General features: G+C 43.4%; 3 protein-coding genes across 6 annotated transcripts in view; 1 reads left to right on the top strand and 2 right to left on the bottom strand.

Annotated features, from left to right (window-relative positions):
* The first annotated feature begins 56,277 nt into the window (after positions 1-56,277).
* LOC147604550 (uncharacterized) lies at positions 56,278-114,921 on the top strand. Its single transcript, XM_086794576.1, has 10 exons — positions 56,278-56,364; positions 66,558-66,695; positions 67,433-67,608; positions 67,735-67,799; positions 68,012-68,125; positions 112,972-113,127; positions 113,262-113,393; positions 113,581-113,713; positions 113,826-113,878; positions 114,634-114,921. The coding sequence occupies exons 2-10, from the start codon at positions 66,601-66,603 to the stop codon at positions 114,712-114,714; spliced, it is 1,005 nt and encodes a 334-aa protein (XP_086650702.1). The 5' UTR covers positions 56,278-56,364; positions 66,558-66,600; the 3' UTR covers positions 114,715-114,921.
* A 6,400-nt stretch (positions 114,922-121,321) lies between these two features.
* The window catches only part of LOC147604551 (metallothionein-like protein type 2, MT2-22), an 80,022-nt gene continuing 57,164 nt past the window's right edge, over positions 121,322-144,179 (bottom strand). The window contains exons 1-3 of one of the 2 annotated variants that reach the window (XM_086794659.1): positions 122,090-122,386; positions 121,954-121,998; positions 121,322-121,835 (exon numbers count right to left, since the gene is read on the bottom strand). In XM_086794659.1, the coding sequence (XP_086650785.1) occupies positions 121,670-121,835; positions 121,954-121,998; positions 122,090-122,154 (276 nt within the window). In that variant the 5' untranslated portion in view covers positions 122,155-122,386 and the 3' untranslated portion in view covers positions 121,322-121,669. Of the gene's footprint in view, positions 121,836-121,953; positions 121,999-122,089; positions 122,387-144,179 lie in introns of those variants that run through there. The other variant, XM_086794661.1, reaches the window with a different exon arrangement.
* LOC147604552 (uncharacterized) overlaps positions 142,341-144,179 on the bottom strand; it is a 6,079-nt gene continuing 4,240 nt past the window's right edge. For 2 of the 3 annotated variants that reach the window (XM_086794919.1, XM_086794918.1), the window contains exon 3: positions 142,341-144,179. This exon is cut by the window's right edge and continues 490 nt beyond it. The gene's annotated coding sequence lies outside the window, so the exon portion shown is untranslated. The other variant, XM_086794920.1, reaches the window with a different exon arrangement.

Consider the following 144,179-nt stretch of genomic DNA (forward strand, 5'->3'; position numbering starts at 1 on the left):
ACACTCTTGCACCACAGGTTCAGCAAAAACAGCTAGTCAATGGAGCAAGACAAGGAGAAGTAAATCTGATTGGAGTGGATGAAGAGGCAAAAATTTTAGCCAAAAAATAACTAGAGGGGCAGAAGTGGAGGATGAACTAGGTCCATCTAGGAGAAAGAAAGGAAAGCAAGTAGAGGAACAACCCCAAGGAAGGAAAGAAGAAAACCAGGTCCAGAAGTATGCAAGATTTTCCTCTAGGTGTCTAGGAGGAAGAGTATGATTTGATGAAGGACCTTCAGCAAAAACAACTAGTCTAGCATGGCCCCAGCTGTCAGTTGTGCCCAAAACTCAAAAGGACATGGAGCAATCTGGTCAGTACAAAACACCCAGAAAAGAGAAGAAGGGGGTCAAGTTAATATAGTGCATGTGAAGGGAAACAAGGATTATTTGCCAGTTGTGGATGCTTGGGTGAACAAACATAGAGTCCCTAAGGTATATATTAATGGTGGTGCACAAGTTTGTGTAATGATTGAGCAAACAATGGAGGCTATAAGGCTCAAGGTTGGAGCCCCATCAGAGTTTAGAGTCATAATGGAAAATAGTGCAAAAGTCAGGTGTTTGGGAATTGTTAAGAAGCTACAGGTAATTGTTTTGGGATTTGAAGTAGAATTAGATATTCATGTGATGCCAGCAAGGTCTGAGGCATCTCCATTGATTCTTGGAAGGACACGGCTAATTGCCATGAGGGCAGGCAGGATTGATGGAGAGAACATCTAATCATGTCCAAAGGAAAGGAGTTGATTGCAGAGAGTAGTACATTAGAAGAAGAAGAAGAGACGAGCTCTACAGAAGATTCTAAAACAAAGGAGGTCAGTTCTTCAGAGGACGAGGGGGAAGAGGTTCAGCTGTTGGAAGGACACAGCTAATTGGCATGAGGGCAGGGCAGGACTGGTGGAGAGAACATATAATCATGTCCAAAGGAAAGGAGTTGATTGCAGGAGAGTAGTACATTAGAAGAAGAAGAAGAGACGAGCTCTACAGAAGATTCTAAAACAAAGGAGGTCAGTTCTTCAAGGGACGAGGGGGAAGAGGTTCAACTGTTGGAGCCTTATTCTGACCTTATGTGTATGTCTATACAACTCTGTACAAAAGAAGGCGAGAAGTTGAAGCCTAAAGATTAAGTACAATTAGGTGGGGAGGAAGTGTCACAAAAAGATGTTGGCTAAGGATTTAATTGAGGCTGAGAGAAAGAAATATACAAATATGTTGCAGCAGTTTCCAAACTTGTTCATCTCCTCTTATACACAGGTAAGGAGAGTGTGTGCAATGCAACATGAGATCCAGACGCTAAGCCATGTGTACAGAGGTTGAGAAGATTGGGGGTTGTATAACTGCAAGTGTTAAGAGAGGAAGTTGATAAACTGCTATTGAAAGCAGGTTTATATATCCAGTTTGATAATTCTAAATGGGCTTTTCTAGTGATTACCCCAAAGAAGAATGGTAAATGGAGAGTCTATTTTAATTTTAAACCTCTAAATGTTGTAACCAAAAGAGATCATTACCCACTGCTCAAAGCCTATCATGTGCTACTTCTATCATGCCACCACCAGGCTTTTCAGAAAAACAAGCTCCAAATATGCCTCCACATGAGGGGGATGGTAACAAAACGCTGACTACCAGTGTGGCTATGGCAGGCAAGGAGAGTGAGTTTCCTAGATCAAGCTCACAAGATATGAAAATTAATGATATGCCTAGCTCAATTGAGAACTCCACCATGGACCCACAAGGAGGACCAATTGCTAGTGCTAAGTTCTCAAATGCTAGTTCTATTGACTCTTTGGACTCTTTTGTGGACATAACCACAAATTCCCCTAAAAATAGCACAAAGTCTCCTCAATCACCTACCTCAAGTATTCAAAAAGAGACCATTGATACCATAGAAATGAACCCTAAGCAAACCTCTCAAAGACTCTTGAGCACATGGACGGAAGGAATTCTAAAGGGAAACTATTAGGAGTATAGCATAGCAACAAACATACTTAGGAATGTTGTCACTAAGAAATGCCATCCTTTGGTTTGGTAAGCACTTATGTTTGGAATCGAACCGAGTCTTCATTTGATGATGATGAGACTAGATCACTCCATATAGCAGAAATGAGAAAAGAGCAAAACATTGTTACTCATGCCAAGAAATCTCCAGAGCTCTCAAAGACAAATGCACCTATAGTTGCTAAGGCCTCTAAGCAAGGAGACAAGCCATTAGCCAATTCACGAATTGCATCTAGCATGACATCCCTAGGGTTTTTGACAAATCCATCAACTGCTCCACAAAAGTAAGAAAAGGTCTAAGAACCAACTAACATAAGCATGAATAGAGCCCAGATAACACAAGCATGAATAGAGCCCAGATGAAATCCTAGCTAGTGACCCGTATGTTCCTCTACCTAGTGAAACCATGGCCATGACCACATCTTTGAAAAACTACTATAATGTTGCCACATCTTGGCACTCTAATCACACGGGTGAGATTATTCCAAAAGCTGCTACTTCATGTGTTGAACACCTATAATTTCAGCTCTACAGCAGCTCTAGAGGCAAAAAGAAAATGCATTGAACTAGCTAGTCCCTATGGGAAAGTGCTATTTAGTGCTCTGATTGATGAGGAAACCATGGACAACTTAATCTCTTTTGCTACTTGGTGCCAACAAGGAAAACCCAAGCTTCAGCCAAATGAAGCTAGAGTAAGGGGTAGCAAGATAAAAAATACAAAAGTGCTTGGTTTGTTAAAAATTGACACCTATTGTGATAATCAGCACAAACCTAATTAGTGACTTCCTAGTCTTGCCTAAAGGTAACTTCAAAGGGCCAATCACCCTTGGTTACCATTGGTTGACAAGTGCAAAAGGTAAAAGTGAATATGCAAAAAAGATTGAGCATATGGTAGAACATCCTAACAGCAAAACTCTGGCCTTCATGCAACCTTCAGTGAAGTTGTCAGCTCTCAAGGATGATCAAAAGGAGGGAGCTTTGTCATCAAATGGATTTAAAGGTAGTTTCTCAAACCCCTCTACACCATTTTAAATGGAATATTCTTCAACCTCAAATTCTCCATCACCTACTCCAATAAAGAAGAATTAAAGAGCTCATAAATGAAGAATATTCCATTTTCAATGGAATATTCTTCAACCTCAAATTCTCCATCAACTACTCCAATAAAGAAGAATTAAAGAGCTCATAAATGAAAACCAAAACGTGTTGTAGAGTCCACATATGAATCTACTAGGGAGAACTTCCCAAGAAGTTTGAGTAGTAGTTTGTCCAACCATTGACTCCTCTTAACCAAAACCAAAACTTACAAGAAGTAGGAGAAACAACAAAAACAACAACAAGAACAAATGGAGGAGGTCAAGGCTACAAACTACTCCTCAATGGATCCAAAATGAGATTTTACAAAGCACAAGGCTTTTATAAAGGAAATTCTTGGATTTGGGTCCCTAAGCAAAAGAAAACTACCATCGTACCCCATCAAGGTTTCTTCATCAATGACCATGACCAATGTGCCCCAATGTCCAAATCACACTTGGAAGAGAAAACCTATTCAAACAAAGACTGTAACAACTCCACCACCAATAGCAATTGCTTCACTGAGAGTAGACAAGAACAAGGCACTTATGGATGTGTCTAAAACATCCCCACCTCTCCAAACTTGTCTACAACATCCCCATCCTCTCCAAACTTGGATGTGTCTACAACATCCCCACCTCTCCAAACTTGGCTACCTAAAAATATTTTGAGGGTATAACATAGCTCAGGAAGGGGGGAGTCAAACCAACATCAAAAATCCCTAGACCTCCTTGCTAAGAGGCTTCTTCACCCGTCAAAGCATCAAATCATGCTCTACTGAATTCCGACTCTTTAGTGCCACACCCCCTCAAGAGGAAATAGACATGCCAATACATCATGAAAAGTACCTAAGCCAAATTCACTCTTATGAAATCACATTGCCACCTCTTCAGTTAGATGTAAGCACTTCTCAAGCACTCACATGTGTACCATCACCTAGGCATTCTCAACATAGCATTTGGAAAGCTCTCGGAAAGGATGGTTTCATTAGGCTTACACCAAAGTGAGTAAAGAAAAAACTTGAGATGGTGACCCAAGGAGATAGACACATCTTCCTTAAAACCCTCTACAACACCTTACTCCCTAACATTTCACCAAGAGGGAGCTTGTTGGAAAATTTAATACCATAAAAACTGGTATTGACCCAACATGTATAACATTAATACTTTGTACACAGCTTAAACATTATTTATTTCCTTTATAATCATAAAAATACAAAAAAAAGTTAAAAAACAAAACTATAGTAAGAGAAGAGAGCACTAATCAATGACAAACATGCTTGTACTTCATAGTCTTGGCTAACCAACATACACAGAGTTTTCCTTGAGGACTTTTTTTCAGGTTTATCATGATGCAACAACAAATTCTTCTACAAAACAATAAACACCTACATAAAAATATTCATTCTTAACAAGTCGCTACAAAGTCCTTCACCAAGATCAAGAGCAAAAGGATAAGCAATGACTTCATGAGCTTCAAATTAAATAGGTGTATTCGAAACTGATTCTTCATACATCTCTCTTTTGAAATTCTATACTTTAATTATTCCCTTGAAGAGCATAATTGCATTGCACTTGACTAGTTTACATTTCTTATAGTAGCTTCCAAGATGAATATTAATGCTAGCATCTTTTCTTTTAAATCGTCCTAGTCTTACGATTCTGTATCTAAAGACAAAGTATGCCAAGTACTCCATTTTACATTTATTAAACCATCTTTAGCTATATTCTAGCTCTATAGGTAATGTGAGTGAAAAAGATGGTTGTTACATTTTTTTTAAAGCACAAATTTTTTACTTAAAAAAACAAGACAAAAAATAGGACCAAGAAGATAGCTATCGCCAAGTGGAATCCTAGCAGGTCTTTGGAAAACTAGCAGTGGTACCATAAGATCGATGCCTTGATTTCTTATAGGGTTGAACCTTGTGTCTTTACTTCACTAATAAACCATCGTCGCGTCAGAGGCTCTTAGCGGTTCTTGATATCTTTGTTGGCAGGAGTCACTAGGCCATTGCTTTGGTCTCGATGGGGTGGTAGCTTATCACTCTTCATTTCACAAAATAAAAAAACACTTTTGTTATGTAAGTAATCACTACTTGTATATGAAAGGCATGCCATGGATTATAAGGTTAGAGTTACTAGCTAGGACAAGGTGTTTGCACTAGTGTAGGCAGTCTTGGATGCACTAGGACCTCATTTTTAACATTGACCGGCCAAGTGTGAACACTATGAGCCAAGTATAAAGGTCAATTTGTATTTCTAAATCCTCATTCTTGTATGTACCTTTGTATGCTCTCAAGTGAAGATTGTGCTCTATTCTTCTCTCAAACCTTGCCTATCTCTTGTCTTCAATGCTTGTATGAGTGTGTGTGTGTGTGTGTGTGTGTGAGGGAGGGAGTGAGATGTTGAAATATGCAAGTGACTGGGTGCAAGAACAAGCCCTTAGCAAGAGACTGTAAAAGGGAGTCTGTAATTGAGTGGGTAGCAATGAAAACGTGAGCGGTATCTACTAATAAGAGAATCAAGGGTAGCATGAGTGAATATAGGGGTGTGGAAAGATTATAGGAAAAGATGCTCCCAGATGTAGGGGAGGTGGCACAAATCAAGGAGAAATCAGTGGGATTAGATGCTTAGCATCTTGTGGATGTACAACCTATAAATTGAGGCATTAGCCTAATTAGAAATTGGTGGTTTTTGAGTATCCATGTCTACATTATGGTATTAGATTAATTTTTCACTAATCTCATCTTAATCACATGCTAATTATATTGATTCTTGCATTTGATCCACCATAGCTCATCATATTGCTGCAAATTTAACATGGTATCAGAGCCAAGCTTAGGATTCATCTAATTTCTGAGCCTAAATATCTTGTTAATAACCTTATTAATCATAATTAGGAGTTAACCTATTTTTTGCCTCTTTTCAACCATTCTCTACACCCCCAGCTAGTGTAGGAATTCCCTCTCAATGCAGCCTTAACAATAGGCCAAAAGCCTTTAGCCACACCTAGCCATAACCCCACGCTCTAGCCCATCACTTCAAGTCATCAAACTGCTGCGCAGAGCTTCCAAAAATCACGATTTTTCAGACATCGTTTTTCTAGAGAAGATCTCAAATCTACACTTACGCAAAAGGAATTGGTCTAATTCCTCTTAGCCCCAGGGGTTCTCAATCGTCAAGGAGAAGGGAAATCAAGCTCTGCATCAAATCTGCAAGTGACTTTGGTAAAACATAGATTAAGCATTCAATTTTTGGTCAAATCTTTTGTTTCTTGGCTTGATCCTCTACTAGAATAACTGCTATTAATGCTCTTTAAAGGATCTGAGCTCATTTGAACTCTAAGGCACCACATCTGGCCTCCCTGCACACACTATTTTTTGCATGCAAAACAGGAGATTATTTCACTAATTTGATTAATTAGCACTAATCACTACTTTTTGGTATAATTAAGGGTTCAAAGTTACCATTGGGTATCTGATACAGATCTCTATCACTTCAGATTGCAATTTGGGGATGGTTTAATATTCCAACCATTCAGTACAAATTAGTTGGCCCTATGTAAATTATTGGTGAATTCATGTGCTGATAAACTTGTTGTAATCATCATTAAACATCAGATTTGAGTTGTCAAAGGGTAGACACTACCCTTGAATCTTGAATTGGATCAAGAGGTAGGAACCCCTTCACATCATCTCATGAGCAATGCACAAGAAATAGCTAAATTTAATGAGGAGCAGTTCCATACATTGCAAACAAAGACCATGTATTTGCTCATGAGGAAAAATCTATGGGGGCTAGTTAAGGGAAGAGATGAATGTCCAAAGGAGCATGGGGAGAATGAGTGGAAGAACAGGAATGAGAAAGCATTAGGACTCATTGCACTCAGCTTAGTATGCATGGACTCTAAATATGTAAAAGTACTCTAAATATGACCTCTTATCACCTAAATTCGAATTTCTATTTTTGGAGATACTTATCTCTTAATATAACTATTCTTCTCTTCTTATTTCTTTTAGGATTTTTGGAGCTAATATTTTTATTCTAACACTTTCCTAATGTTTCTAGCCTTATTGTCTCACTCTTATCTAAGTGCACTCTCTTTCCTTCTTGAAATCTATATTAAAAGAGACACATACATACATGGCTTGGGAGGGACCTTACATATGAACAAATACAAAAGCATTAAGCAACAACTGGCAGCCATTGGGAATAAGGTAGAGGATGATGAGGCACTAGTAGTGCTTCTGAAGAGTGTAGACAAGGAAGAATATGAAAACATTGTGGCAACCTTAAAGAATGTACCAAAATTGAAGCTGCATGAGATAGAAGGAGATAGAAGGAGATCTACTAGAGCAAGAGAACCAAGTCAAAGAGAAGAAAGGGTTGGACCCAACAACTGGAGAAGAGAGAGCATTCTACACCACCGAGAAGGAGGATTCTCACGAGGAAGCTGCATGAGATAGAAGGAGATCTACTAGAGCAAGAGAACCAAGTCAAAGAGAAGAAAGGGTTGGACCCAACAACTGGAGAAGAGAGAGCATTCTACACCACCGAAGGAGGATTCTCACGAGGATGAGGACAAGGAAGAGGTAGGGGAGGAGGAAGGACCTTCACTTGCCATAATTGTGGGAAGCTAGGACACATGGCTTGAGATTGCTACAGCAAACCAAATGAAAAAGAATCGACATCAGCAAACTTCATGGAGACTCTTAAGATAGAGGAGTTAGGACATCTTTTTTGAGAGAGAAAGAGAAAGAAACCCCACAACCCAATGTAATCTGCCCCAATAGAGTAAAACCACCTCTGAGCACTTTAGTCAAGGTCACGGGCACTTGTAATAGCCTTAGACACATAGAGAGAGTGTGTCAAGGACTATGAGTTAAGGACTTGAGGCACTGGTCGCGGGCTACCAAGTAAGAGGAAAACTTGGTACAGGGTCTAGGTGTGCTAGAATTATCCACTTGAGGGGAGGTGTTGAAATATGCAAGTGAATGGGTGTGTGCGGGAACAAGCCCTTAGCAAGAGACTGTAAAAGGGAGTCTGTAATCGAGTGGGTAGCAGTGAAAAGGTGAGAGGTATCTACTGATAAGAGAATCAAGGGTAGCATGAGTGAATACAGGGGTGTGGAAAGATTCTAGGAAAAGGTGCTCCTAGATGTAGGGGAGGTGGCACAAGGAGAAATTAGTGGGATTAGATGCTTGGCATCTTGTGGATATACAACCTATAAACTGAGGCATTGGCCTAATGAGAAATTGTTGGTTTTTGAGTACCCATGGCTACATTATCATATTAGATTAATTATTCACTAATCGCATCTTAATCACATGCTAATTATGTTGATTCTTGCATTTGATCCACCATAGCTCATCACATTGCTGCAAATTTAACATGAGAGAGAGAAGTGGCTACACTTGAGGCATGGTGGTGATGGCTATGTTGAGCTACTTTGGCGTGCTTCCATTGACGTAGCTACCACACGAGAAGTCCCCAATTCAAGCAAATGAGATAGAAGTAAGTGAGAGTTGCCTCACTAATGCATCGCATGTTTCCCATGGCATATTGGGATTGGGTTGGAGTTTAGGCTCCCCGAGGCATGAGACAAGAGTCCCATTGAGTGGCCAAAAGGCCCGACACATAGCCATAAGACTTAATGCATAAAGCTCTTATGCATATGCACAAAGATCTTAGACATATGGATTTATGCGCTTGCTATGAATCAAAATGAAATACTAAGGCATATGAGGGTACCATTTGAACATTAAAAGCATGAAGGAGATATATATATATATATATATCTTACCTCTTGGGTAGTAAGATAAGATCTTTCCTCTCTCAATGGGGAGTAAGAAGAGCATGCACCTACATTCACTTTTAAAAAACATAAAAAGTGAGTATAGAAAAGAAATACCATAAGGCTTATGCATGTGGTAGCAAGCTCTTGTAAATATGCATAAGCTTTATGAGTATGGATAAATTTTTATGCATGTATAAGATGAGCTTTGTAACCACCATATATGCCACTACATAATAATAAATAAAGAAAGGTATAGCATGAGCAAATATAGAGAGCTTATCTTGTGCGATTCAAGGAGATAAGATCACCCGAAGAGTAACAAAACTAGAGATAAGAGCACCTTTAATAATCAAGTACCTATACTACCCAAAGATCAAATAATTATTAGTATTGAATAGTGCTTAATGCACTATTAGGTGCCCTTATAATCCTTCATTAATTTGTGACCCAAATGCATATGCATTAATGTATTATAGGGCTTATTCCTTATAATTTTTGTGAATAAGCCCTATGTATAGGCAATATAAGCCCTCTACATAGGCCTCATAATCCCTATCCATAAGGCTTATGTTGCATTAAGACCTTATACCTAAGCCTGAGGAGCATAGAACTCATGTGCATAAGCTCTATGTATAGGTTCTACTATAAGCTCTATGAATAGGCCACATAGGGCTATAGATGTCACCACCGTAATGAGATAGATGGAGGACATATAAGCTCTATGTATAGTTTCTACTATGAATAGGCCACATAAGGCTATAGCTGTCACCACCATAATGAGATAGATGGAGGACATATAAATAGACAAGGGAAAATACACATAATGTATAAGATTTTATGCTTACATAAGCACATAAGATCTCATGCTTACATAAGCACACCATGCATAAGATCTTATGTGAATTTAAGATATTATGTGATGCATAAGCTCTTGTGCTTTAATGACATAAGAATAAGCATTAAAATGATTTTACATAAGCTCTTAAGTTCTTATTAATAGGCCCTGCCATCATAGGGCCATAGAGGTCACCACCATAATGAGGTAGATGGATAACCTATAAAATAGACAACGGATAATACACAAAATGCCTAAGTCCTTATGCTTACATAAGCACACAAGATCTCATGTGATTCTTAAGATCTTATGAGATGCAAAAGCTTGCTTCAATGATATAAGAATAAGCATTGCTATGATTATGCATAAACATTGCAATGATTATGCATACACATTGCAATGATTATGCATACACATTCAAATGATTATGCATACACATTGTAATGATTATGCATACACATTCAAATGATTAAATGTAAGCATTACAATGCTTATGCATAGGCATAAGTATGAGCAACCAATGCATACACATGCATATACATTCCAATGATTAAATGTAAGCATTGCAATGTTTATGCATAGGCATAAGTATAAGCAAACAATGCTTACACTTATGCATAAGCATTAGTATAAGAAAATAATGATTACACTTATGCATAAGCACAATCATACAATGCTTACGCTTATGCATAAGCATACAATGTTTATGCTTATTACAAAATCATTGGAATTCTTATTGTAAAAACATTACATTGCTTATTCTTATGTGCATAAGCATAAGCACTATAATGCTTATTCCTATGCACAAGAATTGTAATGCTTATGCATAAGAATATAACTTGTAATGATTATTTTATGCAATAATCGTAAGCATTACAATATTTATACAATAAGCATACACAATAACACATCATAAAAGCTTGTGAGGAAAAATGTAATAGTGTTTTTATAACAAATATCAAAGCAAGAGTGAAGCAAGAGCGAAGCAAGTGTGGGGCACTTTATCATACCTTTTTATTTGCTAGATTCTTTTCTAGCTCATCTAGGTTTGTTGTGCCACAACACACCTAGCAAAACTCTTCTAGTGTATAAACTATCCCATTTTGCTTTCCACGTGTAAGAAATATAGGTGATAGGGATGTAAGTTTGAATCTCTATCACCCTCCCTCCCTTCCTCCCACCCTTCCTCCCTTCCTCCATCCGTCCCTCTCATTCCCTTCTCTACCCTTCTCTCTTTCTTTATCTCCCCCCCTCCCCTCCCCTTCTCTACCCTTCTCTCTTTCTTTATCTCCCTCCCCTCCCCTTCTCTACCCTTCTCTCTTTCTTTATCTCCCCCCCTCCCCTCCCCTTCTCTCTCTCCCTCTCTATCACATGTAACATTGCTAGCTGATCTAGCTGATAGGGAGGTCTTTAGCACTATAACCTTAGGGATTAGCAAAGGGTTTATTTATAAATTTGTAGACAAAATAGAAGAAAATGCATGTATGCGCATAAAAGGTGCAACTATTGTTCCTAAAAATGCCAATGATGGGGGGAGTGCTACTTTTTCTTTGTGTGCTGACACTACTACTTTTAAAATCAAGGCTAAGCCCTTTGAAGTATCTTTAGTATTCATAACTATTTTGTTAAAGCCCAAAGTGATCCTACCTTGAAAGCTACCATTGGCTTTGTTGTCATTCAAATTGACAAAGTTAAAAAGAGTAGAGGTGTTGGTAACTTCGAGCGATTGACCACTGTAGATGGTCCAACCTCAATGGATTTGGCAACTATAAGTCTCTTCAATGCTTAATTTCTATGTAGTTTTTTTGTAAGTGCCTCACCAGAAGCTTGCATTGCAGCTTACCTTCGTGAACTAAAGGAAAAATGTTTACCATCAAATGGTTGACTTGTTTCAAAGAGGTGAAATTGTCATGTTTGTCACTCGAAACATTGGCATTTGGAAGGAGCTGCCTAACACTCTCTCTATCTTGGTGGACATCACATTATTGACACCTATTTTCAAAGATAAACGCAAGCGCAAGCTTGAGGCTGCCTTTCATGTTTAAATATCCAAGATGGGATATGGCAAAGAGGTAAAAGTGAGTGCTTAAATACATGGAATGAAAATTCTATGTTTATATATGGTACTTGGTGTTTTCATCAGGTTTTTGGAACTTTGGAGATAACAAACTTCAATGGAGTTTTCATTTTAAAAAAGTGAGCAATCCGCAAGCAAACAAAGATAAACATGCTTTTGGATGGTGGCCACTGCTTCGAATGCAGCAAAGATGTGGATATTTCTGAAGTGGCTTCTCTTCAAGCTCGAATTGTTGTACCTAGTGGACTAGCTACTGATGTGACCTTGATTGGTGAGAGTGTTGATAAAGTGCTTAGGCTTGAAGATTCTCTTATGAATCTTTACCAAAAAAAATGCTATTCTAACTAGGGTGTTACTGTCTGAAATTACTCGAGTGGGTTCATTTTTGGTTGACAATCAAGGTTGTGTTATTGGTTTCAGCCCAACTCCTCCTACATCCTAGATACCTTGAAATACAATCTTTTTGTTCCATAGCTATCGATCACCATTGTACTATCGTAATGGCATAATCAACTCTTTACTTTTTGTACTTCCCAAATGGATGATTGTGAAATATACTTGAATTTTTTGCAACATATATCTATTGATTTTCACTTTTTCAATGCTTCCATTGAATGCGTCTCTTTTTCAAAGCTTCCATTGAATGCGTGTCTTTTCAATGCACTTCACTTTATGGTGCAATCAAGATTGTGTCTTGAAGAGTTCAAAATCCTTGTGGTCCAATGGTTATCTCAAGCTTATGTGGAGAAAGATTTGACTATTTTTTCAACCCTCTCTTCTTTGTTGCATTGCAAAACAATGGAAATTTATCCATTTTTACTGTCTCACTTGTGCACACAATGACAAATTATTTGGCTCTAGTAATAAGTGTCTTGGAAGTCTTTGCGTGTAACCTTAAAGTAAAGCTTGCACATATAGCCTTATACTTTTCTATACATAGTGAGCCAAAGTTGATTAATCTGGGCAAAAAAAAAAACGAAGGCAACGGAAATGCACCACTTAATACTTGTTCAATCCCATGATAAAATTTATAGCTTTGTTGGAGTGAAAGAAAATAAAGATAAACAAAAATGAATTCTATGGTCAAGGGAGGAAGACTTGCTTTTACATTTGATCATCGCCAACATTGAAAAGATTGCAAATGCGATATCTAACATTTTCTTTGGGATGTATCCCTCTTCATTGCATAACTTAAGCTCTATTGCAAATAAAGAGGCACAAACTCATCTCGCCATACAAAAACATGCACAAAAACTAGAAAGACATGTAGATTTGTCATCCCTAGGATTCTTATGGGATCAACAATCTTGCTACGATCGCTCCCAACAACTTCAAACAATTCACAATTACCAAAAACAATAAGACAAAGGCTTAAACTAGCGTTAAAGAATGCAACACCCTACCAAGATTCATTCACAAATTGATTGCAACAGTTACAAATAACTCAAGCAGAATATCTTCTCTACATTCGTAGTACAATAAGCAAGCTGACAAATTTTTTATAGCGAAGACCACAAGATATAAACACAAATAATTTCAACAAGAATCTATCTGAACTATGGTTCACCAACACTAACATTCAATTTGTTCTCAATGTGCATGGTGCGACAAGCTATTGCACTTCATATACGAAAAAAGTAGACAACACGTTGACTAGAACCATCAAGCAATAATTCCAATGGTGTGTTGAGAACAATGCTAGCCCTATTGCAACTTCGCAAAATTGGCACTGCGATCTTAAACTCGCAGGCAACTGAGCTCACAACAAGCTATCTATGTGACCTTGTCACTACCTCTGAGCACTTCTTCTAGGCAATGTGTCTTTGTTAACATGGCCCCAACAAAGGAACGTACATTGTTGCTTAAGCAATGACAATCCCTAGAATGCTTGCCTGGGAATAGTATTGAAATATTTTTCCCTGACTCAATTCAAAAGTACACTAAACGACTTGCACATCTCTCCAACATATGCCTTGCAAATTTCCTAGCACTCTTTGACACAACCGGAAGAACACACAAAATACGAAAGAAACAAGGATACTGCGCTACGTAAACTACAACAAGGAAAGAGACCCTGAGAATCACTATAGAGAACAATGCTTGCTTTTTCTGCCATTCCAAAATAATGAGTTCTCAAGCTTGGACAGTTATGGATCTTGGCATAATGTCTATAGCTCAAATGTTGACATTATTCTCAACAACATGCAAAAGTATAACAAGCCACCATCAACAATAGAATATGAGAATGAATTCAGTAGGTTTTGCTCAAAAACATCGAGCTCAAATTCTAAGAATCATGGCATAGAAAATGAAAGAGAGCACTATGACATTGCACTTGATATTTCGAACCCACCCAAGAAAAAAACAATTGACCTTAGAGCCCCAAAAACCTACATCTTCATGCCCAATGTAGCATTTTATGAATAGCTCCAAAAGCTAAATGATGAGCAACGACTAATCTTCAATGATGTCATGCTCCGAAAGAGGCTACAACCAACAAAATTCGTCAATCTTTCTTGAGACTGTTGGAGCATGCACAGGAAAGACATTCACACTATTGCTCATTGTACAAGGTCTTACAGTAAGTCCATTTAGGACAATGCTGAGTCTCCAGATAGCCCTGTTTATGGCCTACACAGGAAAGGCTACATTCAACATAGGTGGAACAACAATCCATTCAACATTGCACTTACCATTACTCACAAATACACCTACAAGTCTATCCATAGAGAAGCTAGATATCTTATCCACACATTACAAGAATCTCAATCTACAAGTCTATCCATAGAGAAGCTAGATATCTTATCCACACATTACAAGAATCTCAATCTAGTTTTATTTGATGAGATTTCCCTCATTGGATCCAGAACTCTCAGTCTTACTAATAGTCGATTACGTTGTATCAAGCACGTGCATGATAAACCATTTGGTGGTGTTGATGTCATTATGTGTGGTGATCTTTTCCAAGCAAGTCTTGTTCGTCTTCAAGCCACAATCACAATTGCTAGAAGCAATCACAACCACATATTGGCAAACAACTCCAAGGTGCTACGAGCTAAAAACCACTATGAGACACGCGATCCAACCTTCATAAACATTCTCAACAGAATAAGAACAGGCACTCATATAGACATGGACTTGCATTACCTAAATGTTGCATTTTATAGAGTACCTCCTCCACAAAATGATAGGCCACCTCTTCTACACCAATGATGAAAAAAATAAGCATAATGAGAAAGTCTACCATCAAAATTTAGGAAAGCCTCATCTCCTTCTGGCCAATCAATATATGACACCAAACATGCAGCAAAAAAGTACAAATACCACGAGCCTCAAGCGACCTGCTGGCCTCCACCAAGTGCTCCAATTGAAGCCAAATATGACCATTGAGCTATGTGTCGGAAACCATGACATTGTAGACGGGTTTGTGAATGGTGCGGGGGAAAAGTTCATGAGCTCAAACTTCCAAGCTTCACCCCCACTTGTTTGGATCACAAGTTCTCCTTTCAACAAATAGGAAAAAAAACAAGATACGAGTCAAATCACTTATACACACATGCAATACCCTGTACATGGACACCATTTGCATATGGTTGCAAAATAATTCCAGATAGGTAAAAATGTTTTGAATACAATAGCAAGAAAGCAATTCCCAATACAATCTGCATCAGCAAGAACGATACATAGGTCTCAAGGGCTCATGATGGAAAGCTTGGCATTTAGTCCAAAAAAAATCAGTGGCCATGGATTGGTATACACAGCTCTCTCAAGAATCAAAGAGCCAAAGAACTTATTCTTGTTAGAACCCATACAATAACATGCTGAAAACCCCTGTGAAGGCCTGGCCCGAAAAGGTCCCAATAGCGCATAAAAAAGGCAGGCATCAAACTATCCTCCCCAGGGCAACTATGACGCGGCGGCAGGGCCCTCAAAGCCTCAACAAGCTCATCCTCTGAAAGGGGCGCACCCAAAGCTGTGCACATACGATTTGTGACCCTCCTCTGCACATGGGTCCACACAGTCTGTCTGCAAGCATCACGTGCCTCCGTGGCTCTGCTGAAAGTAGGTCTCTGTAGAACTCAATGGCAATAGCTCTAATCTCCTCGGGCTCAGTGGGCTAACGATCCGTCCTACCTCCTAAGCTGGCGTACTCCTGCTCAAGCATGGCGGGATTCGGTGATCTCAAAAAACTCCCCGGTCACTCTATCACCAAGCTGAGTCCACTGAGAGGCCTGGCGATGATAGTAAAACTCGTGTCTCTTCTCCTCTGCCTCTCGAATCTCCTGACGTGCCTGGCTCAGCTGGGACGCCACCCACTCACATGTGGGCTGCTGCTCCTGAAGACCACATCATGAAAACCTGTAACAATCCCTGCCAAAAGAAACGGTACGAGTCTCTTTCCTATGAGAGCATACACCCTTCTAGGCAAAGAAAAATACTGAGCTCTCCTCAGTGTGGGGCACCAGAAAGCTGTCGAAAATTCCGGACACGGAATCACCTGCATCTATAGATGTCCATCCAACAGCCTTGGAAAACACCACGAGCCTGGGGGGGCACCACCAGCACACTGGCTGGAACGCTTCTCACACAATTCACCACACCACCCACACCACAAAGATAGCCAAAACAGGGGCACCATAGTCAAAGTAAACACCTAGCAAACACATACACTTCCACTGTGTGCATGACAAGGTAATCAAAGGCTGGCACAAAGTGCGCTGTGAGAGTGTAAACCCGTGGACTACACCACCAAACACGTCAATCACGCCTTCTCCTGCAAGTCAACACACACAAGATACCAACACACAACCATAGCCAGATACATCACCGGTATCATTCATCTTGAATTCCCAGTCAAGACTTCATACAAGCTTCTTCCGACACAAAAGCTTTTACTCACACAACCATCTCACATACACGACACCGTCAAAATAACACACAAGGTGTATACTCACAAGGCTGTCCCCCATTGATCTTGGCTAGTCCCTCAGTGTTGGGATCTTCACGTGCTTCTCAGCCATCTCAAGGGTTCACAAGGTCTTGTGAAGGGAGGGTAGACGGCAAAAAAGAAGAAGAGGCTATAAATAATATGCAAGGTGTGGTTGTTCAACGGTGATGGCCACCTTCTATCCAATCTCCAAGTCTTGTACAGCCCAAACAATCTCCAATCAGCACCTCAAATCAGCAAACCCTCGATGTCCTACTATCTCCAAGCTTCAAGCTACCTCGGGCTCTGATACCATGTCAGAATGCATAGCGAAAATGAAGACAACTACTGTAGAGAGAAAAATGTAGATGAGAGAGAGAGAGAGAGAGAGAGAGAGAGAGAGAGAGAGAGAGAGAGAGAGAAGCTGTGTAACTCCAAGCTTCAAGCCACTTGGGGCTCTGATACCATGTCAGAATGCATAGCGAAAATGAAGACAACTGCTGTAGAGAGCAAAACGTAGATGAAAGAGAGAGAGAGAGAAGCTGTGTAACTCTGCTATATACACTCAAGAAAATCTCAGAATACACAACTAGGAAGTGTGGGGGGCAAGGGACAATTTTATATGGCCCCAGGCTGCTGGTCGGCCAGTCTAAAACAGGCTGGCACAGCAGCAAATGCTCACGACCAACAAAAGAGCCAGTTGGCCAGGTGCTTGTAATCGACCAGGACACCTGACCAGGTCAAGTAGCACATTTACAGTTAGCTAGAAATAGAAGTCAGTCGATAGCCCTCCAGACCTCAAGAAAAAATGAAAAAATACATGGAGAGTGAGGAAAAATGGGGAAACACTAAAAACGGGCAGGCACACCCACAACAGAGGCCCTGGTGTAGTGTACAAACAGGAGATGACTACTAACATATGTATCTTACCCTCATGGTTTCATACAATAGGAGCAGGAAAGGAATGTGCATGCTAAAGAAAGCCTTGTATGGCCTTAAGCACGCTCTAGGGCTTGGTATGAAAAGATTCATGCATACTTGGTTGCACATGGTTTCTACAGTAGTCCTACTGAGAGTACCCTCTGTCTAGAGGACTCAAGATAGTTTCTTGGTCATTGTCTTTGTACGTTGATAACATTTTGCTCAAAGGCCTTGATGAGGAACAAATTTCAGCTTTCAAAGCTAAATTACATTCATCATTTGAGATGTCATTTGGGCCACTTGCATTTTTACTCGGGCATTCAGCTCTTATAGCATGATGATGGCATAGTCATGATGCAATCAGAGTACATATAGAGACTACTTAAAAGGTGAAATCTTGAGGATTGTAAGCCTGCGTCTATACCAGTTGAGATAGGTGCCAAGCTTAGCATGCAAGATTCTGAGGAGTCTTTTGATTAGACATTATATCAATAAGCTGTTGGTTGCTTGATTTATTTATGCAATATGAGGCCATACATTCACTTTGGGGTTCTCAATTGAGGAGGTTTATGCATATCCCACGCTCCATGCATTAGCAGGCAGTCAAGGTTATAGGAGGGCACTTAGTACCTCGGATTGTTCTATCCCGAGGGTGTGTGTGTGTGGGGGGGGGTTCACAGTTGCATGCCTTTACAGATTCAAATTGGGCTGGATATTACAACATGCGAGTGTCCACTAGCCGCTTTTGCTTTCATCTTGGTGATTCATGTATATCATGCCTTAGCAAGAAGTAGCCAATAGTGGCCACTTCCCACTATGGAGCTGAGTACCGGACAGCTTTTACAGCTACACTTGAGTCTGTCCAACTTAGACGCCTTATGCCTGTTGGGTGTTAGTTGTCCTCCACTACCATTTTCATTGACACTCAAAGCGCATTGGTAATAATGAGGAACCCAATGTTTCATGCTTGTACTTAGCACATTGAGGTGCATTATCATTATGTCAGTGAGAGACTCTCTGCAAGGGAGATCGACACTCGGTTTATGTTCCTACAAATAACATGGTAGTTTTGTTCACTAAGGCTCTTCCTCATGAAAAGTTCAAAGCTGTCCAAAAAGATTTGGGCTTATTGCCTTTCAGGGATTGATCAGCCATCCCTATACATGTTCACATCATCACTCCAGGGGGGTTTGTTGACATCTATATCATATGGGGAGTGATGTGTGAACACTAGGACCTGCCATGGCACTTTTTACTCTCTTTAGGAAAGGTTTTTTCCCCCGAGCTCTTGTACATGTAATCGACCCTTATTTCACTTATGGGATTCACATATATTGTACTTTTCCACATAATCCATAACATTGCTTTGTGTGCCTCTCCTTGTACTCTCACACTTGTGCTTCTTTGAGTGTGTGTGGATTTCTGTGCTTGGCTGCAGCATCTCTCCAATAGTGTTACCCTCTACGGGGCCTCTCATGTGCTTAGCGTTAATCTATATTCAAGTCTTACCCCAATGCTTCACTCGTGTGACATAAGACAAGGCTATGCTAAAAAACTTCACATACCCATGATGTATTCTAGATAGCCTTCCGCTTGAGTTAATTTGATAACAAGTACTAGAGCCTTGTCTGCCGACGTTCGATCAATTATTTTATTTGAAGCATTAAGACTAAAACTGTTTTTCTATAGCAATAGCAACTTGAGTAGCATGATAGAGACTCGCATGTTGCAAAAAGACTAAAGAGTGACTTTTTCATTTTCATCTTGAACTTATGGGCTTTTGATTCTTCCTAAGATTGGAGTCGAATCATCTCAACCCAAAGAGAAGACTGAATTAATATCCTTATTTTGAGTTGTTCCTAGCAATCTAAATAGCCAGAGCGCTTTGAATCTTGATGCATTCCACATCGTAAAGGTCATTCCATGAACCTTATTTCTAATGCATTGGAATATCATGAATAGGCTTAATTAATGCATGCATGAGATCCCATACTACCTTATTTTTGAGAAAAGTTATGAAAAAATGAAAGATGTCCTCTATATGACGTTTACGACGACTTGAGAGACCGTTTCCAATGCCATTTTGTTTTTTCTCTTTGGCCAATTCATAAGGCTAGATGAAGGGTCAACCATAGGAGAGAGCTCTTTTTTTGTGGAATAACTTTTTCCCATATATGAATTTATCAATCCCCATTGGTCAGGAGACTGAACCTGTCACTTTCTCTTTGGCTTTTGGAGGGCTGTGTGGCTGCTGCACAACAGTGCACATAGGCGCCTATTAAATCTCTCTCCTTCTCCTATGTTTTTGGCAAGAGGCTGGCTGGCTGCACTGCTGTCCATATAGGTAGAGCTGACAGCGAAACGTGGACTGAAGGAGGGAGTGCAAGGCTGGACAGCAGGTTCACCCACAAGCATTCTCTCTCTCTCTATCACGTCGAATAAGGTACTGGACTGCGAGTAGCTGCAAGACAAGAGGGTAGGATAGAATGGGGCTTTTCCTCGTGTCTTTTCTCTCTTGTGGAAAAAGACATAAAGACTGTAAGTTTCTCTCTCTTTGTGAGCATGTGGGACTGCAAGTGATGTCTTCTGGAGTCTCTCTTTTCACTGGCTCAAGACAGCTCTAGAGTGGTTCTCTCTAGCCCCTTGTGAGAGGAAGGATTTGGCAGTTCAAAGGGTGGAAACATGACAAGATTGTGGGCTGATTTGGATGCGTTTGTGGAGTGTTTTCATGGCTGCGTTTATGGCTATGTGCATGGTTCAGCCAGATGCATATGTAAGGCCTCATGGATGTACAGACTTAGTAGATTAGAGGAGATAACAGTGTGGTGTTCTTGGGACACAAGGCTGTGTAACCTCTATGCTAAGAGGTCCTGAGGATTGGCAGATTGGACTTACAGACATACGAGCCATGAATGGCCATGTTGTAATCATCTAAATCTTTTCCATTGAAAGTGAATAAAGAAATACCGAAAGGCACGCCAAGCTTTGGAGCCAACAGGTGTCGTTCTCTTTCTTGTTTTGGAGCACTCTAGCTCCTGTTTATTTGTTTATTAATAGGAGCACTCTAGCTCCTGTTTATTTGTTTATTAGCTAGACTACAATTGGATTGGGTGACTGCTAGTCTACCACACTTTGGTTTCTACCAGAGGCCGGTTTTAGTGAAGGTAAAACGTAGCATTCATAAGCATTTACAGCATTCATATTCAGTCTAGAACAATCCCAAATAGCCCCTCTCTTAGCCTCACCTTTGCATCCCCTTCTCATTCCATTGGGAAAAAGAGTGCGTAGGCTAGAGATTGGACATCTTTTGTGCTTCTACAGTAGTGTATAGTTCAGCCCAACACTTGGTCTTTAGAGGTATTGTGTTTGGCTTATCGTCAATCACACTGTCAGTCTCTTTAAAGATAATAAAGCAAATACTATCTCAGTAACGAGATAGGGGGCCCTTTAGTGGGTAATTCGGGACCCCATACAGTGTATAGTTCTCATCTCTCTCTCTCATTCTTTCTTTAAAGTTTGAAGTCTTAAAAGTGGATTGCTAAACTCACGAAACTCAAGATACAGAAGACGGTGTGAGCATTTGTGTGACAGGATCCTCCAATACGAATACTTTTGCTGCATGTTACACATTGGGTGACTAGGTTATTTTGTGTTTTGAAAAAACCAAGCTCAAGAAGATGAAGGATAAAGAGCACTTATCCCCTATGTTGAGCATGCGCTACTATGGACCTTTTCAGGTATTGGAAAAGATTGATGAGGTAGCCTATCGTTTGAAGCTACCAGATCATTATAGGATTCACAATGCATTTCATGTGAGTCTTCTTAGAAATTTCTGTGGGGATGTGCCTGAGGATGTATTAGATGAGGCTCAGCCAGAAGTAGAGGAAATTGATGAGGTTCTTATTCCCCAAGTAGATATTGGCACATAAGGAAAGAAAGGTACGAGGTAAAGTTTCCCGTCGCTATCTTGTGAAGTTCAAGAACTATTCACCGCTGGATGCAAAGTGGATGGAGGGTGGTGACTTAGCAGATTCACCTCAAGTATTGCAACTTTTTCTTGATGCCTTTGAGTTAGAGCTGACTCTTGCTATGGCTCATTCAGGTTCAGTAGAGCATACGTCTGGAGCATTGCCTGACGCTCTATAACTATTTGGCCCTCATAGCTCTATTTCACATGATGAAATCCATGCCTAGACACCAGACAGGTGGAAGAAGACATGGGGACAGGGTCCATAAGGGTTAATTAAGAAAAAGCACCATTCTTGGTCAAAAAGCAAGGAAAAAGCAAAAAGTCAAACAAGGTTGACCATGAGCCAAGGGCACCATTGTTGGAAAGAGGAGACTGAGCCGGACCAAAAAGCTAAAAGATGCTTTCTCAAAAAGTAGCTCTAAGGCCAAAAAGCAAGGCCCTAAAGCCAAAAAAGCAAAGCACCAAAAGTTGGGTAATATTTTATTAATAAAAGTAAAAAGAGAAAAGCAAAGCTTAAAAGGCAAAGCAAAAGCATGAAGGCTTTTTGGCAAAAATCAGGGTCTCTTACAACAAGTATGAAAAGGATTGGACTTCTCTTGTAGTACCATGAACAAGATCATTGAAGATTGAAGGAGATCATGGAGTATGTGTGGACATCATTATGATCATGAAGAGCTCCTTCTTTGCCATCAACACCTTCTCCAACATGCTTTTCAGATGTACGGTCAGCCCAGACTTGTATGGGCATATGTATGGGGGCAATACGGACGCATGTACGGACATGTACGGAGCTGTACGATCATGTACGGACAGAAATTTCAAAAACCCTAAAATTGCTCTAAAAACCCTAAAAACTATTTTTTGGATGTTTTTATCACCCAAAAACCATTAAAATAGGCTTTATATCAGTTTTCTTGCGAGAAAGAGCTTTTTCATGGTTTTCTTCATGGACAAGGCTATAGGAGTTGTGGAGATTACTCATGGGATGAGCGAGTGTTTCTTGGACTTGGATATATAGCTTGGACATGGAGAACTTGGGCATAGAGCTTGGACATGGAACATGAAGCTTGGACATAAACATGGAACTTGGACATATAGGTTGGGCATGAAGCTTGGACATGAACATGGAACTTGGTTATGGAACTTGGACTTGGACTTTGACTTCGACTTGGATTCATTGGATTTAGATTTGGATATTTGGATTTGGTACTAGCCCGGTGAGAGATACTTGTGGGTCATCCTCGTGGTGCGCTTGGACATCAGAGATCTTGTATGTCGACATCGACATCAACTTGGATATCCTACATCGGCATATTTATTTGTTTTATATTCATTGATTACCAGCATGCCCGTGGATTGTTCCTGAATAAATTCCTGAAAGGGGGCGGGGCCTGTCCCCGCTCAATGTGGTGTATTGTGCAAGATCCCCATTCCCTTTTCTCTCTCCCCCCCTCTCTTTATATTTTTATCTCTTGGACACGTGGTTGAGTCTGTCCACTGCATGCCCCGCTGGGCTTACATGCTCAAGAGGGGGATAGCACTCCACTCCCTTGATACAGATAGGCTCAGATGTCATCTAGAGGTCGCTTGGTGTAGCTTTTTCTCACCCGAAGGTAATGACAGCCTGCCTGCTGCTGCTGCTGCTGACAGTACATCTGCTTATGGGACTTCTATGATATATGTGTACCAGTCACATTGGATGTTGTGGTTATGTATGGTTCACAATGGTATACAACTTGCGCTATTACTACACCATTGGCTTGTTAGTGAATGTTGCTACATATGTATGGCTGAGAGAGATTAGGACGTTGATCTTGCCATATTGTACTTTTCACTCTCGTTTGGATCACATCGCTGATATCTTACTGTATTAGGTAGCCTTTGTTATCAGTGTGGTTCTGCTTTGGATGTCTTGCTGTATCACCACCAAGATACAACCAAGGACGCTTGCCATTTTTCAAGAGGGAGGTATGTCATAACCCTGTGAATTTGTGGAGCGTATGTGTGAGCATGGTGGTCGGTGTGCAAGACATATTTTTAATGTTCATACTTGGAGTCAAGGTGTATCACCAAGATACAACCAAGGATGCTTGCCATTTTTCAAGAGGGGGGTATGTCATAACCCTATGAATTTGTGGAGCGTATGTGAGAGCATGGTGGTCGGTGTGCAAGACATATTTTTAATGTTCATACTTGGAGTCAAGGTGATCCTAGAAGCAACGTTTTATTAAAACCTCAAGAGGAAACAAAGGGTTAAAAACCTTTAAAATAAAGGAATACTCTTTTTAGAGAGTCGTGGCCCATTTTTGGGGGAGGCATACGATATTATTGGGGCTTCTTTTGGAGCAAGTCGACTGCAGTTGTCGATACGTGTGCTTTTCTCTCATGTTTTTGGAAGGCTGACGGGGAGATTTAGGTGCACAAAACTGCACACTGAATTCTCTCTCACGCTCTTGTGAGGGCGGGGCAGGAGACAAACGACTGGCTAATTCTATCCTTGAACACACAGTCAGGCTACAGCATACGTGCGTGGTTTTTCTCTGAAAAAGCTGGTTGGCTGGGCACACAGGACAGAAATGATCTTCTCTCTCTCTTTGGCTACGGCGGCTGGACAACACATGGGGCTGGGCTGCTGTGGAGAACCGGTAGGTCTGGACTGCACGTGCAGGCCGTTGGCCAAGACTGTAGGACAGCAGGTTTCTCTTTTCTTTTTCTTCTCTCTCTCTAGGGGAAGGTGACACAAGGTTTGTAGGTTTCTCTCTCTCTCTCTCTCTCTCTCTCTCTCTCTCTCTCTCTCTCTCGCTTTTTGCGAGCAGGTGGGACTGCATAAGGTGCACAACCGAGTCTCTCTTTCCACTAGTTCGAGACTGCTTTGGAGGTGCTCCTCTGGCCCTTTGTGAGAGGAAGGGTTTGACAGTTCGGAGGGTGGAAATAGGGCAAGTTTTTGGACTGATTTGGAAGAGTCTACGAGCTGATGTATGGCTATGTTCTTGGCTATGTGCATGGGCCAGTTAGATGTGTATTCTGTTGGGTAGGAGGGAAGCTATCCTGAACACACACACACACAACCTCAAGCACAGAGAAACATGAGTGCTAGAAAAGATGTACTCAATAATGGTATGAAATGAAAGTACAAGTGAGTACTAAAAGGCCTAGGGCTAAGTGCCCAACACACATAAGTGTGTTCACACGGGGAAAAAACCTGTGTCCAGTCACAGGGAAAAAGATCTCATGAGTGGTTATTGGGTTCACACCTGAACTAGCTGAGAGTGGACATGACCAACAAACCCCCCTCAAGTGAATAGTGAACGGTTAGCAGCAGGGTGATAAAGCTGTGAATGCTGCCCTCCTGCACTATGCTCCACAGTAAGAGTGAACTGCAGTGCTAATGGAAAAAGCAAGCACTATATGACGGGGAAAAGGAGAATCCCCAATGTCATAGTGCTAATGCTAGAGCACAGTAGTACATAAATGCATCACCATGGCAAAGATCATGTGGACATCAATTGCATCAAATCAAGAGGCATCGCATAATACCCCCCTGAAGGAGGCAAGCATCCAAATGCCAAGCTGAACTGCATGTAATCCACATCAATGCTCTGTAATTGCACCAGTGATAAGCATAAGAAGAGGTAGCAGATATATGCATGTGTAAAGGCAACAGGATCCAGAAGTCATGCCTGTGTGAGACATGCAATGTAAGCTACAAAAGTGAAACTCGTCACTGGAGGTTCTGATGAGGAAAAAGTCAACAATGGTAGGGCTGATAAAAGTAAAAATTCAGCAATGGGAAAAGTAAATGGGGAGAAAAAGTGGGGGCTTGAGGCGGGCATTAGCCAATGCTATGAGAGGATAGGTAAACTCTCAGCGATGCCATGATCAGTGGCATGCATGGCAAGTGTAAAGATGCATAATCCCACAATAAATAATGTACATGTGACATGTCAAAACCATGAGAGCAAGCCAACACTGGCCAAGTGTATAAAAGGCACTCCCAATAAACATCACATGTGAGAAAGTGACAGTGTCAACACCATAGGAACAAATCCCACTGCAAGGGAAAACAGCATAAAAGGCATCTCCAGTAGACATAACATCAGAGAAAGCGTCTAGCATAGACCAGCATAAAAGGCATCTCCAGTAGACATAACATCAGAGAAAGCGTCTAGCATAGACCAACATAAAAGGCATCTCTAGTAGACATCACATCAGAGAAAGCGTCTAGCATAGACCAGCATAAGGGTCAACAAGCATAAGTGACCATGAGGCATCACCAACTGCATGTGGGCAAGTAAAATCCCCCCCTGAAATGCATCTGCCAGACAATGCATACCATGGAGTACAGACTATAGAGCATAGTCATAAAAAATAACGGCATCAGAAGACATCTGTGCAGGCGATGAAGATGTAAGGGTCAAGGCTGACACATGTGTAGCCAAATCGGCTTGATTTGCACCTGTGGAAGAAGATGCCAGCTTCTTCTTTTTTCCACTCTCAATACGCTTCCCGCATTCCTCTATGGTGTGCCCTGTTTTCTTGCAATAATTACAATGCTTTTCCTTTCAAGTTCGTCCTCTGTTTTGGGAGGATCCGATGGGCCAAATTTAGGCCCAGATCTATTCCCACAAAAGGGAGTTTGCTGACTCAGCACAGACATCATGTTGTTCCTGTTGGAATGAGATTGCTCTTCATTGAGCAAGAGAGTCACAAGGTTGTCAAAAGTGACCGCATTAGGTGCATTGCCAACCAACAACTGCAAAGTGGTGCCAAATGTCTGATGAGAGTCAAGCAAATTATGCAAAACTGTCTAAACAAGATAGCTATCTGTCGAGACCTCATCAATGTTAATGAGCTACTCTCGTAGGTCTTTCACATGCATAAGGTACTGATCGATAGAGTCACCCTCAAGCATGCAGTTAGAAGCTTGCCCCCCGAAGGTAAGCTACACAATCCTCATTGCGACCTGCATACAACGCCGCCAAGGTATCCCAAGCACCCTTTGCAGTGGTGCAGGAATGAATGTGCGGAATGATATGCCTGTGGCATAAGAGAGCAATCAAGGCATGGGCCTAAGCATCCCTAGCATCCCAAGTACGCTGCTCTGCTGAGAGTAGGAGGAAGACGAGGAGGTGGACCTACAAGAGGATGAGCGGGAATCACTTCACCTTCCGCTGGAGCAGGTGCAAGAGGACGCTCCTCAGTGCCATCCACATATAGCCATACATTCTTGGCAACCAATACATGACGCATCATATAAGCCCACATAGGGTAGTTATCCCCATTGAGCTTGTCCTCTTAAGATAACATTCTAAAGAGGTCATTGTTGTTACTGTTGGCCATGATAGCATAGCAAATCTGTCATAAGTCACCACCACGAGTAGGCAATGCGTAAGATTGCGGGAGATAAATAGCAAGATAACCAATGGACTGAAAGGGAACTCCTTCACCACACGAGAAATGTTACCATATTATAGTAGTGATGTGTGTGAACACACTTAGGACCGCCGGGGCACTTTTTCCCTCACTAGGAGGTTTTTTCCCCCGTGCATCGTATATACGCCCATTATCTTCTAGGGCTTGTTATCTTTCATTTTTGGCACTCATAATACACTACTGTGTTGTGCTCAAGCTTCCTCATCTTCTTGAAGTTGTGTGTGCATTCCTGCAACCCTAATTCCAACAATTGGTATCAGAGCAGGCTTCCTCCTCCCGGGCAGCATCACCGGCACCTGCCGCTTCATCTCCTCCGATTGCAACGAGGTTTCACGAGCGTCTGCAGGTTAGTATATGCCGTGGGAATGCCCGTAGGGCTCGGTCGTTTCAGAATTTTGATCTGAAGTCATTTCGCCCTCCGTTTTTGCATTCCAAGTACTGCGCAGGCAAAATCGTCCTACTGTGCAGATTTTCTGTCAAGATTAAAATCTGCAGGACAGGTGCCCATTCGTCTGTTTTGGGCTGTGCTATATAGCACAGGTCGATTTTATACAGGTTTACCTCTTGCAGACAGCATTTACATCTAGTAGTACAGTCATTGGCCATGGCTGACAACAATGATGTATTCCGCATGTTGGCTGCTGAGGATAAGTTGGATGGCACCAACTATCCATTGTGGGCATATATGATGCGACATGTATTGGTAGCAAAGGGGTTATGGAATATTGTGCAGGGTATTGATGCACGTCCTATTGTGGCTGGGAATGCTGCAAACACATCAGAAACAGGTACTGTTGATGATGGTGCAGGCACAAGTGCTGTAGCAGCTGTTCGGGAACCACCACTTTCAGCAGAGCAGATTCGTTGGGATGGTAGAGATGCGCAGGCTCATGCCTTGATTGCGCTGTCTGTCAAACGTACCATTATCCCACATATTCGCTCCTGCAGGACTTCTAAGGATGCTTGGGATGTACTTGCCACATTGTATCAGGCAAGAAATGAGGCTCGTGTTGCTTATCTCCGAAAACAGTTGGAGAATGAGCATATGAACGAAGGTGATTCTATGGATAGCTTTTTGACAAAGATCAAGGATTTCAAAGAGCAGCTCATTTCTGCAGATGAAATCCTGTCAGACAGTTCACTTGTGCAGACTGTTTTGAATGGTCTACCAGATTCTTATCAGGGTTTTGCTTCCACTCTTCGCTTGATGATGAAAGGCAATCCCAATGCCTTATCATTTGAGGAGTTAGTTTCTGTTTTGCTGCAAGAAGACCAGTCAAGGCAAAACAGGAATAGTATGCGTGTCGCAGATCAAGCTTTCGGTGCTAGTCAGAGAAGCGGGAAAGGTAAAGCTGGCTTTTCTTCTAGTAAGCAGAAATCTGCAAATGCTGCGCAACCAAAGAAGGAAGACAAAGATGAGAAGAAGGGTGACAAACAGAAGACATTTTGCAAGTACTGTAAGGGAAATGATCATGTCATCAAAGCGTGTCCTAAGCTGGCTGCGAAAGAGGCTAAGAAGAAAGAGGCTGGTATGGCTGTTGCAGATGCCTCTCCTTCTAACAATGAATCTGCTAATGTTGTGCTAGATACAGAATGGGCATTCAATGCGCAGTGCAGTTATGACCCATCTTTGCATGACACATGTATGTCTGCAGTAGATTCAGATGTATGGTACTTTGACAGTGGTGCCACTAAGCATATCACCTCGCAGCGCAGTTTATTCACTTTCCTTGAGTCTGCTCCCACAGGGAATACTGTCACTTGTGCCAATAACTCCTCTTATCCCGTTAAAGGAGTTGGACAGATTGTGCTGAATGTTGCAAATGGCAACACCTTTACACTTTTTGATGCATTGTATGTGCCAGGGATCAAAAAGAATCTGCTGTCAGTCTCCGCATTTGCCAAAACAGGTTTGGTTGTAAAATTTGTGGATGACAGATGTACTGTTCATGATCTCTCTTGTGGTGACATCATTGTAGCATCTGGTTCACTATGTCGAGGGCTGTATAAGCTCAATATGGATGGCAAATGTGTAGAGGATTCAGCATGTGCTATTATGGATACGCAGGCTATTTCAAATGCAAAACTGTGGCATGCACGTTTTGGTCATCTGAATTTTGCAAGTTTGCTGCGCCTGCAGAAATCTGAAATGGTGTCTTCTTTGCCTAAGCTTGAGGCACCTGTCAAGCATGTTTGTGAGGGCTGCATATTGGGTAAAATGCAGCGTGCTTCCTTTCCCAAAGATGGATCAGTGAGAGCTGAACGCAGATTGCAGCTTGTTCACAGTGATGTTTGTGGTCCCATGCAAACTCCATCATTTGGAAACTACCTTTACTTCGTGACTTTCATTGATGATTTTACCAGGCATGCATGGGTATATCCTTTGAAGGCAAAGTCCGAAGTATTTTTGTGCTTCAAACAGTTTTTGGTTATGGCTGAAAATGTGTCAGAAAGTAAGATGGGCACCCTCCGTTCAGATCGAGGGGGGGAGTATATGTCTTCAGAATTTAATGCATTTCTGGCTGAGCGTGGGATAAAACACCAATGTACAGTGCCGTATACACCACAGCAAAATGGTGTGGCTGAGAGAAAAAACAGGTCTCTCATGGAAATGGCAAGATGTATGGTTAAGAGTCAAAGTCTACCACATGGTTTTTGGCTTGAGGCTGTCATGTGTGCCACTTATGTACTAAACAGGTGTCCCACCAAAGCATTACAGGTTGTCACTCCATATGAGGCATGGCATGGCCGCAAGCCATCTGTTGGCCATTTACGTGTTTTTGGTTGCCTGGCATATGCATTAGTGCCTGTGCAACATCGCAGAAAATTGGATGACAAAGCTGTCAAATGTATTTTTGTTGGATATAGTGCTGAGAGCAAAGGCTATCGTTTGTATCATCCACAGACAAAGCGCATTTTGGTTAGCCGTGATGTTGTATTTGTGGAAGATGCAGTTCAGCCCTTGGTTTCATGTACTAAGGAGACAGATATCAGCTCACGTGATGTCTATGATACATTGTTGCCTCTTTTCAGTGGTGCACAGTCAAGTGCAATACCTCATGAGGCAGTTTTTCAGCCTATGCAGGTTTTAAATGATGGCACAGATCAGCCTATATCTGATGCAGATGTGCATGATGCACTTGAGGATGAGAGACAAGAGATTGAGGGCTCTAGGAATATGCCTAGATGGCTGGTGCAGACTTTGCGTGACAGCAAGTTGGATGCCCCTTTGTCTAGTCGCACTCGTTCTGGCTCTCATGGTGCCTCTTATGCGTCAGATTGTTATGCATTGGCTGTTTCTAGTATGTGCGATGAAAGTGAGCCTGTTTCATTTGATGAGGCACAAAGTTCAGAAAATTGGATGGCTGCTATGCAAGCAGAATACGATGCTATTATGAAGAATGGTACATGGTCTTTATGTGACTTGCCCCCTGGCAAGAAGGCCATTGGCACTAAGTGGGTATACAAATTGAAGCGTAAGCCTGATGGCACAGTGGATCGCCATAAGGCTAGGCTTGTTGCAAAAGGTTATGCTCAAGAGAAGGGCATTGATTTTGATGAGACTTTTGCTCCCACATGTCGTATGACCACTGTTCGTAGCATCTGTGCATTAGCAGCTCATAATGGTTGGAATGTACATCAGCTGGACATAAAGACTGCGTTCTTAAATGGAGATTTGCATGAGGAGGTGTATGTATCGCAGCCTCGTGGTTTTGTTCAAAGAGGGCAGGAAAACAAAGTGTGCAGGTTAAAAAAGGCTTTATATGGTTTAAAGCAAGCTCCACGAGCTTGGTATGAAAAAATACATGCATATTTGACTGCACATGGGTTTCAGAATAGTCCAACAGAAAGCACTTTGTATGTTAAACGTGTGGATGGTGTACATCTAATCATTGCTCTCTATGTCGATGACATGCTGCTCACAGGACCAAATGAGAGTCATATTGCTGATTTTAAGGCTGATTTGAATGCCTCTTTTGAGATGTCAGATTTGGGGCATTTGCATCATTATTTGGGGATACAATTTAAGCAGTGTGATGGAGGTATTGCTTTGTGTCAGACAAAGTATATTGAAACATTGTTACGGAGATTTGGCCTTGAAGACTGCAAGCCTATTGCTACTCCAATGGAGACAGGTTTGAAGTTGAGTCTTCATGATGCTGGAGATCACTTTGATGTCACACTCTATCAGACAGCTGTTGGTTGCCTCATTTATGTATGCATTACGAGGCCAGACATTCAGTTTGCAGTCTCACAGGTGAGCAGATTTATGCATAGCCCAGGCATTAAGCATTGGCAGGCAGTGAAGCGTATCTTTCGCTATTTGAGTGGTACTCGGCATCTTGGGTTGCTTTATCCCAAGGGGGGATCATTGCCGCCAGATTTACATGCTTTTTCAGATTCTGACTGGGCTGGTTGTTATGACACACGCGTGTCCACGAGTGGTTTTTGCTTCATGCTTGGAAGCTCATGCATATCATGGTTGAGCAAGAAGCAGCCTACTGTGGCCACTTCTAGTTGTGAAGCTGAGTACAGGGCAGCTTTCACAGCTACGGTTGAGTGTGTGTGGCTCAGACGCCTTATGGCTGATTTCGGTGTTGGGCAGCCATCTGCCACCACCATCTTCACTGACAGTCAGAGCGCATTGGCAGTTGCGCGGAACCCAGTGTTCCATGCTCGTACGAAGCACATTGAGGTGCACTACCATTATGTCAGGGAGAGACTCTCTGCAGGAGAGATCAGTTTGGCTTATGTGCCAACACAGGATAACCTTGCAGACCTTTTCACAAAGGCTCTGCCTCGTGAGAAGTTCGAAGCTTTTCGCAAAGCTTTGGGCTTACTCCCTTTTGTGGATTCGTCCACATAGCTAGACACTTCCCTATACATGAGTGCTAGCTCTTGTTCACCGCATCACTCCAGGGGGGATTTGTTACCATATTATAGTAGTGATGTGTGTGAACACACTTAGGACCGCCGGGGCACTTTTTCCCTCACTAGGAGGTTTTTTCCCCCGTGCATCGTATATACGCCCATTATCTTCTAGGGCTTGTTATCTTTCATTTTTGGCACTCATAATACACTACTGTGTTGTGCTCAAGCTTCCTCATCTTCTTGAAGTTGTGTGTGCATTCCTGCAACCCTAATTCCAACAAGAAATACATATGTATGTCCCAAATCTGCAAGTGTATCGCACGATGATGCGAATCTATCAAAGTGTCCACAATGGCATACATATACTACAGCAAACCACAAATGTATACATGTGTTGTGAAAAACACAATCAGCTGACACCTGTAAAAGCTACAAGTGCTCAAATCTTAGCAAATCAAAGGTAAATTGGTCGAATGCTCCAAAAATGGGCTCAATGTAGAAAAGCCCTAATGTTTAGGCAACCAGTTAGACCAAATCTGAACCGAATCTACACCTGTAAATCTGCTAATGCAATTGTCACCTATACCAAATGCTGCAATGCTAAAAAATTGGGGGAAATCCTCCAATCCCGACCAAATGTGCATGTAATACCCAAAAAATTGAGGGAAATGCCCTAATGCCAAATGTGCCTGTAATACCCAAAAAATTAGGGGAAATGCCCCAGTGTCAACCAAATGTGCCTATAATACCCAAAATTGCCTGCAAATAGTGTCAATTTCTGCAAAATCCCCAAATTTCTAGTGCAATTATGCACCAAATCTGCTAAAATCAATGCCAATGTGTGCCAATGCTGCAATTGTAGGCTCAATGGTGAAAAGGCCCAAAATTAATACAACTAATTTTTAGCAATTTTAGGTCAAAATTTGTAAATCCCACAAACCTGAAATCTATAAGGGATTTGGGGTTGCAGTTGGGCAGTAGCAATAGGCACGTGGTGTACAGATCTGAGGAAGGACATGCAGATTTGAGGCAACTGTTGTACAATCGTACGACAACGTAGGTATAGTCGTACGACAACGCAAGGCACGGTACACGGTGGCGGTACAGGAGGGCAAGCCTTGGCAAAGACGGCGCAAGCGGCGGCTGCCCATGAGGGCGATGGCAGAGGCACCGACACACAACTCTGAGAGGTGACTAATCCATATCTGGAGGCGGCGACGAAGGCAGATCTGGGGGCGCACAGGGGTGGCAGCGGATCTGAAGGAGGCAACGGCGGCAACCTGTAGAGGAGGCTAAGGGCGGCGGGCCGCCACTGAGAGGGGCGGCGACGACAGCGGCGGTAGGCAACTGAGGGTGAAACCCTAACCCTAAATAGCAAAACCCTAATGCCAATAGGCTAAAGCTCAAGGGCCGAAGGGCAACAGCGAGCAAACCCTAACCCTAACCCAGCTGTGATACCAATGTTGGGTAGGAGGGAAGCTAGCACACACACACTCACACACACACACACACACACATACACATACACACACAACCTCAAGCACAAAGAAACGTGAGTGTTGGAAAAGATGTACTCACAATAATGATATGAAATGAAAGTACAAGTTAGTACTAAAAGGCCTAGGGCTAAGTGCCCAACACACATAAGTGTGTTCACACGGGAAAAAAACTTATGGCCCAGTCACAAGGAAAAAGTGACCGTGATGAGTAAGCTAGGTTCACACCACTTGAACTAGCCGGGAGTGGACATGACCAACACATTCAAGGCCTCGTTGATGTACTATCTTGGCTGATTAGAGGTGAATAATAGTGTGGTATTTTGGGGCATAGGGCTGTGTGAAAACTCTATGCTAAGAGGTCCAGAGGGTTGGCACTTTGGACATGCATATGTATAAGGCATGTATGGCCATGATGTATTCAGTTGAACTCTTCCATTGAATGTGAATAAAGAAATACCGAAAGGGGCGCCAAGCTTTGGGGCCAACAGGTTGTTGTTCTTTTTGTGTAGGAGCACTCTAGCTCCCTTTTGTCTGTCTTATTTGCTGGATTGCAACTGTGTTTGGATGACAGCTAGTCTATCGCACTTTGGTCTCTACCGAGGGCTGGTTTCAGTTTCAACCTTTGTCACTTGAGATATACCCAATTCCCTTCCAAGAATTTCACATTGTTGAAATATGCAAGTAAATGGGTGTGTGCAGGAACAAGCCCTTATAGCAAGAGACTGTAAAAGGGAGTCTGTAATTAAGTGGGTGGCAGTGAAAAGGTGAGAAGAATCTACTGATAAGAGAATCAAGGGTAGCATGAGTGAATATAGGGGTGTGGAAAGATTCTAGGAAAGGTGCCCCCAGATGTAGGGGAGGTGGCACAAATCAAGGAGAAATCAGTGGGATTAGATACTTGGCATCTTGTGGATGTAAAACCTATAAATTGAGGCATTGACCTAATGAGAAATTGCTGGTTTTTGAGTATCCATGCCTACTTTAAGTTATTAGATTAATTGTGCACTAACCTCATCTTAATCACCTCTCTTAATTACATGCTAATCATGTTGATCCTTGCATTTGATCCACCATAGCCCACTCTTGTTTGCATTTCAACATGGTATCAGAGCCAAGCTTAGGATTCATCTAATTTTTTAGCCTAATTACCTTGCTAATTACTCTACTAATCATGATTAGAAATTAAACCTTTTCTTTAGTCTCTTCTTTCAACTATCTTCTGCACCCCCAGTTGGTGGAGAAGCTCTCTCTACCTTCACACACATCCATTGCCCAAGCCCTTTTAAAGGCACAAACTAGACTCACAGCTCCACACGCAACTCAAAGGAATCGGCAAATTTCAGCGCAGATCGACGGCGGCAACGCGTTTATCAGGCGCGCCAGCAGAATTGGGGAAAATGCTCCATACGACAAGTTCGCTTCGAGTTGATCCTTGCATTTGATCCACCATAGCCCACTCTTGCTTGCATTTCAACATGATATTAGAGCCAAGCTTAGGATTCATCTGATTTTTGAGCCTAATTACCTTGCTAATTACTTTGCTAATCATGATTAGAAATTAAACCTTTTCTTTAGTCTCTTCTTTCAACTATCTTCTGTACCCCCAACTGGTGGAGGAGCTCCCTTTGCCTTCACACACATCCATTGCCCAAGCCCTTTTAGAGGCACAAACTAGACTCAGCGCTCCACACGCAGCTTGAAGGAATCGGTGAATTTCAGTGCAAATCGACGACAACAGCGCGTTTATCAAGCGCCAATAGAATTGGGAAAAATGCTCCATATGACGAGCTCGCTTCAAATCCATCTAATTCCAACTAGACTTGGGGGTTTTCAAGCATTCTCTACAAGCTGGTGAATATGGTTTTTGATTTCATCAAGTCTATAGTGAGATCCAGCACTGTGCACAGTCAGGGAAGGGCCTCTGTTAACCACTTGATTAATTCTTCATTAAAGCTTTAATCTTGATGCTTGTGGACTCAAAACATATCTAGACACATTTATCTACTACTATATTGAAGGATTTTGAGATTAGATTTGTGCAAGTGGATCAATTGAAGACTCCAAGTGGGGATAGCCTTCTGCACATGAACAATGAATTATCTTGGCAAATCGCTTGATTAATTCACCTAATCAAGGTGTTAATTAGGCATTGGTGGATCTAATCCAACATTGGGAAGGTGTTACATAAGTCTATGTGTTCAAATTGAATTTTTCATCACAATCACTACCCCCGATTAATCCCTCCAAATCAGTGTATTCTCTACACACACAAACTATAAACTAGTACACCTAGTTTTAGCATCATTAGTGATCAAAACTTGTAATCATCACATTGAAGTTGTACAAGGGTAGACACTACCCTTGAATCTTGAATTGGATCAAGAGGTAAGACCCCCTTCACATCATCATGAGCAATGTACACAAGAAATAGCTAAATTTAACGAGGAGTAGTTCCATACATAGCAAACAAAGACCATGTATTTGCTGATGAGGAAAAATCTGTGGAGACTAGTCGAGGGAAGAGATGAATGTCCATACGAGAATTGGGAGAATGAGTGGAAGATCAGGAATGAGAAAGCATTAGGACTCATTGCACTTAGCTTAAATGATGAAATCATTCACCACATTGCAGGGATACAACGAGCTAAAGATGCATGGGATGAACTTAATAAATTATTTGGCACTCAAGCAAAAATTCAAAGATAAATCTACCAATGCAATTCTACAAATTGACATGAAGGAAAGTGAACCTCTAACCACACACTTGAACAAATACAAAAGCATTAAGCAACAACTGGCAGCCATTGGGAAGAAAGTAGAAGATGACGAGGCAGTAGCAGTGCTTCTGAAGAGTGTGGACAAGGGAGAGTATGAGAATATTGTGGCAACCTTAAAGAATGTACCAAATTTGAAGCTGCATGAGATAGAAAGAGCTCTACTAGAGCAAGAGAACAAGATCAAAGAGAAGAAAGGGTTTTACCCAACAAGGGGAGGAGAAAGCATTCTACACCGAGGAGGCCTTGCACGAGGCCGAGAACGAGGAAAAGGCATGGGAGGAGGAAGGACCTTCACTTGCCACAATTGTGGGAAGCCAGGACATATGGCTAGAGACTATGACAGCAAACCAAATGAAGAGGGATCGACATCGGCAAACTTCATGGAAACTCCTAAGGTAGAGGAGTCAAGACATCTTTCTTGAGAGAGAAAGAGAGAGAAACCCAACAACCCAATGTAACCTGCCCCAATAGAGTAAAACCACCTCTGAGCCACCGATGATGTAGGCCATGTGGTAGATGTGTGTGTGCACACTTTAGTCAAGGTCATGGGCACTTGTAGTAGTAGCCTTGGACACATAGAGAGAGAGTGTCAAGGACTATGAGTTAGGGACTTGAGGCATTGGTCGCGGGCTACCAAGCAAGAGAGAAACTTGGTATAGGGTCCAAGTGTGCTAGAGTTATTCACTTGAGGGGAGATGTTGAAATATGCAAGTGAATGGGTGTGTGCGGCGGGAACAAGCCCTTAGCAAGAGACTGTAAAAGGAATTCTGTAATTAAGTGGGTAGGCCATGTGGTAGATGTGTGTGTGCACACTTTAGTCAAGGTCATGGGCACTTGTAGTAGTAGCCTTGGACACATAGAGAGAGAGTGTCAAGGACTATGAGTTAGGGACTTGAGGCATTGGTCGCGGGCTACCAAGCAAGAGAGAAACTTGGTATAGGGTCCAAGTGTGCTAGAGTTATTCACTTGAGGGGAGGTGTTGAAATATGCAAGTGAATGGGTGTGTGCGGGAACAAGCCCTTAGCAAGAGACTGTAAAAGGAATTCTGTAATTAAGTGGGTAGTACTAAAAAGGTGAGAAGAATCTACTGATGAGAGAATCAAGGACAGCATGAGTGAATATAGGGGTGTGGAAAGATTCTAGGAAAAGGTGTAGGGGAGGTGGCACAAATCAAGGAGAAATGAGTGGGATTAGATGCTTGGCATCTTGTGGATGTAAAATCTATAAATTGAGACATTGGCCTAATGAGAAATTGCTAGTTTTTGAGTATCCATGCCTACTTTAATCTATTATATTAATTATGCACTAATCTCATCTTAATCACCTCTTAATTACATGCTAATCATGTTGATCCTTGCATTTGATCCACCATAGTCCACTCTTGCTTGCATTTCAACACACATCCCTTCGCATAGCCAACCTATCCTTCACACACTCTAAGATCTCCTGGTAAGACTCCATCAATCTGTTAGTATCTAGCACTAAAGATGATGTCCTAATCAACAATGACTTAAACGGTCTTCCAAACACAACCTTATATGGAGTCCTATCAAATAGTTGAAGAAAAAGAGTCATTAAGAACTGCTTAAACCAAAGGCAAATACCATTCCCACTTACCTTGTTGATCATGGACATAATACTCCTGCCCATTGAACGCCAATTGATTGTGAATCTTTGTTTGGCTGTCCGTCTTTGGTGGAATGCACTAGAAACTTCAATTTAGTACCACAATGCCCTCCAAAAATGACTAGCAAACTTGGTATCACAATCTGATACAATGGTCCTAGGTACACCGACAATTGGGTACCAATGTTGGATAAACAGTTTTGTAATATCTTCAATAGAACTAGCTCCGAAAGGAATAACTTATAAGCATAACAAATTTGCTAAAACAATTAACAATCATCTATCTTCTCCAACATTAAGTTCAGGCCCCTATGACCACCAACAATGATGGCGTCATGGGCTTCATGGAGAAGAGTTGCACAAAACTATTTCAAGACACAGAGTCAACTTTTATAGAAAAGCCAACCATCTCGTATTAAGAAATGGCATGGTCCTCTAGCATCCAATGCATGTTCCCACTGAGTAGCGAATTTCTCGGAATCCACCTGCTTGAACTTCATCTCGTCTAGTTATGTACCAACAAGATCCATCCGTGTGGATTGGATGTAGGAAATGGTTTCTTGCTCAATGCACCGATTACTAGATTGGCCTTGCCTGGAAGGTACTCCATCATGCCACCAAATTGCTGGAAGATCCGGCTCCAACGGTACTGTCGGTCACTCCATTGCACACTTGTCATTATCTAAAGCCAACGCAATGCCTGATGATCAATGCAAACCTCAATGTCTCGCCCATATAGAAAATGTTTCCAATGTGTTAGGGATCAAGGAGTTCCCAATCACAAACCGAGTAATTTTTCTATGTAAAGATCAGCTTACAAAGAGACATGTAAGTAACTAGATGACTGTTCTGCTGTAAAACAGCTCCAATGGTGATGTTACTCGCATCAACGATAACCTGAAACGGATCATCCCATGATAAACAAGGAGCCCTAGCTAAAATAACCTTGAGGTCCATGTGGAGTCATGTGGATGTGTTGCCTACAAGTCTTGACACCCTTGAGAAGATCTGTGACAGTTGTCATCAAGAGGTTGAAAAACTTGTCGATGTGGGTGGAATATGCCTGGCAAAATACCACAAACAACCGTGCATCATATGTTGTTTCTAGAATCTTCCAATAGAAGGTTTTTGCCACTTTGGTAGGATCTAATCGGATGCCATTGGCACTAATAATATATCCAAGATAATCAACCTAGAACAAATAGAACTCCAATTTCTTTTCATTGACATAAAGCTCGTTGCTTTCCAACAACTTCATCACTTTTTTGATGTCAATGTCATGTTGCTCCACTGTAGCTAAAAATACAAGTATGTCATCAAAGAAAATAAAGATAGTTTCCAATCAAGTCCCTAAAAACACCCATCATCATGCAGTTAGATGTCGTCAAAAAGTTTGTCAATACGAAGGGCATGACCATAAACTCGTAGTGGGCCCATTCAATGTGGAATGATGTTTTGGGGATGTCTTGATGTCATCCACTTTTCAGGTCAAGCTTTGTTAACACCTTGGCTCCATTATCTATAAAATATAATCAATCCGAGGTATCAAGAACTATGCACCACTCGTGAGGTGGAGAACGAGGAGGAGCACTATTTGTTCAAATGCCCACCCTACCATGAGATTCGAGGAAGATTTCATTGTAGTTCCAAGACAGAAATGCACATGCAAAATGGTGCCTTCTTAGGCCATCTAACACCATTTTGCATACCAAATTAATCTACCAGATAAATTCTGTAAGGTGTAACGGGTTGAAACTTGAGCTGGATTGCTTCAATGAGACCACAATTTTTAGCAACCCCTAAAAGATTTACAAAACATCATAAGCTCAAAACAAAAATAGATGCCAATGCCACATCATCATGCCATGTCAGGATCAATCATGTTCCAAATGATAGATAGGCCTAAGCACGATCAGGTTGATAAATGGGCAAGGTTGCAGCACAAGGACAACTTGGTTAGGCGAACCGTAGTGGCGATGATATTACACTAGCTTTTTCCACCCATAGCTGAGCATGTGTACATGAATCCAGCCTTCAATATAGTTTATTACCACTACCCTGCAAGTAACAATACACAACAGCCAACAAACCCTTGTATGGGTACACCATCCACACTCATACTAGACTACCTTAAAAATTGACAATTCTATTAACTGAATGTCTCACTCGCCCATTTCATGTGCACCTCTTGATCCAGGTCCCCTTCACCATTCTACAGGTAGCTCATTACCCAATTGCTAAAAAAGAATGCTTAATCGAGTCCAAAGTGCATGGTCATAAACTATATATAAAGATCAAAAGATTAGAGAGATAAAACCTCTCAAATTACCATCAGGTGAATGGCTTTTGCGGAGGTCCGAGCAACGTCCTGGTACAAGAGGGGGGCCTCCGGGATGACCATGAAAGCTTTTGTTCAGAGCAGCAGACGAGGAACGGCTATGTGTTTGCAACCAATGAAGGTTTCAAAGAGTCCCTACTCTTACAGGCCGCCCCTGCGTGTGAACGCGCTGACGCTCCTCGGTCCAACAAAAAAGAAGGATGTAAACATCCAAGGTAAATTTAAATAAACTTAAAGGATTTAAGATGGCCTACCTTTTGTATTGAATGTAAGGGATAGCACGTAAAATAAAGCAAACAATGTTTTGGAAATGGATGAAATAAAAATGAGCTTATATTAGAAGAGGAGTTTTTACAAGGCAAGTTACATGGTATGGTGGATGGGATTAGAGTTTGAGATTAAGGTGATTGAGTGATTGGCTAGATTGTGTTTTTTGTAGGATTGTTGGAGAGTAATGCGTAGGCTTACAAGAAGTGGTGAAAGCAGGGGCATGGGGGGGTTGTAGGGGAGGCGATGAATGGCAAGTTGAATCGAGTGCACCAAGATGGAGTTTAAGGAGGGTGCTAATTCCTTTGGTGTGAGCATGCAAAGAATTGAATGATTTGACCAGTAACAGTAGTTGGTTCCAAATTTTGCATTGATAGTCTTATTATTTGTCCATATGTGGTCTATAGAGCTGATTAGTGCAATGTGGTTGGTAAAGTGATGTGTTGTGAGCAGCCAAGAAAGATGTAAGGGATGAATATGTTTTTGTTTAATTTGCGGCATCAATGTTGAAATCGTCAATGAGGATAATTTGGTGTTGTGTGCTGAATTGCTGGAGAATAAGTTGCAATAGTCGATGGAGAGCACGAGGAGATGATGTTGGTGATCGGTAAATTGTTGCTATTTGGAAGTGATTGTTGGTGCAGCCACCAATGAAATAAGCAGAAAGTGTTGTGATGTTGTCTTGTTCTTGGCTATGCAATGATTGCACTTTTAAAACTGGATTGTAATAAATTGCAAGACCATGGCCATTGGTTGAGGTGATGACATTGAAATTTCCAAGCTTGATGTTTTCACCTGCATGCAATCTTATTTCTTGGAAGCATTCCCATCTTTTTTCAACTCGCAAATGTTGAGTCTCTAGTTGGATGCTCTCATCATCTCCGACTAAAGATTATGGAGCCTTGTAAGCCTTCCAAAATGTCATCGATTCGGAATAGGGAATCGATTCTTGATGGTATTTTTGTTTAGCGCCCTGTAATCTATGCTACATGCACCAAGAACCATCTTTCTTTGCACCCACTAAGAGCATAGGGGAGCAAAAGGGTGATGAGCTTGACTAAATCAGTCCCTTTTTCAACAACTCCTGTACCTTGCTCATAATTTTCTCATGTTGGGTTGCACTAATACGGTACGACGGTCTATTTGGTGGGGTACTCCCTAGAATAAGATCAATAGCATGATCTTCTGGCCTTTTCGGAGGAAGCTCTCCTAGCAAACTCGGAAAAGCAATCTTGGTACTCAAGATTCATCATCTTTTGCATCCTTAACAAAAACCAAGTACGCGAAAAGATGCTTTTTCATTTCTGATGAAATGGCCGAAGCCGATACAATAGGAATAGATTCCCCTTTAAGCTTTACATCCAAAATGTGCTCTTTTCCTGTATGAGTCAAAGTAATCTTCTTGTTGTACATATCCACCACCGCATGTACTCTATGGCACCATGACATACCCAACAAAACATCACACCCATCAAGTGGCATGATATAAAATTCCTCACTGTCCACATAACCCTCCTGCACATGAAGCCTCAGCTTCCCAATGATAGGGGTAATGGGTTCTGCATACCCAGGACAAGCCATATTAGCCTCATACAAAGGCCCCATCTCCTCTGCACACGGATCCCCAGTCTGCAAGCCAAATCTGGTGAGAGAAAGTTGGCTCTACCACTTGTGTCAAAGAAAATCAAAGCATTCTGATCTCCAACTTTGCCCCATGCTCTGCAGAACTCAGTCTCTTGACTACCTAGTTGGCTGTTCCCCAACAAGATCAGGAACTAATCCTGCAGAAGGCTTTGCTTTCTTAGTCTTAGGCTCTCCTTTGGTGTCAGAGTCCTTGTTGGACTTACGCTTAGGACAATTGAAAGACATATGTCCCTCCTAGAACAAAAAAAGCATTTCTTGGCATCCAACAAAGCCCGCTTCTCCTCAGGGTTCTCTTAGGCATTGGTAACATCTTACGCCACTTCTCTGGCTGGTGTTGCATCCTGAGATGCATGCCTTGACTTCTCAGTTTTCTTGCTAGTGCTTTTGCTGCCCTTAAATCTAGTTGAAGCCCCAATGAGTAACGCATTCGCTGTCATGGCATTCTCTGTCATCTGCAACATATTTGTTTCTTGGGTCTTAATGCAATAGTCACACACTTCCTTGGACAACCCACAACAATACTGCTCAACTTGCTCAAACAGTGGCACTCCACGATAAGAAGTAACTAGGAGTACAGCTTCCCAAAAAGAAGAAGAAGAAGGTGCATTCTAGGAACCCACCTCAGGGCAACAGTGGTGCCTTCATAGGATCATGCTTTTGGACAGTTTTCCAACATGCAGAACACTTATGGTGCAAACCCACAGAGTTCCTTTTTCGGGCAGCCACCTATTCCGCAACAATCGATGCATCCAGGCTATTTTGGCGGTGGTTTCGTGTTCCAATCTATGAGACTGGGGGTTACCCTCAAGGAGGCATGGGAATGCAAGGGACTTTTAGAGCTAGTTTTTAGCCTGGTATGCAAGGCAACATGTATGGTGGTATGCAGCCCGGAATGCAAGGGAATATGTATGGGGGCATGCAGCCTGGAATGCAAGGAAACATGTATGGGGACATGCAACCCAGTATGCATAATGGCATGTTTGGAAATCTGGAAGGATTAGCAGGATTGCATGGTATGCAAGGTGTGGGAATTGGCAATGTTGACCCTAGTAGCAATCTTGTGAAGCCACTTCCTTACGATAATCTAATGCCTATGGGCAAGGAGAAGGATTATAAGGAAGGGGGAGTTGCGGTGAAATTTGATACATTCAGTGGGGCCAAAGATAGGCTCAAGGCTCTTACCTTTTTATTACAACAGTTTGATGCTGCTTTCTCTGGTGGAAATTATACGGAGTCCTTGAAAGTAAGAAAAGCTGCAACTTTTCTCAATGGCAATGCATTGCAGTGGTGGTCCACTCTTCTTTTGCACGGCATGGCACCATCTACTTGGGTATAGTTTAAACGGGTGTTCTCTTCCGTGTGGCTCACATCTACATTTGAGGTGGATGTAATGACATGGCATAAGTTGGATGCATCGAAGTGTGAAAATCTAGATAAAGGGGCCCTCATAAATTCAGCAAACTTCTCACTTTGTGTGAGCTGCATGAGCACAGCCACTGCCCCTACCAAACAGGCTTAGAATCGGGCATCATTTTCCTCTGGACTCCCCTTTTCTCCAACTCTCTCATGAGGAAACCAACCGAGTTATTTGGTTAGATCTTCTGAGCCTCTACACCCACACCACATGGATCACACCTTCGGAACTCCCAACAACGAAGATGCACTTCTACAGAGATCACTTCCTCACGCTCATTGAGGATGGATTCATCCAACAGTTGGGCTACGTGAGTGTTCACATGTCCCATGCCATGTGGATTGTGATTGGCCAGATACAAGTTTCATCCCATCGCCTTAGAGTGGAGATATGTAGAGCTGAGTGCGTCGTCGTCAGAGTTACAAAGCTCATACGGAGATCTAGGGAGGAGAGGATTTGCCAATTATGCCACACATATCAAGACAGAGGAGCATTACTCATGTCGCTGCCTAGTATACTATGAGATCTATGTGAGGTTTCACTATTTTTTTCGTGAGGCATTTGGTCCACTGTCCAAGATCATTGACTTCCCAGACCAGCGTTGCCTAGGGCTCTTCATGCTTGAGCTCCATAGACACAACGACACTTTATTGAGAAGAGCTTTGGTCCTACCTACCTTGAACCCTTCCTCGCCAGCCATCCACCATCACCACCCACCAGGAGGTGGAGGAGACCCATAAATGGATCCCGTGGACCCACCTCGGGCTGCTCCAGACACCCATCTCGCTTGAGAGGAGTTACCTCGGACTGGGCATCCGCGTTCCAGCGTGCACGATGCCCCCCCACTCTTGCTGGGATGTCAACCACGATCCCCTAAAAGAGCTCCAAATCTAGGACATGCTCCACCACCACCACTGAGCTACCTTTCCATGTGACGTAGCTGAGGCAGACCTCTTGGCCGCCATACTCATTAGCCCCATGCTTGATATTTTGGAGAGTGTTATACCATCTATAATGATGCTCCTCTCATGTTCCATGTTCCTAGTATTCCATAATGAGACTCCATGGACAGTTCTGTATCACCCTAGTGAGATAGCTTTATATTGTTTCTATTTTATTTTCCGTTCCATGATGAGATATGCCATGGACACTATTGTATCACTTTGGTCTCATAAGCCCATTGGGTCTTTACTAGATGCTTAGTATATCTTTCTTTCTTTCTCTTTCACTTTCTCTCTATATTGTTCGCTCCCCACCCACTTTGAAGTTAACAATAGATATAAAGTCCTTTTGGCTCCTGACCAATGGGGATTGATAAATTCATATATGGGAAAAAATTATTCCACAAAAAAAAGAGCTCTCTCCTATGGCATCTAGCCTTATGAATCGGCCAAAGACCAAAAATAAAATGGCATTGGAAACGGTCTCTTGAGTCGTAAACATCATATAGAGGACATATTTCATTTTTTCATAACTTTTCTCAAAAATAAGGTAGTATGGGATCTCATGCGTGCATTAATTAAGCCTATTCATGATATTCCAATGCATTAGAAATAAGGTTCATGGAATGACCTTTACGATGTGGAATGCATCACGAGTCAAAGCGCTCTGGCTATTTGGATTGCTAGGAACAACTCAAAATTCAGTCTTCTCTTTGGGTTGAGATGATTCGACCCCAATCTTAGGAAGAATCAAAAGCCCATAAGTTTATCAAGATGAAAATGAAAAGTCACTCAAGCAGCTTTAGTCTCTTTGCAACATGCGAGTCTCTATCATCTCAAGTTGCTATTGCAATAGAAAAACAATTTTAGTCTTAATGCTTTAAATAAAATAATTGATTGAACGCTGGCAGACAAGGCTCTAGTACTTGTTATCAAATTAACTCAAGCGGAAGGCTATCTACTAGAATACATCATGGGTATGTGAAGTTTTTTTAGCATGGCCTTGTCTTATGTCACACGAGTGAAGCATTGGGGTAAGACTTGAATATAGATTAACGCTAAGCACATGAGAGGCCCCATAGAGGGTAACGCTATTGGAGAGATGCTGCAGCCAAAAGCATAAAAATCCACACACACTCAAAGAAGCACAAGTGTGAGAGTACAAGGAGAGGCACACAAAGCAATGTTATGGATTATGTGGAAAAGTATAATATATGTGAATCCCATAAGTGAAATAAGGGTCGGTTACATGTACAAGAGCTCGGGGGAAAAAACCTTTCCTAAAGAGAGTAAAAAGTGCCCTGGCAGGTCCTAGTGTTAACACATCACTCCCCATATGATATAGATGTCAACAAACCCCCCTAGAGTGATGATGTGAACATGTATAGGGATGGCTGATCAATCCCTGAAAGGCAACAAGCCCAAAGCTTTTCGGAAAGCTTCGAACTTTTCATGAGGAAGAGCCTTAGTGAACACACACCACAAGTGATCAATCACATAATGCATATGATGTTGGCCAGAGGGATTTGGCAGCATTTGGCTTCTGTGTACAACAAGGTATCACCCATGAAGAGGATCTCCTTGGAAGTTCAGATGTGGTTGATGAATCCTGCAAAGTCTCGACGATGTCTGAGCACATCACCAAGTTGCCTGCTCTTCAGCAGCAGGAGGTTCTCTAGGTCAGAAAAAAGATATCGTCAGAGGATATGGCCATCATGTTGTTGTCCCATTTGCCCTCTCAGTACTAAGCATTTTACTCCTCTTTGATCACCAATGGTGGGCTCAACACTATCTCGTGGGAGGAGCTTGTGCCAATGGTCTTGGACCAGGAAGAGCGATTTATGAACCCTCCACACAGGACCCTCCACACAGGGTGGAGGTTTTGAGGCCTTGACTGGCCAACGGTCGAAAGGCCGTAACAACAACAAGGGCAAAGGGAAGTCTTCGTCGGAGAAGTCTTCTGAGAAGGAGCCCGATTCAAATCATGGAAAACTGAAGGCTGAGTGGACCTGTAACGATTGTGGCGAGAAAGGCCATAATTGGAGGAAGTGTCCCAAGCAGAATAACGGGAAGTGTCACAAGTAGCATCACAAGCAGCCTGGTACTCTACCTCTATCGTCGCGAGGACAAGGCAAAATATGATTGCCTTTTACTGCCCCATAAAACTGCTCCTGGGCCTGAAGTAGATCTCCTCGTGTCCGGATCTCCTCCCCAAACTGAGTCACTCCAACCGTGGAGTTGGACTCCATCAATCAATCCCCCTCATGTGTAAAAGAGTCCATGATCCTTCACACGCCGCAGAAACCACAAGATATGCAATCCTGCCTCCCAAAGAGTCATCTGCAACCATGAGCTCAACTGCCTCATCAAGAAGCTCCCCTCCAATCTGGTGTCCATCAACCACATCAATGAACCATTCTGCTTCCGAGTCAAAGAGGCATCATACTGCTCCAAGGATCAACACTTGTTACGGTGCAAAGCCTAGTCCTAGAAACCTGCTGAAGACCACGCAAGGCCTTCTGAAACAACCTGTCAACCACCCCCTGTGAATCCGGAACCACAAAGCCTAGAGAATGAACCTCCTTCTGCAAGTAATCAACTGCCACCTGCCTGGCTTTCCGAAAGGTCCCCGTGGAAAGAACATCCTCATCTAGAGGAGTTTCTTTGTCTCGAATACTATGAGACATCAGAGCATAAGTTACCTATTTAGTTTCCTCTGACTGACGAACACAAGAACTACCAACATCAGTACTGGAAAGTTCCTGCCAGCTGCCACATCAACTGGCAAGCTATCACCATCTGGTCTTGGAAAGCCTGCACCTGTAGCATATCCACACTTAAGTGGCCATTACCAAACTGCCACTGAAGACAAGGAAGAGAGAGTGCTGAGAAAGCTTGTACACTCCATTCTCCACTCTGCCTTCCCAAACCACCTGGCCTGTTTTGCTTTGTCCCGGAGAGCAACAAAATGCTCATCAAACTACACCCGTATGCTAGTCTTACAAACCTGATGCACTGACAACAGATGAAAACCAAGTGATGGAACATACAACACCTGGGAGGAATGCTTCCCCCCTCTGCCATCTCCTGCCCTCACTGTTGTGAACTGGGATAGTGGATGTATCCCTAGTAAGAATGTGACCAGAATACTTGGAGAGATCTTGTAAATCTGAATAGGAAGGAGTCATGTGCCTGGAAGCACCATTGTCTAGAACCCACTCCCGAGTATCCGTTTTGTGGAGAATCCTCCAACCTCCTCCCTGCCTGAAAAAACATTAGTGTCCATCACCTTCAGGTGCACAAAAGCCGGAGTCTTCATGATTGCTGCTGAGGAATCTTCACCCTTCTCGGTCTTCTGCTTGGGACACTGCCTCCAATAGTGGCCTTTCTCGCCACAATCATTACAGGTCCTCTCTGCCTTTAGTTTCTCGCGATCAATGGCAGAATTCTTCTCAGAAGACTTCTTTGATGAAGCCTTCCCTTTGCCCGAGTTACGGCCTTTTGAGACCGTTGGCCAGTTAAGGGCTCCGAACCTCCACCCTGAGAAGGGTTCGTGAATCGTTCCTCTTGGTCCAAGACCATGGGCACAACCTCCTCCCACGTGATGGTGCTGAGCTTGCCACCACTGGTAATCAAAGACGAGTAAAATGTTGAGTACTCATGAGAGGGCAAGTGTGACAACAACGTTATGGCCATGTCCTCTGACGATAACTCCTTCCCACCACGAAGAACTTCCTTCTGAAGAGCTGGCAGCTTGTTAATATGCTGATTTGTTGGATAGGTGTAAGTTCTTCTTTTTTCCCACCCACCCATCCTTTTTCAGAGTACATCCCCGCAATGGCAGATTTGTTAGAGATGGCCGAGAGGCATGTGAAGATCCCTACACTCCCCACGTTCTCGGTGGACCGTCAGTTGGATGGGAACAATTATGGCAATGGAAGGTTATGATGGAATCTATTCTGAAGTCTTACGACCTCGCTGATTTTGTCGTTGTTGGGGTTCCACGGCGGCTAGAAGTAGAGGAAGGGGAGTTACCGTCGATCCGAAAGGACCGGGAGGCACAGGCACAGACGTGGGATCGTGTCAACGCCAGGGTCCGTTTATTTATCTTCCTCAACTGTGCACACCGCATCAAGTAATCAATCATGTAAAGCATATGACACTAGTCAGAGGTATATGGCAGCATTTGGCTTCTCTTTACAAATAGGGTATCGCCCATAAAGAGGATTTCCTTGGAAGTATAGATGCGGGTTATGAGCCCTACAAAGTCGTTGACGATGCGGGAGCATATCAACAAACTGCAGGCTCTTTAGCAGCAGGAAGTTCTTCAGGCTGGGAAGGAGATATTGTTAGAGGACATGGCCATAATGTTGTTGTCACACTTGCCCTCTCAGTACTCAACATTTTACTCGTCTTTGATTAGGGGTGGCAGGCTTAGCACCATCACGTGGGAGGAGCTTGTGCCCATGGTCTTGGACCAGAGGAAAGATTCATGAACCCTCCTTAGGGTGGAGGTTCGGGCCTTAACTGGCCAACGGTTAAAAGGCCGTAACACGCGCAAAGGGAAAGCTTCATGGGAGAAGTCTTTTGAGAAGAAGTCCTTTCACTGACCACATGAGAAACTAAAGGCAGAGAGGACTTGTTATGATTGTGGCAAGAAGGGCGACTATTGTAGGCTGTGTCCCAAGCGAAAGACCGAGAAGGGTGAAGATTCCTCAGCAGCAATCATGAGAAGACTTTGGCTTTTGTGCACCTGGAGGTGATGGACACCGATGTTTTTTCAAGCAAGGAGGAGGTTGGAGGATTCTCCACAACAGATACACGGGAGTGGATTCTATACAGTGGCACTTCCAAGCACATGACTCCTTCCCGTTCAAATTTATAGGATCTCTGCAGGTATTGTGGTCACATTCTTACTGAGGATACATCCACTATCCCAGAGTGAGGGCAAGATGGAGATAGTTCCCAATGGCAGAGGGGGAAGCATTCCTCCCAGGTGTTGTATGTTCCATCACTTGGTTTTCATTAGGTTTGAGAGAATGGCATACGGGTGGAGTTTGATGAGCATTTCTATTGTCAGTGCATCAGGTTTGAGAGAATGGCATACGGGTGGAGTTTGATGAGCATTTTGTTGCTCTTCGGGACACAGCAACAGGCCAAGTGGTTTGGGAAGGCGGAGTGGAGAATGGAGTGTACAAGCTTTCAACACTCTCTGTCCCAGGTCCTCAGGTTTGTGATGAGTGGCAATCTGCTAATGGCCACTTAAGTGTGGATACGCTACAAGTGCAGGCTTTCCGAGACCAGATGGTGGATAGCTTGCCAGTTGATGATGGCAGCAGTTAGCAAAAACTTTCCAGTACTGATGTTGGTGGATAGCTTGCTAGTTGATGATGCCAGTTGATGATGGCAGCAGTTAGCAAAAACTTTCCAGTACTGATGTTGGTGGTTCTTGTGTTCGTCTTAGTCAGAGGAAACTGAACATGTAACTTATGCTCTGATGACTTGTAGTATTCAAGATAAAGAAACTCCTGTAGATGAGGATGTTCTTTCCACGGGGACCTTTGGGAAAGCCAGGCAGGTGGCAGTTGATTACTTGCAGAAGGAGGTGCATTCTCCAGGCTTTGTGGTTCCGGATTCAGAGGGGGTGGTTGACAGGTTTCCACCAGGACTAGGATTTGCACCATAACAAGTGTTGATCCTTGTGAGCAGTATGATGCCTCTTGACTCCTCGGAAGCAGAATGGTTCATTGACCTGGTTGATGGACACCAGACTGGACGGGAGCTTCTTGATGAGGCAGTTGAGCTCATGGTTGCAGATGACTCTTTGGGAGGCAGGATTGCATATCTTGTGGTTTATGCAGCATGTGAAGGATCATGGACTCTTTTACATAGGAGGGGGATTGATTGATGGAGTCCGACCCCACGATTGGAGTGACTCAGTTTGGGGAGGAGATCTACTTCAGGCCCAGGAGCAGTTTTATGGGGCAGTAAAAGGCAATCATCTTTTGTGTTGTCGACGATAGAGGCAGAGTACTGGGCTGCTTGTGATGCTGCTTGTGAGGTGGTGAGGTTACAGAGGTTGCATTGCAGGATTGGGCTTCCACATTGGAGGAACCCATGGTCATCCAGAGGCACTTTGTCGGTCGCGAACAGATCGTTGTTGTTGCTGATGACATCCCACTAGAGTTCTGTTCACAGGGGACAGTACAGTGGACTTCTTCATGAAGTCGCTATCTCAAGATTTTCTCAAACGGCACCCCAGCTCCTTGTGGTTGGTTTCATAGCCAGGAGCTGAGAGGGGGTGTTAGAAGTCATCTCCTGTCTTTCTGTAGACACCAGGGCCTTTGTTGTGGGTGTGCCTGCCCTTGTAGGTGTTTTCTCATTTTTCCTCACTCCCGTATTTTTTTTCCCTATTTTTCTGTGGTCTGGGTGGCAGCCCCATGGTGGAAGGAGGACCTCTGAAGCTGGCCGACTGCATCTAGACATGTTGCTGCTGGCTGTGTGTGTTGCTTCAGGTCCACGACCCCCCCAGATGAGGTGGCCGACATCGTGTTGCTGGCCGACTGGTCCTCATGGCTGGTCATGGAGGTTCAGGCTCTATCGGTTGCCCTCCTATAGCAGGCCGACTGCTGTAGGGGGCCCACATAAAATGGCCCCCAGTCCCTTGCCACATGTTGTATCATTCCGGGATCTTCCTTGTGTATATAGAGCAGAGTTACACGCCTCTATCTCTCTCTCTCTCTTGTTCTGTTATTTTCTGCATTGCGTTTTGCTCTTATGTGTTCCCAAATTTGGTCATCATCTCTACTACTACGCATTCTGATAGAAGCCTGTTTCGGGAAAGATTCCTTGTGCAGCAGGCTAACCACCATCTAGTCTCAGAAAGCTTTTTTTTTCCATGAAAAGATCCTTTCATTAGTTATAAAAAAGCCCAATGGATTACAAGCCCTCTCCTCCTCATAAGAAGGCAGAGCAAAGACCAATCAAGGCAGCTAGGGAGACTCTCCCTAGAGACTCTCCCTAGGTGCAAAAAAGTACAAATAAACTGAGAGGCTATATCATACAATAGGAGGGGGGAAAATCCAAACAGGTGGCCTGTAGTGCCAGTGGGGGTACCTGCGTGTAGAGTATAGAAAGGGCCGCTGCACCAAGTGGTGTGGAAAGCTTGGCATTGCAAGATCGCTCGATTTGAGTCGCCCCGCGGATGCGATCATACTGTCCTCGCAGGGTGTGAATCAACTCCTGCTGCTAGATAGCCCGAACAGTCTCTGCTGGTGGCTCCAGTCTCCCCTCAAAAGCCCTGAAACAACGGGCTCTCCAGGTAAACCATATGGTGAGGCTGTTGAGGAGCTCCCATTGTAAATCCCTCTCCTGTGTCCAGCTGGCTGTCGAGAAATCCGGTGAAGGAACAAGGCGAGGCTGGCCCCCAATGAATCTGATGGCCTGCTCCATCTCGTATCCCATAGCTAGCCCTGACGAAGTCGACCAAGCAGCGGCTCCCCACGTATACATTCCCTTTGGAGAGAGGGGGGCCAAAGCATTTACAAGTCTATGAGAAAGAGATGTTGGTTGTAATTCATGCTCTTTCTACATGGAAACACTATTTGCTTGGGGTTGATTTCACTGTGCAGACAGATCATTAGACCTTACGTTATTTCCTCACGCGAACTAAGCCTTATGAGAAGCATATGAGATGGGCCCACTTTTTGTCTATGTTCCACTTCCAGATCGTACATGTGGAAGGCAAAAAGAATGTTTGTGGCAGATGCTTTGTCATGCAAGCCACATGTCTCAGAAGTTTCACTTGCTTATCATCATGAGCTTGATGAGATGAAAGAGTAGTATGCCTAGGATGAGGATTTTGAAAGGCTAGTTACGAAAGAGATGAATGCCCAGAGGTGAGAGGGAAAAATGAGTGGAAGAGCAGGAATGAAAAAGCATTGGGAATGTCTTATGGAGTCTCTCTTTTCACTGGCTCAAGACTGCTCTAGAGTGGTTCTCTCTAGCCCTTTGTGAGAGGAAGGGTTTGCCAGTTCAAAGAATGGAAACAAGACAAGATTATGGGCTGATTTGGATGAGTTTGTGGACTGTTTTCATGGCTGAGTTTATGGCTATGTGCATGGTTCAGTCAGATGCATGTGTAAGGCCTCATGGATGTATAGACTTAGTAGATTAGAGGAGATAACAGTGTGGTGTTCTTGGGACACAAGGCTGTGTAACCTCTATGCTAAGAGGTCCTGAGGATTGGCAGATTGGACTTGCAGACATACGAGCCATGAATGGCCATGTTGTAATCATCTAAATCTTTTCCATTGAAATTGAATAAAGAAATACCGAAAGGGGGCGCCAAGCTTTGGGACCAACAAGTGTCGTTCTCTTTCTTGTTTTGGAGCACTCTAGCTCCTCTTTATTTGTTTATTAGCTAGACTACAATTGGATTGGTGACTGCTAGTCTACCGCACTTTGGTTTCTACCAGAGGCCGGTTTCAGTGAAGGTAAAATGTAGCATTCATAAGCATTTACAGCATTCATATTCAGTCTAGAACAGTCCCAAGAAACAGCCCCTCTCTCAGCCTTAGCTTTGCATCCCCTTCTCATTCCATTGGGAAGAGTGCGTAGGCTTGAGATTGGACATCTTTGTAAAGCAGTGTACAATTCAACCCAACACTTGGTCTTCAGAGGTCTTGCGTTTGGCTTATCGTCAATCACACTGTCAGTCTCTTTAAAGATAATAAAGCAAATACTATCTTAGTATAACGAGATAGGGAGCCCTTTAGTGGGTAATTCGGGACCCCATACGGTGTACAGTTCTCATCTCTCTCTCATATCTCTTTGAAGTTTGAAGTCTTAAAAGTGGATTGCTAAACTCGCGAAACTCAAGATATAGAAGACGGTGTGATCATTTGTGTGACAGGATCCTCCAATACGAATACTTCTGCTCCGTGATGAAAAAACCAGGCTCAAGAAGATGAAGGATAAAGAGCGCTTATTCCCTAAGTTGAGCATGCGCTACTATGGACCTTTTTAGGTATTGGAAAAGATTGATGAGGTAGCCTATCATTTGAAGCTACCAGATCACTATAGGATTCACAATGCATTTCATGTGAGTCTACTTAGACATTTCTGTGGGGATGTGCCTGAGGATGTATCAGATGAGGCTCAGCCAGAAGTAGAGGAACTTGATGAGGTTCTTATTCCCGAGCAAATACTGGCACATAAGGAAAGGAAGGTACGAGGTAAAGTTTCCCGTCGATATCTTGTGAAGTTCAAGAACTATTCACCGATGAATGCGAAGTGGATGGAGGGTGGTGACTTAGCAGATTCACCTCAAGTATTGCAGCTTTATCTTGATGCTGGAGCTGACTCATGCTTACGGCTCATTCAGGTTCAGCAGAGCATACGTCTGGAGCATTGCCTGATGCTCTGTAACTATTTGGCCCTCGTAGCTCTATTTCACATGATGAAATCCATGCCCAGACACCAGACAGGTGGAAGAAGACATACAGATAGGGTCCATAAGGATTGACTAAGAAAAAGCACCATTCTTGGTCAAAAAGCAAGGAAAAAGCAAAAAAGTCAAATAGGGTTGACCGCGAGCCAAGGGCACCATTGGAAAGAGGAGACTGAGCCGGACCAAAAAGCTAAAAAGCGCTTTCTCAAAAAGCAAGGTCCTAAAGCCAGAAAAGCAAAGCACCAAAAGTTGAGTAATATTTTATTAATAAAAGTAAAAAGAGAAAAGCAAAGCTTAAAAAGGCAAAGCAAAAGCATGAAGGCTTTTTGGCAAAAAGCAGGGTCTCTTACAAGTATAAAAAGGATTGAACTTCTCTTGTAGTACCATGAACAAGATCATTGAAGATTGAAGAAGATCGTGGAGTATAAGTGGATATCATTATGATCATGAAAAGCTTCTTCTTCGCCCCATCAACACCTTCTCCAACATGCTTTTCAGATGTACGGTCAGCCCTAGACTTGTATGGGCATATGCATGGGCAATATGGACGCATGTACGAACATGTACGGAGCTGTACGGTCATGTATGGATAGAAATTTCAAAAACCCTAAAACTGCTCCAAAAACCCTAAAAACTGCTTTTTGGATGTTTTTATCGCCCAAAAACCATTAAAACAGGTTTTATATCAGTTTTCTTGCGAGAAAGAGATTTTCCATGGTTTTCTTCATGGTGGGTGAGGCTATAGGAGTTGTGGAGATTACTCATGGGATGAGTGAGTGTTTCTTGGACTTGGACATATAGCTTGGACATGGAACATGAAGCTTGGACATAAACATGGAACTTGGACATATAGGTTGGGCATGAAGCTTGGACATGAACATGGAACTTGGACTTGAATCTGGACTTGGACTTCGACTTGGACTTCGACTTGGATTCATTGGATTTAGATTTGGATATTTGGATTTGCCGGTGAGAGATACTTATGGGTCATCCCCGTGGTGTGCTCGACATCAGAGATCTTGTACGTCGACGTCGACATCGACATCGACATCGACATCGACTTGGATATCCTACATCGGCATATTTGTTTGTTTTGTATTCATTGATTATATTGATCGTGGCCAGCGTACTCGTGGATTGTTCCTAAATAGATTCCTGAAAGGGAGCGGGGCCTGTTCCCCGCTCAATGTGGTGTACTGTGCAAGATCCCCATTCCCTTTTCTCTCTCCCCTCTCTCTCTTTATATTTTTATCTCTTGGACACGTGGTTAAGTCTGTCTCACTGCACGCCTCGCTGGGCTTACATGCTCAAGAGGGGGATAGCACCTCCACTCCCTTGATACAGACAGGCTCAGATGTCATCTAGAGGTCGCTTGGTGCAGCCTTTGTCTCAAGAGGGGGATAGCATCTCCACTCCCTTGATACAGACAGGCTCAGATGTCATCTAGAGGTCGCTTGGTGCAGCCTTTGTCTCAACCGAAGGTAATGACAGCTGACAGTACATCTGCTTATGGGATTTCTATGATATATGTGTGTACCAGTCACATTGGATGTTGTGGTTATGTATGGTTCACAATGGTATACAGCTTGGGCTATTACTACACCATTGAATGTTGCTACATATGTATGGCTGAGAGAGATTGGGATGCTAATCTTGCCATATTGTACTTTTCACTCTCGTTTGGATCACATGGCTGATATCTTACTGTATTAGGCAGCCTTTGTTATCAGTGTGGTTCTGCATTGGATGTCGTGCTGTATCGCCAAGATGCAATCAAGGACGCTTGCCATTTTTCAAGAGGGGGGTATGTCATGAAGAGGGGGGTATGTCATAACCCTATGAATTTGTGGAGCGTATGTGTGAGCAATGTGGTCGGTGTGCAAGACATATTTTTAATGTTCATACTTGGAGTCAAGGTGATCCTAGGGGCAAGGGTTTTATTAAAACAACCCCATGTGTGGAGGGGACTAAAGTTTTATTAAAACCTCAAGAGGGAACAAAGGGTTAAAAACCTTGAAAATAAAGGAATACTCTTTTTGGAGAGTCGTGACCCATTTGGGGGAGGCATACGCTATTATTGGGGCTTCTTTTGGGGCAAGTCGACTGCAGTTGTGCTGCTTTTCTCTCACGTTTCTGGAAGGCTGGCAGGGAGTTTTGCTAGGCGCACACTGAATTCTCTCTCACGCTCTTGTGAAGGGCGAGGCAGGAGACAGAAGACTGGCTAATTCTATCCTTGGCGGCACACAGTCAGGCTACAACATACGTGCGTGGTTTTTCTCTGAAAAAGCTGGTCGGCTGGGCACACAGGACAGAAACGATCTTCTCTCTCTCTTTGGCGACAGCTGGACAGCACGTGGGCAGGCAGTCTTCAGGTGAACCAGCTGTCCCTTTGTGAGTAGGCCGTCGGCCAAGACAGCAGGGCAGCAGGTTTCTCTTTTCTTTTTCTTCTCTCTCTCTGGGGAAGGTGACACAAGGTCTGCAGGTTTTTCTCTCTCTCTCTCTCTCTCTCTCTCTCTCTCTCTCTTTGCGAGTAGGTGGGACTTTAGAAGGTGCACAACCGAGTCCCTCTTTCCACTAGTTCGAGACTGTTTTGGAGGTGCTCCTCTGGCAAGGGTTTGGCAGTTCGGAGGGTGGAAATAGGGCAAGTTTTTGGACTAATTTGGAAGAGTCTACGGGCTAATGTATGGCTGTGTTTTTGGCTATGTGCATGGGCCAGTTAGATGCGTATTCCGTTGGGTAGGAGGGAAGCTAGCCTGAACACACACACACACACACACAAAAAACCTCAAGCACAGAGAAACGGGAGTGCTGGAAAAGATGTACTCAATAATGATATGAAATGAAAGTACAAGTGAGTACTAAAAGGCCTAGGGCTAAGTGCCCAACACACATAAGTGTGTTCACATAGGGAAAAAACCTGTGTCCAGTCACAGGGAAAAAGATCCCGTGAGTGCTTGCTGGGTTCACACCTGAACTAGACATGACTAACAAACCCCCCTCAAGTGAATGGTGTGAACGGGTAGCAGCAGGGTGACAAAGTTGTGAATGCTGCCCTGCACTATGCTCCACAGTAAGAGTGAACTTCAGTGCTAATGGAAAAAGCAAGCACTATATGACGGGAAAAAGGAGAATCCCCAATGTCATAGTGCTAATGCTAGAGCACAGTAGTACATAAATGCATCACCAAAAATGCATGGCAAAGATTATGTGGACATCAACCGCATCAAATCAAGAGGCATCACATAATACCTCCCTGAAGGCAAGCATCCAAATGCCAAGTTGAACTGCATGTAATCCACATCAATGCTCTGTAACTGCACCAGTGATAAGCATAAGAAGAGGTAGCAGATATATAAAGCAACAGGATCCAGAAGTCATGCCTGTGAGACATGCAATGTAAGCTACAAAAGTGAAACTCGTCAATGGAGTTCCTTGAACTTTGTTCCCGTGAAGGTCATGGAAGGAAATGGTTCTATTGTGACAGTGTATGTCACAATGGTAGGACTGATGAGGAAAAAATCAACAATGGTAGGGTTGATAAAAGTTCAGCAATGGGAAAAGCTGTAAATGGGGAGAAAAAGTGGGGGCTCGAGGTGGGCATCAGCCAATGCTATGAGAGGATAGGTAAACTCTCAGCGATGCCATGATCAGTGGCATGCATGGCAAGTGTAAAGATACATAATCCCACAATAAATAATGTACATGTGACATGTCAAAACCATGAGAGCAAGCCAACACTGGCCAAGTGTGTAAAAGGCACTCCCAGTAAACATCACATGTGAGAAAGTGACAATGTCAACACTGAAGAAACAATGCCGCTGCAAGGGAAAACAGCATAAAAGGCATCTCCAGTAGACATCACATCAGAGAAAGCGTCTAGCATAGACCAGCATAAGGGTCAACAAGCATTAGTGACCATGAGGCATCACCAATTGCATGTGGGCAAGTCAAATCTCCCCCTGAAATGCATTTGCCAGACAATGCATACCATGGAGTACAGACTATAGAGCATAGTCATCAAAAGTAATGGCATCAGAAGACATCTGTGCAGGCGATGAAGATGTAAGGGTCAAGGTTGACACGTGTAGCCAAACTGGCCTGATTTGCACCTGTGGAAGAAGATGTCAGCTTCCTCTTTTTTTTCACTCTCAATACGCTTCCTGCATTCCTCTATGGTGTGCCCTGTTTTCTTGCAATAATTACAACGCTTTTTCTTTTTAGGTTTGTCCTCTGTCTTGGGAGGATCCGATGGGCTAGGTTTAGGCCCAGATCTATTCCCACGAAAGGGAGTAGCCATTGCTGACTCAACAGACATCATGTTGTTCCTGTTGGAACGAGATTGCTCTTCACTGAGCAATCAAAAATGACCATGCATTGCTAGAGCCAACAACCGCAAAGTGGTGCCAAATGTCTGATAAGAGTCAAGCAAATTACGCAAAATTGTCTGAACAAGATAGCTATCTGTGTCAAGACCTCATCAATGTTGATGAGCTGCTCTCGTAGGTCTTTCACATGGGTAAGGTACTGATCGATAGAGTCACCCTCAAGCAAGCTTGCCCCAAAGGTAAGCTATAGGAGCCTCATTGTGACCTGAATACAACGCCACCAAGGTATCCCAAGCACCCTTTACAGTGGTGCAGGAACAAATGTGCGGAATGATATGCCTGATTGCCGTTTCAGATCTAGAAAGAAGTCATGGGAGGGAGTCGTGTGCCTGGAAGCACCACTGGCAAGAATCCATTCCCGAGTATACTTTGCGGTGAAGCCAACTGTCTCCTTGCTCGAAGAAGATGAAGCATCCGTCTAAGTGCACAAAGGTTGGAGTCTTTGCAGTTGAAGCTGAAGAATCAACACTCTTCCCAGTCCTCTTGGGACACTTCCTCCAATAGTGGCCTTTCTCGCCACAATCATTACAGGTCCTCTCGGCCTTCAGTTTCTCTCGGTGTCTGAGTCGGGCTTCTTCTCAGAAGACTTCTCCGATGAAGCCTTCCCTTTGCCCTTGTTGTTGTTATTACGACCTTTCCACTGTTAGCCAGTTAAGGCCTCAGAACCTCCGCCCTGTGGAGGGTTCATGAATTGCTCTTCCTAGTCCAAGACCATGGGCACAAGCTCCTCCCATGTGATGGTGCTGAGCCTGTCACTGGTAATCAACGAAGAGTAAAAGGCTGAGTACTGAGAGGGCAAATGTGACAGCAACGTTATGGCCATATCCTCTGATGATATCTGGAGAACTTCCTGTTGAAGAGCTTGCAGCTTGTTGATGTGCTCTCGCATCATCGACCACTTTGCAAGATTCATCATCCGCATCTGGACTTCCAAGGAGATTCTCTTCATGGGTGATACCCTATTGTAGAGAGAAGCCAAATGCTGCCAAATACCTCTGGCCAGCGTCATATGCTTGATATGATTGATTACGTGTGGTGTGCAATTGAGGAAGAGGAAAGAACGGACTCTGGCATTGACACGATCCCATAACTGTGCCTGTGCTTCCCGTTCCTTTTTAATAGAGGGTAACTCCCCTTCCTCTAACTCCGGCCGTGGAACCCCAACAACAATGAAACACAAGTCATAAGACTCCAAAACAGATTTCATCATTACCTTCTATATGCCCTAGTTGTTCTCGTCCAACTGACGGTCCACTGGGAACATGGGGAGTGTCGGGATCTTCACGTGCTTCTCAGCCATCTCAAGTAAATCTGCCATTGCGGGGGTGTAACTGAAAAGGAAGGGTGGGTGGGAAAAAATGAAGAACTAAACCTGCAAGTGGCTGTCCAGCAACAAGGCCCGCCTTTCGCTTGCTTCTCTTCCCGTACGGCCTAAAACAGTCCTCCAATCAGCCCTAGAAACAGCCCCCCTCTTGCTCACACAGTTCCCAAGATCTTGCAAGAGCCTAGAGCTCTGATACCATGTTAGAATATATGCAGCGGAGATGAAGACAAGATCTGAAAACACCTAGAGCAAGTACACAGCAGAAAAACACAGAAATGAGAGAGAGAGAGAGAGAGAGAGAGAGAGAGAGAGAGAGAGAGAGAGAGAGAGAAGTGTATTACTCTGCTATATACACAAGAAAATCCCAGAGTACAAGATATGGAGTGTGGGGGGCAAGGGGCCATTTTATATGGCCCCAGGCAACTAGTCGGCCTGCTGAAAAACAGCCGACAACCCTCATAGCTGCCCACGACCTGCACCCTCCAGTCGGCAGTAGCAGAGTAGACACCTGTCGGCCAGCATACAGGGGAGAGCCTAGGGGCAGCAGAGCAATCATACAACCCTCCACACCAAGGGAAAAAATAGGGAGAGGGGGGAAAAATAAGAAAACAACTAAATCGGGCGGGCACACGCACAACAGAGGCCCTAGTGTAAATATATAGACAGGAGATGACTGCTAACACTTTATTCATACCCAATTGGGTGATTGGAATAATCCCTCTCCTATCTTCTCTTCAACATTGAAGTTAAACGCACCAAAGTGGTTAACGGCACACCTTAATCACGCATCTTGTTAGCCAAATAACACGAGGTTTCTCTCCTCTGAGCATGAGCTGTTTGCAAATACAATGACCTTATCTAACAAGTCAAACTGGGCTCACATGCCAGACCTCACACAATATGACTAAAGAGCCTTATTATTAATGCTCGTAAATGCAGTATGACCATAGTTGTTACGAGGCGCGCCTCTAACGGTTAGAGGCGTACGACTCCCTGATCGAGGCGTCCACATTTTTTTTTTTTGCTGGTTTCCCAGGGCTTGGAATCAAAAGATTGATTCCTTCTTTCTACGAACTGGATTTCAGAGATCAGCTGCAGATCTTGGTGTTGATCATCTTTTATGTGGATGACCTCATTCTCACTGGCGGTCATGTGGAGCACATTGCAATGACGAAGGTTGCCTTGTCAAAGGAGTTGATTTAGGCTTAGCCCACTTCTTCTTGGATTGGAGATCTGGTAGACCGAGAGGGGTTCTTTCTCTCTCAGCAGTGGTATGTCCATGAGTTGCTTGAGGCCTTTGGGATGGAGACCTCAAGCCTATCACGTCACCGATGGACCCGAACACAAAGCTTACAGTGAATGATCCTTGTGAGCTAGTCGATGCTTCTCTGTACCAGAAGCTGGTTGGTTCATTGATCTGGTTGCTGAATACCAGATTGGACTTGAGCTTTCCTCTGGGGCTGTTGAGCTCGTTCATGCAGACGCCTTTGAAGTCTCATCGGGACGCAGGATTACAGATCTTGCGGTATCTGCAGGGTACAAAGGATCTTGGACTCTTCTACGACACTGGAGGTGAAACGAAGGACCGAGTTCGACTCCAAGGTTGGAGTGACTCAGATTGGGGAGGAGATCCAGTTTTACCCTCGGCTCAGGACCTCGGCTCAGGATTGTTTCATGGAGCAGCAACAAGAGGCACCAACTATTGCCTTATTGTCTAAGGAGGCAGAGTACCGGGCTGCTTGTGGTGCTGCTTGCGAGGTTGTGTGGCTGCGGAGGTTGCTTGGCGAGATTGGGTTTCCACAGAAGGAGCCCACGGTCATCCAATGTGATAACCAAAGCTGTATCGCTATTGCTCCTCGGAACCTGATCTTCCATGCGTGGACCAAGCACATAGAGATACAATATCACTTTGTTCGTGAGAATATCTTGGCTGGTGACATCTTGCTTCTTTATTGTTTGACGGAAGACAATGCGGTGGACCTCTTCGCAAATTGTCTACCTCAGGCTATGCTCTGGCGGCACTCCAGCTCACTGGGGTTGGTTCCACATCCAGGAGCTGAGAGGGGATTTTAGCAGTCATCTCCTGTGTGTACACTACACCGGGGCCTCTGTTGTGAGTGTGCCCGCCCGTTTTTAGTATTTCCCCACTCTCCATGTATTTTCCCATTTTTCTCTGAGGTGTGGAGGGCTGTCGGCTAACTTCTGTTGTTGGCCGACTGTAGATGTGCTACCCGACCTGGTTAGGTGTCCTGGCCGACTGCGGGCACTTGGTCGACTGGCTCTTTTGTTGGTCGTGAGCTTTTGCTGCTGTTGGCCTGTTTTAGACTGGCCGACCAGGAGCCTTGGGCCATATAAAATGGCCCCTTTCCCCCCACACTTCCTAGTTTTGTATTTCGGGTTTTTCTTGAGTGTATATAGCAGAGTTACACAGCTTCTCTCTCTCTCTCTCTCTCTCTCTCTCTCTCTCTCTCTCTCATTTGCGTTTTGCTCTCTACAGCAGTCGTCTTCATTTCCGCTGTGCATTCTGACAACATATACCTCCTCGTGTAAGTCACCATTCAAGAAAGCAGTTTTGATGTCCAACTGATGTACATGCCATCCATGATGTGTTGCCAATGCAATGATGGACCAAATGGTGGTCATACGAGACACAGGTGCAAAAGTCTCATCATAATCTATGCCCTTTTGCTGAGGATAACCTTTGGCAACAAGCCTTCCCTTGTAGCGGTCAATGCTACCATTTGCTTTTCATTTCAACTTGTAAATCTACTTCATACCAAGGACCTTTTTGCCATGAGGCAAATCGGCCAAATACCATGTCTCATTCTTGACTATTACTTATCCTGCATAGCATGCATCCAATGATCATCTTTTTGTGCTTCTTTGAAGGAAACAGTCTCCTCTTCATTGCACAAGGTGCTCATGAGAGCATGATCAACAAAGTGCCCAGATGCATGGGGAGAACTTGCACGCGTTCTCCATGGCAAAGGAGCCTCAACATGGCTGTCCCTTAAGGTTTGCAACAGCCAACAAGGTACGACTTTAGCTTCGTGCATGATTGTCCTTTCCTCTGCCATTGCATCATCAACATTTGCGTGAGCAATGGGCTGAACATTAGGTATGTCTAGCTGCTGATTTTCAGCTTGTATGGGCTGATTTCCAGCCATAGGCTGTGTTCAAATGCCCAACACTAGGTAAATATGTACCATACAATGGAAGAAGAGTATCAAAGAGATCTTGTGAGCCTACATGTTTGCACTCAAGCAAGCCACATCTTTGCTCACCATAATCCATTGTGAGGCAGGATGGTAGAGATAGTACGCTTTTCTCTCTGAACTGTAGCCCACAAAAATGCATTCATTGCCTTATCATCAAGCTTCGTGTGATGTTGCTCAGGCACAAGAGCATAAGCCAAGCATCCAAATACATGCATTATGAGCCACTGATGGCTTCCTATTATGCCAAGCTTCGTAAGGAATGATGTTCTGCAAAGTCTTTGTTAGACAGCTGTTAAGAACATAGGTTGCACACATCACAACTTCCATCCAAAACTTGTGAGGCAAGCTTTGGCCTTTGACTATACATTGTGCCATCTCCATGAGAGACCTATTTTTTCTCTCAGATACACCATTTTGCTAAGGTTTATAGGGCACGGTACATAGATGCTGAATGCCTCTTTCTGACAAATATGCATTAAACTCTATGGACATGTACTCCCTGCCTCTATCTGTACGTAGTGTCTGAATCTTACATCCAGATACATTTCAGCCGTGAGCTGAAAGTGCTTAAAGCACATAAATACCTCTAACTTCTGCTTCATAGCATAGACCCAGCGAAATTTGGAAAGGTCATCAATGAATGTAACCAAGTAGAGACAATATCCAATGGATGGTGTCCTCATTGGACCGCATACATCACTATGTACGGGCTGCAATTTCCGAGCAGCCCTCATTGAACCATCCTTGGGAAATGGTGCCCGATGCATTACTAGACTAGCAAAATTCAAGTGACCAAACCGAGCACCCAAAGCTCTGCATCTGTCACACTAGATGTACTAGACATTGCATGTGCATCATATGCAACTCTCTCATACGCATGGAGTCTATAGAGACCATGACATAAAGTACCGGCTGCAATAATAATATCCCCATCACTGCAAGCATGTACAATGCATCTGTCATCCATAAAACGGATCACTAGGTTGGACCCAGCAATGGCGGAAACTGACAAGAGATTCTTCTTGCTACTTGGTACATATGATACATGATAGAGTGATCGTCCCACCATTTGAAGCAGTGAGCACAATCTTTCGAACTCCTTCGATAGCATGCCCTGGCTTCCGGTAGTAATTACATTTACCCTTCTTCTTGGGCTTCTCGCGGTCACCCTTCTCTACGTCTTGCTAGAAGAGGCAGCTGTCCCACCTTTTAGCCTTGTAGCCACTGGCAATGGATGCCTTGCCTTTAGCTTTGCCTTGAGCGGCAAAAGCCTGATCACCCACCCTCATTCCCGACTTGTTCATCGGGGATTTCTCCTCTTGGAGAAGCAAAGACACTAGCTCATTAAAAGAAAAGGCATTTGCATAACCTTTCACGAGTAGCTGAAGTGTAGTAACAAAGCTCTGATAGGTGTTAGGCAATGCATTGAGGATGGTAGTGACAAGAGAACTGTCGGGAATAAGCTCATCAATGTTTGCAAGCTGTTCTCGAAGATCTTTCACCTTTGTGAGATACTCATCCATATGCAAAAGGTCCAGCTGCTTTTTTAAGTAGGCCACATGAGCCTTATTGCGCACATGATATAGTGCTGCAAGGGTAGACACTCAATATCTACTGAAAGGCAACCTTGAGAGATGCCCAGTGACCCACTGATGACAAAGACCTGCAAGTGTATCGAAATGATAGTGTAGGGATAGAAAAGTTATTTGAATAGAGACTTGACGACCAAAATGGACCCCATTGATAGGAGCCGGGATATCGTATGTCGATGCCGATGCATGAAAGGGCTCGTTTCAGCTCTGTTTTCGGAAAAGCTGAAAATTTGCAGAAGGGTTTTGATGGCCTTAATGGGCTCCTATAATGAAGTTCTTCGGCTTCTGAGACCCAAGAAATGATGAAGAATACACAATGTAAAAACATTCGAAAAATTTTGACTTCTAAAAATGGGCACTGCAACAGTGGCACCGGTGGCGGGCGGAATTGGTGGCTCAGCCGTCTAATTGGCATTGCTAGGATGGAGGAGGCAGAGTTGGCCAAATCGGAAAATTGACTAGGGGCTTCTTTAATTCAGATGTGGGCGACTATGGTTCTATAAGCGGTCAGGCAGCGGCTGCGGGCAAGCTCCAAGATGGAGCTTATGCTTCTTTAGTGGGGGCGGAAGGCCCTTTAGAGCCCTTTGGTAGGGCTTCCCAAAGAGGAAGCAAGTCCCAAAGTGAAGCAAGCTCCACGACTCCTTGCCCACGAACTGCTGAAGAGGAAATTAAATCCCAATTGCTGTAGCCTCTGCTCTGATACCAAATGTCGGAGAGATGCTGCAGCCAAACATAGAAATCCACACACATAGTCAAAGAAGCACAGTCGTGAGAGTACAAGGAGGCACACAAAGCAATGTTATGGATTATGTGCAAAAGTACAATAATATGTGAACCCTGTAGTGAAATAAGGGCCGGTTCACAAGAGCTTGGGGGAAAAAACCTCTCCTAAAGAGAGTAAAAAGTGCCCCGGCATGTCCTAGTGTTCACACACCACTCCCCATACGAGCCTACGACATAGATGTCAACAAATGCTAATCAAATTGAGCCAGACACAAAAGAAAAGGAGAGAGACCTTATCTACTATATATTGAAAAACATGATATATTTAAAATGATGAACTTGGATCTTGCTCATGCATACCTATCTATTGATGCATACAAATGCTTACTGGCTGTCCTCCACTTGTGCATGGTTTAATCCACATGAGGGCTTCTTGGACTTGCTGTTTTAGAGCTTCTATTATGATTGAAGGGCCTTGGTTGCTGCTGCCCTTGGTATTGGCTTGAGAACCTCTGTATATAAATGGTTATGAATGACCCTTGACCTACCTTGATATAGGGAATTCATAGCAAGTCGGGCTCAGGCCGGCCAGGGCTTCTATGACCCCAAAAAGTCATTCAAAAGATCTTTTATTGTGTTCATATTGTGCCCAACTTGTGTCTCAACTATAGTCTGTGTCTTGGGCACCTCGAAGTGCCTATTGGGCTGCCAAAACTGCCCAAATCAGGCCATATTCTACCCCCTACTTTGCCAAGAAGGCGGTTGCAAGTAGGAACCATGTCCACGTGGCACTCACATGGGTGATGCACGTGACAATAGCCCTGCCCCCTTAATTTGCTTTGCTCTTGCTAATTTGTTTTGCTCTCGCCCTTTTTGATTTACAATTGGATTGTATTAGTTTTTGGGCATTGCCCTTCGCTTCGTAGGCACTCCTCTCTTATTTAGAGTTGCCAGGTTGTATATGTGTTTCTCCCAATATATATATATTTTTCTTAAATAAAAGGTATATCCCACAAAGTTTTTAAAGCAAACTTTGTCCCACAGCTGAATGTAAAAATAAGGTGATGGAAGAATCCCATAATTGACCATATGTAGGTTATAGAGGAGTTGCAACCACTTTGGATAACCTACAAAGGCTTTTTTATTTGCCACCCATGAAGAATACTATTGACTATGCAGCACTTGTCAAATGGCAAAGTTTGATAGACATAAAACTCCAGGACGGCCCATGCCTCCTTCAATTTCAAATTTTGATTTTGAAATTATTGGAAGTTCGTTGTTTAATTATAGTAAATGCAATAGATATGCACTGATGCCTCCTACACTGTATGTTTTGAACTGATTTATCATCATACCAATCAAAGGTATGTTTGTTTTGCTCTTGTTTTCTGATATTGAGCCCACGATTTTTTACCTGCTTGGCAGAACTTCTGCCGTTTGTGATTCCGCACAGGGCCCAGACATCAGTATGTTGGCTGGTACAACCACTTTCAAACCCAAGGCATGCCAGTGGAAGCACCTCTGTTCGACTTCTCAAGCAATGCTCGATCCTCCCAAACCTAGGTGAACAATTTGTTACTCAAGCTCCTATTCTTTTGTTAATCTTTAATACAGTTTATTTTATGAACTTTATATACAGTATATTTTTTGTCAAGTTGCTAATAAGAACATAAGTGCTACACAATTATGTACCTATAATTCACGAGCTCTTGGCAAGCTTTCACTGAAAGAAGTGTAGTCAAAGATTTATGTTTTTATAGTCATGGAACCAATACAAGATACATAGGACGTGGTAGGGAATTTTCTTCAGCCAGTTGTTCCAGATGAGGAGGGAGCTGAGCCCATTCTGTGCCTGTGAATAGCTGGATGAAGGCTGTTCCCAATTGTCATGGACAGGAAGGAGCCTAAGAAGTGAGCAGGCTTTCAAATGTTCATTGGTTCATGTCTGGCCTTGAAAATTCCAAGCTTATGATTGGTTTTCATCTCACAAAAGCACACCTTTTCAATTGCAGAACAGGTTTAGATTGACACTTGAAATATGAGCTAAGCCTGGATTGCTTGGTGTCTGGGCATGACTAGCATGTGATAATCCTTATTTGTCAGTCAGAAAAGATGACAAAGGAGGTATTGAAGCGAAGGACACCTGTATCAGAATGTTCGTATTGGCTCATTCAAGAAAGTGTTGAAAAAACATGTTGGAGGTTGTAAACTCATAACTGATGACAAAATGACTGGTTTGAAATTATAAACTCGTTTATTGATGATAAAGTGCCTGGTTTTTGATTTTCTGTAAACTACAGGGAAGTGCATGTGTGGTGCCTTTTCCCCAATGAAGTACATCAATCAAGCTTGTTGCGTTTGTATGAAAGCATTCTACCCAATGAAGAAAGAACCCATGTGTTTCAGGCAAAGAGCAAGAAGGTGCAGCAGGAGTACCTCTTAACACGTATCTTAGCACGCACTCTACTTGCTAGATGTATGGGCCTTACAAGCAAGCAATTTGTCACATTTACTTGCTGGATGTAATGGGTTTCTTGTCACTGCTTTAAGTACCCGTTCACTTTCCTTTTGAAGACACTAGATGAATGCCTTCTTTTTGCAGATACAGGGAATCTAGTAAACCCTAGCACTCTGAAGTTTGAGAGGAGCAGTTTTGGAAAACCACAGGCAAGATTTCTTTATGCCTTCGTTGGTCTTTCATGCATGTTTCTCACATCGCTTTATCATTTTCTCTTTGTAAAATGTTTTTAAGGGTGGCTTCTCTTTGACGGAACATTTTTGTTTAAACACATTTTTAGGATTCATTATGATCTACCTGAACTAACTGTTTCACATGCCATTGTCAATAATCTATTGATATTCTGATGTCAACACACCAGATTGTATGGCCTTCACATACTGCAAGTGGACAGTTATGGCATCCACCAAAATTAAGCTTCAATCTTTCTCACACACGATCTCTGATTGCTTGTGTAATCACAGGTGGCTTTCAGGTAGGTCTAGAAGACTTAATGCTTCTCTTTTTACAAGTTAGAACTTGTCTGCAGAAGAAGTTCACATTTTCCAGTTAACTGTCTTGATCTGGTATGCTCATAAGTAATGTAGAAAAGTTTCCAGTTCTGGGATATTCTTATGGATATTGTCAAAGCTTTAAGAGAGTACATGCCATCAACTATGTCGTATTGACCTTTAATTTGTACTCAATGCATGTAATGTTTAAGTTCAAGATTCCCAAGTATTGACCTTTAATTTAAGGTTTGCTCACGATCAACTATGTTGTATTTGAAGGGTCTGAGCTGTTAGGGTTAAAAGGTACTTCAACAGGAGGCGTGAGAGTGAGAGAGAGGAACACACGACTGCTCATATATTGATTGTTATAAAATGAAGTACAATAGCCACATAAAAGATGTGACCTAAAAGGTGTGTTCACATGGTCTGGCCATAAAGTGTGCCAGGTGGACCAATTCACTTATAAACCATTATAAGTGAAACTAAGCTAAAACTGGGGGAAAAAACCTCCACTAACTGAAGTAAAAAGTGCCCCAGTAACCTACTGATGATCACTAGCACTCTCCTGGGTGCATACACAGCATAAAACCCAACAAACCCCCCTTGAGTGATATGTGATCACTTTACATCATCCACCAAAAGGAAACAAATTCAAAGCAGTGCGGAATGCTTCGAATTTCGGACGTGATAATTGGTGAAGATGTCTGCCACATTCTGATCTGTAGGGCAGTAAATCAGACTGATATCACCTGCTTGGAGTCTCTCCCGAACAAAGTGATAGTGAATCTCAATGTGTTTCGTGCGAGCATGAAACACAGGATTCCTGGCCATGGCAATGGCACTCTGACTATCAGTATAGATAGGTGTAGGCTCCTCCACTGAAATATCCATATCAGTCATAAGACGACGCAGCCAGACACACTCAACGGTAGTAGTGTAAGCTGCTCTGTACTCTGCCTTACAAGACGAAGTGGCCATTGTGGTCTGTTTCTTGCTTAGCCAAGAAATACATGAAGAGCCAAGAAAGAAACAATTTCCACTAGTGGAATGTCTGGTATCAAAATCACCAGCCCAATCTGAATCGTTGTAAGCATATAGTTGCATGTCACCCCCCTCAGGATAAAGCAATCCAAGAGACAAGGTACCCTGCAAATACCGAAATACACGCTTCACAGCTTGCCAATGTGACAATCGCGGGCTGTGCATGAATTTGCTCAACTGAGATACGGCATACCGAATATCTGGCTGTGTAGTACACAAGGAAATAAGGCACCCAACAGCCTGAGCATATGTAGTGGTATCAAATAAAATACTGTCATCCTGTAGTGACAGTTTCATCCCAGGCTCCATAGGAGTGCTAATAGGCTTGCAATCCTGAAATTTAAACTTCTCCAGAAGTTTAGCAACATACCGAGATTGCAACAACCAATGCCTTTGTTATCCTGCACAAACTGTATGCCCAAATAGTAGTGTACGAGCCCCAAATCAGACATGTCAAATGTCTGTTGCAGTATCTCTTTAAAAGCTGCAATTTTGTCATCATTTGATCCCATGAGCAAAAGATCATCTACATAAAGACTGATGACCAGCAGATCTTTCTCTTCTTTCTTTACATATAAAGTGGCTTATGATGGACTGTTCACAAAGCCTTGAGTGAGCAAGAAAGCATCTATCTTTGCATACCAAGCTCGTGGAGCTTGTTTCAAACCATACAAGTCCTTTTTCAGCCTGCATACTTTCCCTTCATGACCATGTTTTGCAAAACCTATGGGCTGATGTACATAAACTTCCTCCTCGAGGTCCCCATGTAGGAAAGCAGTCTTGATGTCCAACTGATGAACAACCCAACCACGATGTGCAGCCAATGCAATGACACTCCTAAGGGTCGACATACGGGATGTAGGAGCAAATGTCTCCTCATAATCAATGCCCTTCTTCTGTGCATAGCCCTTTGCAACTAGACGGGCTTTGTACCTGTCATCAATGGATTCATCTGCATGCCTTTTCAACTTATAGACCCACTTAGTACCAATGGCTTTCTTGCCTTTGGGCAGATCAACCAAATCCCATGTTTGATTCTTTTTAATAGAATCAAGTTCATCCTGCATGGCTTTGTTCCAATGCACATTGTCTCGTGCATCCACAAATGAATCAGGCTCATCATCATCCTGTAAACTGGCTGCCATAACCATATTTAAATCCATGATGTGTGCATGCTCATTGGTCCGTGTCTCCCTACGAGTACGGCCAGCAAGAGGACCCTCTAGATGGCTGTCCTGTAATGTCCTCAAATACCATCTAGGTATGTGTCTGACCTGTGGAGCCTGCTGCCCCATATTTGGCTCAATTTCTGGCTCAATTTCCTGCTGAATTTTTGCACCACCTTCATGATTAGCTGGCTGTCGTGCACCCTCATGGGTTGGATCACCAATTGTGGAATGAAACTCCATAGGTAGTAGACCTTCAAACACATCATTTTCAGCCTGATTTACATCATAACCAGCCATGGATATTTCTGATTTTTCATCAAAAATCACATCCCGACTAGTGAATATCTTCTTGGACAGTGGGTCATATAACCGGTAGCCCTTGCTCTCACGGCTATACCCAACAAAAATACATTTTGTGGCTTTATCATCCAACTTCCTCCTCAACTCTTTGGGTATGTGTGCATATGCAAGACACCCAAAAGTACGAAAATGTGATACCGAAGGCTTGCGGCCATGCCAAGCCTCAAAAGGAGGAATGGAAAGCAATGCCTTTGTGGGACATTGATTCAAAATATGACAAGCACACATAACAGCTTCCACCCAAAAGATATGTGGTAGCTTCTTTGCCTTTAACATACATCTGGCCATCTCCATGAGTGACCGATTCTTCGGGAATCTCTGTAGGCCATTCAGGATGGCCAATCCATGTGCAGTCCCCATGTCTATCAAATACCGCCCATACACTGTATGTTCCTCATCCTGTGATAGTCTAGATAGGCCCATATCCCTAACATCAAGCTCCCTCAACATCTCCTCTGAGGTATAATAAATACTGTCTGGTTATGGGCGGTCCTGGCATTGAAGTCCCCCAGGAGAATGATGTCACCATCCCTGGAGAACTCCCAAATATCATCATCCAAAATCCTTTCTGCAACCCCATTTTGCTGTGGAGTATAAGGAGTAGTATACTGATGCTTGATACCTCTACTCTCTCAAGAAAGGAATTCAACATGTGTGACACAGATTCCCCCCCTCGGTCAGAACGGAGAGTCTTAACCGGACATCCTGACTCTGTTTCAGCAAGTGCTACAAAGGCCAAAAATGCATCATATACCTGTGATTTCTGTGTCAATGGATAGACCTAGCATATACGAGAGAAGTCATCAATAAATGTAGCAAAATAGAAGCAACCTCCTAATGACTTCGTCTGCATGGGACCACAAAGATCACTGTGTATAAGCTGCAACTTTGCAGTTGCTCGTAGAGCCTGATCACGTGGAAAGGAAAACCGATGCATTTTTCCCAAAATACATCCTTCACATATGTGATCTGGAGGCTTCTCCATAAGAGGTAGGTTTGTCAACATGTTATGTCGCTGCATAAGCATAAGACTACCAAAATTTACATGCCCCATGCGAGCATGCCATAACTCCGCATCAACCATAGCTGGAGTAAGAGTGAATGCATTATAAGCAGACTGATCCACTGGCTGAAATGCATCCAATTGATAGAGTCCATGACATAAGGTACCAGGAAGCATCAAGGTCAAGGCATTAGCTTTGTCTCTGACCATGCATTTGTCATCATCAAAGTTGACTTGCATACCACACTGTGCTAAAGAAGAAATGGACAACATATTCTTCTTTATCCCTGGTACATATAAGGCATCTGTAAGGCGAAGAATAGAGCCATCAATGGCTGTGAGCTGAATCTCCCCAATATCACGAACTGGATATGAAGCATTATTGGCACACTGAATAGTTTTGCCAACAGGAGCAGGGCATACATTACAAAACAAATCCCTGCGAGATGTGATATGCTTTGAAGCACCACTATCAAAATACCAAGTACATGCATGCTCAGTCACACTGAGTGCTTGTGAAGACCAAGAGGCATCATAACTGCATGTGTAGAAACAGTAATTCCTGTCTTCAACAAAAGAAGCAGTCTCCGGAGGAGCTTTAGAGGCATCATTTACAGACATCCCAGATTCCTTTGCCTTCTCTTTGGCAATCCTCTTCCTACACTTTGTGATGCAGTGACCTGGCTTCTTACAGTAATGGCATTTACCCTTCTTGTTGGGCTGTCCATCACCTTTCTTGGTATCCCGAGATGAACCACCATCACTTGAATTTTGATTTGAACTCTTTGGCTGAACTTTGCCTTTCCCTTTTTGACGTGTCGTAAATGCTTGTTCAGCACTTGTGTTCATGTTCATGTTCTTCCTGATTTGCTCTTCTTGTAACAAGAGAGCAACAAGTTCCTGATACTTTAGGGGTTCAATAGCATTCCTCATGCTAAGGTTCAAAGAGGTATGAAAAGCCAAGTAGGATCTTGGCAAAGAGTTTAAGATGGTGGATACAAGCTGTGTCTCAGGAATAATCTCATCCACATTGATGAGTTGCTCTCTTAAATCCTGCAGCTTGTTCAAGTGGCTAGACATATCATCTCCATGCATCTTCTGATTTTCCAGCTCTCTTTTCAAAAATGAGATCCGTGCCTCATTACGAGCAGCATACAACTGCTCCAAAGTCACCCATGCATTCCGTGAAGAGCCAGTTGAACGAATATGAGGTATAATAGACCTCTGTACTGACAATGCAATAAGTGATAAGGCGTGTGCATCTTTGGCATCCCATGTCTTCTGAGCATTTGTTCTTTGAACAGGCAGAGGCTGACCTGGTGCGTGTGCCTGTTGTCCTCTTCCACGAGCACCCCCTTGGGGAGGAGTCTCTGGAGCCAATGGACCTGGACGTGGTTCATCACCACTAACAAAATCCCAAAGACCTTTTGCCACGAGCACATTTCTCAGCATAAAACTCCACAATGAGTAATTCATGCCATCCAACTTGTTTTCCTTAGACAAGTACGTGAACACAACACATTGCTGTTGATTTGCCATTATGCTAGTGCACAATGCTGTACCTGTGTATCAAAAAACCCAAAAGCAACAACCCTGAAAGCAACTGTACTCCACTGAATACAGCTTACCCAAATATGCCTGCACTCTCAATCCTCTGAATGTGCAACACAATGCACCACTGACTGAGTAGAGCAATAAAAATGGCTCACACAGTGCCAAAATGCCCAAAAAATTGCCCCAAAATTTTTGCACCCAAAGCCTTGCAAAAAACCTGTAGAGTTTTCTTTGCAAGAAAACCTCCCTGTATCTGCCAGAAAACTTTCACGGAGAAAATGCCCAAATTTCAAAACATGTAAGGCTTACCAAAATGTGACTTTGCAAGTACGGAACAGTAGCAGTGTACTGGGCGGCTGTACGGCGGCTGTACGGAGCTGCAGGTACACGCAGCAGGTGCTAGTTGCCTGCTGTCTGCTGTACGGAGCAGTGTACGGAGCACAGCAGGAGCCTGTACTGATAGCTGGTGGCGCTCCTGTACGGGCAGCTGGTGGCGAACCCGCACGGACAGCTTGTGGTGGCGAACCGGTTGTACAGGCGACTGTGTACGGAGCAGCTGCAGCGTACGGAACAGAACAGGTTGCCTGCAGGTACTTGGCGTGTAGCTGACGGCGAATGTACGGACAGCCAGGCGACGAACTGCACGGACAGCTGCAGGGGAACTTGTACGGGTAGTTGATGGCGACTGACTGAGTGGTTGCAGCTGAACTGAAAACAGGCGAACTGATGGCTATGGCTTGTACGGACAGCTAGGCTAACCTGCTCTGATACCAAAATGAAGGGTCTGAGCTGTTAGGGTTAGGGTTTGGAAGGTACTTCAACAGGAGGCGTGAGAGTGAGAGAGAGGAACACAACTGCTCATATATTGATTGTTATAAAATGAAGTACAATAGCCACATAAAAGATGTGACCTAAAAGGTGTGTTCATATGGTCCGGCCATAAAGTGTGCCAGGTGGACCAAATCACTTATAAACCATTATAAGTGAAACTAAGCTAAAACTGGGGGAAAAAACCTCCACTAACTGAAGTAAAAAGTGCCCTAGTAAGAAATTCAGGCCAACCAGTGTCCACACCTCCTATGAGGAAAAACGCTGAAGAGAAGGTACCTTCGGATCCAATAGATGAAGCCCAGATGAAGGTAGAGCTACGAGCAAGATCGGTTCAGATAAAACGTAGCAACCATGGCTGCAAATCGGAAAACATAGAGGTATAAGGGACTGTAGATGATAGGCAAAAAGGAGCTCAGAGAGCTCCAAGATAAGGGCTGGGAAAGCAAGCCCAAACAGGCCAAAAAACTTAGCCTGTTTGGGACAGCTATGTTGCTGTCCACTCCTGAAAAAAACGCCTGAGAATCCCTGGAAGGTGCCACCAAGAAGGACAGGTATGCTGTCCAAAAAAAATACCCTTGTCAAGTTGCCAAGAAGCTGCAAACTGACGCCCTGAAGAGAGGAAACTGCAGCCCACTGGATGGGGATCAATCAGTCCTTGAAGGAACGCAAGCTTCAACGCATGAACACAAAAACGCAGATCTGTCCATGGGCGGAAAAACACAGATATGAAGAGGTAGAGGAGGGAGCATCCAACGCTGACAATCACCGGCGCTTTGATACCATGATAGAATATGCAGCGGAAGAAGGGAAAGTGGAAACACAGGAGAGAGAGTGAGAGGAAACACAGGTGAGAACCTGCTCTCAAGATCATCATCCAAAGGAATACATGTCCCGAGCAAGAGGGGAGAACCTCGTAAGTGAGGGATTGCAGCTAGACAAGCTAGACAAGCAATGCTAAGCAATGAAATATGAGGGAGGCATGCCTGCTATATATACCTCTACATGAAGGCAGCCGACTGCAGCTAAAATACCTACATGACTGGGAAAATACCCAGGACTCCATAAAATGGAAAAAAATATGGGAAAATATATGTGAGGGGTGACCAGCCCCTCAGACTAACATGGTCAGCCCTAGAGGCTAAAATAGGACACAAGTAGGAAGCCAGCAAGTAGGGGATGATGTCTAACACCAAGTAGCCTTCCAATTCTTTGGCTCTATGGAGTCTAGAGCCGAAGTCCCTGTCTGCACACTGAATCTCTCTACTCCCCTTTCACGTGGCACATGGTTCTCCCCTTTGGGAGGACTTTATAGCAGCTGCTCCAAACACCTTGATGGAACCCTGTTTCAAATGTGGACCTTGAGCTCGTCCTCTTCAGTTGCCTCCCTTGAGGTTCTTACCTGCATCAGCATGATTGCTTGTAGATAGACAAGATAGAGACATCTTTGTGATATCTTACAAGTTGCTCTTGTCAACGAGCAAAGGCATGTTATCAACATCCAATTACTCGGCAAACTGCTACAGGTGGATTGAGTTTGATTTGATGGCCCTCACATGGTGTGGACGGAGTTATTGGGTTATTGTGTGAACACACTTAGTTGGACATTATTATTAGGGTTTATAGAGTTGGTAGCCTACTCACCAACATTAGATGCTATAAATAGGAGTCTAGGCCTCGGTCATATTCATTCATTGATCAGTCAGTCATCATTGAGGACTTAGAAGCGATGCTACCATTGAGTATCTCTATTTAGCATTGTATATATTTCATGTTTGTAATACATGGTAGATTAGGTCACCTCTCTACTATGTATTGAGCATGAAGAAGAAGAAGGTTGTGCATGGGTTTAAGCCTTTGATCAGGTGCTAATCACAATCAATCAATTCATAAACACGCTTCCCCAAGTACCCATGTTACAAGAAGGGCGGTGTAGGGGAGTGGGTTGGGTTAGGTATCTAAAACATGGAAGAGCTGTCTAGGAGAACTACCAGCAATGCGGAAGAGGACGGAGGACGGTAGCCTGGCCAGATGGTCTCCACAACCCCAAATCCCCGTGTCTACCATAAGTGGGGGATGAGGGAGACCACGGGGCGTAGTGCCTCATATAGGAGGGCCGTGAAGACCGAAACCACCATGTGGGATAGAAGTTGCCAATGTGGCAGCGTAGGAGCTGAGAGGAAGGCGACGAACCCCCCCCCCCCCCCCCCCCGCGCGGGCGCCCCCCCCCCCTGCGAAAGAGACGCCCAAACGATGCCGAGCAAAGGTGCCCGAACGATGCTAAGCAGGAGCCCAAGAGCCGAACAAGCTCTGAGACCATATCAGAAACATGGAAGAGCCGCCCTGGAGAACCGCCATCAATGTGGAAGAGGACGGAGGCCTAGCTTGGCCGAATGGTCTCCCCACCCCCAAATCCTGGTGTCGACCATAAGTGGGGGATGAGGGAGACCACGGGGCGGAGTGACCCAATATAGGAGGGCCGTGAAGACCGAAACCACCATGTGGGATAGAAGCTGCTAACATGGCAGTGTAGGAGCTGCCATGAAGGCGACGAATTTCAACGCCAACATTAGTTGCACATGGTTTTTTTTTTTTTTTTTTTTGGGAAGGGGGGTGTGGTTGGTGGGGGTTGCAAGTCATAGTTGTCTTCGTTGAATTGGCAAGGAGGAAGATATTCTCAGGTCAAGGACCAAATCTCCCTTCTTCTCAACTCAACTTCATTACAAAGCAAATAAACAAGGTGGGGGGCCTTTATGTCAGAATATGCAGCAGAGATGAAGACAAGATCTAAAAACACCTAGAGCAAGTGCACAGCAGAAAAACGCAGAAATGAGAGAGAGAGAGAGAGAGAGAGAGAGAGAGAGAGAGAGAGAGAGAAGCGTAGCGTATAACTATGCTTGTGAATCTGGAATAATCATCAACAAGCAGCATAAGTACAAAGAACCTCCCAAGGATGCTGTCTACAACATAGGTCTACACAAGTGAGTGTGTACCAACTCCAATGGTTTCGAAGCCCGCCTGGAAGCCTGCTTCGGAAAAGGTTCCCTGTGCTGCTTACCACGAATGCAAGAACTGCAGCGTCCTTGCGTGCTGCCAACATCTGGCAAGCCAACCACCATCTGGTCCCGGAAAGCTCGATGCAGTGCATCTACATTCAAGTGGCCAAACCGAAAGTGCCACAAGTCACCAACCTGAGAACCTGTCAAAGAGGAGAGTGCGGAGAGGTTGTATATACCATTCTCCACGCTGCCTTCCGAAACAACCTGGCTGGTCTCGCGGTCCCGTAGAGCAACATAATGCTCCTCAAACTCCACCCGGAAGACAGTCTTGCATACCTCATGCACTGACAACAGATGAAAACCAAGTGTTGGGACGTAAAGAACACGAGAGGAATGCTTCCCCCTCTGCCATCAGGAATGTTCTCCATCCGGCTCTCACTGTGTATTGGTGTAGTGGAATTGTCGCCAATAAAAATGCGACCTGACTGCCGTTTCAGATCCAGAAAAAAGTCATGGGAAGGAGTCGTGTGCCTAGAAGCACCACTGGCAAGAATCCATTCCCAAGTATCCTTTGCGGTGAAGCTTGTTAGCACTTCATCCCCAGTTTTTGCTCTTTTATGGTGCCCATTTGGTCCCCTTTTGTATGGCCCTTGCTTAGACAAGGGCACTGCACGGTAAGAAGTCACTGGGAGTAAAGCTTCCCAAAACTTCTTGTTATATAATCTTCCAAATTTTCACATTTTGAAGCATCCAATGTTGGGGTAAAGGCATTATGCCCACCCTTATAGTGTGTACTAGCCCATAAGTTATAGTACATAGTACACTTAGTACTTTTAATGTACTAAGTGCACTGTGTGTACTAGTGCAATATATATGTGTGATAGGGGAGTCACACACACATATACTTGATGAGTTGACTTATCCCCACAACTCTCTCTCTCTCTCTCTCTCTCTCTCTCTCCCTTGTTTCTCTATGTATGTCTCCCACATGAACTCTAACCCTAATTCTCTCTCCCATTCAACTGGTATCAGAGCCTTAAGCTTAACTCAGCAGTGGAGCAGTCGTACTGTTATGCTGAATTCTGATCTGTGCTGAATTCTGATCTGAGGGTCGCCTTGCCTTTTCTTTTGGTCGCCTTTCTCTGCCCAGCCAACAGGTGTGGGCTGCTCAACTGCTGCCCAGCAGCTGGGCGTAGGCAGCCCAGCCAGCGTGGGCTGCCCATTCAACCCCCAGCCAGTAACGTAACAAAGGGCACCGGCTCAGAATAGGCAACGCAGCATGTAGCGTTGGTGGCCACAAGGCGTTGGTCGACCGCTGGCCACTAGGCGAAGGCTTTCATGCGTTGGGCGTTCAACTGGCTACTAGGCAGATAGGCGAAGGCAGCAAGCAGGCGTGAGCAAAGCAAAGCGCTACTAGGCGGAGGTGGCAACATTGAGTCGGCGGCAGCTGGTAGGCAGGCGAGCGAAGAAGAACACCAGCGTGCGCAACTGAGGAGTCGAACGCCGTGCATTCAACTGCACGGACTCCACGTCAGCAAATGCGAAGCGCCATGCTGTGAAGTGTGTTGTGCGTAGCGTAGAGATCGAAGTGCGGGCGCCTTTGCAGTCGGCTTCATCCTTCTGTTTTTCGTGTGCCTACCTCCAAACGCCTGCATCTTAGGCGCCTACAGCAGCAGCAGCAGCTGCCCAGCAGCAGCCACGCTGCCCAACCAGGCAGTGCAGAGGGCTGCCCAGCCATCCGTACATCTGCAGCTACAACAGCATCATCGTGCAGCACCAAATTCATCAACCCTTTTTTTTCTGCAACAAAAAATCAAAAATTACAAGGTATTTTGCTTCAATTTTTCTTGGGATTTGCAATTGAGCAGGTACAGGTGCCAATTGCTCAATTTTTGAGCAAAATTGGCAAAATTGGGTGACATTGGTCACAATCAGGATCAATTTGCAAGAAATTGGATTTCAAAATTTGGGGCTTTTGATGTAATTGTGCAATTAATCAGTCATACATGCTGTATGATGTGAGAAATCGCACATTCGGGCAAAATTGCAGTGCAAATCAAGGGGCTTTTGTGCCGATTGGATTGATTTGCATGCAGGCACTCGCATTTGATGCTTTGGGCAACGTGTTGATGCCTGACAAGCACTCAATGTGCCTGTAAATCAAGGGGCTTTCATGTATTGGATGTATATGTGGCCAGGGGAAGCACTGTGAAGACTCTAGATGCCTTCATGTGCGTCAATGTACCATGTATGATCAGTAATTGATCTTAAATCAAGGGGCTTTTCAAGATTTTATGCTTGTTAAGTTTGACAAAGCAGCAGGCAAGACTTTTATGCCTTGAATCCTCAGAAATCAGCTTGCAGTCAAGGGGCTTTTGCCCAATTTCTGTTCGGAACTGTTGTATGCAATGTTCGGGACTGTAAAAGTCTGATTTTCACTCATTTGGACAGCCAGGAGAGCATTTATTGTTGCTGTACTTGCTGGTACAGATTTGGTACAGCTTTGTACAAGTTTTGGCATGGCTGTACACTGATTTGAGTGAGGAAAAGGTTCAATTTCAGTTGCTGTACTTGCCGGTACAGGTTTGGTACATCATTGGTGAGCACTTGGTATTGTTGTACAGTACTTTGGAAGGGCAACAGAGCACATTTAAGGTGCTGTCCTAAATCTGCAGCAACCAGATTTTGGTGATTTCATCACATACAGTGGGAGAAAAGTTGCATTTGTGCTTCCGCAGTGGGAGATAAAGCTTGGGAGAATAACTGTGAGCACTTTGTGTGCTTTTGGTGCAGTGTTTGCACATTTTGCAGGGAGTCAGGCATTGACAGGTTGCATATTGCTATGGCAACCACATGTGAGAGCTCTTCATTGCTTCACATCAAGAAGCTTGAAGGCTCACATAACTATGATATTTGGCAAACCCAGTGCTATAATGTGTTGCTCCAGAAGAAGCAGCACAAGCCTATCAAAGAAAGGGGTGTAAAGCCCGCTTCTCTTACTGCTGAAGAGTGGGAAGATATGGATGAGCTGGCAAGATCTACTATCATGTTGTCTGTGTTTAGACTCTTTACTTTTTAGCATTCGTGAAGAGAAGACAGCTTGGGGAATGTGGCAGAGATTGCAGGACTTGTATGCCCAGCAAAGTGCCTCAAGCAAAGTGTATTGGTTGAAGAAACTCATAGGTCTTCAGATGAAGGAAGGGGCGTCTATGACAGCCCATCTAAATGAGTTTAATGGTATTGTCAGCCAAGTTATAAATCAAAAGTTGGCAATGGACGATGAGTTCAAAGCCACCTTTCTCTTATGCACTTTGCCAGAGAGTTGGGACACATTTAGGACAGCCACTAGCAATTCGAATGGGTGCTCTTCTCCAAGAAGAGATGAACAGGAAGAACAATTCTGTTGGAAAGTCCAATGCAATGAATGCACGTGGGAGATCCCAGCAAAGGGGTAAAAGCCAAGAACGGGGAAGGAGCAAGTCTCGCTCCAAAAAGGACTTGGAATGCCATTATTGTGGCAAGAAGGGACACATCAAAAAGCAATGCTACAAATGGAAAAATGATCAAAAGGAAAAGGGAAAAGGCAAAGACAAAGACAAAGATGAAGCCAAAGAAGCAAAGCCAAAGGGCAAAAGTGGAGTCAAGATTGAAGAAATCAATGTGTCACATGCAGGTGACAGTGAGGATGAGGTCCTATTCACGTCTTCACTTGATGCCCATTCACTTCTTACAGGAGATAGTCATGGTATGCACTCATGGATCATTGATTCAGGTGCCTCCTTTCATGTCACAGGTTGCAGAGACTTGTTTGTCAGGTATACTGCTGGCAATGAAGGAGTAGTTTATTTGGGTGATAACCATGCATGCAAGAGGCTTGTGTTTTCAGATGGCTCACAGCTTATGCTCCATGATGTCAGGCATGTGCCTGAGATCAAGAAGAACCTGCTTTCTACTGGACAGCTTGATAATGCTGATTATGTTACCACATTTGGTCGTGGAAAGTGGAAGATTAGTAAGGGCTCATTGGTTGTTGCCAGAGGCTCTAAGGTGGACACTCTTTACTTCATGCATGCAGGTGTTTGTCACCATGCTAATGTAAATGCAACCGAGCTGCCGGAAATCTCTATGTGGCATAGCCGGTTGGGACACATGAGTGTCAAGGGAATGGAGCAATTGTCTCGTTTGGGTTACTTGCCTTCTCTAAAGTTCTCAAGTTTTCAGTTTTGTGAGCATTGTATATATGGCAGGCAACTGCAGTGCCCCCACAAGAAAGCTCTTGGACAGAAAGATGCTCAGTTAGAGCTTGTGCATACGGATGTATGTGAGATGCCTCAGCTTTCCTTGGGAGGGGCAAAATATTTTGTGTCTTTTATTGATGATGCCACACGTAAGGTGTGGGTTTATCCTCTTCGTTTGAAGAGTGATACATTCTCAGTGTTTGAGAAGTTTGTTGCTCTTGTTGAGAATCAAACTGGCAAAACACTGAAGGCTTTGCGTTCCGACAATGGTGGAGAGTATATGTCCAAACAGTTTCAGGACTTTTGTGATGCTAAAGGCATCGAGAGGGAGTTCTCTACTCCTTATGATCCTCCACAAAACGGGACAACAGAGAGGATGAACAGGACCATTCAGGAGAAGGTCCGTTCTATGTTGTCACATGCTGCGTTACCTCATGGTTTTTGGGCTGAAGCTGTTATGACAGCCGTTCATCTTATAAACAAGTCACCTAACACGAGGCTTGGTGGGAAAGTGCCAGAGGAAGTATGGACAGGAAAGCCTCCGTCATACAAGCACTTGAGAGTGTTTGGTTGCGTTGTGTACGTGCACATACGCAGGGAAATGCGCACCAAACTTGATCCTAAGTCTCACAAATGCATATTCCTAGGATATGGTGACAGAGGTGAAATGGGGTATAGACTTTGGGATCCCGTGAATAGAAAGATTATACGCAGCAATGATGTCATTTTTGATGAAACATGCATGTATAAGGAGCCTGCAAGGCAACAGGAGCCTGGCAGAGTCATCTTTGATGATGATGGACATCATGGACAACAACCAAGGGCTGTAAATCAGCCATTACAGCAACAAAACCAGCCCTTAAATGGTGCTGAAAATGGTCCAAATGGACAGCCAGGGATGGCAGAAGATATCCCTATGGATATACCACAGTTAGAGGAGATACCAAGCATGATATTTCAGCCTTATGGCATGGAACAGGAGCCACCAATAGGTGATATGCAGGCTGGACAGCAACCTGCAAATGATGGTCATTGGGTACGGAGGTCCACAAGACCCTCCAGAGCCCCTGACAGGTTTGTTCCAGGGGTTGACTACTTGATGCTCACTGACTGTGGGGAGCCCTCATGTTATAAGGAGGCTTTACAGAGGGCAGACAAAGCTCTATGGGAGCGTGCCATGAAGTCAGAGATGGATTCTCTGCACAAAAATGGTACATGGAAGTTGGTGCATTTGCCTGCAAGCAAGAAGGTTTTGCCATGCAAGTGGGTATACAGGCTCAAAGTTGCACCAGATGCAAAGCCAAGATACAAAGCCAGGTTAGTGGCTAAGGGCTTCAAGCAAGAATATGGTGTGGACTTTGATGAGATCTTCTCTCCAGTGGTCAAAATGACCACACTTAGAGCTGTATTAGCTTTGGTTGCTCATGATGATCTGGATTTGATTCAGATGGATGTGAAGACTGCTTTTCTTCACGGTGATCTCCATGAGGAGATATATATGCAACAGCCAGAGGGTTATGCAGTGAGTGGAAAGGAGAAGCTTGTATGCAAGCTGAAAAAGAGTCTTTATGGGCTCAAACAGGCACCAAGGGAATGGTATCATAAATTTGATACATTCATGAAATCCCAGGACTTCAAGAGAAGTGACATAGATCACTGCTTATACACCAAGAAAGCTTTGGATGGCAGTCTATTGATCCTCATCTTATATGTTGATGATATGTTGATTGCCGGGAAATCTCGTAAAGAGATGGATGCCTTGAAGAAGAGGCTGCATCAAACCTTTGATATGAAGGATTTGGGTGATGCAAATCACATTTTGGGTATGCGGATACTTCGGGACAGAAATCAGCATGTGTTGTATTTGTCTCAGAAGGAATACATTGGCAAAGTTTTGCAGAGGTTCAATATGGATGGGGGGAAGAAGACTAGTACTCCTTTGCCTCCATATGTGAAACTCAGTGCTATGGACAGCCCACAGTCAGATAGTGGCAGGGCTGATATGGCCAAGATTCCGTATGCTTCAGCTTGTGGCAGTCTCATGTATGCCATGGTTGCTACTAGGCCGGACATTGCATTTGCAGTGGGAGTGGTTTCTAGATACATGGCCAACCCTGGCAAGAAGCATTGGGAAGCAGTGAAAGGTGTCATGAGATACCTGAAGGGCACACAGGATATGTGCATTTGTTTTGGTAAACAGGATGCATTAGTGCATGGTTACACGGATTCGGATTATGGCGGTCATCCAGATAACCGGAAGTCTACTACCGGTTATGTGTTTACATTCACAGGAGGTGCTGTGTCATCGATATCCAGGATGCAGAAGTGCACAGCCTTATCTACTACAGAGGCCGAGTATATTGCAGCCACAGAGGCTTGCAAGGAGGCATTATGGCTATCTCGGTTAGTGGTTGATTTGGGTTATACAGGGGATATTCCATTGTTGCATTGTGACAGTCAGAGTGCCATCCAGTTGGCAAAGAACCCTGTCTTCATGCAAAGACGAAGCATGTGGATGTGAAGTATCACTTCATCAGAGAGGTGATAGAGAACAAGCAAATTCAGCTTGTTAAGATTCATACGGATGACAACCCGGCTGATCTGTTGACAAAGAGTTTGCCTCCGGAGCGGTTTGCTCATTGCAGACACTTGATGGGCATTGGATGAGGCCAGTTTCAGCCTTGATATGGCCTTGTATATTATCATGTACATGCTGATTTTTCTTTTCCTTCATTTAAGGGCACTTTGCCTTTAAGTGGGAGGTTGTTTGGGTAAAGGCATTATGCCCACCCTTATAGTGTGTACTAGCCCATAAGTTATAGTACATAGTACACTTAGTACTTTTAATGTACTAAGTGCACTATGTGTACTAGTGCAATATACATGTGTGATAGGGGAGTCACACACACATATACTTGATGAGTTGACTTATCGCCACAACTCTCTCTCTCTCTCTCTCTCTCCCTTGTTTCTCTGTGTATGTCTCCCACATGAACTCTAACCCTAATTCTCTCTCCCATTCATCCAACTTGTGCCATGCAGTCATAACATCCACCGTCAACATTACCCATTCCCACACCTGGCATACCATACATTCCAGCCATGTTTCCAAACATTCCATTATGCATACCTGGCTGCATGCCACCATACATATTTGCTTGCATTCCAGGTTGCATGCCCCCAAACATATTTCCTTGCATACCGGATTGCATACCACCATACATATTCCCCTGCATTCCAGGCTGAAAATTAGCTCCAAAAGGCCCTGGCATACCCATGCCTCCCTGAGGATAACCTCCAGTCATAGATTGGAACACCGAGCCACCACCAAAATAACCTGGATGCATAGTCTGCTGAGGAATAGATGGCTGTCCAAAGAAGGAACTCTGAGAATTAGCACCATAAGCATGCTGCATGTTCGGAAACTGTCCAAAAGATGGATCCTGTGGGATGGCACCACTATGACCTTGAGGAAGGTTCTTAGAACGCACCTTCATCTTCTTCTTTTCGGGCTCTGTACGGGATCTCATAAATTCAGCAAACTTCTCACTTTGTGTGAGCTACATAAATACATCCATAACACCAGCCAAACGGTCTTTAAACCGAGCATCATCATCTTCTTTACTAAGCACATCTTCTGATTGTGTTACATCCTCATAATGCTCATCATCTGCAGCCTGTTCTCCCACAAGATTATCCTCAGAGAGGTCTCTTGCTCTTCCTCTTCATGATAGAAGTACTCATCTTCTGTATCAGACATGTTGCTGAATTTTTCAGCGATGACTTTCCTCAAGGCAACCACGAGCTCACCCCCTTTAGAAAGTTGATGATTGGTCCCGGCAACGGAACCTTGAAACCGGCCTCTGGTAGAAACCAAAGTGCGGTAGACTAGCAGTCACCCGTCCACTTGTAGTCTAGATATGAAAACAAAAAGGATTGGAGCTAGAGTTCCCCAAATCTGAAAATAAAACGACACCTGTTGGCCCCAAAGCTTGGTGCCCCTTGCGGCATTTCTTTATTCAATTTCACAAATATGTAAGGCTGAGTACACCAAAAACCAGCCAAGAGAATACACCTGTATGTCCAATCTGACAGCCCACAATACCTCTCAGCACAGAGGATTCACGCACACAGATCTGTGTCTCAAAGCAACACACTTTGCCTCCCTCTGATCAGCTAAGACCATTTAGCAGGGCAGCCATGAGCATACATCTGGCATATCTCATGCACATGATTCAACATCTTAGCACAAACATACATTCACTGTTCAATCTCTGTCTCCACCCTTTTTCAATCTGCCATACCCCTTCTCTCACAAGGGGCCAGATAGCTCAAATCTGCAACAACAGACATAAGCCAATGGAAAGAGAGATACATGAACAAATTCAGAGCTTACCAAAATCAGCTCGTGGATCTGGACCGGAGGAAATAGTTGTACCAGTCTGTACTTGCACACTTGTTTCAACAACTCTGCTGCTCACACGTGTGGGTGTACCTGTGTGTACCTTCCTCTCTGCATCCACCTCAGCGCTGAACCTGACTGTATAGACCTGAAAATCTGCAATGTACCCACTCGTACAGCTTCTGCACGCCTGTCAGAGTCTGTCCGTACAGAACTGTACGAACAGTTCTGCTGTCACCTGAGTGTACTGGTGCGCCTGCTCCTGCTGTACCCGACTGTACCTGCTGTACAGTTCTGTACCTACTGTACAGTTCTGTACCTGCTGTACAGTTCTGTACTTGTTGTACAGTTCTGTACCTGACAGCAGTCGTACGATTGTACCTGTTGTACGGCTTCTGCTCCGCCTGTACCTGCTTAGCCTGTCAGCTCTGCCTGTACCAACAGAGAAACCAGCAGCAGCCGTACTGTACTTGCAGTCGTACAGGGCTGTACGGGGGCTGCACACGTGGACTGTACGGGCTGGTTTTGCACAGAAAAACAGCAGCAAACACAGTATTCAGCAGTCGACCAGCAATCCCACGTTGCTTCTCTTCTCCTCCACGCCTAGACTTGCACGATTCCCCAAAAGCTAGAGAGAGAGAGTAGAGAGCACTCCAAAAGTGGAGTTGTCCCCTCCCCATATTAATCCTAGGGCCCCAACTTTAATAGTTATTAAAGTTCCCTAGGGGCCACTAAGGCCTAGGGGCAACCTTCAATAAACATTAAAATATTAATGTTTTAGTTCCCCCCTTTACACTTGGAAATGTCCACACATCATTATCTCTGTCGGGCACCCCACATATGAATCATTCAATATTTTGACTTAGCAACCACCATGCCCACACTTGTGCTGTTCCATTTTCACAGGGCCATGACATACCCCCCTCTTGAAAAATGGCAAGCGTCCTCGATTGCATTCTGGTGATACAACAAAATATCCAAAGTGAAATATACAATATGGCAAGATCAGCATCCCAATCTCTCTAAGCCATGCACATGTATCAACATTCACTGCAAACCAATGGCGTAGTAATAGTCCAAGTTGTATACCATTGTGAACCATACATAACCACAACATCCCATGTGACTAGTACACATATATCATAGAAGTCCCATAAACAGATGTACTGTCAGCCATCAGTACCTTCGGGTGAGATAAAAACTGCACCAAGCGACCTCTAGATGTCATCTGAGCCTATCTGTATCAAGGGAGTGGAGGTGCTACCCCCTCTTGAGCATCAGGTAATGCTCCAGACCCATGCTCTGCTGAACCTGAGCCACAACAGGAGTCGGCTCTAACTCAAAGGCATCGAGATAAAGCTGCAAAACTTGAGGTGAATCTGTTAAGCCACCTGCCTCCATCCACTTCGCATCCATCGGTGAATAGTTCTTGAACTTCACAAGAGAGTGACGGGAAACTTTACCTCGTACCTTTCTTTCCTTATGTGCCAGTATCTGCTCTGGAATCAGAACCTCATCAAGTTCCTCAACTTCCGGCTGTGCCTCATCTGCTACATCCTCGGGCACATCCCCACGGAAAGGTCTAAGGAGACTCACGTGAAAAGCATTGTGAATCCTCCAGTGATCTGGTAGCTTCAAACAATAGGCTACCTCACCAATCTTTTCCAATACCTGAAAAGGCCCATAATAACGCATGCTCAACTTAGGGAATAAGCGCTCTTTACCCTTCATCTTCTTGAGTCTAGCCTTTTCAAAGCGCAAAAGAACCCAATCACCCAATGCAAACTCTAAATCACGTCTGTGACGGTCTGCGGCTTTCTTTTGCTTCTGCTGAGTTTTCTGGAGTGCCAACTTAACTCTTCGATAAGCTTCATCCATACTCTCCACATACTGATCAGCCTCAAAGATCTTATCCTTTGTATGCAAAATGGGTGGTACCTTCTTCCCTCCTTACACAATCTCAAAAGGCGCCTTGCCCATCGAGGTATGTACAGTGTTGTTATATACAAACTCCACCAAAGAAAGATACTTTTCCCATTGTTGCTTGTGCTCTGACACATAACACTTAAGAAGATCCAACACTGTAGAGTTAGCCTCTTCCCACTGACCATCTGTTTGTGAATGAAATGACGATGAAAACTTGAAAGTTGTACCCATGTTGTCAAACAACCCTGTGCAGAACAAACTCGTCATCCGTGGATCACGGTCACTAATGATAGACGTAGGCAAGCCATGATACTTGAAGATGTTCGCCATGAACAACTTCACCATATGATCCACTTTGATCATCTTACGCACGGGAATGAAATGAGCCTGCTTATTGAACCTGCATATGATAGTCCAAATGCCATCATTGCCCGTTTGTGTCCGTGGAAGATCAAATATAAAATCCATGGCAATGCTCTCCCAAGGTCTATCTGGAATAGGTAAAGGCTGTAATAACCCTGGTGTCTTTTGACGATCAAACTTTACCTTCTGACATTCGATGCATTGCCTCACAAAGGCATCAACATCTCTTCTCAAGGTTGGCCAATAAAAGAAAGTCTCCATTGCTTTTACCGTGGCGTCAATACCTCGATGACCTGCATACGGTGGAGCATGACTTTCAATCATAACCTTGAGTCGCAATGGCCTGGTAACACACAATCTGCCATGCATCAATAAAAATCCATCTCTGAGAGTTGCCGCTGACCCTCAGACATCTGATCATACAACCTGTTAAAGTCCTCATCATGGGCATACTGCTCTTTCATTTCATCAAGCTCATGATGATAAGCAAGTGAAACTGCAGAGACCTGTGGCTTGCGTGACAAAGCATCTGCCACTACATTCTTTTTGCCTTCCACATGCACAATCTGAAAGTGAAACATAGACAAAAAGTTTGCCCAACGCATATGCTTCTCTGAAAGCTTAGTTTGCGTGAGGAAATGACGCAAGGTCTGATGATCTGTCTGCACAGTGAAATCAGCCCCAAGCAAGTAGTGTTTCCATGTAGAAAGAGCGTGAATTACAGCCAACATCTCTTTCTCATAAACCTGTAAATGCTTCTCGGCATCTTGCAATATTCTACTCTCATAAGCTATCACATGTCCCTCTTGCATGAGAACTGCACCAATGCTACTTCCGCATGCATCACACTGGACAACAAAAGCCTTTCGGAGGTCCAGTAACACCAATACTGGATCCAAAGTAAGCTTTTCTTTGAGCTTTTTGAATGCTGTAATTTCCCGATCAGCCCATCTAAACGGAGTTGCCTTCTTTGTCAAGGCATGAAGAGGCGAAGCAATTTCAGCAAAGTACCGTATGTACCGCCTGTAATAGGAACACAATCCTAGAAAGCTGCGTACATCATGCACGGTCCTCAAATCTGGCCGATTAAGAATTGCTTCCATCTTTGCTGGATCCATACGGACTCCATGCTTAGACACAATATGCCCCAAGAAATGTATCTCTTGCAAAAAGAACTCACTCTTTTTGCCATTAACAACCAACCTATGGTTCTTGAGTTCTGCAAACACAATGGCCAAATGCCTTCTATGCTCTTCCTCCGTTTGTGAATGCACAATCATATCATCAAAGAAAGTGCCCACAAACTGTGATATGCAGCGGAAGTCTTTGTATTGGTTGATCCTATCACACAAATGCTCTTACCGTCTTCTGTATCCTGAGTTTCGTGAGTTTAGCAATCCATTTCATTACTTCAAACTTTAAAGAGATGAGAGAGAGAGATATGAGAACTGTACACCAGATTGGGTCCCGAATCACCCACTGAAGGGCCCCCTATCCCGATAACGAGATAGTATTTGCTTTATTACTTTAGAGAGAATGACTTTGGACTGTAGATAAGCCAAACGCAAGATCTCGGAGGATCGGAGAGCGGCTGATCTGTACACTGCTGTAGAAACACCTCAATGACTTGATCTCGAGCCTATGCACTCTTCCCAAGGGCATGAGAAAGGGCTGCACACCTGAGGCTGAGAGAAGAAGAAGGTGGACTGTTCTACACACTGTTAGAATACTGAAAACACTTATGAATGCTGTGTTACCTTCACCAGATGACTGCTGAATGTGTGGATGATGCACAGAAGGCTGCAAACAACAGCTTCAGGGCTGGAAACTTGTCAAATCCCCACGGATCTTCCCTCGTGATCGATCTTGGTTCGAACTCGAATCCTGCAAACAAACGAACAACAAACAAGCAAGGGGGTGCAGGCCTGACTCACCTCCCAACCATGACAGCCGTGGGCAAGCCCACAGTCTTGGCTGTCCCCACCGAGCCACGAGCTGAGCTAACTAGGTTGACGTACCGACCAATCTCCTCCTCGCGACGTCCCATACCGCCACGAAGCTGCCCTCGCGGGCCTCGAGACTGCTGTCGGCCTCGGCTGCATAAAGCAGGTGCACGTCTGCACTAGATCCAGGCTCCAAGACCATAGAGCTCTCACAAACTCGCGAGACTCTCTATGTTCCAATAACTAACCTTGGCCACCCTTTTATAGGCTCTTGGCCGGTCATCGGGCGTCCACACTTGGCCGCCCGCCCGTCCATACTTGGGTGCCCGCCCGTTAGTATATCCCTAACTCAGCTCGTCAATCAGCCTGCCTAGTTCCAAGCTTCCCCAAGCCTCGAAACTAGTCTTGCATGCGTGTAGCACACGGTAGATACCCACTGTGCACATGACATACTCCCCTTCCTCTAAGAGCTCACTCCTGAGCTCACTAAAAAGCCAGGGTAATCTCTCTGAAGAGAAGTCAATGTCTCCCATGTAGCGTCCTCCTCAACACGATCCTTCCACTTGATCTTGTATTCCGTGATAAGCGTATGACGCAATCTTCGTTCACGAAAGCCAAGAATCTTTTCAGGTTCGTGCGGAACAAATGTCATATCCTGGACATCTATAATTTCTTGAGGAGTAACTAACTGATCTGCTCCACCCAGTACTTCCTTAAGTCTACTGACATGAAATACAGGATGAACTTTCACATGAGAAGGCAAATCCAATTCATATGCAACTGAACCAATCCGTCGTGTGACACGAAATGGTCCACAGTATCTAGGGGATAATTTCGGAGATCTACCTGTCCGTAAAGTCTCGGAATCTTTCGGAACTCGCAAATACACCATCGTTCCTTTAGAGAACTCTCTAGGTGAACGATGTCTATTAGAATAAAACCTGTCTCGGTCTTGAGCACTTCTAATAGATTCCTTCGCAACTTGTAACATTTCCTGCATATCTTGCAAAAAATTACGTGCTGCATCATGCTGAAGTCCTGAGAATCCTATTGTAACAGGTGATCTTGGTTGAAAACCGTACATAAGCATGAAAGGACTAAACCCTGTACTCGTATGCTTAGTACTGTTATATGCAAATTCTAACATAGGAAGATAATCCTCCCATGAACTTTGTCTTTTGGATACATATGCTCGAAGCATATCCTCCAAAATCTGATTCACTCTTTCAGTCTGGCCATCAGATTGAGGATGATCTGAGGAACTCAAATTCAAAGTTGTTTCCAACTTCTCGAAAACAAGCTTCCAAAAGTCACTCGTAAACTTAGAGTCCCTATCACTGACTATGTCCTGCGGTAACCCGTACAGTCTAAACAATTGCTCGATAAACTGCCGAGCTAATTGCGTAGCTGTAATATTCTTCCGGGTCGGTAAAAATCTAGCCATCTTTGTCAAGCGATCTACCACAACCCAAATAGAATCGTGGCCTTGATGTGTTCTTGGCAATCCGGTAATAAAATCCATGGAAATACTTTCCCACTTACTACCTGGGATTTGCAAAGGATGCAACAACCCAGCCTGTCTAAAGCGTTCAGCTTTATTTGCCTGACAAATCTGACACTTGAGAACATAATCTTCTACATACCCTTTCATCTTCGGCCAATAAAAAGTGTGTTTCACTAAAGATAGTGTCCTGTGTACCCCAGGGTGTCCAGCAGAAGGGGCGTCATGACACTCCCTCAGAATCTTGGACCTAATGTCCGAGATCTGTGGTACACAAATTTTGTCATTACGGAATAGTAAACCATTCCGAATCATCCACTGACCTCCTGCAGCCTGAATAGTAGACTGCTCAGTCACCGAGTCTTGGTCAATCAATGAGCTCCCGTCCTGGATCCTCTGCCAAAATGGACCAAAATAACTATCAGTCCTGCAAAGCCCTCTCAATGACTGAAATAAGTCAGTAGAAATCTCGGTGAACGACAAAGTATTCACCTCTCTAATCCGACTAAGCGCATCTGCAATATTATTCATGGACCCTTTCCGATAACGGATCTCAAAATCAAAATCTTGCATTAACTCTGCCCAACGAGCTTTCCTTCCTCTCAAATCATCCGCATCACACACATACTTGATTGACTGATGATCAGTCAATACCACAAACTTGGAGCCATATAAATAATGTCTCCAAACCTTGAGAGCATGAATCACAGCATAAAGCTCCTTCTCAAGGGTTGGCCAACGAGATTGAGTGTCGTCTAGCTTTTTGCTTTCAAAAGCAACCGGTCTACCATCTTGAAATAAAGCAGCCCCGATAGCATAGTCACTGGCATCAGTTTCAAGAACATAAGGCCGACTAGGATCAGGCAATGCTAAGATAGGTGCTTCCTTGACTTTATCTTTCAAAAGTCTGAAGGCCAAATCCAAATCGTTATTCCAAGTGATAGGCTGATTGGACTTACGTCCACGACCTTTCAATAAGTCGGTCATCGGTAGTGTGAGCTGAGAGTACTCCCGTACAGATTTCCTAAGAAAAACTACAAAACCGAGAAAAGAACGAAGTTGTTTCACTGTTCGCGGTATAGGCCAGTCCAAAACCTTCTGAACTCGGTCATAGTCAATGCTCAATCCATCTCTAGTGATCTTGTGTCCCAAGTAAATGATGTCGGTCATAAAGAACTCACATTTACTGAATTTAGCATATAGTCGATTCTGTCTTAAAATAGATAAGACAATCGTGAGGTGTCTGACATGATCCTCAAGAGTACGACTATATATCAAAATATCATCCAGGAACACCACCACAAATTTTCCCAAATATTCACGAAAAAGATCGTTCATCATTTGCTGGAAAGTGGCTGGAGCATTGGTTAACCCAAAAGGTAATACGAGAAACTCGTAATGGCCATACCTAGTCCGAAAGGCGGTTCTTTCGACATGCCTTTCATGAATACGTATCTGGTGATAGCCAGTACGCAAATCTATCTTCGTGAAATATTTCGCTCCTGCTAACCGGTCAATTAGGTCATCTGATCTAGGGAGAGGATAACGGTTCTTAATGGTCAGCTTGTTCAATCTTTTGTAATCTATACACATTCTCCAAGTATTATCCTTCTTTCTCCTAAGCAACACAGGTGCACCCCAAGGTGATTTACTTGGACGGATCTGGCCCATCCTCAGATAATCTTCGAGTTGTTTAGCCAACTCATCTTCCTCAGCTTGGCTCATCCTATAAGGTGGAATACTCACAGGATGAGCACCAGGGATCAAGTCAATACGATGATCTACTGCTCGTTCAGGTGGTAAACCCGATGGCAGTTCCTTAGGAAATACATCTTGAAACGAATCAAGTATCTTCTGTAATTCTTTGCTTTCAAACACACTTAATTCATTCACATCCAATGAAGGGATGAGAAAAGAAGAAAGTGGAATCAATACACAATGGAAAGCGGTGTACAAAGAAGAATTCATTATATTTCCAAAATCAATTGTATTTACAAGAGGTCCCTGAGAGGGATGGATACAATCACCTAAAATACTATACTTGGTGTCCCTATGCTGAAAAGAAAAAATATGACTAGACCAATCTATCTGGACATCAAGAGTCTTAAACCACTTAATCCCTAATAACAAGTCTACATTTTCCAGATGCATGACATAGCATTCCAGAGTATCTTTGTAGTCCTGAATCTGGATTGGAAGCATCTCGACCTTGCGATCCCAAACTTGTCTGCCCGCAGGTAGACGTACCTCATAGGTATGGTCGCTGAGTGTCGTGTCAAGACTCAATTTCTGCACAAGTTTGTAGTTAACAAAGTTATGCGAACTGCCAGGGTCTAAAAGAATGTGAATTTTATGGCCATTCACTTCTCCATAAACTCGGAGAAGATCATGTATGCCAAATACCTTAGAATTGAACAGACAATCAGAACAAGTACTAGGGCGAGAAAGTACAGTAATTGACGTACCTGTCAAAGACAACTGGTTAGCTGCCTTTGGCTTGGGTCCTGCGTTTGACTTGGTACCCTTTTGCTTCGGGCACTCATTACGCATGTGTCCTTTTTCTTCGCAGATAAAACAACGTCCTTCCTTCTTGAGCTTCAAAGCCCTAAGGAGTCGTTTCTTCTTCGCTGGTGTCGAACTGGAATTCTTCGAAGGTTGGTCCGAAGACTTGCCTTCATTCGTGTTAGCCATAGGTGCGGAGAACTTTCTTTTATGCTTGTTCCCCTGCTCGGTAACGGGTTTTGACTTGGAAGAGACCATCGTATCATCATAGATACGAGCTGAATGAATAGCCTCGTCCAAAGTTTTACATTTGTTATTTTTAACCTGTAATCGGTACGAGTCGGGTAAACCAGCTACGAAAAACCCCAACAGAGTAGTGGGATCCATCTTTGTAGCCTTCATCTGCAAGTCACGAAACTTCTGGAGGTAGACCTCATAAGTGAGGTGCTGCGAGGTCATGGTCAAAGCTGAAAACCGGGCAACAACATCGTAGTCATCCTCTTTCTTGAGGAATTCTTTCTTGAAAATATCTTCAAATTGCGCCCAAGTCATTGGCTTTGGATTCAGTTCCTTCCACCAAAGCAAAGCTTTGCCGGACAGGAAACCTGCTGCTAACTGTATCTTCTTTCCATCATCATATGGATGAAACTGAAAGTGAACTTGCCACTTGTGTAGCCAAGTGTCCACGATCTCCTTGGTTCGCTGCTTTTGCTTGCCCCCGAACGGTTCCGGAGTAATATTGGGACCTAAAGGAGAAGCCAAGGTATCCATTCCCGAGAAAGTAGAGAGGGTAGTGGTCAAGAGAGCGATGGAGTTCTGCAAAGCCTGCATCTGGGCTGCGATTTGTGCCTGACGTTCCGACGAAGAAGCTTCAAGAGCTACTTTGAACTCTTGGAAATCTGATTTTGACACAAACTCGTCAAAAAGATCGGCATCGGTTCCTTCCGTAGCCGGCAAGCCTTCGCGTTCCACGAGGGGCTCCAACTCTGATTCTTGGGTCGACATCGTGAAGAGGTTACGTGGAGAGAAAATTTGGTCTTTGCACAACAAAAGTGCGAGCGAACTTGAGAGCTTGAGAGCTTGAAAACTTGAGAACTTGAGAACTCGAAAACTTGAGAACTCGAGAACTCGAGAGATGTGTGGCAAGAAGCCCACTAGAGGGGTTTATAAAGGTTTCCCAAAAGCCAAAAAAAATCTTGAAAAGCTATGCTTAGCTTTTACTTTAGCTTTTGTGTTTTTTTTTCTTTTTTTTTTCTCTTGAATAAATATATATATATATATATTTATTAATATATATATATATGGATATATATATTCGGTTTTCTTAAAAAAAATAGACACCTTTGGAAACCTTAGAGAGGGGGGGTTCTTTTAAAATTTAAAATTTTAACCTCCCCTAAAAAAAAAAACAAAAACGAAAGCATAAAAAAAACGTTGCTTTCTTACGTGTGTTTTTTTTTTTTTTTCGCATCCCTCCTGGCGCCTGGATTAGCCGGCGGTTGCCAACATGGACTGCTGACGTCACGTGCTGGTGCCTGCGTTTCATACGTGCTGCTGCCGCTGACGTCAACCTGCGCTGCAGGAGTTTGCTTTCCAGCCGGCGCCGCCTGTGCGCACAGGTGGTCTTGGCCATTGTTGCCTGCCCGCCTGGCCTAAGCGACTACGTAGGCCTGGCCTGGGCACCAGCCCGCCTGGCCAGGCGCTGCGTAAGCTGCTGGCCGCCTGGGGGTAGGCCTGGCCGCCTGGTTACATGGCTGGCTGCCTGCGTATACAAGCTGCCTGCGTACAAAGCCTGACAGCCTGCCTGCGTACAGAACCTGCCAGCGCACAAGTCTCAGCCAGCGGTACCCTGCGCATACCACAGCACGCGATGTTCTCCTCTCTCTCTCTCTCTCGTTCAACAAAAAGCAACGAAAATCAACATGCTTTTTTCTTCTTCTTTTTTTTCTGTTTTCTCTCCCTGCAAGATATGCGACTGCACACAAGGCCTCTTCTTTGAAAAAGAAATCAACCCTATTACACTACCATCTCCCATCAACATGGGGTACTTTGATGAAGAAAAAACACATATCAAAACTGAAAACTGCAGTATGCACAGAAAAAACAGCAAGCTTTTTTAACACATACCGTACTTCGACCTCTTCTTCTCTACCTACCGACTTGCTCGTTCACGAGGTATGCTCTGATACCACTGTCAAATCCCCACGGATCTTCCCTCGTGATCGATCTTGGTTCGAACTCGAATCCTGCAAACAAACGAACAACAAACAAGCAAGGGGGTGCAGGCCTGACTCACCTCCCAACCATGACAGCCGTGGGCAAGCCCACAGTCTTGGCTGTCCCCACCGAGCCACGAGCTGAGCTAACTAGGTTGACGTACCGACCAATCTCCTCCTCGCGACGTCCCATACCGCCACGAAGCTGCCCTCGCGGGCCTCGAGACTGCTGTCGGCCTCGGCTGCATAAAGCAGGTGCACGTCTGCACTAGATCCAGGCTCCAAGACCATAGAGCTCTCACAAACTCGCGAGACTCTCTATGTTCCAATAACTAACCTTGGCCACCCTTTTATAGGCTCTTGGCCGGTCATCGGGCGTCCACACTTGGCCGCCCGCCCGTCCATACTTGGGTGCCCGCCCGTTAGTATATCCCTAACTCAGCTCGTCAATCAGCCTGCCTAGTTCCAAGCTTCCCCAAGCCTCGAAACTAGTCTTGCATGCGTATAGCACACGGTAGATACCCACTGTGCACATGACAAAACTGCTGTAGACTGTTGCTTCAGGGCTGGAATCTGCTGTGGACAGAAACGCTGAGCTGTGGAGAGGGCTGAGGACTGAAACGCATGTGAATCTGGGACTGCAGGAGCTGCTGCTGTACGGCTGGGATAGAAACGCAGCACTGCTGAACTGCTGGATCAGAAAACGCAGGTATATGCAGGCTGCAAACTGCTGGTTTCTGGCGTTGAACTGAGGGTGAAGGTTATGCTGAATCTAGGCCTGAACTGAGTGCTGAATTCAGGGCTGAATGCAAGCACCTAGGGCTGGCCGCTGAATGAAGCTAGGGTTTCTCAAGGGCTGGAGAAGAAAGCTTATGGGCTCTAGGGCTGGATTAGTCTTGGGCTGAAAAAGCAAGAAAGAGGAGAGCTCTTAGCACAATGAAGACTGAATGAGGGAAAGAGGCTCTAGGCAAGCCTATTTATACTAACTGGAGGTTGGTCATTTAATAAAGTTAATATTTATAAATACCCAATAATGCAAATAATGATAAATAAATACTAATAAATATGGAAAAAATACCAAATAAATCCCAGTAAATTCCCTAAGGCTTTGGGGATGTTCTAAATGATGCACAGGCATATGTATGCATATTATGCAAGATGCAGAGTGCTTTCTGATGCAAACCCTAAGGCTTCTACTGACTCTACATGCATGAATGATTCTCTCCAAGTGGGTTAAGGGACTTGACTGACTGACTGACCCACTAAGGCTGAGGAATGACCTACGTAGCTCGTGCCTGACTTATCCTGGACTGAGGATGTACAATGGGGTCACGGCGTACGACAAATATCATCCTATTGGGTTCTAAAACTGTACAAATGTTGCACTTCTGATGATGAGCCATCTTGTAACCATGCACTGAGTGCAGAGTGCATGTGACATTCCCTCTTGTGATTAGCTTGGCGGCAAGTTCATGGCTTCCAAGTAGTCCGCCAATAACTGGGGGTACTCCTGGAAGAACTCCTCGTCGAGCCATACGGCTTCGTGGGTGCCTCGATCTCGGAACTTCGTATAGAACTGACGAATCCGTCGACCGGAACCATGCTTCCATCGATGAAGAAGGATCTGCTCAGGCTCAATAACTTCTGCCTCGTCTACCACGTCTGGCTGCTGTTCATCTGAAACATCAAACACTTCTGGACCAACATATGGTTTTAGCCAAGAAACATGGAAAACATCATGCATTGTCCAACTGGCAGGCAACTTTAACTTCATTGAGACATCACTTATCTTCTTAACTATTGGAAAAGGGCCAAAACTACGGAATGAAAGCTTGGGACAACGTTTGCCCACTTGTTTCAATCTCTGCTTCATGATACGCAAATAGACCCAATCCCCTTCTTTGAAGTGGACATCTCGTCTAGACTTATTTGCCTGTCTGCTATATGCTTCCTGAGCTTTGGTCAAGCGGTCCTTGACTGACTCAATGATCTCGGAAAATGCTTCCGTGGTTTTATTAGCCTCCAACGATGGAGACACCATTCTCGTCAAAAGAGAAGAAAAACGGCGACCAAAGGCTGCTTCATATGGAGTCCGTCCGACACTGGATGAATGAGTGTCGTTCAAGATAGCTTGGACCAATGGAAGATAGTGCTCCCATTTGGACTGCTGGTCATGACAGTATGACTTGAGGACATCAAAGGCCAACTGATTATAAATTTCTGTCTGGCCATCTGTCTGGGGATGGAATGCACTAGACAACTGCAACTTAGTTCCAAAGTTTTCAAATAATGCCCTCCAGAAATGCGAGGTAAACTTGGAATCTCTATCTGATGTTATGGTGCTAGGCAAACCACAAATTGGATACCAATGCTTGAGAAACAGACGGGCTACGTCCTCGGCTGTGGCCGTATGCTTGCATGGGATGAGCATGCAGAACTTACTAAAGCGATCCACAATGGTAAAACACTGAGTGTTACGGGATCCAGTGGATGCTGGTAGAGGCCCTACAAAGTCCATAGATATGTCGATAAAAGGTCCGTCGGGGATAGGCAAAGGTTGAAGTAAACCTGCCTTCTTTGTATGGGGAACCTTGACTTTTTGACAAATCTTACAGGCTTGTACATGTGCATAGACATCACGCCTCATCTTTGGCCAATAAAAGGACCGTTCTAATTTCTCGAGGGTACTGTTGATACCCCTATGTCCTCCAACTAAGGAGTCATGGGCATCGTGGAGAAGAGCGGAACGCTTTTCCCGAGTAACACAGAGACGGTTCTTGTAGAACAACCAACCGTTCTGTACTGAATAGTGGCCAGGCTCAGAAGTGAGGGCCAAACTATACTGAGTACCAAACTCAGGGGAGTCGATATATTGGTCTTTCATACTATCCAAGTCCTTCCCCGTGATTTCGAGAATGGTAGCTTCTTGGACTGCCTGGATGCTGGACTTTCGACTGAGAGCATCTGCTACTGGGTTATGCTTACCAGGGATGTATTCAATCATACCTCCAAACTGTTGGAAGATTTGACTCCACCTGGCCTATCGATCACTCCACTGGGCACTTGGCATAGTCTGAAGCCACTTAAGTGCTTGGTGGTCTGTTTTCACTGTGAAAGCCTGTCCATAAAGAAAAGGCTTCCAATGTTTGAGCGCTGTGATCACACCCAAAAGCTCTTTGTCATATACCGAATAATTCTTTTCAGCGACATCCAACTTTCTGCTGTAATATGCCACGCGTCTATTGTCCTGCTGGAGGACTGCACCTATGGCTACATTGCTGGCATCGGTGATGACCTCGAAAGGCGTTTCTGAGGCAGCTTTCTGGAGTGCACGGAATGCATCAAGTGCCTTACCTGTAACTGAGACTTTCTGCTTGCGAGTCTTCACCCCCTTGAGCAAGTCGGTAAGAGGTGCTGCAAGGTTGGAAAACTGATGGACATGTGTGCTATAGGCCTGACAAAGACCTACGAATGAATGGATTTCTTGGGCAGTCTTAGAAATATCCCAATCTAAGATCTCCTGAACCTTTGATGGGTCCAGTCTAATCCCATCGGAACCGATGATGTAGCCCAAATACTGAACTTCCTTAACACCAAAGATAGACTTTTTGGCGTTAATGTAGAGCTGATTATCTCGCAAAAGTTGCAAGACTTTCTCCACATCTTTCTCATGCTGCTCCGCAGTGGCTGAGAAGACTAGTATGTCATCAAGGAATATGAAAACACACTTCCCAATGTGGACTGCGAAAATCCTAGACATCATCTTATTGAACGTTGCAGGTGCATTTGTAAGCCCAAAAGGCATGACTACGAACTCGTAGTGACCACGCTCTGTCCTGAAAGCTGTTTTTGGAATGTCAGCTTCAAAAATGCGGACCTGATGGTAACCACTCTTGAGGTCGATCTTAGTGAAAAACTTAGCACCGTCTAAACGCTCCAAAATGTACTCTATCCTGGGCATAGGAAACTTATTCTTGATAGTGAGTTTGTTTAATGCCCTGTAGTCTACACAAAGGCGTACAGACTTGTCCTTCTTTTGGACAAATGGGATAGGTGCAGCAAATGGGGAGGAAGAAGGCCGAATGAATCCGGCTCGGAGAAGCTCAGATAACTGCTTTTCCAACTCGCCCTCTAAAGTCTTGGAAAGACGATAGGGAAACCTGCTAGGAGGATCTGATCGAGGGACCAAATCAATGTGATGGTCCTCAAGGCGAGAGGGTGGGAGACTGGGCGGGAGATCGTCCCTAAGCATAATGTCCTGGTGTGTGGATAGGAGGTCTGCTAACTGAGGGACTGAAGATGTAAGGGATGCTACTAATGAGGGAGGGGCTGTTTGAGCACGAACATAAAGAAGTGCTCCTTCTGCTCCCTTGCGGATAGCTCGTCTGGCCTGGAGATGTGAAATCAATGGGATGCCAAGAATGTTTCTATCCCCCCGAATCATGATAGGCTCAGGAAAACCTTTACAAATAGTAAAAGTGTCCTGCCCCCAATTGGGAATAGGCTCATACTGACGGAACCACTGAATTCCTAAGATCATGTCACACCCCAACAAAGGTGAGATGATGAAATCTCGTTGAAATGAGGCCTTCTGAACTTCAAAGGCAAACTGCTGTGCCTTCTGGGAAATGTGGGTGCGAAGACCAGGTGTAAACCCGTCCACATCCAGATGATATGGGACTAAAGTGCAGTTCAATTTATTAGCCAACTGGGGAGAGATGGCCTCTTCAGAACTGCCCATATCGAAAAGGACTACAAACTGTCGGCCCTGGGCAGAGCCATAAGCTCGGATAAGGCTCTTGTGAGCAGCATCGCTCTCACCCTCCTGCTTAGCATCAAATACCACGGATGGCATAGGATGCATGGAAGGTAAAAGTTGAACTGCATTTGAGGTAGTAGGCGGGGCTGGAGTGTTGGGGTAAAGGCGTTATGCCCACCCTTATAGTGTGTACAAGTCCATAAGTTATAGTACATAGTACACTTAGTACTTTTAATGTACTAAGTGCACTATGTGTACTAGTGCAATATAGATGTGTGATAGGGGAGTCACACACTCATGCCTCATGAGTTGACTTATCCCCACAACTCTCTCTCTCTCTCTCCCTTGCTTCTCTGTGTATGTCTCCCACATGAACTCTTAACCTAACCCTAATTCATTCTCCCACACAACTGGTATCAGAGCCCTGGTTTTTAGGGTTTTGTTCTCAAGTGCTGCATCGCTGGAATTCAACTGGAATTCATTTGCTGCGTGTGTTGAACTATTCGCTTCTCTGTGTGGGCGGAAAGAGAAGGAGTCGAGGGCAGCCTTTTCTCCTTCAGTAGAGAGGCGAAGTGACGTTGTGCTGCAACAGACCAGTTAGCGACTGACTGTGAAGTAGTCGACTGGAGAAGAAAGCAAGAGCACGCACGGGGTGTAGAAGGCGCTAGGCGAAACTGAAGCGCCAGGCGTTGAGCGAAGGCTGCTGGGCATATGGAGTCGGCCGGCCACCTAGGCGAGTAGCGCTAGGCGAAGACGTCAACGAACTGGCGACGTGTTGCTACCAGGCGGAAACACAAGGCGGATAGAGCTCGTAGCGCTACAAGGCAGCAATCAGGCGACCCGTAGCGTGGCTGAGGCAGCGAGGAGGCTAGCGCTCACGTTGACTCATGTTGAAGGCGAAGGCGAGCAAGCGAGCGAGGAGTACAATTCGTGCGTGCACCAGCGAATCTCTCCTCAGGCAAATTCGTTCGCTCCACGTATGTTGGGCAGCCATCGCCTTGCACCTTCTGGCCTCACCTTCTACAACAGTAACAGCAGCAGCAGCCCCGCAGGAGCTTCTTGGGCTCCGTTGTTTTCCAAAGCTTGATGTTGGGTGCTGGAGCTTCTCCGCCTTCTGTCTCTGCAAGGTCTAAGGTTTCCGAGGCTGAATAGAGCATCAGATTTCTGCAGCAGCACCAAATTCAGCACACCCCCCTTTTCCTGCAACAAAAAAAAAAATCAGAAATTACAAGGTATTTTCCTCAATTTCTTTTTGGGATTTGCAAATGAGCAAGTACAATCATCAATTGAGCAGGTACAGGTGCCCAATTGCTCAATTTTGAGCAAAATTGGCAAAATTGGGTGACATTGGTCACAATCAGGATCAATTTGCAGGAAATTGGTCACAATCAGGATCAATTTGCACGAAATTGGATGTCGAAATTTGGGGCTTTTGATGTAATTGTGCAATTAAGCACTCATACATGCTGTATGATGTGAAAAATCGCACATTTGGGCAAAATTGCAGCAAATTGCAGTGCAAATCAAGGGGCTTTTGTGCCGATTTGGTTGATTTGCATGCAGGCAATCGCATTTGATGCTGTGGATAATGTGTTGATGCCTTACAAGCACTCAATGTGCCTGTAAATCAAGGGGCTTTCATGTATTTGATGTATATGTGGCCAGGGGGAAGCATCGTGAACACTTTGGATGCCTTCATGTGCGTCAATGTACCACGTATGATCAGAAATTGATCTTAAATCAAGGGGCTTTTCAAGTTCGTATGCTTGTTGAGCTTGGCAAAGCAGCAGGCAAGACATTTATGCCTTGAATCCTCAAAAATCAGCTTGCAGTCAAGGGGCTTTTGCCCAATTTCTGTTCGGGACTGTTGTATGCAGTGTACAGGACTGTAAAAGTCTGATTTTCACTCATTTGGACAGCCAGGAGAGCATTTATTGCTATTGTACCTGCTGGTACAGATTTGGCACAGCTTTGTGCAAGTTTTGGCATGGCTGTACACTGTTTTGAGTGACCAAAAGGTTCAATTTCAGCTGCTGTACTTGCCGGTACAGGTTTGGTACATCATTGGTGAGCACTTGGTACTGCTGTACAGTACTTTGGAAGGGCAACAGAGCACATTTAAGGTGCTGTCCTAAATCTGCAGCAACCAGATTTTGGTGATTTCATCACATAAAGTGGGAGAAAAGTTGCATTTGTGCTTCCGCAGTGGGAGATAAAGCTTGGGAGAACAACAGTGAGCACTTTGTGTGCTTTTGGTGCAGCGTTTGCACACTTGCAGGGAGTCAGGCATTGACAGGTTGTATTTTGCTATGGCAACCACAGGTGAGAGCTCTTCATTGCTTCACATCAAGAAGCTTGAAGGCTCGCATAATTATGATATTTGGCAAACCCAGTGCTACAATGTGTTGCTCCAGAAAAAGCAGCACAAGCCTATCAAAGAAAGGGGTGTGATGCCCGCTTCTCTTACGGCCGAAGAGTGGGAAGATATGGATGAGCTGGCAAGATCTACTATCATGTTATCTGTGTCAGACTCTTTACTTTTCAGCATTCGTGAAGAGAAGACAGCTTGGGGAATGTGGCAGAGATTGCAGGACTTGTATGCCCAACAAAGTGCCTCAAGCAAAGTGTATTGGTTGAAGAAACTCATAGGTCTTCAGATGAAGGAAGGGGCGTCTATGACAGCCCATCTAAATGAGTTTAATGGTATTGTCAGCCAGGTCATTAATCAAAAGTTGGCAATGGACGATGAGTTCAAAGCCACTTTTCTGTTATGCACTTTGCTAGAGAGTTGGGATACATTCAAGACAGCCACTAGCAATTCGCATGCTATGCTGTCATATGCAGATGTTGAGGGTGCTCTTCTTCAAGAAGAGATGAACAGGAAAAACAACTCTGTTGGAAAGTCCAATGCAATGAATGCACGTGGGAGATCCCAGCAAAGGGGAAAAAGCCAAGAACGGGGAAGGAGCAAGTCTCGCTCCAAAAAGGATTTGGAATGCCATTATTGTGGCAAGAAGGGACACATTAAAAAGCAATGCTACAAATGGAAAAATGATCAAAAGGAAAAGAGAAAAGGCAAAGACAAAGAGAAAGATGAAGCCAAAGATGTAAAGCCAAAGGGCAAAAGTGGAGTCAAGATTGAAGAAATCAATGTGTCACATGCAGGTGGCAGCGAGGATGAGGTCCTATTTACTTCTTCACTTGATGCCCATTCACTTCTTACAGGTGGTCATGGTATGCACTCATGGATCATTGATTCAGGTGCCTCCTTTCATGTCACAGGTTGCAGAGACTTGTTTGTCAGGTATACTGCTGGCAATGAAGGAGTGGTTTATTTGGGTGATAACCATGCATGCAAGATTCTTGGCAAAGGTGATGTGAGGCTTGTATTTTCAGATGGCTCACAGCTTATGCTCCATGATGTCAGGCATGTGCCTAAGATCAAGAAGAATCTGCTTTCTACTGGACAGCTTGATGATGCTGATTATGTTAACCACATTTGGTAGTGGAAAGTGGAAAATTAGTAAGGGCTCACTGGTTGTTGCCAGAGGCTCTAAAGTGGACACTCTTTACTTTATGCATGCAGGTGTTTGTCACCATGCTAATGTAAATGCAACCGAGCTGCCGGAAATCTCTCTGTGGCATAGCCGGTTGGGACACATGAGTGTCAAAGGAATGGAGCAATTGTCTCGTTTGGGTTACTTGCCTTCTCTAAAGTTTTCAAGTTTTCAGTTTTGTGAGCATTGTATATATGGTAGGCAACTACAGTGCCCCCACAAGAAAGCTCTTGGATAGAAAGATGCTCAGTTAGAGCTTGTGCATAAAGATGTATGTGAGATGCCTCAGCTTTCTTTGGGAGGGGCAAAATATTTTGTGTCTTTTATAGATGATGCCACACGCAAGGTGTGGGTCTATCCTCTTCGTTTGAAGAGTGATACATTCTCAGTGTTTCAGAAGTTTGTTGCTCATGTTGAGAATCAAACTGGCAAAACACTGAAGGCTTTGCGTTCCGACAATGGTGGAGAGTATATGTCCAAACAGTTTCAGGACTTTTGTGATGCTAAAGGCATCAAGAGGGAGCTCTCTACTCCTTATGATCCTCCACAAAACGGGACAGCAGAGAGGATGAACAGGACCATACAGGAGAAGGTCCTTTCTATGTTGTCACATGCTGCATTACCTCATGGTTTTTGGGCTGAAGCTGTTATGACAACCGTTCACCTTATAAACAGGTCACCTAACACGAGGCTTGGTGGGAAAGTGCCAGAAGAAGTATAGACAGGGAAGCCTCCGTCATACAAGCACTTGAGAGTGTTTGGTTGCGTTGCGTACGTGCACATACGCAGGGAAATGCGCACCAAACTTGATCCTAAGTCTCACAAATGCATATTCCTAAGATATGGTGACAGAGGTGAAATGGGGTATAGACTTTGGGATCCCATGAATAGAAAGATTATACGCAGCAATGATGTCATTTTTTATGAAACATGCATGTATAAGGAGCCTGGCAGAGTCATCTTTGATGATGATGGACATCATGGACAACAACAAAGGGCTGTAAATCAGCCATTACAGCAGGAAAACCAGCCCTTAAATGGTGCTGAAAATGGTCTAAATGGACAGCCAGAGATGGCAGAAGATATCCCTATGGATATACCACAGTTAGAGGAGATACCGGGCATGATATTTCAGCCTTATGGCATGGAACAGGAGCCACCAATGGGTGATATGCAGGCTGGACAGCAACCTGCAAATGATGGTCATTGGGTACGGAGGTCCACAAGACCCTCCAGAGCCCCTGACAGGTTTGTTCCAGGGGTTGACTACTTGATGCTCACTGACTGTGGGGAGCCCTCATGTTATAAGGAGGCTTTACAGAGGGCAGACAAGGCTCTATGGGAGCGTGCCATGAAGTCAGAGATGGATTCTCTGCACAAAAATGGTACATGGAAGTTGGTGCATTTGCCTGCAGGCAAGAAGGTTTTGCCATGCAAGTGGGTATACAGGCTCAAAGTTGCACCAGATGCAAAGCCAAGATACAAAGCCAGGTTAGTGGCTAAGGGCTTCAAACAGGAATATGGTGTGGACTTTGATGAGATCTTCTCTCCAGTGGTCAAAATGACCACACTTAGAGCTGTGTTAGCTTTGGTTGCGCATGATGATCTGGACTTGATTCAGATGGATGTGAAGACTGCTTTTCTTCACGGTGATCTCCATGAGAAGATATATATGCAGCAGCCAGAGGGTTATGCAGTGAGTGGAAAGGAGAAGCTTGTATGCAAGCTGAAAAAGAGTCTTTATGGGCTCAAACAGGCACCAAGGGAATGGTATCATAAATTTGATACATTCATGAAATCCCAGAAATTCAGGAGAAGTGACATAGATCACTGCTTGTACACCAAGAAAGCTTTGGATGGCAGTCTATTGATCCTCATCTTGTCTGTTGATGATATGTTGATTGCCGGGAAATCTCGTAAGGAGATGGATACCTTGAAGCAGAGGCTGCATCAAACCTTTGATATGAAGGATTTGGGTGATGCAAATCACATCTTGGGTATGCGGATACTTCGGGACAGAAATCAGCATGTGCTGTATTTGTCTCAGAAGGAATACATTGGCAAAGTCTTGCAGAGGTTCAATATGGACGGCGGGAAGAAAGCTAGTACTCCTTTGCCTCCATATGTGAAACTCAGTGCTATGGACAGCCCACAGTCAGATAGAGACAGGGCTGATATGGCCAAGATTCCGTATGCCTCAGCTTGTGGCAATCTCATGTATGCCATGGTTGCTACTAGGCCGGACATTGCATTTGCAGTGGGAGTGGTTTCTAGATACATGGCCAACCCTGGCAAGAAGCATTGGGAAGCAGTGAAAGGTGTCATGAGATACCTGAAGGGCACACAGGATTTGTGCATTTGTTTTGGCAAACAGGATGCATTAGTGCATGGTTACACGGATTCGGATTATGCCGGTCATCCAGATAACCGGAAGTCTACTACCGGTTATGTATTTACATTCACAGGAGGTGCTGTGTCATGGATATCCAGGATGCAGAAGTGCACTGCCTTATCTACTATAGAGGCCGAGTATATTGCAGCCACTGAGGCTTGCAAGGAGGCATTATGGCTATCTCGGTTAGTGGTTGATTTGGGCTATACAGGGGATATTCCATTGTTGAATTGTGACAGTCAGAGTGCCATCCAGTTGGCAAAGAACCCTGTCTTTCATGCAAAGACGAAGCATGTGGATGTGAAGTATCACTTCATCAGAGAGGTGATAGAGAACAAGCAAATTCAGCTTGTTAAGATTCATACGGATGACAACCCGGCTGATCTGTTGACGAAGAGTTTGCCTCCGGAGCGGTTTGCTCATTGCAGACACTTGATGGGCATTGGATGAGGCCAGTTTCAGCCTTGATATGGCCTTGTATATTATCATGTACATGCTGATTTTTCTTTTCCTTTAGGGCACTTTGCCTTTAAGTGGGAGGTTGTTGGGGTAAAGGTGTTATGCCCACCCTTATAGTGTGTACAAGCCCATAAGTTATAGTACATAGTACACTTAGTACTTTTAATGTACTAAGTGCACTATGTGTACTAGTGCAATATAGATGTGTGATAGGGGAGTCACACACTCATGCCTCATGAGTTGACTTATCCCCACAACTCTCTCTCTCTCTCTCCCTTGCTTCTCTGTGTATGTCTCCCACATGAACTCTTAACCTAACCCTAATTCTCTCTCCCATACACTGGAGGAGCTGGGGAGGTTGTGGCAACTGTGGTAGAAGGGGCTTTGGCAGCTTGTGCCGCTTGCCATTTGTGGCAATCCTTCTTACCATGCCCTATAATGTGACAAAAAAAACATCTATTTTTTGACTGGTACTTCTTTTGCTCCTCTGGAGGAAGATAACCTCCAGTAATGCCTGCTTTAGCCTTTTCATCAGGGGTTTTCTTAGGTTCTTTATCCTTCTTACCCCCTGAACTGGAGCTATTACTGCTGTCCTTCTTAGCATTAGAAGATGCGTTACCTTTCCCTGTCTGTGTAGCTGATTGCTGCTGCTTGGGTTTGGTACTGGACTGAGATGTCTGCTTGGGCTTGCCCCCGTTGAGCTTCATTTCTTCATTCTGAGCGAGAGTCAGAGCCCGGTCATATGTACTTGGTTCAAAGTTACGAACTGTGAACCGAATGTTGGAGTCCAATCCACGAATGAATTGCTCCATCTTGGCTTGCTCAGATAACCCTAATTGCTGTGCTAAAGTAATACCCTTACCGGAAAACTGAAGCACTGGGAAACCGTTCTGTCTGAGTCCATAGAACTCGTCTTTCAGACCGGTCATGTACTGGGGCGGGAGAAATCTGGTCTTCAGGTCATGGACAAAGATGTCCCAGTCAAAGGCTGTGACACCTGTGGCCTGGTCAGTATGAATACTAGACCAATGCTGCCACCAAGTGACTGCCTCACCAGTGAGATGGGGAGCCGCTAAGTGGACTTTGTCTTGTGGGTCTGTGATCTTAGCTAATGGAAAATGAGCATTAAACTGATGAATAAATTGATTAACTGAAGAATGATCACACTTACCATCATACTTGTTGAAATTCGGTTGACTGCGAATGATGGTGGTTGATGTTGCTGCGGGATGCTGGCTGGTGACACCTATGATTGGGGAGACTGAGGAGAGCTGCTGATACCTCAAGTGTATGGCCTCCTTTTCCCGTTGGTGTTCGAGTAACATACGTTCTCGATCAAGCTCACGTTGGTGTTCCCGAGCGGTGAGTTCAGCCTGACACCGGTCTTCGTCGATCCTGCGTTGGGCTTCCTCATAGTCCCGTCTTTCTTCTTTTTCTCTTCTCCTCCGGGCCTCGTCCTCTCTCCTTTGTTGTTCCATCTGAAAGAGACGTGCTGCTGCTGCCTCCAAGAGTTGGAGACGCTCCATGAGCAGCTGGTTCTGAGCTCTAAGAAGAGCTATGGTGTCTGCTGTAGGCGGAAGAACAAGGTCTCCTTCGGGGGAGACGTCTTCCGGCTGATGAGTACTCTCTCCTGTAGACATGATGCTGAAGTCGGTGGTCGTGCCGGAACGCAATCTAACCATCCAAGGATGCCCCCACGCTAGGATATGAAGACTGAATGAGGGAAAGAGGCTCTAGGCAAGCCTATTTATACTAACTGGAGGTTGGTCATTTAATAAAGTTAATATTTATAAATGCCCAATAATGCAAATAATGATAAATAAATACTAATAAATATGGAAAAAATACCAGATAAATCCCAGTAAATTCCCTAAGGCTTTGGGGATGTTCTAAATGATGCACAGGCATATGTATGCATATTATGCAAGATGCAGAGTGCTTTCTGATGCAAACCCTAAGGCTTCTACTGACTCTACTTGCATGAATGATTCTCTCCAAGTGGGTTAAGGGACTTGACTGACTGACTGACCCACTAAGGCTGAGGAATGACCTACGTAGCTCGTGCCTGACTTATCCTGGATTGAGGATGTACAATGGGGTCACGGCGTACGACAAATATCATCCTATTGGGTTCTAAAACTGTACAAATGTTGCACTTCTGATGATGAGCCATCTTGTCACCATGCACTGAGTGCAGAGTGCATGTGACACAAACGCTCTATGAGGCCTGAAAATCCTGTCCATCATTCTGTTAAATGTGGCAGGTGCATTTGTCAAACCAAAGGGCATAACCAAAAACTCATACAACCCAAACGTGGTTCGGAATGCTGTCTTATGCACATCCTCGGGTCTTATACGTATCTGATGATACCCGCTTTTCAAGTCAATACGACTAAAGACCGTGGAGCCCTGTAAGCCGTCCAAAATGTCATCGATCCTCGGTATGGGGAATCAAATCTTGATGGTGTTCTTGTTCAGCGCTTTGTAATCAATACACATGCGCCAAGAACCATCCTTCTTTTGCACTAAGAGTACAGGTGAGCAAAAGGGTGATGAACTAGGCTGTATCAACCCTTTATTCAAAAGCTCCTGCACCTGACTCATAATCTCTTCCTGTTGGGCTGCACTAACACGGTACGGCGGTCTATTCGGTGGAGTACTACCAGGAATTAGAAAAATGGCATGATCTTCTGGCCTCTCAGGAGGAAGTTCTCCTGGCAATGACTCGGAAAAACAATCTTGGAACCCACATAAGAAATCAGTCCTGTCCTTATCTAACATAGACAAATTAGACTTAGACTCATCATCTTGTGCATCCTTTACATAGATCAAGTACGCGGAAAGATGCTTTTTCATTACTGATGAAATTGCCGAAGCGGATACAATAGGAACAGATTCCCCTTTGAGTTTTACATCCAAAACATGTTCTTTCCCTCTATGAGTCAGAGTGATTTTCCTATTGTATGTGTTCACCACCGCATGTACTCTGTGGCACCATGGCATACCCAACAAAACATCACAGCCATCCAGAGGCATGATGAAAAACTCTTCGCCGTCCACATAACCCTGCAAATGATAGGAGTAACGGGTTCTGCATACCCTGGATAAGCCATGATAGCCTCATGTAATGGCCCCATCTCCTTTGCGCGGATCCCCAATCGGCCAGCCAAATCTGGTGAAATGAAGTTGGCTCTAGCACCTGTGTCAAAGAATATCAAGGCATTCTGATCTCTCACTTTGCCCCATGCCCTGCACAACTCTGTCTCTTCACCACCTGGCTGTTCCCCCACAAGATCAGGAACTAATCCCGCAGAAGGTTTTGGTTTCTTTGACTTGGGCTCTCCTTTATTGTCAGAGTCCTTTTGGGACTTTCTCTTGGGACAATTAAACGACATATGCCCCTCTTCAGTACAGTAAAAACATTTCCGAGCATCTCTCAAAGCCTGTCTTTCCTTCGAAGTTCTCTTGGGCATTGGCAACTTCTTGTACCGCGTCTCTGAAGACCCTTTAGCATCACGAGAAGCATGCCCAGATTTTTCAGCTTTCTTGCTCGAGTTCTTACTTCCTTTAAACCCAGATGATCCTTCAGTGAGTAACGCATCAGCTGTCATAGCATTCTCTATCATCTGTGACATGTTCGTTACTCGAGTCTTGATACAATAATCATGCACCTCTTTGGGCAGCCCACAACAATACTTCTCTATCTGCTCAGACAAGGGCACTGCACGGTAAGAAGTCACTGGGAGTAAAGCTTCCCAAAACTTCTTGTTATATAATCTTCCAAATTTTCACATTTTGAAGCATCCAACTTGTGCCATGCAGTCATAACATCCACCTCAAATGTAGATGTGAGCCATACAGAAGAGAAGACCTGTTTAAATTGTACCCAAGTAGTGGGTGCTATGTCCTGCAAAAGAAGAGTAGACCACCACTGCAATGCATTGCCCTTGAGAAAAGTGGCAGCTTTCCTCACCTTAGAGGACTCTGTGTAATTCCCACCAGAAAAAGCAGCATCAAACTGCTGTAAAAAGGTAAGTGCTTTCAATTTATCTTTGGCTCCACTGAATGTCGGCCAGCACTGGATAGTCAGCCAGCATACAGGGGAGAGCCTGGGGGCAGCAAAGCAGTCATACAGCCCTCCACACCAAGGGAAAAAAATAGGGAGAGTGGGGAAAAATGAGAAAACACCTAAATTGGGCGGGCCCACCCACAACAGAGGCCCTGGTGTAAATATACAGACAGGAGATGACTGCTAACACTTTATTCATACCCAATTGGGTGATTGGAATAATCCCTCTCCTCTCTTCTCTTCAACATTGAAGTTAAACGCACCAAAGTGGTTAATGGCACACCTTAATCACGCATCTTGTTAGCCCATGTAACATGAGGTTTCTCTCCTCTGAGCATGAGCTGTTTGCAAATACAGTGACCTTATCTAACAAGTCAAACTGGGCTCACATGCCACACCTCACACAATATGACTAAAGAGCCTTCTTATTAATGCTCGTAAATGTAGTATGACCATAGTTGTTACGAGGCGCGCCTCTAACGGTTAGAGGCGTACAACTGCCTGATCGAGACGTCCACCCAAAAAAAAAAAGTGTTTTTTTTTTGGGGGAGCTAGTTTGAGTCTTTAGACGGGGGCTTTAAGGGCCCAAGGCATCCCCTCTTACACACACTCTCTCTCTCCCTCATTCTCTCCCTCCCTCCCTTAAGCCTTTCTCAAGACCCAAAGTTCAAAGTTCAAACTTCAAACACACTAGGATGATGATGTTTTTTATACCACTTTTGGAGCTCTCTCTATACTCCACCGGTTCATTTCATTTTACTTTGTACCCTTGAATCTTGATGATGTATCCAGATGATGATGATGGACTATTTTGGTCTTATAGGTCATTTTGGCCTTTTGTAGATGTTTAATATAGCTTTCTTTCTTTCACACACACACTCTCTCTCTCCCTTTCATACACACCCTCTCTCTCCCTCCCTCAAGGCTCATACATACACACTCTAGTCTCTCTCTCTCTCTCTCTCTCTCTCTCTCAACTTTCACTATATATATTATATCTATCTATCACTATATATATATATATATATATATATATATATATATATATATATATATATATATATATATATATATATATAAAACAGACGCCTCTAACATCTCTAAAAAATACGAGTCTTTCGAGGCGCGTACCATACCCGCGTCGTACCAAACGCCTTTGACGCCTCTAACACCTTGAGTATGACTATGGTACAATTATTTCAAAAAAATCTCATGCAATTAGAAGAGCAACAAGTCAACATGGAGACCTGAATTTGTCACAAAAATTTCCTTGGCACGTGCTTGGTCAATGGTGACATCTTCTTTTGTCGGTTATTTCATGAAGGTGCTTAGGAACCTCTCTGCTCTAAATACCTGTGTCCAAGTTGCTTGCTTCTGAGTTGGCCTAATGCAAATCCTTTTCTGCATATTGCTCTTACTAATTTATATAGGTGTGAGACTTAAGTTCTATTCGTAGAGAACAGTTCCGTTCATAAAAATTATATGTAAGCAGTAAAAGCATTTTTCATTGCAGTAGGGCTAAATCTTGTTCTTTGTTTTTGCCTTCTAGGTGGGCATCGATGTGGAAGAGAAGGAGCGAGAAACACACACGAACTTGGTAACATTTGCTAGGCGCAAGTTTTCTAAGACGGAGGCACTAAAGCTAGAGCAGCTTGACAATCTTGAAACACGCAAGAATCACTTTTTGCAGCTCTGGACTCTGAAAGTATCTTTTATTTATTGCAGTCATTTTTGTTGGTTTTATGTGCAATGTTTTAAATAATGGGGAAAAATAGGTGTATCTTAGGCCTTACCTAACTCATTTTGTAGAGCTCTCTAACATGAAAAGTTCGATAATAGGAATCGTATGGAAAAGCCTTGGGTAAAGGTATTGCGGGAACGACTTTAAGAGATATCGCCTTCCATTTTGAGGAACTATCTGCATCACCTGACTTTCTGGAGTACGTGACTGGAATACAAGCCCATGAGCAGGTCAAATGATAGCGTGTTATGTTATGAACCCAAAGACGTGTGTAACCATTTTTGTTTTGTTTGTTAGTTTTGCATGATTGTGCTACACACTGACACACGCGTATGAGCACACGTGCGTGTACGTGCGCGCACGCGCGCGCGCACACACACACACAAATATAATATGGGTCTTTTTGCATTCCTGCAGGCATTCTCTATAAGACTAGAAATTCTCAACTCATTGCAGACAGACTCCAATAGTTGGCAGTTTGTGCTTCTTCAGCCCACGGATACCCATTATGCATCAATATGTGTGCAACGAAGTGGAAGCTTTGAACAAGGTTTGTGACTTGTGTGGGTTTTTGTATGTTTTGCCCAGATTATAGTCTACATGGCAGCTACTTTCAAATCGATCCTCCCAATCTTGATTGTTGGATACGGTGGTTATTTCAGATTCCAAAGACGTGCAACCTTTACACCTGCAGATTATGAAAACGATTCCACTTGTAAGAGATGAGCCACTATTTGATGCATTAGCACTTGGTCTGAGTACTTGACATCTTCTTTTCAATTTTGACTTGCATTCAGTGCGCTCAAGTGGAGTATTAGTCCACAGCCTCTGCATTAAAGCCACACATGGAAATGAATAACCTTACTAGGTTCTCTCATAGGATTTTTTAAAACAGCTGAATAGGAAGGTACTAGTCACATATCAGGTTCTGATTTTCTGCCCTTAGTAAAGGTGCTTAGGCCTGGTTCACCGATGGATGGGTGGACACGGCATCTGGGCGGTGTGCATATTCATGTGCACAAGCAACCCCCAGGTCTAATGCAGCCATATTGCGGGAGAAGTGATGAGGAAACAGAGGATGTGGGTAGGTGAAGGTCGGTTACATGGATATTCATGCAGTGGCGCGAAATCTTGCCAGGTAGGACAGCTATTAGGGTATATTATTGAACCTGGTCTGTCCTCAAAATGCCATCTGCAGAATGCTCCAACCCGTTTCTGAGCTGGACTACCAGCTTGATTTACAGCACTAAGGTGGCCTAATCACATCTGGGCATTCATAACTGCCATCCGTACCAGGCCTTAGACTTCATTGTGACATGGGTAAATACAAAGATGTGTCTTCCTCTGTATGATGCGAACCTGTGAGTGTACCTTAACATATATGTCTAAAGTAGCACAATGAATTCTAAGAGTTCATGGTACAGTATTTTCAAAATGATGTTACAGGCAGTTGTCTTTACGATGTTACAGGCGGAGCAAAGGACAATCGTCTTTACCTTATTCATGAGGGTTATGTGTGGAGGCATGTTCCTACCTCATGCACTCATATGATTCCAAGATCATGCCTTTTTTTTAAAAGATGGACTTAGAACAAGCTCATGCCATTTTTAATGACCATGTGGAGTGACGAACTACTAATTTGGGTAGGTAGGAGAGTGGGAAGTGTTCATAAAAGGGTCTTAATGAGGTTTCACTTAAGCCTCCAAGCACTTTTTTGTCAGGTATTGCATTAATGATTAATCCTTCCTTTTCAGCATGTAGTACATTTCACATGCTTGTGTTACTTTCTCCTTGGAGAGTTCAGAAGCTGGTCACATACAAAAACCTGATGTTATGTGCAACATGCCACTAGCAAGTAAGGGGAACCTTGGGATGCAACATAAGAGACTTTTGAAGAGAAGCTTACAAGGACACACTGGTAAGGCGGACAGACAAACTGCATATCAGAATTTTTGGATGCAACAATTGAATTTGTTACTCGAAGAAGAGTTCTAATGACTTCTCTAGTTATCAGAAGCCATGCATTATGGAGGATGCTAGTAGAAAAAATTTTAGAACTTTGATCAATCCCTATGCTTAGCATCGGTTTGTCGATTGAAGATCATTCAGCAGTCCTGTTGGATCTTTGGCTATTGCAATCCTATCTACGAAGCATCCTTCAAACATGTAAGATTTAATAGCATACATGCAAGCAAGAAGAGTGAAAGAAGAGCTCAATAGTAGAACTATTGCAAGGGATTTCTTGTATATTGCTTATTGTAAAAAATGACATACACAATTAAAGTTTTCACAAGAGGTCGGCCAAACTAAAAACTGAGCCGACCCCTTTATTACTAGTCTTTAGTATGTACAGGTAGTCCTTAGAATTTTCCTAGTTGTTGTTAATCACAAGGTAAGGTCACTTTATTCCAGTGTTGCCTTACAAAAGATAAGTGCATTTTTTTATCGTTAAGATAACAAAGTGTCGTACGATAGGTTAACATGAAACCATGTTAACCTATAGAGTGGTTAATATATCCTCCTTTCCTTATGGTGATTACTTCTCGTGTCGTCCAAGTTAATGGTGAAGAAGTTATCGGGATGGAGACGTGGATGGTCCATGATTTGAGGAAGGTCCGAGCGATGGGTTGTACCATGGGTCACGCTTGTACTCGCCATGGTCTCCCGAATCTACAAATGTACTTGGATGACTGTCGATGAAGAGGCTTAATGTTGGTAGATATTAGTGTCTATTGATATGTCTACTAGATACAAAACTCGTGTGTATATTTCAAGTGTTGTGCATTGGCATTGGGCAAAAGGTAGGCTCGTGTAGAAGCTTCTTTCGGTGAAAATCGTAGTACATTGCATTGGCATTGGGCAAAAGGTGGGGTTGTGTAGAAGCTTATTTCGGTGAAAACTCCAACACGCTGCTTTCTTCGATACTTATTTGTTTGACTCTTACACGGTTTGAGATACGAAATTGAGTATTGATGTGTAGGGAGGATAGTCGATAAGGCGGGTGTGAATTGATGTTAGAATTTCCATAAGAATGGAAGAATTTAGGGACACCCAATATAGCAAAATGTTAGTAAATTGCGAGAGATGGGTGGCTTGTTGACGATGCCAATCGTGGGATGTGGCTTTGTAGTGACCTCTAGCCATCTCTATCTCGTTTGATTAGCATGGTTGTAGGTATGTTTTGTTCCTTGGGGAGAGATACAAAGCTCGGTTAATTCTTAGGTTTTTGTTGCATTGTGCTTCCTTTTTTCGTTCTCTTCTTGGTTCTCTGCTTGAGGGAGGTCTTCATGTGCACTCTCTGTCACTCTCTCTCTCTCTCTCTCTCTCTTTGAGGTCTTCATACACACTCTCACCTTGTTTCTCTCGCTCTCTTTCTCTTTATATGTTCTCCTCTTTCTCTCTCTTTCTCGCCCACTATTTTTGGCCTCTAAATTGATGAGATCTCGAGCTTCATTGACAAATAGGTGGGACTAGTCCCACATTGATAGATATATCGATCTTCATACTAACTTTATGTAGATGGCATCCTCCTCCTTTCAAATTCAACTGAGGAGATTTGTGCACTTAGCGGGACCTCACTGTGAACCTTGGTAATGGTCTTCAATACCTCCCGCGCCTTCACATCTAGATTTAGCTTCACATAAAGAGGGGACCTTGTGGAGATTGTCATGTCTACCTTCGTGCCACTTTGAGTGACCCATGCTTCACCATGCTTCCCTTAGAAAATGCCAGATTGACACGAGGATATGCAACCGTGAGCTTACTTGAGCGGTGGTGCTTCCAGGCACATTTCCAAGAGCCCATGATGAAGGGTTGGCTATTTGACACCCTTGCCACACTAGACTTGATGTATGAAGCAGTCTTTTAGGGGCCAGATTTGTCTAATGAGGATTGGCATACCAAATCGAGAGGCCCCAAGTCATGATTTCTCTCGCATGATCCACAACAAACCATTAGTCGCACGCCAAGCAGAGTTTGCTACAGCCTCGATGGTAGTACATGCACTCTTCTAGACACTCACATACCTCCATCGCATTAGTTACATGGATTCCCGTAGGTACCGAGGCTTGGAGTTCTTGAGACAACTAGCACTTGAGGGCACCCTAGAATATGGTATTCTCAAGTTTCCACTTGGTTCTCTGAATGAAGACACCGATCGGCTTACTCGATTAGATCTTCTCAACCTCTATACCCACTGCACATGGATTACACCTTTGGAGCTCCCACTAAAGATGCACTTTCATAGAGATCACTTCCTCGTGCTCACTGAGGATGTATTCATTTAGCAGTCTGGCTTCGTAAGTGTTCACATGTCCCTTGCCATGCGGATTGTGTTTCGCCATATATGAGCTTTATCCCACTTCTTAAGAGTGGCGATTGGGAGAGTTGGTTGTGTCTTCCAGCCGGGGAGCTCATATAGAGACATAGGAAGGAGAGGATTTGCCAATTATGCCACACACAGGCCGAGATAGAGGAACATTACATATGTCACTACCTACTATACTATGAGATGCGTAAGGTTGCACCGTATGTTCTATGAGGGTTTTGGCCCACTTTTCAGGATCATTGACTTTTCAGACGAGCATTGCGTAGGGATGTTCTTGCTCGAGCTTTTGTTAACCATTCTATTGGTTAACATGGTTTCGACCGCACAACCTATTGTAATGTGCTTTGCTATCTTACCCATGCAAGAACGAACACTTAACTTTTGTAAGAGAGCACTAGAACATATAAAGCAGTCTTACCATAGTGTTAAATATGGAAAGTATACGAACTTAGTGTACATAGTTACTTAAGACTCGTAATAAAGATCGGACTACTTTTAATTTTAGTCGGGCTAGTCTGAAAACTAGTCATTTGTATATAAGTCATTTTCAACAATAAGAAATACATAATCATTCCCTTATAGTAGTCTTGTGAGCTCTCCTTCTTCCCTCTTCTTGCTTACTTATGCTTTTGAATTCATGCTTGCTAGTAGATGGATGTATGTATAAATAGGTTTGATTATGCGTTTCTCTTCGATTAGCTTCTTCTTCCCTTGCTTTTTGTGAGAGAACCATCGCGAAGGACCTCTCTTCTTATCTCCATCTAGGTATTGAGATCTCTCCCTTCATTCCTTTGGTAAGGAGTATTCTAGTGTGACAAACAGAGTGAGGATGCAATGGTGCACCCACAAGGGAAGTTGCATTTGCAGCTCGAAGGTAAGATCCCACGACACAAGCTTCGACAAGGCTAAGGTAAGCTCTTGACTTGAAAATATTTGGCGGTGTTGTCGGGAACTGATTAGTTACGTTTTTCCGTCCATTCCAAGCTATTGGGATCACCATATATTACTCGGTGTTGATTATGAGTCACGCTCTGAAAAATATACGTTTTGGAGCCATTAGATGTGTTTGTTTGTTGTATTTGATTTTGAGTTGAAGTTTTATTTTGCATCAAGGCATTCTAAATCATTTATTGGTAGAGAAAAACCTTAGTTTTTTTGGTCATTTGTATATGATTGAAGTCGGAGAGAGACAGATTTTATTTGCTTTGGTCCAAGAATTAGCTTAGTAATTGTGATTAGGAGTGAAATCTACTTCCAAAATATGAGCTTTGAACTCCATTAGGTTGAATTAGAGCGAGATTGTTGATTTTTGTTCATGTTTTTTCATAATTTGTTCATGCATTGTTGAATTGGTAGAAGATCGGACCCTACCCCATGTGTACATATGTAAGATATCTCCTCCTGCTCAAGTGTATAGTCACGACCTTCATACTAAGAATGATAAAAGTCATATCAAGAATTGCTAACTTTTTTTCAAAAACATATCAAGATCCATAAAAAAATTTCTAAAAACATTCACAGTTGCTTTTTGTGCCCACACATTTCGACGTGCGTGCACCCAATCTTTTATCACATTTTCACGCGTGCAAGTACACACTTGCACCTCCGTATGTGCATATTTGGTCACTCGCACATGCACCCACCTCTTTACATATTATGGTTGCACGTGCACTCCACCTTTGCACATTACACTAGCATGCGTACATGCAATCGCATGTGTAGGGGCACCATTCACCCATCCGTGTGCATACATAATTACCCTTGGATACTTGTCCACCCATGCACGTGCACGAGCATAAACCACTTGTGCACACACTCCACTTGCATGCATGATCCCTTATATTTCTCTTGTTTGTGCACACACACCACTCCCATAGAGGTCTATATACACACATTCCCGTGTGTGCCCTATACACTTGAAAGAGCACGTGCATGTACATTCTCATCACTGAGTTTCGCATACACATTCTCGCATGCATCCCATACACTTGCACATGCACGCACACACACATTCACCTCTTTGCATATTGCACACATGCACTTCTTATGCACTCATAGTTGCGAGTGTACGCACATTCGCACAATTACACATTTGCATGTAGCTACAACACATTCATGTTATTACTTACATTTGTGTGTGTGCAAACACAAGCATGCACACACCTTTGCATCGCCCGTGCTTGCACACATCCATTTGTACGCACATTCGCACAATTACACATTTGCATGTAGCTACAACACATTCATGTTATTACTTACATTTGTGTGTGTGCAAACACCCTCGTGCACAAGCATGCACACACCTTTGCATCGCCTGTGCTTGCACACATCCATTTGTATGCACGCACGCTTGCACGCGTACCACTATCCCACACTCACTCGCATGCGTGATCCGTACACTTGCACGAAAACAAGTTCGTACACATGTTTGCACATGCGTGCACACATCACATTCGCATGCACGTGCACACTAACCTCCACACACATGCACCTTGATCCACCTTTTTGCACATGCACATGTACTACGCCCACTAACATCGTATATCTGCACATACATACACACTTACACCCCTTGCGTGTGAAGACACCTTTACACATTAGTACGCTCTTGACCTTGCATGCACACAAGCTTCCATTTACACTGCATGTTGTCTCTCCTACATCCTTTTATTTAATTATAAAAAAAACAACATTTCTCCCTCTATTTTCTTTCTTTTCCCCTTAGTTGTTGCCTTTTAATTTTCTAATTTATCTTTCGTCCTTTTTCATTAAAAAATTAAAACCAAAAAAAAAATCTTTTTGTTTTTGTAAGTACTCCCTCCCTTTCCCCTTGCGGGGCAAAAAAAAGACTCGCCTACGTGTGGCGAAGCGTGCGCTAAATACACCCACCTTCCCACCACAACCATTGCGCTCATGCAGTTGAAGCAAAAAAGAAAACCCCAACTCTCGTGTGCTTTCCTCGCCCTTGTGTGGACTGCGTGCCCTAGTCTTGTCTACGACCACACCACTCATTTAACCCACCTTGTCTCTATCTCGTGCATTCGACAATGCCACATATTTTAAGCCCTAGAGACCGTCTTCTCCATTGCAACTATGGACAACCATGTGCACATGTGCTGTTTTTATCGTTGAAGTTTCATGGCAACTTGTCAACAGACTCACCTTGTGCATATTTAGGTGTTAATTGTGGGTTATTTTACGTGGTCAATGTGGTTGTTAATTAATTTATGTACCCTCTACATGTACTTCGGCTATTTTTCATGGTTAGTGTTGATTCGTTTGATTTTTACCCGATTGGTGGTATTGATCTACAATACGTATTTGATCTGTATGACCTTTACATGGTTGGTAGTAATGGTAATGTAAATCACATGATGAGTAATGTACATCTAGCGTTGGTTTACATGGTTGGTAGTAATGGTAATGTAAATCACATGATGAGTAATGTACATCTAGCGTTGGTTTACATGGTTATTGTTGATGTTGCTCATTTTATATGACCTCAATGGGGCTGTTAGTCTTCGCGAGCTTATATCATTTTTTTTTGGCAATGAATTTATTCCTTTAGCGGTGGTCAAAGAGATAAGGATTAGGTAGTGGTCAAGGGGAGACTCTTCGCCAAGTTAAGAAGAGAGAAACCTTCACAGCAGTAAACCACAATAATTGAAGATTGCCACATCATTTACATTTCTAAAAAGTGATAAGAGAAATAACATATTTGCAACCATGTAAGTTTCTCCAAAATTGATTGGCAATGGTAACAAGCAACTCAATGAGATGAAGATTCTTGAAAATGGAGAAACGATACCCTCAATTGTGAAGGCTTTAAAAAGTATATAATAGATATTGTTGTTTTATTAAAGCCCAAAGCTAGACATTTTTCTGTGTCTCCAGATCTCACACACACACATATATATATACAAAAGCTTAGTGAACTGCTTACACACACAAATATATATATATATATATATATATATATATATAATATTTAGAAGCTTAATGTGGACTACTCACATATCTCTCATATATATATATATATATATATATATATATATATATAATATTAAGAAGCTAAATGTGGACTCCTCACATATCTCTCATTTATATATACATTAACGGTATACAAAAGTAGAGAGTCGCAAGCTTTAGGCGGTTACATGTGCCAAGTAGCCACATGATTTAGCACGTGCAAGGGCTACATGTGCAAGTAGCCCCGCAGTTGCAAGCATCGGTGCGCTTGACACCCTCCGTGCCTTGTTCGCACGTGCAGGGGTTCTCGCTTTGGCAGCTCCTCCCGCACTTGGCACACTTGGCAACATCGGCACCCACAGGCGTAGCCTCCGTCCTGCAAACGGTTTAGAATTAACGATTGATTAAATTAATGAAGCTGTAATTGAGCACAGTAATGAAGCTGTTAATTAACAAGGGCATTGGCTGGCGCAAAACTAGATAAATCTACGTACTGCGTGCTCATACGGTTTCCATCCATCACCGTGTTGTTGCCGCAGCTGCTTGAAAACGATACATGAAGAATTAACCTCATTGCATGCGCATTAATTATACATTAAATGAAATCAATGGAAAGCTTCAAAATAATACTCGCAGGGAGCCTGGGAGCCGCATTGAGGACAGCACTTGCGATCGTCGTTTCCACAAGAAGCCATTGCGATTGTTGGGAATATGAAGCAGAAGAAGAAGAAGGTGAGCGGAGAGATTATGCAGGAACTATAGGACTTAATCCGGATTAATTAAGCGAATTGGCAGCGAGAAACCTTATGCGTAAGATACTTTAAATAGGCATAATAATACGATCAGAACCTAGCACGCAAATTCACACTCGCACCAATGACTTGACAACCAGATAAAATTGCTACCCTCTCCCCAATCACCAAGGAAACACACCTAGGCGGTCCAATTAGTGCATTCAAGCTCACCACGCTTATCCATGTAAATATCTGGGTGCCTTAAGTAGCCTTTAAGTAGCCTTAGAGGGCTACTCAATTGGGTGATAATTTGATTCTCTTATGAAAAAGTAAGTCCATACCTGTCCTATTCCTAACCTTTAGATTTGATAGGGGGTGGGGACAATGGTCCCAAGGTGACACCCTTTCTCTTTCATGAAAAAGTAACTCAACCTTTATGATCTTGCATGGGGACAGTCGTTGGGTGGTGCATAAGGTGACACCCTTTCTTCTCCAGGATGATGTGGAGAAGAAAGGGGAAGTCGATTGTGACCCCCCTCACTCCACAAAGGGGAGAAAAAAACAATGTGTCTGTTGTATTCCTCACAAAAGAAAAATAAACATGGTTATTTGATGCATGTTTGAGTGTGAGATTTCACATAGCCACACTCATGCATGCACAAGTTTGACTGTGATCTTTTATATAGACACTCACTCATGTATGCATAGGTTTGATTGTGATTTTTTATATAGACACACTCACTCATGCACATGCACATGCACACATGAGTGCAGATACCTTTAGATTTGATGCATGAGTGCAGATACCTTTAGATTTGATGCATGTTTGACTATTATCTATACATAAATTCTCTCTCTCTCTCTCTCTCTCTCTCTCACACACACACACACACACACACACACACACACACACACGTTCCCCTTTCACACACTCACAAAGTTTGTCTTCCCTCACATTCAAATGGGGTGGTTGTTTTAATGTGGGGTTCCCCTTTCGCACACTCACAAAGTCTGTCTTCCCTCGTATTCAAATATTTATTATTCATAGCTTCTCACATGACATTCTTTAAGGTTAATTTATCTTTCTTCCATGTAATGGAAAACTGAAAAAATCAAAGGTATGGTCTTAGGAGTGTGATTGAAGTAATGAGAAATGGAGATGCAACAATAGTCTTCAACACAATGATTTGTGTGGGCTTGCTAGTGATAATATTGAGTGGTAGTATCCACATAGACACACTCATGCATGCACAGGTTTGACTGTGATCTTTTATATAGACACACTCACTCATGTATGCACAGGTTTGATTGTGATTTTTTATATAGACACAGTCGCTCATGCACATGCTATGCACATGCACACATGAGTGAAGATACCTTTAGATTTGATGCATGTTTGACTATTATCTATACATAAATTCTCTCTCTCTCTCTCACACACACACACACACACGTGCGCGCGCGCGCACACATTTATTTTACCTTTCTTGTGGGAGTGTTCATGTTCCCCTTTCACACACTCACAAAGTTTGTCTTCCCTCACATTCAAATGGGGTGGTTGTTTTAATGTGGGGTTCCCCTTTCGCACACTCACAAAGTATGTCTTCCCTCGTATTCAAATAGCTTCTCACATGACATTCTTTAAGGTTGATTTATCTTTCTTCCATGTAATGGAAAAATTAAAAAATCCAAGGTATGGTCTTAGGAGTGTGATTGAAGTAATGAGAAATGGAGATGCAACAATAGTCTTCAACACAATGATTTGTGTGGGCTTGCTAGTGATAATACTGAGTGGTAGTATCCACTTTGGGTTGTCATCCAAAATGGCTTCATTTGAATTGAGAAAATCAAGAATACAATTGTTGTTAATTAAAATACGTCATCAATAAATCTAAATGATGATTTAAAGGCTTCATGTCAGTCTCTAAACGCATACCTTAAGATGTACAAGTCGTATACCACCTCAATTTTTCTTTTTTTATGATATTAGATACTATATTGTAGCAATGATGAGGTACATTTGTTGAAAGGTAAGGAAGTTTGGTTTATGTTTTTTTAAGAAAGTGTCAAGGAACCTTCAAAATGATTGTTAAAGGCAACGAACCCTAAAGAATGGGCTATCTTGTAGAATGATTCAATAATTCTATCTTTCTTTATATGAGGTATGGCTTCATAGCAAGCAGTAATAACACCAAAGGTATAATGGGACATCCTAGACCAACTACGTTCCAACCGACTCTAGTGACTACCACCACATCATTTCGAAATTGGAAGACTTTGGTTTTTCATGTTACATATTGCCCTGACAAGCTGATTATGCCTTAGAACTCACGTGTCATTGCACAATGCACCGTTGCCAACTTAGCTCCCTAATTAATGAACAAAAACCAACAATTTCTCATTAGGCCAATGCCTCAGTTTTTATAGGTTGTACATCCACAAGATGCCAAGCATCTAATCCCACTGATTTCTCCTTGATTTGTGCCACCTCCCCTACATCTAGGAGCACCTTTTCCTAAAATCTTTCCACACCCCTATATTCACTCATGCTACCCTTGATTCTCTTATCAGTAGATACCTCTCACCTTTTCACTGCTACCCACTCAATTACAGACTCCCTTTTACAGTCTCTTGCTAAGGGCTTGTTCCTATGCACACACCCATTCACTTGCATTATTTCAACACCTCCCCTCAAGTGGATAATTCTAGCACACCTAGACCCTATACCAAGTTTCCCTCTTACTTTTTGGTAGCCCGCCGACCAGTGCCTCAAGTCCCTAACTCATAGTCCTTGACACTCTCTCTCTATGTCTCCAAGGCTACTACAAGTGCCCGTGACCTTGACTAAAGTGCTCACACATACATTTACCACATGGCCTACATCATCGGTGGTTTTACTCTATTGGGGCAGGGTATATTGGATTGTGGGGTTTCTTTCTCTTTCTCTCAGAAAAGATGTCCTGACTCCTCTATCTTAGGAGTCTCCATGAAGTTTGCCGATGTCGATTCTTTTTCATTTGGTTTGCTGTAGCAGTCTCTAGCCATGTGTCCTGGCTTCCCACAGTTGTGGCAAGCGAAGGTCCTTCCTCCTCCCCCTGCCTCTTCCTCATCCTCGTCCTCGTGAGAATCCTCCTCTCGGGTGGTGTAGAATGCTCTCTCCTCTCCAATTGTTGGGTCCAACCCTTTCTTCTCTTTGACTTTGTTCTCTTGCTCTAGTAGATCTCCTTCTATCTCATGCAACTTCAATTTTGGTACATTCTTTAAGGTTGCCACAATGTTTTCATATTCTCCCTTGTCTACACTTCAGAAGCACTGCTAGTGCCTCATCATCCTCTACCTTCTTCCCAATGGTGACTGCCAGTTGTTGTTGCTTAATGCTTTTGTATTTGTTCATGTAAGGTCCCTCCCAAGCCATGTATGTATGTGCCTCTTAATATAGATTTCAAGAAGGAAAGAGAGTGCACTTAGAGAAGAGTGAGACAATAAGGCTAGAAACATTAGGAAAGTGTTAGAATAAAAATATTAACTCCAAAAATCCTAAAAGAAATAAGGAGACAAGAATAGTTATATTAAGAGATAAGTATCTCCAAAAATAGAAATTTGAATTTAGGTTAAGAGGTCATATTTAGAGTACTTTTACATATTTTGAGTCCATGCATACTAAAAATGTAGAAAAGCAACGCGTTTCTAAAGATGGCACGTTTGCGGCTATATACAGATGTTTTTGCCTATTCTACTTACAATAGCTTATAAACTAGATGCCTTCCGATTCTTTTGAACTGGTTATACGACCATATTCTGAGTTTTTATTAGAGAGTTATCACCGAAACAATTTGCTGATTCTATCAGGGTCTCTACATAGGGAAAACTGTAAGAAGGCAACAAGTAGCCTTAAGGTAATCCTAGAGCTTGAGATGTATATATCCCTTCATTCTTATCTAATCTCTTAGAAGAGAAGGTTAGATTGATATGGTCTTTCGGAGGAAGAGACCAAAACTCCATAGCTTTTCTTTTAAAGAAAGAATAGTATGCTGTAGTCCTGCATAAGAGAAGACTATTTTGCCATAGACCTTCGAAAGAGAGAAAAGTCAGAGTACGAGTAAGAGGAGATAAAGCTTGGGGATGATCGGATGATTTCAATCGTAAGAGAAGGTATTAGAAGACTCTCTATTCTCATATATCAAGTTCTGAAACTCTTATTAATGAGCAAAGACAACGATAAACGACAAATTTCTATAAAGTATATATATATATTGTTTTTCAATTATATATCATTCTTAGGGGTTGAGGTATGGCCTCGGCTTCTCTATTAATTGTTAATAGTGATCTATTTGATTGATTTACTAGTTAAAGTTTGTATTCTTTTAAATAAGTTACATAATAACTAGATAGTCCATAGTGTTAGCATTAATATTAGACTTCTTATAAATAGAAGTAAACTATCGATCTACAAGACAAAGAGTGCAGCTTTGAGGTCCCCTCCCTCCCAAAACACTATCTAGTAGATAGTACATAGGGCATGACTAGTAACCAAGTCTATATAATCTCCTTGTTGTTCCTTTCATTGTCAACACACTAAAGAAGAATGTAGCCATTTCCACTCGAGTCCGACTTGTCATGTGTGGCTTCCCACACACACCTTGTGATCCCAAACCAAATATTTTTCTCTTTTTTTAAATCATGCAAGGGGCAAGCAATGGGGGCCATTGTCCAGGCTTTGGCACATGATGAAACCCATAGATCTTTTTGTATCAGAAGCCACTTGTTAAGAGTATTTACCTTGAAATTGGTTCGCTGAGTTTCACACTCTTAAAAACTTAGCTCCAAAAAGATAGGCTCCAATGGTGGATGTCCCACTTGGAGTTTAGGTGAGAGAAAAGTCTCTCAGCACATCACACTCTTGGGTGGCTTTAGAATTTTTGTAACTAGGCTTTTACCCATTACCCCCCAAGCGTGAGCGACACTTCCAATAGTGCCCTTCAATGAGTTGCATATTGTACCAGGAAAACATAGTGTATATTTACAAGGATACTCATAATTGTGAATTGTGTAGATAAATTCGCCACCAATTTGTCAACCATGGCACAAATGTTGACTTGTTGCAAGAGGGTGATGATTCTCTTACACAAAAATAACTAAAATAATCCCCATGTCTCTCTCTTTCTAATTGCTTGTTAAAAACCATAGTATAAAAATATATCCAACGTGTTGCCAAATCTATCTACTACGGTCCAAATCATATCATTATGTAATGAAGTAGTAGGCAATCTCTTAATGAAATTTCTTTCCATGGACCATTTGGAATGACAAAGACATTAAAAGACCATATGGGTTTCCAGATGAACATTGCAGGCAAGTGACGATCAATGCAATGTCGACTTCACCCTCCTTTTACTACTTTTGGATCCCCATTGAGTGGGAAGAGCGCTCCCCATGGAGGGTAGAACTTGCACAATTGGGTTTGCTTTCATGTACATTGTTGGATAGTACAACCAATTGAAAATCCACCCGCAAATCCAAAAAAACCCACTAACACCAAACTCAAATCATCTTCCATTTATAGCCTAACTTTACAAGTTTCCAATTTGCAATCAACCTTCTTCATTAACATCCATCGTCATTGGCACTTAAGCAATATGACACACCTACCAAGTGCTAGGTGCATGTGAAGCTTGAACAACAAGCAAGCAACATTGACGAGCAAGCAACATTATGCATTTATGCCTTTCGTCGATCCCACCCAATGGTCTATAGTGCATCTTATCAAGGCACTCCGACACTAGATTTAATACTTTGAATGCTTGCATTCGATGCTATTCTTGCATGCAATATTTATATCCAATGCTAGCACTTTGCATGCTTGCCTTCGATCAGATCGTCTCATCATCTTGTTTGAAGTTTCATGGCAACTTGTCAACAGACTCGCATAGTGCATGACTAGATATTAATTATGTGGATTATGCTACATGGTCAATGTTGTTGTTCATTGTGATTCATGTACTCTCTATATGTGCTTGGTTTAATTCATGGTTAGTGTTGATCCGTATAATATTTACATGGTTAGAAATGCTATTTATCTACATCACATATTTGATTCGTATGACCTTTGGTCAATAGTGGTGGTAATGTAAGTCACATAATTAGTGGTGGTGTTAATGTATATTATGCGTTGGTTTACATGGTTATTGTTGATGTTGATTACTAATTATGACCTCAATGGTGTTATTAATCCGTGTGAGCTTATATAATTTTTTTTTCAATCCTTTAATGATGGTTTAAGAGATAAGGATTAGGAAGTGGTCAAGAGAAAACTTTTCGTCCCAAGAAAATGGGCACCTAGAGTAAGCCATGTCCTTGAGGGGAAAAAGTTACACGTGAAGCATTCCTCACTGCCACAATCTTCTTTCATTTCCGCCACGTTCAGCAAAGGCAAACATTTGTTGACTTCACACAGTGACAACCAAAATAATTGCAGGTCATCGCATCATTTTAGCATTTTTGAAAAATGATAGGAAAGTAATGGTAACAAACAACTCAAGGAGATGAAGATACTTGAAAATGGAGGAACTATACCTAGATTGTGAAGGCTATGAAAAGTATATAATAGATATTGTTGTTTATTAAAGCCCAAAGCTAGACATTTTCCTCTCTGTGTCTCTCACATAGATATACATATACAAAAGCTTAGTGGACCGCTTACACACATTATATATGTCGAGAAGCTTAATGTAGAATATTCGCGTATTCTTTGTGTTTGCGAGAAGGTGGAGTAGATCCATCGGCTCACAACATAGCACCCCTGTTGCGCAGCTTGACTGGTCATACAACAAGCTATTATATATTTTATAAGTGAGCATATCAATTTAAGTATTGACAAAATTGGACACTTTTGATTGGGCACATACATTGTGAGTTAATTTGGTATAGTCTCATTATTGTGGTTGGGAATATAGTGAGCTAGTCACACTAAAAGATACTACTTTCCCTACCCACCCTCCCTACATGTCCCTTTTTTGGGTGCCCAAAGGGCAAGGAATAGGTGTCAATTTGGCCTTTATGGGATAGTTTTCCTTAACTAAAAAATTAGGACTTTGTTGGGCATTGCATGGAGGGGTAGTAAATTGTTCATGTGTGATTTTTTGGTTTAGTTGTTTATCTGCCACATTTTGGCCTCTTGCATCGGTTAGTGGGGGAAGGGCCTTTCCCAAAGATTTTGTACGTCATTCTCACATTTAGGCCTTGCCCTTATGGTATTATTTGTTCAGTATTTACTCATTGGGGGCTTTCTAGAACTCGAAATTGGCTCATGTGCAAATCCCCGCTTATATTGTGCTTTAAGTGCCCTATGTGAGGCCTTATCAAGCTTTGCCTTAGATGTTGGATAAATACCAGGCTTGTTCATGTAGGTTTTATTATTATTATTATTATTTTTTGGTTGGGCGTTGGGAGCTTGTGCATTTACAAGTACTGGGCTCTCCTTGGTGACCTGTTTGTTAGGGGCCTTAAGTAATTCATTTGGAAAGAATGCAGAGAACAAATAGTCATTTGCAACATTGTTGGTCTTCTTAAGGGTCAAGGAGTCATTCTTTGTGTCATTGATTTTCATTTTACCCTTCTTTGGTTTCTTTTTCTTGAGGTTTCTTTTGATTTGCTTATCGTTCCCAGAATCTGTAGTGTTAATTAGGGATATGGACTTCTCTTGCATCCGAGTTATCGCATTTTGTAAAAACTCACATTTGTGGGTTAAGTTTAAAAAAAAGGATAACTGATCTGCTGAAATTTTTCTAATAGCTCTCTCACAACATATATGCTGGAACTAAATCGGCTGCCATAGAGCAGCGAGTCATGTTGTGGTGATTGTACTCATATTATGTGCTCCCTGTGCAAGATCTAGATGAGCTGTGCATTCTCACATAGCATATCAACCTTGCTAAACTTAGAGAAGGCACGTACGATGACATTACATGAGTAGCCCATCAAGCTCTTCACAATGGAATTTTCATGTTCCCAAGGAAGCAAGTATAGAAGGCAGCAGGGAAGTACGTTGGAGCTATGTGAGGGACCCAGAGGACAATGTAAATTACAAAAGTGCCTAGGAAATCTTACCAAGACTCCACCATATTTTATATGAGTCAAAATGGGTAAGAAATGACCTCGAAACAGACAAAATACGTCTTACGGAGTGAGAACGGGGGCTAAAACCATGGGCACATGGACTGGGGGAGGTGGACTATTGTCAATGGAGGGCCTAAGGGTGAAGGGGATGGTCCAAATTGCTCCCCAACATGAGGCGCCTCCACATGCATGCACATGCAAGCCATGCATGGCCACTTTCCACCCTTTCCTCCCCTTTCTGCTAAAAATAGCAGCACCCTTGCTTTTTCTATTAAGGTGAAGAGCAGGTTAGCTCCTGTGAGACACCCCTTCACGAAAACAGCCATATCTTGAGCTCCGATTGTCAGAATTGGGTAAACTCGAACTCAAATCGAAGCTCTTGGCAAGCTCTATGCATTTATAGTAACTCTTTCATGATTCATTGATGTTTGTATATTTCTATAACGGCATCTTTGTTAGGGAAAAATGCTCAAAGGAGGTTGTCGCTGCTGTAAGATACCCCTTCACGAGAACTATCATAACTTGAGCTCTGGATTTCAGAATTGCTCAACCCCGGACTCAAATCAAAGCTCTTAGCAAGCTCTATGCATATATGGTATCATGTTTATGATTAATTGATGTTTAATTAGTTCTGCAATAGTATCTTTGTTCGGCTAAAATGTTTTCGGGAGAAGATTGCAACGAAGCTATTGTCCTTGCATGATGGCATGCATGGAACTATGTAAGTATAGTTCTTCGAAAGGAAAGTATGGTTTATGTTTCTAAGAATTCTATGTTGCCATGATGTTTCTACAGAATAAAGAAGAGACTCCAAAGAATAAGGAGGCAGTTCTTCTTATGAAGATGACTCTTCTTGAGTCTATGTTATGTCATCAAAAGGCCACCTTGTTGTTGGCATGATCAAAAGGATGAAGAATATACTCCAAAGAATAAGGGAGATAATTCTTCTTATGTTAGAAGACTTGTCTTAAGTTTATGGTTATGTTCAAAAGGCCACCTTGAGTATGATGTTGTATTAAGCTCTTATGTAAGCCACAAGTAATACAAAAGCCCTATGGGGGTGGTTGGCCATTCCAACCCTCAATATTATGTCGACTCTCTCTCTCTCTTTCTCTTTGTCTATGATTTATACGATATCTCTCAATCAATCTCTATTGATTATGCAAGTGGTGAAGTCTTTATTGCTTTTGCAGTCGTGATAGGTTGTGGAGGTAAGCACCTCAAAGGAACCTCTCCAACCCTTCCCTCGAGGACACAACTCCCCCCCTCCCCTGTGTGAATATAGATGAGTGTAGATATCTGGGAAGAAAATGGGGTGACACATGCAATACACAAGCAAATGCACCCTTTGCAAGTGGTCAAATTGGAGCAAGGGGGTTTGATGGGCGAGCTCAAATGATCATAGAGGAGGCTTGGATGAACCCTATCTTAGCACTCTCCACAACCACCTCCTCCTCGTAGCTCACAAATGATCCCTCTATGTTACCTTTTGAGAAAAAGCTCTTGATCCATCTACCGCAAGAAATTGTCTCTCTCTCTCTCTCTCTCTCTCTCTCTCTCTCTCTCTCTCTCTCTCTCTCTCTCTCTCTCTCTCTCTCTCTCTCTCTCTCTCTCCAAATTAATCATCAATGTATGAGCGTGCCCATCCGAAATTGCAATGACCTGTACATGCATTGATTGTTGTAGGATTTATACAACAAAGTGAAGATGAGCAAGTAAAGATGTGATTTTGTAATTTCAACACAAGCAACAATATGTAGTTTGTATTAGGCATTGCTATTATGAATATGTATGTCATGCATCTAGCAAGGCACAAGCTGATGCCAACGATCTTCCTCTTGAGACGTGCAACATGAGGTCATCTCTCCAAATGTAGTGGCCTAAGCTTGCATCTTAAAATCCAGTGACTTTGTGAAAGCAGCTGCAACATGATGATATTATGATGGGCAGTGGTGCTTACATGGACAACATGATGATATGATGATGGGCAAGGCGAGGGTGAGGAGTCCAGACTTTGTTGACGAGTAGGAGCTGTGTGCTGTAGTGCCAGCAAAAAGCAAGCTTGGGCAAGGCATGAGCAGGAGCTGGGGGTGGAGTGAAGGCGAGGGAGTCATAAAGATAAGCATGGGCAAGGCATGAGCAGCATTGAGTTTGGGGTCTGATGGGAAGTTGACACACATTCGCAAACAAGTTTTAGATATTTTCCTATGTCTAGAAAGGGGCTCTTTCCCATTGTTTTTTCATATAGTATTCAACATCATGAGCTTCCGCTCGCAAGGGACCGCATACCAAGCTAGGTGTGGTTGGGGACAAGCAGGCTGATGATGCTCTGCCCCCAAATGCACCTAGCTAGGTATGCGGTCCCTCCCTCGCAGAAGCTCATGTTGTCGTAATTCACAATGTGGGAATTATAGTGGGAATTTGTCTAAAACTACCTATGAGTGTGGCACATGTTTATTGTGTGTGGGTCTCTCTCTCTCTCAATAGAGGAAAAGAGAGAGAGAGAGAGAGAGAGAGAGAGAGAGAGAGAGACACCCTCTTGCTCCTTTTGTCCATAGAGAGTCCAGAAAGAGAGGGGCCTCTCTGTATCTCTTCCCTCTATTGTGTAAACACAAAGAGAGAGAGCTTCCATCGCGCTTGGTGTGTTCACAATAGAATGCAACAGAGAGAGCCTCTCCCACTGAGCGTGATGTACTCTCTCTCTCTCTCTCTCTCTCTCTCTTTGTTGTTGCAAACACATTGATAGCAAGGTAGGGTCTCTCTCTCATTCTCTCTTTGTGTTCATTTCTCCCACCCCATTAGAATGGACCTCTCTCTCTCTCTCTCTCTCTCTCTCTCTCTCTCTCTTATTCACAACACACAGTATACAGAAAGAGAGAGAGGTGTGTGTGTGTGTGAGAGAGAGAGAGAGAGAGAGAGAGCTCAATGGTAACACAGTCAAGAGTATCAACAACAATAGGTTTAAGCGGGCTCTGTAGGCTCCAAGGTAGGAAGGGAACACAAAGCCATATCTCCCTACTGTTTCAATGTGTGTTCCATTGGGGTGTAGACCTGTAGGTAAGCGCTCTCTCTCTCTCTCTCTCTCTCTCTCTCAACATGTTAATGGAATAAGAGAGAGAAAGAGGCAAAAGCTTGACTCTCTATTTCCATGATTTTAGTGCTCTCTCTCTCTCTCTCTCTCTCTCTCTCTCTCTCTCTCTCTCTCTCTCTAATTATGAGTTCTATCACTGTGTACTATTTCTTGCCATGACCTCCATTTCTTTATGTCTAAAGCTATGGTACTTGCGCGTGAGAGTACTAAAAGAGCAGGACCTCCATGCATCTGACAAATCCCAGTTACTAGAGGCCAGTGTGCGAGTTCAACTGTGCAGGTGTGGTTGATTTAAGCTTCATTTTAGTTGTTGGGAACAAGCTATGAATTGCAAAAACATTGACAAAGAGGAGAAAAAGTAGTAGGTTGAGAAAGTAAGAGATGAATATCTACAACGTAATTAGTAGAGGTAAGTGTGAGTTTGACTTGGGTGCATGCATGGTTGATTTAAACCTCCTGTTTGGAACATGGTATGAATTGCGAAAACATTAATCAAGCTGGGAAAGTAAGAAATCAATATCAACAACATAATTCGTAGCACATAGAGAGAGAAAGAGAGAGAGAGAGAGAGCAGAAGAAGAAGAATAAGAAGAAGAAAAACAAGAAGAAGATAGTGAAGTACTCCAACAATCATGCAAAAAGGAAGTCTCCAATTTGCTGAAGCAGAAACAAATCAGAAGACAGGGGCTGTGGATGCTACTTAGTTACCTTCATGAGTTGCGTCTCTACAAGGATATGCAGCAAGAGAGAGAGAGAGAGAGAGAGGAGAGAGAGAGAGAGAGAGAGAGAGAGGAGGGGGCAAGGAGAGAGGATCTTGAGGAGAGTGGCCAAGAAACCTCTCTTGCTCATGTGAAACACATGGAGAGTGAGAGAGGAGTCCCCGTCTTGCTCTCTGTGTGTTTCACAGAGAGAGAGAGAGAGAGAGAGAGAGAGAGAAGAGAGAGAGAGAGAGAGAGAGAGAGAGAGAGAGAGAGAGAGGGCACACATTTTAGAGAGGAGGGGTGCGTGTGAGATGCAGTAAGGCAGAGGAGTGGTTGGAGCAAGAAAGGGCAAGGTGTGCAAGATTCTCTGTCTGTCTCTCCTCTCTCCACTAACAAGTCTAGGGTTAGCTGTGAGCTCCACCAAACGCCACTAAAGACACAAAGGTCAAAGTAAACAAGGTGGTTATACTCTCTCTCTCTCTCTCTCTCTCTCTCTCTCTCTCTCTCTCTCTCTCTCTCTCTCTCTCTCTCTCTCTCTTTCAGGTCTAATGTAGTGTAAGTCTCTCTACATGTGTGCATCATTGGCCTTCATGTAAGGAAAGTTCATGCCCAATTGCTACTATATATTGAAAGGAACCAACAATGCATGCGTACCCTTGACCTTCATGTAGAGAAAACTCACCCAATTGTTACAACATGGACCACCATGAACCAACAACTTAGACCTCAAAGATAACTATAGACAAGATGCACGTGAGAAGACAGTAGTTGCTCTCTCTCTCTCTCTCTCTCTCTCTCTCTCTCTCTCTCTCTCTCTTCTTCTCTCTACTTAGGAAGAACATTGTGTAATTGTGATGTGTCTGAGTGTGCTTCCTATCTTTCTGCACTTGCATACTTATTTAACCTTATCCGGTGCATCAGAACCTAGGTTTGAACTTCAAGACTTTGTGTAATTGTCTTCTCTACCTTTGTTAGTGAATATACACCTAATGCATTAAATGAATGTATACTCTCTCTCTCTCTCTCTCTCTCTCTCTCTCTCTCTCTCTCTCTCTCTCTCTCTCTCTCTCTCTCTCTACCAACATGAAAAAAATACATATAATTTCAATTGGATCATTTTCACTCATTCCAGGCTATTTTAAATTTGCAAACCTAGACCTCTCTAGGTTTTCTTGAGATTTAAACTTTTCCACAAATTGTACACTGAGACACATTTCTGAAATAACACATTCTTGGGGAGCTCCCTTCCTTGAGATGTTGTACTAGATAAATGTTGAGATAATAGCAAATTCAATGCAAAGTTCTTTTTACGTTTTAGTATATAAATGTCTTTTTGGGCCACGAAGCGGCCCTTAAAAGAGTGGGACAGACCGGCCGGTAGGCCGGTCTGGAACACTCGTGTGCATAAGGTGCACTCTTACAAGTGAAAAGGCTATTATGGAAAAGAATTACAAGTAAAAAGACCATTGACAAAAAGAAAGAATTACCCTTTAATCATGCTACTTCATTACTCCACCTAGAAATGCTCCCTAGGGCAAAAGTGCAAGTGAACACTAAGGCCTTTCCAAAGGGCAAGCCAAAAAGTTAATATACAATCATCACACCTATAAGCTTTAGAGTACTAATTTATCAATAAAATTATCCTTTTATTTTTTCATATTATTGTGTACATAGCAAATTGATTAAAGTTAATATACAATCATCACACCTATAAGCCTTAGAATATTAATTTATCAATAAAATTACCCTTTTATTTTTTCATATTATTGTGTACATAGTAAAATGATTATCGAGAGTCTCTCTCTCTAAGTTACCTCCCTCCCTCTCATTTACTTTCTTCATAAAGTTACCACTTTCTTTGAAATTAATCACTCTCTTTCTCTCTAAAATTCCCCTCCCCTCTCTCCCTTATTAAATTTGAACTTACACTCTCTCTCTCTTTAAAATTTATCTCTCTCTCTCTTTCTCATATAGAAAAATGCAGGCCTTCGTGAATTTTCACGTTGTTGCTTTTCTTCTTTTGTTCTTTTTTGTGCTTTTTGCTTTCCTTGTTTTCTTGTTTTATTGTGCTTGGGGAGGCTGTCGGCAGCCTGCTTTTAGGCCTTCGGAGCCTCTTTTTTCTTTTGGGAGGGGGGCCGGACTCCGGTGCCACCGACCGGAGCCCAGCTCTCAGCGCCTCGGCGACGATAGCCAATCGCACGACGCTAGCGCGCGATGCTTGGCAGCCAGCGCCGCGCGATGCCCGACAAACTAGCTAGGTGAGCCAGCGCACTGAGCGCCTGGCGCGCTAATTGAGTCAATGCACATCAATGCGCTGATATATTTTTATATTTTTATATTTTTATATATTTTTTTTGGAGGGGGCTGGCGCCCGACGCTTAGCTGGGAGCGCCCCCGACGCTAGGCGCTAGACGCCCAATAGGCTGGCTGGGTGAGCCAGCATGCCTAACGCCTAGTGCACTGACTCAGTCACAGCGCGCACGCTGAGTCGGTGTGCTGATTTAATTAGTTTTTAATTTATTAATTATTATTATTATTATTTAAAAATATTATTATTATTATTATTATTATTATCGTTATTATTTTTATTATAAAATAAATTAATAAATTAATTTAACAAAAATTATACTATACCTTTTTATTAAAAAATAAAAATAAAAGGATATGTTATATATATATAATTATATATATAAAAGGCATATAAAATTTAGAAAAAGAAAGAACAAGTAAAAAAGAAAGAGAAAAAGAAAAAAAGAAGAAGAAAGGAAAAAAGGAGGTGAGAGCAAGAGGGAGGGAGAGAGGAGAGGAAAAGAAAAGGAGAGTTGGAGAGAGAGTTAGAGAGAGAGAGAGAGAGAGAGAGAGAGAGAGAGAGAAATGAGGTAGGAGAGAGAATAAGGAGAGAGAGAGAGAGAGAGAGAGAGAGAGAGAGAGAGAGAGAGAAAGAGAGAGAAGGCACAAGCGGCTCCAGTTCAGGAATGTGGCTCAATATATAATCATGCCAGTTGGAAATTTGAAATAGCCGATTCAACTTCCGATTCACAGGGAATAATCAAGCAAAAAATAATATTAAAATAGTGTAATATGGTTAAAAAAGGGCAGCTCAAATTTCAATTTTTTTCGATTGGAAACTTCAATACAGGAGAAGTGTATGTTTTGTAAAATGATTTTTTTCTCAAACGCTGGCAAAGTTGGAGGCAGAGAGTGTGTGTGTGTGTGTGTAGAGAGAGAGAGAGAAAAAGGAGAGGGAGGTAGAGAGAGAAAAAGGAGAGGGAGGCAGAGAGAGAAAAAGAGTGTAAGAGGACAGAAGGGAGTGAACAAAGAGAGAGAAAAGTGGGTAGGGGATTAGAGAGAGAAAATTATAGAAAGAGAAAAACGATAAAAGAAAAAATGTAGCGAGAGAAAAAAGAGAAAAAGGTTAGAGAGAGAGTGTATTAGAAAGTTAGAGAGAAAAAGTAGAAAGCTAAAATTGTAGAGAGAGAAAATCCTAGAGAGAAAAAGAAAATACTATGGATGTTGTCATCAAAATTTAATTTTGATGAATTATTAGCTTCACCATGACTTTCTCTCTATAGAACTGGCCATTCTAGTGAGAGAAAACCCATGGAAGCAAGTATAGAAGGCGGCAGGGAAGTACATTGGGGCTATGTGAGGGACCCAAAGGACAATGTAAATTGCAAAAGTGTCTAGGAAATCTTACCAAGACTCCACCATGTTTTACAGGAGTCAAAACAGGTAAGAAATGACCTCGAAACGGACAAAATACGGCTTATAGAGTGAGAACGGGGGCTAAAACCATGGGCATATGAATTCCTAAAGGTTTTGCAATTGCACCATTAGCCATCTTGACTACAATCTTTGTGGGGTCAAGCTTAGGTCTTCCAATTGATTCCCAACAGTGTTTAGTGATAATACTTACTCCCGCACCACCATCCAGGATTCCCTTTACAGTTAATCCTATGACAGTGATATTGACAGGCAGAGTAGCATTTGACTCATCACCTTCAAAATATCGACCTAGCTTGTTGACAGGTATCTCAACTATGGATCTTTCTTTATCTAACACTGGGTTTTCTTCCAGAAGTTGTTCTTCCCCAATAGGTATGACGTTAAGCGAGTTACTCCTATACATGTCTCCGATTGGTGGTAATCCCACATTTAATTCTCCATTGAGAAAGTTTGTCGATGTTTAGTGGGGCTGCCATCACTTCCCTTCCCTCAGAGGAGGGGACAGGTGAAGATGGCATCTCCACTTCTTCAATAGGCTCAAGCACATCTTCACTTAACATGCGCTCAGATCCCTAAGCTGTTTTACTTGTGAAATCTCATTTTTTGGGTAGCTTCCCTGTTTCTTTTGTCTGATTTCCTACTTTTGGTCTCCTTTTGGTTTTGTATTTGATTGTGTACAAGTTGTGTTTCCTTTGGAGATTCTATTTGTGTTTGTTTTAGTGGATGTGGTTGCGTCTCTTTAGGTTTCTCCCATGTTTTGTATGGTGTTCTACCCACTTTCCTATCCATGGAGTTTGGTTTCAATGTGTCTTGTTTCCCATGGAGGTTGTGTTTTGTATCATGGTGGCATTCCAGGCAGGTTTTGATGTGTCAATGACATTAGGGATGATGTTTTCCCTAGTTTTGCCACTAATTCTGAGTCGTCACTCACATTGTTCATGTAGACAGGGTCCTCGTTTGTCCCAATGTTTGTTTTGGAACCTGAATTTGTATTTTCCCTTTCAAGGATTTCTTTCTACGTGCCTTCTTCTTCTTTTTTGACTCTGCAATAGATGCAACATCTCTCTCTTCAAGCACAAAGTTTTGCATCTTAGCCATGGACGTGTGACTGCATTTACTAGAATAGTGGGGTGCACTCTGTGGCATGGCTCTCGCTACTCTTACCCTAATCATGTTCAAAGGTGTGATAATAGGTGCATTAGGGTTGTGACGGCATTGTGAAATCAGATGATCCATGAGGCTTTTCTACAAAGGCAATGTGTCAACAAGTAGGTGACACATGGGGGGTCACGCTTCACACACTATACTTCACACATTGCCCCCACGTATAAGACCACTTTCTTTTCCAAACAAGGGTCTTGTACCACCCTTACATGCTTGAGCCCCATCCCCATCTCGACCATTCATACATTGGCGACAATTCACCTTAGCTCCCACCCTCTTTGATGTGAGACAGGTCGATGGAGAACAAGAGAGGAATTGCTCTGTATATGCACATCTTGCCACATGCAAGTTCAGGAAACCAAATATCACACCCTCAATTAATGCCCCGCCTACACCGATATCTGCAAGCCTTTTCCACACCTCTTCACAAAGGTACATACCATCAACTCCTTCATCTCCCACACTTATACGGCCTATCCATTGCTACATTCACAATTGCTATACTTGCACATCACAAGAGTATCACTACACTGCATGAAGATATGTAATACATCATGGTTTTTTATCTTAAAGGTCATATTTGGCCTTCGTGGATGTTAATAGATTATATGTCTATCTATCTCTCTCTCTCTTTCTCCCTCACTCAAAACTATGAGAGAGAGAGAGAGGGAGAAGCATGGCTTGTCTTGCTTAGAGCCCTCTCTCTCTCTCAGAGATGAGATGAGAGAGAGAGTTCTCAAAAGAGAGAGGAATCACATCATAGGCATCTTTATCATAGAATTGCATTTGCTTAGGCAAAACAGACGTATCTAATGTGGCTAGTATGTGAAACCCTTCATAAGGGTCTATGGTGTCGTCGGGAAATGGGAGAGGTGTATAGGCTTCATCTTCTACCTCTTTTCTCATTTGTTCCTTGCCTATACCAGATGAATATTGTCCGTGATCACATAACCATACATCTCTTGGATCCGCCTTGGGAGGACATAGCCTTCCTTGTTAGAGCAGATGATGCAGAGTCAAATTCTTCTGTTGGAGAATGTGTGACATCTCTATAGGTGTGGTCTTGAAGGTTAATCCTTGTAATGACATTATCGTGCCTTAGGTACAGATATCCAAAACCTAGTCCTGTATCATGTGCATCTGATGCATGAAGGGTCTACCAAGAATCACCTCATAGCTTGGATCTTTTTCAAACTCTACAATAGTGAAGGTATGATAATAAGTAACCCCACAAGAGGTCATCTCTATATTCTCTAACAGTCCTTAGGGTCTGTTTAAATTTCCATCTGCCAATTGTAAGACCATGCGTTTCTTTCTTAGTGCTAGCTTTCCCCACTTCTCCCATATGTCCTTTGTGGCTATGCTAACTCTTGCCCCACTATCTAGGATGGCAAGTGTACGTATCCCCTTCATTTCTATTGATAGGGTAGCATTCCCTTCTTCTTTCTCAGTGCATTTTGCTAATGCTTGCAATGTAATAGGGTGTGTGTCAGCACCCTCTTTTGTTGGTCCCCTCAGATCTTTTTTGGAGCTTATATTCTCTATTTGTATACCTCTCTGTTGTTGCAGGTAATTGTGTCACTTCTCTCCACAAGTCGGGCTTCATAGTCAATGCCTTGATGAGTGGCATTGTATGCATCGTAGGGGCTGGTAGGATAGCCTGTAAGTTCATGGTAAACTTCTCGTTAGGCTTACGGAGCATAATCCTTGGTCCCCACTGTCCTATTTTGGTATTCTCCCAAGTATGAGGGTAATGTTCTCAGTGTCGGAGACAAGATAGACTCAGAAGCTATTGTCTCTCAATCCATCGAGTCTAATCTTTCAGGATCAAATGGTGAGTAGATTAGGCATGATACTCTAGAGAAGGGGGTGGAGTTTTCAGAATTTGAAACCATTATTCTTACTTTGCACTTCTTTCCACAACTCTCAAGCCCACTCTTTTTCTACCTCATGCACGTCTTCTTCATCCTCATATTGGTTTGCCCTTTTCCCTTATTCCCATCTTCCTTAAAAACTGTAGCTTCTTCTGCTATTATTCCAAGTAGGGTTTCTTTTGGGTTTTTACTGACGTGAGTCTAACAATCTTTGAGCCTCCCAAATTATGCTTTGATGGGCGCCAATAGTCAATCTTTTCATCTCTTGGGTTGTGATAGTTGTTTATTGTTGTGAAGATAGGGGTTTTATTCAGTGATCCGGCTATCCCACGCTTTCAACATCCCGTCTATGTTTTCATTTACTTTCTCCACCAGCACAGATCCCCTTGAGTCTTTCATTGAGACTTTAATGGTCTCATTAGATTTTTGACTCATGTGTGTTGTGTCTTCCTTAGGTTTCTTTTTGGGAGTAGGAGGTTGGTCTATCATGAGGGATTCACGGGATTTCAAACACGTTGTGGGGAATTCCAGACGCACGACAACCTGCCTCTATAGCTGTCTTTCCACAGCTCAGGAATCACCAAATACTCACAAAAACACACCCGCACCACTGCTGGACACCAACACGAGCACACACACTTTGAAAATGGACACCCAACACCGCACAGACCAAGTAGACAACTGATTGGGGCACCTCAACAATCCTTTGATTAACTTGGTTGAATACAGGAGAGATAAACCACAATAGGGGAGATCAAAGCTGGGTACACCTGGCTCTAAGGCACAGGACTCACACACACAAACTTCCTCTCACTCTCCTCACGATGGTTGTGTCTTCTTCAAGCTGCAAACAAGCTCCAGATCTTCATACACTCTCCACCTTCTCTGCACACATATATGTAAAGAACCATCGCTTCGAAACACTTCCAGAAGCGCCTTCTATCTTCCACCGCTTCCCCTTGAGGAAAGCTCTCTATTTTCCTTAGAAAACCGTCGACAAATGCTCTTCTTTCGACCCCTGTATGCTCTGGATAGTAACCCTTGTCTTTCTCTCTCTAAATCTGCAAAACAGTGGCTCAAGACCTGCGAAAAATCTCTCTTTCTCAGCTCAAAAACTCGTTTTTTGCATGTAGCTATTTCTGGAAGTGTAACTTCTAATTATAGGCTCTTTCCTTTTGCTTTTTGCATGCATGTAGTTCTTTGGTGTGCAGTGACCCTTATCTACTCCTTTACATGTGAAAAGGGTGGCCTTTATGGCTTTCAACTGGCCCGCCAAGTAGAATCAACCATCATATGTAAACCATGTATCACATACCAGCCTATTATGCCAACCATGCACCCGCTGCCACATCAGCCATGGCGCCGTGACTGTGGGAACCATGCCCTCAATAAAAGGTTTAGGCCAAGGGGAGAGGGACCATGCCCATGCGCAAGAGGAGAGCCGCCCAACCAATGTGAAACGGCCCAAGCGCCCTCTCTCTTGCTCATTGAAGAAGGGATGTGCACCTCCTTTCTCTTATACCCTTGACCCTCCAAGCCCTAGCTTGGCATATGGGATAAAGCCTGCACACGTGGCAGCCAACACCTAGGTCTAGGGTTTCCAAGCTCATGAAATACTCCAGCATCCCAATTCCATGTGCTCCAAAGTTCCAAAAACTTCATGCTCCCAAGCTTCCCAATGCCCGTGGCTCCATGATCTTCAAGGTGCTTTTGCTCTCTTCATTTGGATACATTTTGCTTAAGCTCTTTGTTTTCAATTCTTTGTCCAAGGCTAAACAAAAACTCCATGAGTGCTCCTCAGGCTTCAAGCTCCACAAAGCTCCATATTCCATGGCCATGTACCTCGCATTTGCTCCACCTTGACATGCTTATTTGGTTGAGATGCTATTTGTTCCAACTTTTAAGACCAAGGCACCTTCATGGTTCTTCTTCTGGCTCTTTCAAGTCTCCTTCTCCATTCCACTCTAAGCTTCTTCTTGCAACCAAAACACTAATGTTTCCAAGGATGCTCCCGTGTGTGCAAGCACCTGATAACTTCCAAAAGCCATAACTTCCTGCTTGTAGGTCCAAATCCAACTCCAAGACAAGGGTCCTGTAGCTCACAACAAAATCTATCTCCTGGACCTGCTTTTCACTGTTACCTCCATCTCCTGGCCCTCCATAGCGGAGCTCTAAGAGGGGTACCTGCCCACATCTGTCTCACCCATATATAAGCCACATTTGACATATCTGAGTGCATCCAAGCCATGCACCACATAGCACACCTGTACCTGGCACTCCCAGGCTCCAATACCATATCAACCAAGCATCATAGACCATCTATATGCCACTTATTAGCTAAAAAAGAGCTTCAAACCCTGACAAATCAAACACAAACTTGAACACCCTCTAACCATCTAGGATTGGGCTTATTTTGCTATCAAAAACCATGCAAAAGACACTGTACTGGGTGCATAGAGATGCCCATGCACAACCTATGAGCAAAAAACCAGTTCATGAAAAAAACCTAACATAGTTTGCCCAACCCCAAAACTTCTAGAGCATTCATGCTCAGCAGCCATAAAACATGTCCACCATAGCTGGTCCATAGTCCTCTTCCACTGTCAAAAGAGGGACTACAGGCTTCCTGTTTTCAACCTCCTCATCACCCACCACTGTCATCAACCTGGCAATGTACGTCTTCAACCTGTATCCATTCACCCTAGATTCATGTGGGGTGTCATCCAAGTTTGCCAACTGGTAGGTTCCATTACCAAACTGCTCCAAGACCTTGAAAGGCCCTCCCCACTTGATTTGAAACTTCTTTTGGAAGGTATGATCTAGCTTACTGTTGTACCTTAACACAAGATCGCCTACTTTGATGTTCTTCCCCTTCACCTTTGCATTAGCTCTGGCTACATTCTGCTTCAACATCTGGGTGTAATGCTCATATGCCAACTCCCTATCCAAGCTTGCTTTCTCCAATGATAAAAGCCTATCCTGCATGTAATCTGGCAACTCATCTGTCAGCTTCAAAAGCATCCTCAAAGAAGGAAGCTCCACTTCAATAGGCTACAGAGCCTCTTTTCCATACACCATGTGAAAGGGGGTGAAACTTGTCCCAGTCTTCACTGCTACCCTGTGAGCCCACAAGGCTGCAGGTAACTCCAAATCCCAGTTCTTACCTGTGTTCTTTGTTAACTTAGATAACATTCTGATTAGCTCACCATTAAAGCGTTCATTTAAACCATTACACTGTGGATAATATGGGGTGTTGTAGCTATGCCTCACCTTAATCTTTGCACATAAATACTCCACCAACTCATTCCTGAATCC

This window comes from Cibotium barometz, chromosome 61 (assembly GCF_041138505.1).
Source record: "Cibotium barometz isolate CiBa-2024 chromosome 61, ASM4113850v1, whole genome shotgun sequence".
NCBI lineage: Eukaryota > Viridiplantae > Streptophyta > Polypodiopsida > Cyatheales > Cibotiaceae > Cibotium > Cibotium barometz.

Excerpts from the sequence above, each read along its gene's own strand:
- LOC147604550 (XM_086794576.1), top strand. The coding sequence starts at position 66,601 with ATGTTGGCTGGTACAACCACTTTCAAACCCAAGGCATGCCAGTGGAAG. Across the intron at positions 113,714-113,825 it reads AAGTGGAAGCTTTGAACAAG|ATTCCAAAGACGTGCAACCT; the intron begins GTTTGTGACTTG and ends TGGTTATTTCAG. Across the intron at positions 113,879-114,633 it reads TTATGAAAACGATTCCACTT|GCGGAGCAAAGGACAATCGT; the intron begins GTAAGAGATGAG and ends ACGATGTTACAG.